This window comes from Prionailurus bengalensis, chromosome A1, assembly GCF_016509475.1.
Source record: "Prionailurus bengalensis isolate Pbe53 chromosome A1, Fcat_Pben_1.1_paternal_pri, whole genome shotgun sequence".
NCBI classification, from domain to species: Eukaryota; Metazoa; Chordata; class Mammalia; order Carnivora; family Felidae; genus Prionailurus; species Prionailurus bengalensis.
In genome coordinates this window covers 160,991,188-161,135,366 of record NC_057343.1, presented here as the reverse complement: position 1 = coordinate 161,135,366, position 144,179 = coordinate 160,991,188, and the positions used below count along the sequence as shown (strand labels likewise).

The 144,179-nt window shown below is 36.2% G+C and overlaps 1 protein-coding gene across 3 annotated transcripts; it reads left to right on the top strand.

Annotated features, from left to right (window-relative positions):
* Positions 1 to 57,088: 57,088 nt before the first annotated feature.
* CHD1 (chromodomain helicase DNA binding protein 1) lies at positions 57,089 to 134,656 on the top strand. Of its 3 annotated transcripts, XM_043594403.1 has the most exons (37): positions 57,089 to 57,637; positions 59,727 to 59,922; positions 82,161 to 82,362; positions 83,322 to 83,441; positions 84,701 to 84,765; positions 87,394 to 87,543; positions 87,673 to 87,944; positions 89,636 to 89,861; positions 90,316 to 90,416; positions 90,642 to 90,820; positions 91,691 to 91,818; positions 92,580 to 92,796; positions 93,488 to 93,577; positions 94,625 to 94,815; positions 95,533 to 95,721; positions 97,941 to 98,103; positions 99,181 to 99,333; positions 102,394 to 102,465; positions 102,914 to 103,063; positions 109,570 to 109,718; positions 110,097 to 110,193; positions 110,303 to 110,398; positions 112,321 to 112,497; positions 114,810 to 114,970; positions 116,269 to 116,310; positions 117,651 to 117,781; positions 118,490 to 118,628; positions 119,079 to 119,229; positions 120,217 to 120,339; positions 121,221 to 121,349; positions 121,802 to 122,065; positions 122,417 to 122,557; positions 127,654 to 127,832; positions 129,519 to 129,615; positions 130,599 to 130,650; positions 131,155 to 131,365; positions 133,117 to 134,656. In XM_043594403.1, the coding sequence occupies exons 2-37, from the start codon at positions 59,870 to 59,872 to the stop codon at positions 133,460 to 133,462; spliced, it is 5,406 nt and encodes a 1,801-aa protein (XP_043450338.1). In that variant the 5' UTR covers positions 57,089 to 57,637; positions 59,727 to 59,869; the 3' UTR covers positions 133,463 to 134,656. The 3 variants fall into 3 exon arrangements, with proteins under 3 accessions (XP_043450338.1, XP_043450349.1, XP_043450359.1); XM_043594414.1 differs by lacking the exon at positions 121,802 to 122,065; XM_043594424.1 differs by lacking the exons at positions 130,599 to 130,650; positions 131,155 to 131,365; positions 133,117 to 134,656 and adding an exon at positions 129,858 to 130,169.
* The last annotated feature ends 9,523 nt before the right edge of the window (positions 134,657 to 144,179 follow it).

The window sequence follows — 144,179 nt, the reverse complement described above, 5'->3', positions numbered from 1 at the left end:
AAGTTTAGGCCTCTGAAAGAAATGTCTTTTGTTTCTATGATTCATTTTTTCTTGTATTCTTGTTTTGTTGCCCTTCAGTCCATTCAAGCAGTATAATTTGAGGATTCAGGTTTAGGGTGTAGGTCTTAGAAAATGGTCTCTCAGTCTGCCTCTAACCTACACAGGGAAATCTTTGGGAGTCACATGGTCCTGACTGAATCATGAGTAGACTACATTGGGGTAGGAGACCAAAGCCCAACCTAATAACCTGTACTTAGAGTTTGGAATTCTGATCACCAACATCTGGTGTAGTTAAGTCGACCAAAGTGATACATAGCTAAAGTTTGGGAGGTAAGATCACTCAAGAACCTCAAATTTCAAGGGCTGTTGCACTATTGATTGGTGAATTCCCACCAGAAGAGCACAGGTATTGCACCAGCACAGGACCAAATAAGTGGACCGTGGAGTTGATGAAGGCAAAGATTCAGTGCTAGAGTATCAAGGTAGCCTCAAGGCAAAGCCTCAGTATATAAACTTCTGACTGGACTGCCAATTACATTGCCGAACTGCACTGTGCTCTCCACTCCAAGATCTATTTTCCTCTTTATCCTATTCTTCAGCCAGGGCAGAAGGAGTAATATGTAACTCCAGAGAAAATTGAGCAATTCCTTCTGGACCAGGAAAATGGGAAGCAGAAAAGAATGATTATATCACTACAAGGAGACTAATCGCATGGCTGTGTGATTTCAACGCTGATGAAAGAGATGTAGGGAATGAGACTTGGGCAATGAGACATGGCAGAAGGGCTTCTGGATGAGCTCCTGTGTATACAGTGCTAGGCAGAACTTAGAATGGTGGTACGAGCAAATGAAGCTGGGGTTCTGCTGGGACTAAGGCAGTTTATAGAGTGGGCTCTGTTATTGAGCACAAGCCACACTCAATTCAGGATTCTGGGGCCATAACAGTAAGAACCTTTAGGGATAACAGAATATTTCAGAAAAAGGAAGAAGAGGAGGATCTCAGGAAAGCCCGTGTCATGGAGGTGTAAACCTTGCAGTCAGTGGACGTGGATTCCTGACTGACAGGAAATGATTGATCTGTTTTGTTTTGCTTTTTAATTTATGAATTATTTTACTTATTTATTTTTAAATTTTATTTTAACATTTTATTTTTCTTCTGTCGATTCCCTTACTCCAGAAAATACCAAAGCTCTTTAGGCCTATGGCTGGTAACAGCAATGCGAATCTAGACCTGCTGTTTCCAATCTAGTGGGCAGTAACCACTTATGGCTACCAACCACTTGAAATGTGGCTGGTCTAAATTAAGAGTTTCCTTAGATATAAAAAGTCTACTGAATTTCAAAACTTAGAACAAGAAAAGAATTTAAAATGTCTCATTAATTTTATTTTAATCACATGTTGAACAATAGTATTTTGATAAAGTGGTTTAAATAAATAATTACTACAGTTACTTTCAGCTGTTTCTTTACACTCTTTAATGTAACTACCAGAAAATTCAAAATTACATGTGTGGCTTACATTACCTTTTTACTGGATAGTTCTCATCTAGACAGTGACATATATTGGTTCTGGGGCTATGGGTCTGTTGGTGCATATGTGCTAAACAGAAGGAAATTAGTACTTAACCAATGGTTCTAAGTTTAGTTTGTTTAAAAATCAGCTGGGGGGCGCCTGGGTGGCGCAGTCGGTTAAGCGTCGACTTTAGCCAGGTCACGATCTCGCTGTCCATGAGTTCAAGCCCCGCGTCAGGCTCTGGGCTGATGGCTCAGAGCCTGGAGCCTGTTTCCGATTCTGTGTCTCCCTCTCTCTCTGCCCCTCCCCCGTTCATGCTCTGTCTCTCTCTGTCCCAAAAATAAATAAACTTTGAAAAAAAAAATCTTTAAAAAAAAATCAGCTGGGAAACATTACAAAATGCCATTCTTGTTCCCACCCTCCCAGCAAGATTCCAACTATTATAAGGAGGCAAACAATGAATTTGTATTTTCATTCAGTCCCCTAGAAGATTCTGATGCAGGAAGTTCTCCGACCATACTTTGAGAAATACTGGCATAAGTTGTGCCTGCTGCACTGATCACATTTAATTCTAGAATGCTGTTTTTCAAAATTTTGTAGGTGGGAGCAGCTGCTGTAATAATCTCATGTTCCTGTTGACCCTCTGGAATGAGGAGAGAGGGAAATAAAATAGGGAATAATGGAATCTGGAAGGAGTTGCCTTTTGCAAATTATACTGAGCAAGTCTAGCTGAATAATATTCAAATTCAGTATTTATCAAAATTGCTAGCCAAACATAAAAAAATGTCTTTGAGTCAGATTACCCTAAACTCACAGTCAGCCACACATAGAGTTTACAGAATAGCCATGTGTCACCTCAGTTAAAGTAATGTCCCTTCCTATTTCAGATGTTTCTGAGGGAAACTCCAGGCACTGGAGAGGCTGAATGGCCCATGTCTGGGTGATGCAAAGGAACTGTGGTGAAGGATTATGTGCCCTTAAGGCATTTCCAATACACTGCAATCTCCCTTGAAAGGAATAGCAACACCTCAATGCTTGAGTGTTAAGACCATTTGGGTCAACAGGAGGAGGATAAAACATGGGTTACTATTGGCCATATTCCTGATGGAACTCAAGGTGTTTCTTGCTTCACTTCACACCCAAAAGAGGACAAGATAAAAACAAAAGTAGGTAACAATGCTGGTGGCTGGAGTTTTTAATGTGACAAATGAAAAAAACTAAAGCAGTACTTTCTCAACTGGTTTCAGTTTGTGTTACAGCCTGAGGCAACTGGCATGGGTTCCTGATTGTCCGCCTTCCATCCCACTAATCTGCCCCAAAGACATACTTCTGACCCTTTCCTTTGAGAAGCACTATTTATAATCCCATGGGGGCACCTGGGCCACTCAGTCAGTCAAGTGTCTGACTTCAGCTCAGGTCATGATCTCATGGTTCATGAGTTCAAGCCCCACTTCAGGCTCTCTGCTGTCAGCACAGAGCTGCTTAGGATCCTCGGTCCCCCTCTCTCTCTGCTCCTCTCCTGCTTCTGAGCACTCATGTGCACACGCGCTGTCTTTCTCTTTCTCAAAATTAAACATTTAAAAATTTAAAAAAATCCCATATACACAATGGCATTGTATATGGCTTTTCCTCACTTGTTTTTTCTCTAAGAAACTTGCCTCTGTTCTGGGTAAGTGAGAGATGGCCCCAGGGCTCTTCCTAATTGGGAAGAGGGTTTCTCCTTTTATTTCTCTTCCTTTGCCTTTTTAAAGACTGTATGGGGAAAGAGGTCAAAGAGGTTATTTGAGTTGGCTATTCTTGGCCTTCAGGAAGAACATTGTTTTACTTGCAATATACTTTTGCTTGGGAGAGTTCTTCCTAACCTCTTCTTACCATCTGTGTGCCATCAAGAGGCCAGATTAGTAGGTGAGCATATGAGAAAGTGGTCAGGAGTGACAGATGGGCATTAGAAGAATGTGTAAAGATGTAGACACAGAGCAAAAGGAAAGCAAAGTTGCCTAAGCATAGTACAAAATTGAGAATCATAGTATTGATCTTTATCTACCAAGAGTTAGAATAACCTTGTTTAAGGTTAACCTTAGATTAAGATTAGTTGCTATCCATGTAAGATACTCAGAACTATTAAGTATGGGAATGGAGGTGGTATATAAAACCTCAATAGTATTTCATAAAATCAGTCACAGCGGTACCTCTCTTGGTTGACACTCAATTATGTCCTCACCCCGTCTGGCTGAAGTCCATGGTTTGATGAATCTTGCACTGAGGCTCCCTTCTAGTGCCTCCTACTCTCCAATATGAGTTGTAAACTTTCTTTTTTTTTTTTTAAATGTTTATTTATTTTTGAGAGACAGGCAGACAGACAGACAGAGTGTGAGTGGGGAGGGGAAGAGAGAGAGAGGGACACAGTCTAAAACAGGCTCCAAGCTCTGAGCTGTCAGCACAGAGCCCAATGTGGGGTTCCAATACCCGAACTGTGAGAGCATGATCTGAGCCAAAATGGGACACTTGACTGACTGAGCCACCCATCACCCTGAGTTGTAAGCTTTCTAAGAGCTATATATATGTCCCCCAACTGATTTAAGTGAGTTGTGCTTATCAATATTATTAATAAAATGTTTATTTTTATTAAATTATAAGTAACTACTAATACTTTAATAAAATATTCTTAAATTTAATACAATATTTTTATTATATTATAAATAAGTGCCAAAATATAACAGTAAAATTCAAAACAAAAGAAATATGAATGTACAAGACAGTTTTTATCTATAAAAACTAAATTTAATGCCTTATAAAGACTCAATAAAGGTGAGTCATTTTTAAAAGGTTGCTGGCAAATTAGAGTGTTCATGGCAACAGTAAAAATTGGGAGAAAGTCTTAAAAGTCAAAAGAGGCTGCACTCAAATTGCTTTATAAGTATCATTAATTCTTATTTCACTTTAAAGAAACAGAAACTACGAATCAGAAATGATGCAATTTGTGTATTCCATTATGACATCTTGAGTACTTTTTCATACCAGAACGAAGACATAAGTAGACTTGCATTCAAAGAAAATTCATGAATTAATGGATATGCATGTATTAAGTTAAGATAAAATATTTAAGGTAGGTTTGTGCCTTTTTTTTTTATTTCCTAATCTTTATTGACTTTTGGTGTGAACCAAACAATTCTGGGTCATCTTTGGGTCCTACTATTAATGTTTTTGAAATTTGAAACTGAATGCATTTATGTAGTGCTTCATGGGACTATATTATTTTATTTCAAGGGGAAAACAAATGGCATCATATTACCAGAGGATGTTCTGTTGTACCAGGGAATAATATATAGGGAGAGTGTGACAAATAGGTAAGTGATAACATAGTCTTCTCAGAATACAAATAAGCCATAACTTTAGAAACAGCCTTAAATAGCTAAATAGGATTTTTGGAGACTTTTTTGTTTTTTCACTTAACTTTTGTAATTTAATAATATTTTCATTCAATAAAATATCTCAACAATACTACACAACAATTTTATGTTGAACCCAAATTTTAGTGATAGTCTATAGGAATTAGTGAAAATAAAGTCATGTAATATAAACTGAAGTTTAAACATGATTTCTAGCACAAAATCACACTACTATTGAAGTTCATCAAGTTTTTATCAAGGATATAGTACTCAGTTCCATCCTTTCTTTCTATCCCAAATTATATCATTTAATTTTAAGCTTTTATTTTTCTAAATTTTTTAATGTTTATTTATTTTTGAAAGAAAGAGAGAGAGAGAGAGAGAGAAGAGAGAGAGGGGAAGAGGCAGAGAGGCTCCTAAGCAGGCTCCAGGCCCTGAACTGTCAGCACAGAGCCTGACACAGGGCTCGAGCCCACAGAATGGGAGATCATGACCTGAGCCAAAGTTGGATGCTTAACCAACTGTGCCACCCAGGCATCCCTAATTTAAGCTTTTATAAAATGCATAATGAATGTGCTAATCTGCAGGTGACTTTCAACAGACTAATTTTGCTGGGAAAACTGGGTAGCTAAAGAAGTAGTTACCCATTCATCTCTTTTTAGTGTGCTAACACACTTTAGAAAGCAAGAGATGAGGAGCAATATTAAATCCAGTGTTCAAAATTAAGAAGTTTTACATAATGCTGTCAAATCACTTTTATTTATCCAATATTTATAAGCTTTAGGCTTTTCATTGATTGGCTTTCTCATAGCAGGAGAACTTTTTAGTCACAATAACAAGTGACTAAAAGAAAAATTTTATGCCTAAGAGAAAATCTGAATTATTCTTACATTTAATTAAACATAAACAAACTTCTTAAAGTCCACATAAACTCCTGTCATAACTTGCCTGTGTCCCGTTAAAAAACATCTTCATTATCTCATTTAATTTATATTACTAGGAACAGTGATATGTTTAACATTACAGTAGAACAACTGATTAAAGCTTTAAATAAAATTCCTTAACTCTTCTCATTAGAGCAGTTTTATGTGACACATTATGCCTCAAAAACTTATAATAAAACTCTTCTCTCTACTTAGGGATCTCAAAAGGATATAAAACATATTATGAAGTTCTACAATGATAATTAATTATGAAAATCTGCACTCTTAATGGCACATGTTTTTAAGTTGCCCCCCCTTTTTTTAAACAACCAAGGACATACACTTTTTAAATAATTGCATATCCCTCTTCACTTATAATGAATATGGAAATGAAATTATTTTGGTCTAACTAGATAGAAATCTTTATTTCTTCATTTAAAAAATATTTATCGAATGCTAAATATGCCTGGCACTATTCTAGATGCTGGAAATCTAGCAATAAACAAAATAACCCTTTTGGAGTTTATATTACAGTAGAAGGAGGTAGACAATAATAAAATTAATAAGTAATTGATGACTAAGTTTTTCAGCCAGTGACAAGGGCTCAAAATAAAGCAGGGAAGGCAGATAGAAAGCATGGGGGATAGGGGGGAATACAGAAGGCAGTTTGAAATTTTAAATAGGATGATCAAAATAGGCCTCACAAAAAAAGCTATTGGTAGGGCTTGCAGACATTTGTAAAGACTTTAACTACTATATTAAGTGAAATGGGAAGCTTTTGGAAGTTTGGAAATAAGTGACACAATCTGACTCATCTTTTAAAAGGATCCCTAGCTGCTGAGTTTAGCATAGAATGGGAGGCAGTGCTAAGAGACTGCAGGAGTAAGGGAGAATGCAGAAGATAAATTAAGAGGCTACTGTAGTAATAGCCAAATTATGGCAACAGCCGAAGTGTTCATCGATAGATGAATGGGTAAAGAAGATGTGGTATATATTTACAATGGAATATTATTCAGCCACAAAAAGGAATGAAATCTTGCCAATTGCAACAATACAGATCGAGCTAGAGAGTATAATGCTAAACAAAATAAGTTAGTTGGAGAACAACTAGTACCATATGATTTCACTCATATGTGAAACTTAAGAAATAAAGCAAGTGAACAAAGGGGGGAAAAAAGAGACAACACCCCCCCCCAAACTTTTAACTATAGAGAAAAAACTGATGGTTACCAGAGGGAAGGTTGGTGTGGGGATGGATAAAATAGGTGGAGGAGATTAAGCATACACTTATCATGATTAGTGCTAAGTAATGTATAGAATTGTAAAATCACCATAGTGTACACCCGAAACTAATATAACACTGTATTTTAACTACACTGTAATTTAAAAACTTAATAAATTTCCTTTATCTGGTAAAAAAAAAAAAGGGCTAAAAGACTAAGATGGTTTAAAAATCATGAAAAAACTTTGGAATTGGGATATCTTTTGAGGGAGAATTCTAACAGACTTGGTAATTAATTGGATGTGAGCATATTAAAAAAAATCAAAGACTACTCCAAATTGTAAATTCCTTACTGTAAAACAGCACTCCAAAAAAATTAAATTAAGCCCTTGTTAAATAAGAGCATCTTTAAAAATAATAATAACAATAGCTGTATTACCAGAAAAGCCTAGATTAAGCAGCTATAAGGAAAGAAAAGGAAAGGAAAGGAAAGGAAAGGAAAGGAAAAGAAAAGAAAAGAAAAGAAAAGAAAAGAAAAGAAAAGAAAAGAAAAGAAAAGAAAAGAAAAGAAAAGAAAAGAAAAAAGAAAGAGGGGAAAAAGGAAAAGTCTCAAATAAAAGTTAATTTCTTCTTTTAATACAAAGTTCATTGCTGGTTCAGGAGTTGTTCTGGGGCAGCTGTATTCCACAGACTTTCCAGTAATCCAGATTGCTTTCATGTGTTGCCTCTTTCATCTCAACCTGAGCCCTCCTTCATGATCAGCAGGGAAAGAAAGATGAAGAATTGCAAATGACCTTTTCACTACTCTGCCTTAAAGTGATATGCATCACTCTGTTCACATTTCATTAATCAAATTTAGCAGCACAACTTTATTAAATAGAGAGGGAGATGAGGACTAGCCTTCCATGTGTCAGGAAGGGGAGAAGAATGTATATTACTAAAAGCTAGCATTGTTTACTATATTGGCTGACATTATACAGCATTTTCTATGTGATAGGCTATGTGTGGTGTGACCCACAAATAAAGACTTCCAGTGATATGTTCTCAATGGTTACCACCTTGATTAGAGCAGCACTTAGTCATGTTGAGTCTGGGCTTATTGTCCTAGACCACAACATATGAGACTTCAAATGCTTGGGAAACTACCATTGACTTGGATTTGCAAATGCTCTGAGAAAATTCAACTATTCCCAGATATGTACATGCAATAACAGGACAAGAATTATGTCTATCAGTTTCTACCTTAATTTGTGGGTCATAACATACCCCAGGGATGGTATTATGGTACCAACTAGAGGCATACCCACACAAATAAGCCACATGCTTAGCAGAATCCATGCTTGGGTATAAATGTTCATAAACTCTGTTCTTCCAGTGTTTGGATATCAGATTTTATGTTTTAGGAAGTTGATGCTGGGTCTGAAAAGATTAATGGAAGAAAGCCCTTCCCTGGGGCATCCTCCAACTTCATAAATGTTACTCCCTGACAACAAACAGTTAACTTTCACACCTCACAACACTGAAAGAAATCCAGGACATCAACATGGCACCATATAGGATGAAGATTCCTGAGCCAAGGACTGAATTTAGGCTCAGTGTTTCTGCTATGTTGTCATTTCCCTCAGGTCACTCATTGACCTAGAAGTCCAAGGGACTGTTAAAACCACTTTGACTCCCTCACATCTTTAAAAGGCATCCCACTACATTAATTGTCTCAGAGCCATTCTGCAATACCAAGTGGTGGTGGACAGGTTAATTATAATCAACAACTTATCTTTTATTCAAGGCCATACTCAGCCCAGACATTACAATCTTTTGGTCCTCAATGGTACACCAAAACATATTCAGTTCAAGTTCAGTTTTTAGAAAATACAGACTCATTATAAAGGTGGAAAGATTTTTATTATCTTAAAAGCAAATGTAAAAATCCCTTTTATTGAAGAAGAGCTACTTTTACTTGGAAAATACTTAAAGTCAAGGGAAGGAGCTGGGGTCCTGAAAGTCTGGGTATTAGCTGGTATAAACACTTAAAAGGAAGGGAAAAGTAACTCTTCATAATAGAAACATAATAGAAGTTTGAGCTTCTGGGGAGTATTTGACAGGGGAAGAGAAGTGAGTTAAGTTGATGGATATATGAGCGAAGGGTCAGAGAGAATAAACCCCCACAGGCATGATTTCTAAGAAAGAACTTCAGAAATCAGTGATGTCCTACAAGAAAATGAACTGTGACATGAAACCATTCCTCCTTGTCCTCTACAGTAGCTCAAATGAAGCCCAGATTTATCACTAATATTTTAGTATGAGTCCATTTTTATACAGAATATCTGAGTTCTGCAACTTAGATGATATAAAGTAAAACAAATTGAGCATAAGGGGATGCAGTAGGCAAGGAAGAGGCAGTTCTTATTGTTACCTTTGTTATATCTTAAGACCACCATACCCAGGTTCTCTCATGACTGTCTACCAGATGGATTGTGTGACATGTGTTCTAAAAGAAATACTCTAATCTTATTACCAGCCAGTGGTTGTGTAGAAATCAAAAGTACATTTAAGAGAAGAGTCAACAGTAGAGACAAAGGGAAATTTTCTAGATCTTTTTTGTGAAATTGTCTTACTTGATTAAGCCCATAACTCCATATTCTCTAAAATTGTTGCCTATCTCAAAAAGTATGGCAAATACTGTTCTAGATACCCCAAAATTCTTATCTTTGCCTAAGCACACAGATAGATGATATTTCCCAGCCTCCGTTGCAATTAAATGTGTGATAAGATTGAGTTCGAGCCAATGAAATATGAGCATCAATGACATAAGCCACTTTCAGCTTGACCCATAAAAATAGATCTCCTACCTGATTGAAGAGATCTTACAGGAACTAGAATAGGGCAGAGTCTGGGCCCCTGAAAAATACTTGGAAGCCCTCCCAATCAGGGCCACAAAAATCAGACTGCAAAAGAATAAGAAATAAATCACTATGTTAAGCCACTAAAATTTGGCATTTAACTATTACAGTAGCTAATATTACAACTTAATTAATACAAAGAATAAGTTTTCACTACAAGAAAAGACTCATGTTTTTCAATGCTTAAAAATCACAGAATTCTGGAGTTAAGCATGAAATAAGAAATCATCCAGTCCAACATGTTCTGCATTTACCAAACCCCAAGATTGTCAATAATTCTTCATGAGCGCTCTTCTAAATGACATAATTAACTTCTGGCTCCATTTCTCATGGGCTCTCACTGTTTCCAGACTGGGTTTGCATATAGCTTCCCCAAGTATGATATATGATATCTTAATTATTCAGGAATGGTGCTTGCTTTTAGGTTACTCCCAAGTGGCAATGTAAAGTCATAAGCAAATTACACAACATTATAAATAACAAGTTTTCAAGGTGCTAATGTTGTTTTGGAAGAAATTATACTCCAAACATTTCTGTAAGCATATAAATAAGGTTCAATATTTTCCTTTCAGATTAGTAATATCTAGGAATTTAACACTTAGACTATCGTTCCTGTTAAATAGTTATTGTGATTTTCCATGATTTTACCTTAGGAATATGTTTATTTCTCCTGAATCTATCTTTCTCATTATGGTTACTCTGTTATTTCAAAATAAGCTCCCATATATCTGTCACTGATGAAAACTCTAGAATTACTTTTGATCTTTGGCAAGCCATGATTCTTCCAGAAGCATCTTTTCAATATGGATTTTTTATATATCCACACTTGTAAATATGTAATATATTTTCTGTATCACAAACATTTAGTCTCTATTTAAGAATCTTATTTCAGTGCTTAATAACATTAGCAACATCACTATATGATCCGCTTGATGAAATATTGTTTTGTGGTAAATCTTTCCAGACCACCTTAGGGCTTTCTGCTAACATGTTCTATTCCTTTTTTACAAGCAGTTCACATTTAACCTTAAAGGAAGGACTCGGTTCACTTCTGTTGTACAAAAATGTCTTTATACCTCATATTCCTTTGCTACTATAAAAGTTTATATTATAACAGGTAATATGCAACAAAATATACCTTAAGCAAATTGCATGTTAGATGGTTTATTTAAATGTCAAAGTAAAACTTTGTCTTTTGAACCAGTTCATAATAAGAGCAACAAATTTCAAGTTCTGTATATTTTCAAGATTTGTGTTCCATTACAGAGTCAGTAATCTCTTGAAAAGCCATGGAGCATCAAAATAGTTCTCTAATATTTGAAACATGTGTAGTCTTCCTGCTTTGTAGTAACAATTTCCATTGCATGTTTTCCAGCATATCTTATTTGCTTCCTTGCAAAATAGATCTCCTTTTTCTGACAAAACAGTAACAGAATTCCCATCATGTCTTAATAATTACAATCAAGATGTTTCATAAAACTTATGTTTAATGTTACTATCTAGAAAACCATTTGATGAATTTTAGTATTATTTTAGTGGGGGGTTGTTTGTTTGGCTTTGAATATTTGTGATTCTTTTCATCTAACCCGATGGAAACATATACAGTTATACTGATCAAATAGTGATGTTTTGTTTTCAGAATAAACAAATACCATTCCTAACTGTAAGGCTTCAAAATAGCTTCCCATTATATTATTTTTATGGACAATATCTATTAGAAAAAATAATATTTCTAATGCTTCCTCCATCTTAATGTCTCATGATTTATTTCTCTTTTCCTCTTTCCAATGACTTATCCTAGTGGGCTAGTTACTGATACCTTTGGATCAGTATGACTATCATAGATTCCTAATTATTCTCTCTCTCTCTCTCTCTCTCTCTCTCTCTCTCTCTCTCTCTCTCTCAAAACTTCAGTCTCTTCTGTACACAATGGTCTTATTATTTTTCCTAAAATTATTACATCAGATCATTTTCTCATTCAATAACCTTCTATTGCTGACCAAAGTAGTAATTTCTTGGTCAATTGCATCTTATTCATTTTTGTAACCCTCACTCTAGTACCAAGTTCATCTACACTAAATAAATCATTTTAGCTAATGGCTTCAAAATTATTCCAAGTGGTACTAGAGGAGTACAAAGCAAAAGGCAAGTAATTCTGCAAGGCAAAGAAGAAAGTAAAGAAAAACACTATGTAATGAGCTCTTAGCATACTATCTTATATATTCCCCTCAACAGCCTGTGAGCTAAATATCATTATTTTCATTTCATAAATATGAAACTAAAGCTAAAGCTAAAGCTAAAAAGTTAAGTGATGGCCAAGTGCAGACACCTAGAAAATGGCAAGCCAAAAGTCAAAGATGGGTTTTACTATAAAATCTTTCTTTTCCTCTTTTTCCGGCTCCAGGCAGTGCCATTCTTGTTTTGAAACACACATTTTGGTTTCTCAGCTGGGAAAGAAAGGGAAATTCTATGATAAGGAGAGGAAACAGTATGAACAAATAGGCTTATACACATGGGGCATTTGGGAAAACTTGAGTTGTCAACTATTGTTGGAGCACAGTTCCACCACCTCTTCCATTGGTGAATCAGGTAGATAGGCTGGGGAATCTGTCAGTGTTCTAGATCAGGACTTGGGGTAGAGGGTAGATTTACCCACTAAGCAGTTAGCGATATTGGTATATGTGTCACCAGAAGTGCTCTGGAGCAAGATGGAGCTATCAGCTCTCTTATCTTCAAAGGTAACCATTATCCTAACTTCTGAAATTTAGTTTCTGAAATTTTTATTAATGGGACCATGCAGTTATTTGACATCTGGTTTCTTTCAGTCAATATTATATTTATAAGATTCATCCATAATGTGTAGATAGAAATAAAATATATTCATTTTCACTGCTGAAAGTATTCTATTTTATAATAGTGCCACTCATTATTTATCTACTTATTATTATTATTTTATTGTGGTAAGAATATTATGGATTAACTGTAAGATCTATCCTTTTAACAAATTTTAGGTATATATTATTGTTGATTATAGGTACAATGGCAGAAAGCAGATCTCTAGAGTTTATTCCTATTGATTAACAACTCCCTATTTCCCTTTCCACCCAGCCCCTGGTAAACACCATTTTTATCTTTATGAATTTAACTATTTTAGATGCTTCATATAAGTGAAATAATGTAGTACTTGTCTTTCTGTATCTTGTTTATTTCACTTAGCATAATGTTCTCAACGTCCATCCATGTTGTCATAAATTACGGAATTTTCTTTTTTAAGGCTAAATAGTATTCCATTGTATAACATACACACCATGTTTTCTTTCCATTTATCCATTCTAATTCCATCTGGATTGCTTCCTGTTTGTAGTCATAGTAAACAATGCTGTTATGAATTTCCAGTGTAGTTTTGATGTTTATGTGTATGTGTTTCCATTGGGTGTATGTCTAAGACTGAAATCGCTGTCCATTGAGTCCATATGCTTAATTCTATCATTTTTCCAAAGCTGTACCAATTATACTTCTACTAAATGGTATGAGAGTTCCAGATCAATACCAACACATGATATCCAAATCCACAACAACTTTTAGTATTGATATTTTTAATTTAGCCATTCTGGTCACTGCCTAATGTTAACTAATTATAGTTTGTTTTTCTTTAATTTTTTAATGTTTATTTACTTTTTGAGAGAGACAGACAGACAGAATGAGCAGGGAAAGGACAGAGAGAGAGAGACAGAATCTGAAGTGGGCTCCAGGCTCCAAGCTGACAGCACAGACCCACACAGGGCTCGAACTCACCAACTGTGAGATCATGACCTGAGCCAAAGTCAGATGCTTAACCGACTGAGCCATCCAGGCACCCCATTGAATTATAGTTTTAATTTTCATTTCCCTATTGACTTTGATGAGTGCCTTTTCATATATTTATTGAAAATTTGAATATTATATTTTATGACATATCTATACAAGTTTCTTGTCCCTTTTACTACTGTTACCTATCTTTTTTTTTAATATATGAAATTTATTGTCAAATTGGTTTCCATACAACACCCAGTGCTCATCCCAAAAGGTGCCCTCCTCAATACCCATCACCCACCCTCCCCTCCCTCCCACCCCCCATCAACCCTCAGTTTGTTCTCAGTTTTTAACAGTCTCTTATGCTTTGGCTCTATCCCACTCTAACCTCTTTTTTTTTTTTTCCTTCCCCTCCCCCATGGGTTTCTGTTAAGTTTCTCAGGATCCACATAAGAGTAAAACCATATGGTATCTGTCTTTCTCTGTATGGCTTATTTCACTTAGCATCACACTCTCCAGTTCCATCCACGTTGCTACCAAAGGCCACATTTCATTTTTTCTCATTGCCACGTAGTATTCCATTGTATATATAAACCACAATTTCTTTATCCATTCATCAGTTGATGGACATTTAGGCTCTTTCCATAATTTAGCTATTGTTGAGAGTGCTGCTATAAACATTGGGGTACAAGTGCCCCTATGCATCAGTACTCCTGTATCCCTTGGGTAAATACCTAGCAGTGCTATTGCTGGGTCATAAGGTAGGTCTATTTTTAATTTTCTGAGGAACCTCCACACTGCTTTCCAGAGCGGCTGCACCAATTTGCATTCCCACCAACAGTGCAAGAGGGTTCCCGTTTCTCCACATCCTCTCCAGCATCTATAGTCTCCTGATTTGTTCATTTTGGCCACTCTGACTGGTGTGAGGTGATATCTGAGTGTGGTTTTGATTTGTATTTCCCTGATAAGGAGCGACGTTAACCATCTTTTCATGTGCCTGTTGGCCATCCGGATGTCTTCTTTAGAGAAGTGTCTTTTCATGTTTTCTGCTCATTTCTTCACTGGGTTATTTGTTTTTCGGTTGTGGAGTTTGGTGAGCTCTTTATAGATTTTGGATACTAGCCCTTTGTCCGATATGTCATTTGCGAATATCTTTTCCCATTCCGTTGGTTGCCTTTTAGTTTTGTTGGTTGTTTCCTTTGCTGTGCAGAAGCTTTTTACCTTCATAAGGTCCCAGTAATTCACTTTTGCTTTTAATTCCCTTGCCTTTGGGGATGTGTCGAGTAAGAGATTGCTACAGCTGAGGTCAGAGAGGTCTTTTCCTGCTTTCTCCTCTAGGGTTTTGATGGTTTCCTGTCTCACATTCAGGTCCTTTATCCATTTTGAGTTTATTTTTGTGAATGGTGTGAGAAAGTGGTCTAGTTTCAACCTTCTGCATGTTGCTGTCCAGTTCTCCCAGCACCATTTGTTAAACAGACTGTCTTTTTTCCATTGGATGTTCTTTCCTGCTTTGTCAAAGATGAGTTGGCAATACATTTGTGGGTCTAATTCTGGGGTTTCTATTCTATTCCATTGGTCTATGTGTCTGTTTTTGTGCCAATACCATGCTGTCTTGATGATGACAGCTTTGTAGTAGAGGCTAAAGTCTGGGATTGTGATACCTCCTGCTTTGGTCTTCTTCTTCAAAATTACTTTGGCTATTCAGGGCCTTTGGTGGTTCCATATGAATTTTAGGATTGCTTGTTCTAGTTTTGAAGAATGCTGGTGCAATTTTGATTGGGATTGCATTGAATGTGTAGATAGCTTTGGGTAGTATTGACATTTTGACAATATTTATTCTTCCAATCCATGAGCAGGGAATGTCTTTCCATTTCTTTAAATCTTCTTCAATTACCTTCATAAGTTTTCTATAGTTTTCAGCATACAGATCTTTTACATCTTTGGTTAGATTTATTCCTAGGTATTTTATGCTTCTTGGTGCAATTGTGAATGGGATCAGTTTCTTTATTTGTCTTTCTGTTACTTCATTGTTAGTGTATAAGAATGCAACTGATTTCTGTACATTGATTTTGTATCCTGCAACTTTGCTAAATTCATGTATCAGTTCTAGCAGACTTTTGGTGGAGTCTATCGGATTTTCCATGTATAATATCATGTCATCTGCAAAAAGCAAAAGCTTGATTTCATCTTTGCCAATTTGGATGCCTTTGATTTCCTTTTGTTGTCTGATTGCTGATGCTAGAACTTCCAGCACTATGTTAAACAACAGCGGTGAGAGTGGGCATCCCTATCGTGTTCCTGATCTCAGGGAAAAAGCTCTCAGTTTTTCCCCGTTGTGGATGATGTTAGCTGTGGGCTTTTCATAAATGGCTTTTATGATCTTTAAGTATCTTCCTTCTATCCCGACTTTCTCAAGGGTTTTTATTAAGAAAGGGTGCTGGATTTTGTCAAAGGCCTTTTCTGCATCGATTGACAGGATCATATGGTTCTTCTCTTTTTTTTTTGTTAATGTGATGTATCACGTTGATTGATTTGCGAATGTTGAACCAGCCCTGCATCCCAGGAATGAATCCCACTTGGTCATGGTGAATAATACTTTTTATATGCCTTTGAATTCGATTTGCTAGTATCTTATTGAGAATTTTTGCATCCATATTCATCAGGGATATTGGCCTGTAGTTCTCTTTTTTTACTGGGTCTCTGTCTGGTTTAGGAATCAAAGTAATACTGGCTTCATAGAATGAGTCTGGAAGTTTTCCTTCCCCTTTTATTTCTTGGAATAGCTTGAGAAGGATAGGTATTATCTCTGCTCTAAACGTCTGGTAGAACTCCCCTGGAAAGCCATCTGGTCCTGGACTCTTATTTGTTGGGAGATTTTTGATAACCGATTCAATTTCTTCGCTGGTTATGGGTCTGTTCAAGCTTTCTATTTCCTCCTGATTGAGTTTTGGAAGAGTGTGGGTGTTTAGGAATTTGTCCATTTCTTCCAGGTTGTCCAATTTGTTGGCATATAATTTTTCATAGTATTCCCTGATAATTGTTTGTATCTCTGAGGGATTGGTTGTAATAATTCCATTTTCATTCATGATTTTATCTATTTGGGTCATCTCCCTTTTCTTTTTGAGATGCCTGGCTAGAGGTTTGTCAATTTTGTTTATTTTTTCAAAAAACCAACTCTTGGTTTCGTTGATCTGCTCTACAGTTTTTTAGATTCTATATTGTTTATTTCTGCTCTGATCTTTATTATTTCTCTTCTTCTGCTGGGTTTAGGCTGCCTTTGCTGTTCTGCTTCTAGTTCCTTTAGGTGTGCTATTAGATTTTGTATTAAGGATTTTTCTTGTTTCTTGAGATAGGCCTGGATTGCAATGTATTTTCCTCTCAGGACTGCCTTCGCTGCGTCCCAAAGCATTTGGATTGTTGTATTTTCATTTTCGTTTGTTTCCATATATTTTTTAATTTCTTCTCTAATTGCCTGGTTGACCCACTCATTCGTTAGTAGGGTGTTCTTTAACCTCCATGCTTTTGGAGGTTTTCCAGACTTTTTCCTGGGGTTGATTTCAAGCTTCATAGCATTGTGGTCTGAAAGTATGCATGGTATAATTTCAATTCTTGTAAACTTATGAAGGGCTGTTTTGTGACCCAGTATATGATCTATCTTGGAGAATGTTCCATGTGCACTTGAGAAGAAAGTATATTCTGTTGCTTTGGGATGCAGAGTTCTAAATATATCTGTCAAGTCCATCTGATCCAATGTCTCATTCAGGGCCCCTGTTTCTTTATTGACCGTGCGTCTAGATGATCTATCCATTTCTGTAAGTGGGGTGTTAAAGTCCCCTGCAATTACCACATTCTTCTCAATAAGGTTGCTTATGTTTATGAGTAATTGTTTTATATATTTGGGGGCTCCGGTATTCGGCGCATAGACATTTATAATTGTTAGCTCTTTCTGATGGATAGACCCTGTAACTATTACATAATGTCCTTCTTCATCCCTTGTTACAGCCTTTAATTTAAAGTCTAGTTCGTCTGATATAAGTATGGCTACTCCAGCTTTCTTTTGGCTTCCAGTAGCATGATAAATAGTTCTCCATCCCCTCACTCTCAATCTAAAGGTGTCCTCAGGTCTAAAATGAGTCTCTTGTAGACAGCAAATAGATGGGTCTTGTTTTTTTATCCATTCTGATACCCTATGTCTTTTGGTTGGCGCATTTAATCCATTTACATTGTGTTATTATAGAAAGATATGGGTTTAGAGTCATTGTGATGTCTGTATGTTTTATGCTTGTAGTGATGACTCTGGTACTTTGTCTCACAGGATCCCCCTTAGGATCTCTTGTAGGGCTGGTTTAGTGGTGACAAATTCCTTCAGTTTTTGTTTGGGAAGACCTTTATCTCTCCTTCTATTCTAAATGACAGACTTGCTGGATAAAGGATTCTTGGCTGCATATTTTTTCTGTCTAGCACCCTGAAAATCTCTTGCCAATTCTTTCTGGCCTGCCAAGTTTCAAAAGAGAGATCAGTCACGAGTCTTATAGGTCTCCCTTTATATGTGAGGGCACGTCTATCCCTTGCTGCTTTCAGAATTTTCTCTTAATCCTTGTATTTTGCCAGTTTCACTATGATATGTCGTGCAGAAGATCGCTTCAAGTTACGTCTGAAGGGAGTTCTCTGTGCCTCTTGGATTTCAATGCCTTTTTCCTTCCCCAGTTCAGGGAAGTTCTCAGCTATAATTTCTTCAAGTACCCCTTCAGCACCTTTCCCTCTCTCTTCCTCCTCTGGGATACCAATTATGCGTATATTATTTCTTTTTAGTGTATCACTTAGTTCTCTAATTGTCCCCTCATACTCCTGGATTTTTTTTTATCTCTCTTTCTCTCAGCTTCCTCTTTTTCCATAACTTTATCTTCTAGTTCACCTATTCTCTCCTCTGCCTCTTCAATCCGAGCTGTCGTCGTTTCCATTTTGTTTTGCATTTCGTTTAAAGCGCTTTTCAGCTCCTAGTGACTGTTCCTTAGTCCCTTGATCTCTGTAGCAAGAGATTCTCTGCTGTCCTCTATACTGTTTTCAAGCCCAGCGATTAATTTTATGACTATTATTCTAAATTCACTTTCTGTTATATTATTTAAATCCTTTTTGATCAGCTCATTAGCTGTTGTTATTTCCTAGAGATTCTTCTGAGGGGAATTCTTCCGCTTGGTCATTTTGGATAGTCCCTGGCATGGTGAGGACCTGCAGGGCACTTCCCCTGTGCTGTGGTGTATAACTGGAGTTGGTGGGCGGGGCTCCAGTCAGACCTGATGTCTGCCCCCAGCCCACCGCTGGGGCCACAGTCAGACTGGTGTGTGCCTTCTCTTCCCCTCTCCTAGGGGCGGGATTCACTGTGGGGTGGCATGCCCCGTCTTGGCTACTTGCACACTGCCGGGCTTGTGATGCTGGGGATCTGGCCTATTAGCCGGGGTGGGTAGGCAAGGTGCACGGGGGCAGGAAGGGCAGGATTAGCTTGCTTCTCCTTAGGTGATCCACTTCAGGAGGGGCCCTGTGGCAGCGGGAGGGAGTCAGATCCGCTGCCAGAGGTTTGGCTCCGCAGAAGCACAGAGTTGGGTGTTTGCGCGCAGCGAGCAAGTTCCCTGGCAGGAACTGGTTCCCTTTGGGATTTTGGCTGGGGGATGGGCGGGGGAGATGGCGCTGGCGAGCGCCTTTGTTCCCCACCAAACTGAGCTCTGTCGTCCAGGGGCTCAGCAGCTCTCCCTCCCTTTGTCCTCCAGCATCCCGCTTTCCGAGCAGAGCTGTTAACTTATGACCTCCCAGACGCTAAGTCGCGCTTGCTGTCGGAACACAGTCCGTCAGGCCCCTCCGCTTTTGCAAGCCAGACTCGGGGGCTCTGCTTGGCCGGCGAGCCGCCCCTCCGCCCCGCCTCCCTCCCGCCAGTCCGCCAGTCCGTGGAGCGCGCACCGCCTCGCCGCCCTTCCTACCCTCTTCCGTGGGCCTCTCGTCTGCGCTTGGCTCCGGCGACTCCGTTCTGCTAATCCTCTGGCGGTTTTCTGGGTTATTTAGGCAGGTGTAGGTGGAATCTAAGTGATCAGCAGGACGCGTGGTGAGCCCAGTGTCCTCCTACGCCGCCATCTTCCCTCTCTCCACAATCCTGTTACCTATCTTTCTTTTTAATATGAAGGGTTTATTTGTTATATGCATTGCAAATGTCTTTTCCTATCTTAGCTTGCTTTATCACTCTCTTGATGGTAGCTCTTGATGAAAAAAAGTTCCTAATTTTAATATTATCCACTACTTCAATATTTGCCAATCTTTTCCTTTATGGTTAATGTACTTTATAATAATGGTCAAGAAATCTTTGCCTATAGAAATGGAATGATAAATAAGAAGTGTCTCTAAGAGTCAGGAGTCAGTTAAGAACAAGATCAAAACAGATACAGAAAAAGAACAAATGAACAAGATCAAGTCTTGTATCTTTAGGTTCATGGTATGTGGATGTGTTTGGATTACTTAAGACTACAGAGTTGAAATGGACACTACATCCGACTGAGATCCCCTCTGCCAAACAGGGCTCAGTCTAAGTTTCTTTGGAATGACATAAGAAAAAGCTGGTATATATTCAAAGCTAATCTTGGTAGGAGGTTAATTGCAGCATACCAGGTTACCAGTGTACTACTTTTACTATGTACTCAGATTCTGAAGCTATCTGAAGCTGTCCCATCTGAAGCTATAGGTCCTAGATGTAGAGCAGTGTGTCTGTCAGCCAGGTTTGGCATGAAGAAATAAAAGAGCATAAATGAGCAGGGGTAAATATAGGGGGGGATACTAAAGGGTTGGTTCACTCAGCAAATTATTTTAAAGAACCTTATGAATTATCCTTATAGAAATGCAAGTGTAAATGCCTATAAGGTAGAGAAAGCCATCCAGTGTTTCCCATTGGTCTGTCTGCTTTGATGTTTGGTATAGGTTCTATACACTTTATATTGTTCCTTCCATATTGGATAGTATATTATTCAGGTTTTCCAGTTTTGAGATTCAAACTGACTTCTGGAGAAAAGATAGGAAGGGGAGATAAATCTCTGCTTTTTTAATTGAAAAAAATCAAGATGTTTATAATTTCAGGCATAACTAAATATTCAGGGACTCAAAGACAACTTGGTCTCTGTCACTCTCTCTCTCTCGCTCTCTTTTTTTCTGAAGTCTATGTTTTTGTAAGAGCTAATTACCCGTGCAACATACTGGTAATGAACACAAGTTCTAGATCCAGAATCTAGGTTCAAGTCTCAGCTTTACCACTAGCTGTGAAACTTTGGGCAAAACATTTAGCCTCATTTACCGCATCTCTAGATTGGGGATGATAAATCTTTACCCTGCCTCTAAGGATTATTATAAGACTACAACAACTTGTAAGATTACAAGTTGTGTGGTTGACTGTCATATAGTAATTGCTCAATTAATATTATCTAGCCATATCTTGATTCTGTTTTCACCTGCATTAACTTCAATGTCAGATAGGTTCTTCTTAAGCAGGCTTTTCATACATGGTGGCAAAATTGTCACCAACAGCTCAAGTTGTTTATTATTGGTTTAAATCTGTTATGAAGAGAGATATTTAGCTCCCCAGCAATTCCAAATATAGCTCAGAAATTATTTTCCTGTCTTCTGTTGCATAGTTATCCATGACCCAAGTACTATGGCTCGATTAATGTGATTCTCCAACTGGATCACATAATCAATCCTGGATCAAAGCCAGGAGAGGATCAGTCCCAACCTAATAAAGTGAATTAACAATGGAAGAGAGGTGATGCCCTAAAAAAAGCTGATGGCTTTGTCATAAGAAAAAATCACATGCTGGCCAAGTTAAAACATTAAATGTCTAAGAGAAGCAGGGACCGTACAGGTTTTCTTGAGCAGCTCATCCACGTAACAGTCAGAGCCTTGTATTTGGAAGGACAGGAAATGGGGAAGTAAGGATGGAAGCTTTGATTGCATGAATGTTGTGATTAGTTGAATGGGTAGAGCAATACACTTTGAAAATTACACGTAGTGGATTATGCCTTGGGCCTGTATAGTAAGTAGCAGTGGAAATAATCTAAAACATGGTTGGTGTAGTAACTGGTCTAAGACGGTCAGTGATGGACAAATGGATCTGAAGATACAGAACCTTGAGCAGAGAGTGTTGGAAGTATGTAGAATATCAGGATTAGGTAGTTTTTCTTAATAAATCATATGACAACAATGACTAGGGGAACTGAAGTTTCAGTAAAGAGAATGAGGCCTGCCATTTTGGTGAATGCATCTACCAAGTTTCTGATGTGGTCTTTGAAAGATGTAAGTATTTTATCAATCTAGGGTAATGGTTTTGCAGATGGGCTAGGGGGATTGGAGTGAATAAAGAAAGTCTTCCAGAATGTCCTAATCCCAAAGAAAGAGATAGCTGGGTTGTGCTATAGTATGGGGCATTGTGTTTAAAGAGGGAGAACTGAAATTTCTAAGAGCAACATCAGCATAAGAGTACAATTAAGACTTATGTCTGTATTTCCTCATTTAAATGGTGGAGCATGGTGTTTTTGTCTAGTTTAGGACCTGATGGGGGCTGTGTCTGGCTTACTACCAGACACTAAAAGGCATAATCTCTACTTGTTGTTTCTGCCTAATTGTCTCAATTATTGTCAACTGTGGCCAACTAGTGGACTCACAGTCTGGGCCAGCTTCCCAGTCAGCTCTCTCTTGAGGTCCTCCTGATCTAAGTCATAAAGTGTGGGCCAATTTCAGGCCAGTTGCTGCTAGAAGAACTTAAATTCTACACTTACACTTTCCAATACAGATGTGCTAAATATTCTGTTAGGGTAGGCTGGACATTTCAAACATAGTCTAGAAGATGGCCAGAAACCCACACACAATTCACCAATGGGAAACTGCTAGGTTACCTAAATAAAATTATGCATTTTCCTATGGCTAATTAGCAAAAGACTAAAAATATTACTTTTTAGATTCCATTTCCATTCATTAGAAAGTATTTACTGAGCACTTATTATGTGCCAGGAAACTGTGTGTGTGTGTGTGTGTGTGTGTGTGTGTGTGGGTGTGTGTGTTTTAAGTTCTGGGAATGTTTCTGTGATTACAGCAAATAAAAATCGCTGCCTTCATCTAGCACACATTCTAGTAAGGTAGGACAGACATTTTAAACATAGTAAGTAAAATGTACAGTATGGAAGGAAATACCAGAATGTCTGAGATTTGCTTTAAAATATATCAAAAGTAGTGGGGGTATAGGTTAAATAACATTAGTAAAATATTGATAATTATTGAAGCTTGGTGATGAGACATGGCAATTCATTATACTATTCATACACACACACACTTGTTCATTTGTGATAAATGCTATATAGAAAAGTAAAGCAGAATAGGAGAATAAATGGTAGTTGGGGAACTATTATAAACAGAATGGTCAGAGAAGGCCTGTAGGAAGGTAACATCTGAGCAAAGATCATAGGGATAGGGTCACACATTTACTTCCTACACTCAGATATACAATAACTGGGGTATTTTCATTTTCTGTAACCTATTTGATCTTCCTTATAAGCCCCCACTAGCTTTTGGGAAGCACATAAGAAAAAATAAATAAATAAATCTAAACTTAATCCTGTCCAGGAAAACCGCAGCCTAATCTACTTGTTGCTTCAAAGGTGCAGGACGGGACACACTAATGAGGCAATGAAGACACACAAACTTTTATTATCTCTATACTGAACACGACCTTCTCAGTTAAATATAACAGGGCTAAGGCATCCAAGTACTTTCTATGTATGCAGGTCTATACATATTTATGCCTCACACGAGTTTATTACCATTTTTATGTTCTCATCTTTCTTCCACAATTTCTCTCCCTTACCCTCCAATTGCTACCTTGTTTTTCCACAAGGTAACAATAACTAGACCACAGGTTGCTCTACCGCTGTTTAACCATGACTTCGTTTTCTTATTTTCTCTTCTTATTAAAATATCATTATCATGAAGAGGGATTACATTGCTCAGGACATCAGGAGTGTGGCCTTCTACAGCATAAGTCAGTTAGAGCCTCTCCTTTGGTCAAACTACAATTGTGGTCTTTAGCTCCTCCTATGCTTATCATCATAAGAATGTAAACATTCTGCAGTTGCCTCATCCTTATCTATTTTTCACAATGTTTTGCTGACCTTACACTTTCCCCTGAATTCAGTGACCTCATACATTTTGCTCTGGATAACCCACATTAATATAATTTCATCCTCTAATAGAAGATATTTTCCTTCTGATCAATTCTACTCCACATCAAGGATTTAAATAGTCTAATCCTTCTGATTCTCTCCCTTAAGCTTTGCCTCAGCCCCTGCTCTCCCGTCCAGAAACTGACTGAACCTCCTTCCTTTTTCTGTCTAATTGAATTCTCCCTTTTAAAAAACCACTAGGCTAGTTTTTTTTGTTTGTTTTTTACTCTGATCACAGTTCAGTGTGTTGTGAATAGTGTATTAAAAAGAAATGAAATTATAATGAATAAAGTATATCAAAATACATTGCAAACAATAAGAGTTTTTTATGTAACAGCTTCATTTCAGCTATAACAGAGATAGATGATAGATAGAAAGATGGAGGATAGATAGATAGATACTGAATATAATACATACAAGTGAACTGGGTCATAACACATTGTTTTCTATTGTGATTAGTGGTGCTTTGAAAGCCCAATAGCTATCAGGCCTAGCTTTTGATATGTTAAATGCAAGTAAGAGGAGTTTGGGAAAACCTTTTCACTCTCCAGGTTTGCAAGACAATTCTCTTCCTAGAGAGGTCAAGAAAGTCAGCTTTTGAGTCTAAAGCTCACCAATGCCCTTTTTGGTGCAGCTTCTTTTGTATAATAGTCTGTAGCTCTTTTTTGTGTAAGAAGTCTCAAACCCTGGGGGAGAAAAGATGCAAAAAAAAAAAGCACTAAATTGTATCAGTGTTATATTGTAGACTATTACCCTATTAAACATGCCAATTATAAGTCTTGGGCTTCCATGTAGATTTGCAGTTGCTTAAGCAAGAAAGGCATTTTTTCTCATTGACCTCGAGACATGTTTGAGGAGATGAAGCGATGTCGACTTGCAGATCCCTGGGACAGCTGTGGGAGAAGATGCTGGTACCTGCAGGACAAGCAGTTTCTTTTCTTAACTAAGTAGTTCAGCCAGGTGGGTAGGTATAAATATTATGGTCAGCATTCCCCTCCCTCATCTCTGGGCTTCAACAGATGTGCTTATCCCACTAGACTACAAGCATTTTCGTTGACTGCTATATCATTAGCAATCAGAACTGCATCTAGCGTTAGTGTATACTCAAAAAAATTTTTTTGTTGAAAAAAACTGCTGATTTAAAGTGTATTTTTGCACCTATCTTTAGGAAATGTATGTTCCTAGAATCAACAGCCGCAGAACGCCCATTGTCCCCACACAGGGATTAAGTATTAGGCTGCCCTGGGCTACAGACCTTCAAGCATGGGAATGACCACGGTAACTACATTGACTGCAGAGGCCCAGAATAAAAAAAGGTAAGTCAGAATCTCAAAATTCAAGATTTAAGAGCCAGAACATACACACAAATGCCAAGTTTAGGAAGTAGAAGAGATGGAGTGAAGACTCAGTGTGTGTATAAGAAATGGACCAGAACCAGGGAAGTGGGGCCCAGAATGGGTTTTGCAACCACCACCGAGTAGTGTCTTTTATAGGCCTACAGTTAAGTGACCTATAGTGAATTAGACTAAGAGGTACAGGACTGAGAGAGAAAGTGGGGGGATGGTTAAAGGAGCAAAACTTGATATATAGATGGGCTTTTGGGCAAAAAAAGTAACAAAAGAGAGAGGGCCTGAAGAAAGTCAAGGAAAAAATAGATTTGGGACACATTTGTTTTATTGTAATCTTCAAGATTTGGTGACCAAGTGTTTGCAAACTCTTAAGAATAACAATGATTAAGGTAATCTACTTTGAGGAACTGAGAAGATAGTGATTGTATTAAAAAGGAATGGAGACTATGGGGGAGCAGTTTTGTTTGTTTTATGAGTTTACTTCTGAACATAATGAAGTGTCTGTAAAACATTCAACTTGAGAAATCAAAAAGGCCTTTGGAAAATTTTATGTACATCTTAGAAAAGACATTAGAGCTGGAACTAAAGATTTAGGAATCCAGAGCACCTGGGTGGCTCAGTCAGTTGAGCATCTGACTCTTGATGCTGGCTCAGGTAATGATCTTATGATTTATGGGTTCAAGCCCCCACATCAAGCTCCTCACTGACAGCTCGGTTCCTGCTTGGGATTCTGTCTCTCCCTCTTCCTGCCCCCTCCCCTGCTCTCTCTCTCTCTCTCTCTCTCAAAATAAAGAAATAAACTTTAAAAAAAGAAAGATTTAGGAATCCATTTGTAAGTGTTAATGAATTTCATAGGAGTAATTTGAATGTAAAGATTGCTCATAGAATCGTATAGAGAAAAAAGAATGAAGCATGGAAGGATGAGGTAGTTTAACATTTAGGGATATATGGAAGAAGATCATCCAGTAAAAGGAATATAGATAAAATAGGGCCAGTGGTATTTAAGAAAATTAATTTGTTATTAAAGTCTTATTTTCTTATCCTTCCCCCATGATTATGCTACATGTGATAGCGAAAATTAATCACCTCATTCAGATTCTTCCTTTCTCTCCTCCATTTCCACATATATAAATATGTATATTATTGCAGATTGGGATCCCAGGAAACAGACTCTAAGATTCTAAGATCTGCATGTAGGGGTCCCATGGAGGAGGGAGATTCTCTTGGAAAAAAGAGCTGTGAGAGGTAAGAGAAATAGGATGGGAAAGAGGGTTTGCTTATTTTTAAAAATGTTTATTTATTTATTTATTTAGGCCAGAGCAGGGAAGGGGCAGAGAGAGAGAAAGGGCAAGAGAGAATCCTAAGCAGCCTCTGCATTGATGTGGGGGGGGGGGGGCAGGGGTGGTGAGAGGAGAGGGGTTCAATCTCCAGACTATGAGATCATGACTTGAGCAGAAATCAAGAATCAGACACTTAACCAACTGAGCCACCCAGGCACCTCGGAAAGAGGGAGAATTTGAACTGTGACGCAGTTATAACACAGGCCTCAGTTAACCCAGTTGGAGCTCGGAAGCCCCTTGAGAGAAATTCCCGACATCAACAGAGGGGGTGTAAATTTGATGCAGGAGTTTTTTTTAGGTCAAGATGAATTTCCAGAGAATACAACTATGAACAGTCAGCAGCCAATACTCTAGGCAGATACAAGCATGGGTGTCTCAGTCCTTAAAGGGTTGAAATCTGGGTGTAAAAGCACAGCATCCACTACAGACTCTCGTTTATATCTTCATAGGCGTGAGCTTGCTCGCATGCGTGTGTGTATTTAGTTATTCTCTGGTTTATCAGTCAGTATATAGTAAAAAAATGATTACTGATGACAAAAGCATTTTGGCGATTTAACAAATATGTTGGTACACTGACTGAACCTGCTGTTGTTGTGAAGCTACTAGTAAGAACAATTTTCCAACTCATATCCCAGAGGTGGAAACAGCATAAACCTGGGTGGGAAAACCAAGGTCGAGAAAGCTTATCTCTTCCCTAAGACAAACAGTCAATTAAACTGTCTATTTTGGGGTGCCTGGGTGGCTCAGCTGTTTAAGTATCCAACTCTTTATTTCAGCTCAGGTCATATCTCATGGTTTGTGAGGCTGAGCATTGAGGCAGGCTCCACAGTGTGGAGCCTGCCTGGGATTCTCTCCCTCTCTCCCTGCCCCTCCCCCATTCTCTCTCTCTCACTCTTTCTCTCTCTCTTAAAATAAATAAATACGTATTTTTTTAATGTCTCTCTTATGCCCTGATCTTTACAGTTTGCTTATATTGTAGCATTAGAATGGGAACTGTATTATATTATTCAGAGCTACCTACATAATAACAAATGAGATGTTTGCCAGAAATTTTCACAGCCTATCATAGTGCTTACTAAGGATAATTTTTAACAGACATATAATGTGTTGTAATGATTTTTTTTTTTTTGGAAGGGACTTACACTATTTCTGCTTGGGTTCATTTGGAGCTCTCAGAGGCACTTATATGACAGTGAGGGCCAGGCTCTCGCCAGGACTCTGGTGTCTGGAGGTTATGTGCACACAACATAACCAAGGTTTTAGCTTTTTGATGGTAAGGAGGGGGAACCATAGTTCAGAGCAGGGAAAGCCCCCAGATGCACCATAAGCAGGGCAATGCAGAGTTCTTACTGACTGAATAATAAAAGAAGCATCTAGTCAAGCAAAGTAGTACAGACCTGGGATTTCATATGCAATTATTTTTATAGATCATCCAAACTTAATACTATAGTACAAAGCAAATCTAAGACTTCCACGCTTTATAAAAATATGTTTCTGGGTTGTCTCAAATCCTCTTTGTAAAGAATTCAGATGTATGTAAATACTAACATAGTAATAGAAATAGTAGTAGTCAGTGAAAACCAGGAATAGGATCAGGAAGAGGCATCAGATTTATTTGTGAATTCGGGTAATACAAATTAATAATTTTTGACTCATTTTTTTGAATTATTAAATAATTCTGAGGGGATAAACTTGACATTATTCAAGCCTAAATTTCTTTAGATCTCTTCTAAATCTACTGCAAAGTTCATAAGTAGTTTCCATTTCATGGACACATACTAAAAAAAAAATGGTTTGTTGTGTGGGTGATATTAAGGGCAAAATCAAATTCTGCCATCAAATGGTTACATAATTTTGCATATATCACATAAACTCTTTAGACTTTCATTTTCTTACCTATAAAATGAGGGGTTACACAATTACTAAGGATCCTTCATGCTATAAGGGATACATTTGAGGTATAAATGATTCATTAGTAATGAATTTTAAGAGCTTAAAGAACATAAAACTGAAGGAAGCATCTTAAAAGCAAAATTATAGAATTTTGCCTCTGACATATATGCTAAGCTATAGAATTCTTGAAAGTAGTCTGTTACTGCCCTCTCCTGTTAATTATATGGTGAAGATAAGAAATAAACCATAAGAAATGTGAAAGGTACTAATAGGTACATGAAAATATACACAATATCACTAATCATTTGGGAAATGAAAATTACAATCACAATGAGATATCACCTCACATCTGGCCATCATCAAAAAAAAACAAGAGACAAGAAATGCTGATGAGGATGTGTAAAAAAGGGAACCCTCGTGCAATGTTGTTGGGAATGTAAACTGGTGCAGACATGACAGAAAATAATATGGAGGATCCTCAACAAATTAAAAATAGAACTACGGCATGGTCCGGCAATTCCACTTCTGGGTATGCATCCAAAGGTAATGAAAACCAACTCGAAAACACATGTGCACCTCCATGTTCACAACATTATTTACAATAGCCAAGATATGGGACAATCTAAGTATCCATCAATGGATGAGTGGCAAAGCAGTCATTTACCCTCCTACCTATACACACAGTGGAATATTACTCAGCCATAAAAATCCTACCATTTGTTTTGTGACAACGTGGACAAACTTTGAAGGCATTATGCTAAGCGAAATAAGACAGAGAAAGACACTCTATGACCTCACTTGTATGTGGAGTTTAAAATAAACCAAAACCAAAAACCAAAAACCAAAAAATCGAAACTCATAGAAAAAGAGATCAGACTTGTGGTTAACAGAGGCAGGAGGGTTGGGGGAGAGGGAATTGGAGGAAGGTGGTCAAAAGGTACAAACTTATAGCTATAAGATAAATATGTATTAGGGATGTAATGTATAACATGATGACTACAGCTAATACTGCTATATGATATATAAAAAAAAAGTTACAATAATTCCTAAGAGTTCATCGCAAGAAGAAAATTTTTTCATTTTTCTTTTCTTTTTATTGTATCTATAATGAGAAAATGGATGTTAGCTGAAGCTATTGTTGTAATCATTTCACAATATATATAAATCAAACCATCATTCTCTATGCTTTAGTGATGTATGTCAATTATTTTTCAATAAAACTGGAAAAAAGTAAACCAAATATGAAAGATTTTATTTTAAACTAACTTATTAGATTCCTAATACCTCTCCCAACAAATATTCATTTACTCAGAAAGGAGGAAAGATATTAAAATACTGCATTCATGTTGAGATTGATCAAACATTGTAAATTTTTATAGTTAATAAAAAAGCCCATGACTATCACTGCATTAAGAAATTGATCCAAGGAAATAATATGCAACATATGAGGCATCATGAATTCATGTTATTAAATTTAAGTGTAACACTTCCAAAGCAAAAAAAAAAAAAAAAAATTAAGTGTCATAAAGGATCACAGCTGATCTAATCACTATTTTGCCTTTGAAAAAACAGCAAGGAAATTTCTTTTATATGCAGGCTTGCCAAAATCTCAAAGTTCAAGGATATATCTCAAATATCTTTAATGTCTCCTGACAACTAATGCTGCTATTAGGTATTTTATGTATATTTCCTGTTTTTATTTTGTTTCCTCTTGTCTTTCGTTGTTGTTGTTTTATTCTGAGCATCAGAAATAAACATTTTACCTTACAACCCAGCAATTGCACTACTAGGCATACAAGGGATACAGGTGTGCTGTTTTGAAGGGACACATGCACCCCCATGTTTATAGCAGCACTATCAACAATAGTCAAAGTATGGAAAGAGCCCAAATGTCCATCAATGGATGAATGGATAAAGAAAATGTGATACACACACACACACACACACACACACACACACATACATACAATGGAGTAGTACTCAGCAATCAAAAAGAATGAAATCTTGCCATTTGCAACTACATGGATGGAACTGGAGGATATTATGCTAAGTGAAATTAGTCAGTCAGAGAAAGACAAAAGTCATATGACTTCACTCATATGAGGACTTTAAGAGAGAAAAATGATGAACATAAGGGGAGGGAAACAAAAATAATATAAAAACAGGGAGGGGACAAAACAAAGAGACTCATAAATATGGGGAACAAACTGAGGGTTGCTGGAGGGGTTGTGGGAGGGGGGATGGGCTAAATTGGTAAGGGGCATTAAGGAATCTACTGAACTCATTGCTTCACTATATACTAACTAATTTGGATGTAAATTTTTAAAAAAATAAAAAATAAAGTTAAATCAAATAAAAAAACTGTACAGCATAGCACATTAACATTGAAATGTAAATTTTGAAATATAATTACTAATAACTGTATTACCAGGTCATTATTTATTAAATATTGATATGTACAATCTGTGCATTAATTTTAGAAATGCTAGCATCTTGTAATGAATACATACATTACCTATAAAAATAAAATTCACAGGGAATAAGACAAAAAAAAGAAATAAACATTTTTAAATTGCTACATGAATTAACGTCTACATTCAAAATGCAACATTTTATTCACTCAACAACTTTTTTAAATGTTTATTTAGGTTTTGAGAGAGAGACGGGGCGGGGGCGGGGGGAAGAGATTGTGAGTGGGAGAGGGGCAGAGAGAGAGGGAGACACAGAATCTGAAGCAGCCTCCAGTCTCCAAGCTGTCAGCACAGAGTCCGACGCTAGGCTCTAACTCACAAAACAGGAGATCATGACCTGAACTGAAGTCAGAAGCTTAGCCGACTAAGCCACCCAGGCATTCCAGCAACTTTTTTAAATTGACATGTAACTCACATACCATAAAATTCACAACTCTAATGTATATAGGGCAGTGATTTTTAGCTAAGTCACAAGGGACAACAACTATTTATCGAATGCCTACCATGTTCCAGGTTTCTGGTCAATTTGATCTTCATGTACTAGCAGAGTTTTCAAATTACAACATGAAAATTCCTTATCTATACCATATAAATCAGGCAGTGTTGGAATAATTCTTAGTTCCTGACCAGAGATGAATTTAGCCAATACAAAAAATGAAATATCCTTCCAGAGTTAAAGACAATTCAGAGTACAATCAAGTTTTGTTTCCCCTTTGGCATAGTCTGCCTTGTTCATGAACCTAGATTAAATCTCTGTTATCACCTGGATAGATGTGGAATGGTTTATAAACAGGTAGAAGGAGATCATAGAATTTTAAGACTGAGAAGTGCCTTAGAGATCACCTATATCCTATATCTCCACTGAGAAAATCAGGGAACCTAAGACCAGAGAAGGTTAATGACCAGCTCAAAATCACAAACTCAGAGCATAGCTTTCAAAATCTTACCTAGGGCTTATTTCTCTGTAACAGTTTCCCAGCTGCATTTCTTAGGGGCCCAGGATTCTTGAAGGAGCCAACAGGACTTCCAGGACGACAGACAGGTAGCTGAGTGGAAGAACCTCTGCAGCCCTCCCTTACCTTCAATTCTACCATCTTTACTTTTACTTCCTTGATTGCCTATGATTCTAAACAAGTTTTTGTTTAAAGATAGCTTGCCTGCTAAAAAATAAATACATTTAAAATTTTGGAAATGCTTAACACCCAAAAAATAAATAATCTAATTTAAAAATGGGCACAAGACATTAATAACATTTTTCTTTTTTAAAAAAATGTTTATTTGTTTATTGAGAAAGAGAGACAAAGAAAGAATGAGAGGGGGAGGGGGAGGGGCAGATAAGGAGGGAGAGAGAATCCCAAGCAGGCTCCATGCTGTCAGTGCAGAGCCTGACATGGGGCTCAATCTCATAAACTGTGAGATCATGACCTGAGCCAAAATTAAGAATCAGAGGCTTAACCAACTGAGCCACCCAGGCGCCACATGAATAACATTTTTCTAAGGAAGATGCACAGATGACCAACAGACACATGAAAAGAAGCTCAACATCACTCACCATCAGAGAAATGCAAATCAAAACTATAGTGAGATATTACCTCATACCTGTCAGAATCACTAAAATCAACAACATAAGAAACAACAGGCTCTTATGGCAAGGATGTGGAGAAAGGGGAACCTTCTTACACTGTTGGTGGGAATGCAAACTGGTGCAGCCACTGTGGAAAATAGAATGGAGGTTCCTGAAAAAGTTAAAAATAGAACTACCCTACGATCTAGGAATTACACTAGTAGGTATTTACCCAAATAACACAAAAATACTAATTCAAAGGGATACATGCACCCCAATGTTTACAGCAGCATTATCTACAACAGGCAAACTATGGAAATAGCCCAGGTGTCCATCAACTGATGAATGTATACAGAAGATGGGGTATATATACACAATGGAAAATTACTCAACCATGAAAAAGAATAAAATCTTGCTATTTCCAACAACATGGTTGGAGCTGGGGAGTATTATACTAAGCCAAATGAGAAAGTCAAATACCATATGATTTCACTCATATGTGGAGTTGAAGAAACAAAACAAATCAGCAAAGGGAAAGAGAGAGAGAGAGAATGAAGGCAAACCAAGAAACAGATTCTTAACTATAGAGAACTGATGGTTACCAGAGGGGAGATGGATGGGGGGGATGGGTTAAATAGGTAACAGGGATTAGGAATGCAATTGTGATAAGCACAAGGTGACGTACGGAAGTATTAAATTATTATATTGTATACCTGAATCTGATATAACACTATATGTTAATTAAGGCCAGGTTCACATAATTTATCTATGGCCATAGACGTAAACTGTTATTGAATGTCAACTGATACATTTAATAAATCTTTTTTTTTTTTTTAATTTTTTTTTTCAACGTTTATTTTATTTTTGGGACAGAGAGAGACAGAGCATGAACGGGGGAGGGGCAGAGAGAGAGGGAGACACAGAATCGGAAACAGGCTCCAGGCTCTGAGCCATCAGCCCAGAGCCTGACGCGGGGCTCGAACTCACGGACCGCGAGATCGTGACCTGGCTGAAGTCGGATGCTCAACCGACTGCGCCACCCAGGCGCCCCAAAATAAAAACTTTAAAAAAATAAAATAAATTTTGGAAATGACTGAAGTACTCCATATTGTCCAGAGGAGGTATGCACCTTATTACTGCACACAGGGTAAATATTCTGCCTAGAAAACTGCTCAACACCACCTAAACACTTAAGAGGTTTCTTACTAAATGATATGTTTTACAAATTGCTCCTTTTTCATGCTAGCAGGGTTTTAAAAATATATTGTGCATATTTGAAAGTCTAAAAAGGAAAGCATTTTTTTCATTTACTGACCACATATTCAGGTACTGAAACTACAGAAAACAAATACACATGAGGAGATGATTGTATTTATTAACTGAATGTGAATATACATGAAAAAAAAACCCAGATTCCTGACTATAGTTTCCATAGTATTAATTAATCCGAATTGAAAATAGATTAGCATCTTCCCAACAACACTTGATTTTTAAAAGAATTTATAAAGGCTTTAAAGTCTAATTATGCCTAAAGGAGCAATATAGACACTTTGCCAAATAGTTTACTCAAATATATACTCAGTACTAGTATCGTATTTCTACTAATATAGTATTTATTTCCTAGGGGAACCAGTCTTCAAGGAGTACAAAAGGCTGATCTGACACTTAGCGTGACCAACTGAACTAGGGGGTAAAAAGAGTGGGGTGAACACAATAGATTACCAAAACTCTGAAAATCATGTCAATAAATTGTCTTCTGTACACTTTGATACTTTCTAGGTCACTTAGTATATTAGTTTTCCCCAAGAAAGTACCACAGATTGGGTTTCTCAGAAAACAGAAATTTATTTTCTGAGTTCTGTGATGCCAGAAGCTCAAGATCAAGGTGTCGGCAGGGTTGATTTCTTCTGGAGCCTCTCTCCTTGGCTTGTTGGCCATTTTCCCCCGAGTCCTCACACGGTCTTCCCTTCGTACCCATTTTCAAATTTCCTTTTTATGAAGACACCAGTCATATTGGATTAGCTTAATTCCCTCTTTTAAAACTTTATCCCCAAATGCAGTCGCATTCTGAGGTACGGGGAGTTGGGACTTCAACGTATATATTTTGGGAAGGCACAATTTAGTTCACAATGCTTACCATGAAGCAATAAATGCTGCTTGTAAATGTTTAACAAGCAGCTCTCCAAAAAGGAAAGGTCCTGCATGGTAGCATTTGCTAGTTTCTATGATAAAAATTCTCCCACCACAGCCTATTTCAAGCTACCAATGTGATTTCTCTGAATACAGATTTGGGAAGGGATATGCCACAACACACCATTTTTAAAATTATTTCTGCCATAGAAATATATAGACATAACTAACCTTAAGAGAGAAGGAGTCAACAACCTTTTCCGTATAGTGCTAGGTAGTAAATATTTTCGATTTGCTCACCTCTTGTGTTGTAGGAAGAAAGCAGCCAGGCAGTATATAAACAGAATGTCATAGTTGTGTTCCAGTAGAACTCCACTTTCCCGTTGGCCTTTGCCTGGTGATACGGACTTGGAGAGATCTAGTGTTGTAATTGCTTCTTCAGTAGCTTTCAATCAGCCCTCCGTATTTCAGCCTTCCTTCCCATCCCCTGGATCAAGTTCTTTGGCAACTCGTTGCTGGCACACCTGAGCCTTCTCAGGCTAGATCAGTAGGGCAGACATGGAAGTGCACTACTTCGATCTCCCTTCAAGATAGAACTTGCAGTTCAGCTGCAATTAATGCCATTAAAGTAATTGCCTCTACCTGCAGCATTTTTGAGTTTTGATACAGCATTCCAGTGGAGACAACCTCTTCTCTGGTAGCCCTCAGCCATTGACTGAGCATGGCAATCATACTAGGGCACAGCCATTTCTCCCAATGTAGGATTTCCCCAACAGGCAATATTTGTTCCAGAGCTTCATGTCGTGTTGTGTGAGCTTTTGTCAGATTTGTACCATAATCTGAAAGCTTTGTTTCCCGATGCTGCTGTCTTTCCCTTTACCTTTCTTCCAATAGACTTCCTGTACAACTAACTTCATGTCATCTTTTTCTTGGAACACTCAAGGCGGCACAGTTGATAAAAGGTGTCGTCTGAGAAAGCAGTAGATGGGGTTTGGGAAACTAAATCAGAACTGTCCCACTGTCAATGAACCTCACCACACATGGTATCTGGGGCATGGAGAGGCCCTAGGAGAAATGTGGTGGCCCAGTTATGCCAGTTGGCGCTAAGGCAATTATTCTGAAGCAGAGGAATGCCATGGCTGGGGCAAAAATTTCAGGCAATTCAAAAGTGTGTGTACATGTAGGAACAATACATACAGGGTCTTATTGAGTTGCACAAAGGCCTACAAAAGGTTAATGAAAACCAGAGAGCAGTTAACCAAGTGAAAACTCACTACTTCACTAGTAGCTTCCAAAGTCACTCTTATCCCCTACCCTGGGAAAACAGAAAAAGCTTGAACAGCAAACTCAAAACTTAATTAATCAAGAAAGTTTTAAAACAATTGAAGCCAAGGAGAGGTAACTTGTTGGACAACTTGGGACCCTGACACATGGGATATGGACAGCTGTGCGGATGCCCCCAAAGATTCTGGGTGCTGAGACTCATCTGAACACTCAGAGCCTACGTATGTTCCCCACTTTTCTGATTAAAAGTTAGCACTCCCTTCAGGCAGAAAGTTACTATAGTGAGTGGTTCTGAACAAAGCAAAAGGAGGCTCTCTCAGAAACTTACTTCACCTTCTCTCATGGCTGCCATACCAATAACTAGGGTTAAGTCATAGCATAATCCACATGGGAATAAGCTACCCCTGATTTATATCCCAAAGAAGAGCAAGAACTAGTCAGCATATACTGATAGCAAACAGAGGAGTATTTGGGACTGGATTTTCAGAGTGCTTCATCAAGAGAGCTAGAACATAAACTAGACAAGGCTGAGCTTATTGACTTGGAAGCGTTCTTGGAATATGGGATTTAACACCCTGGCAGGGTCCCAGGGGATGGTGCAAACCTCCTGTTAGGATGGTTCCTAGAAGTCTGGACAAAGTACTGGTATGCTGAGAGATGTTGAAATACCTGAATTGACATGGCAAGCAATGGAGGGCAAGATTTAAAAGATCAGAAAAGTAGATATATTATTGAGGCCAGGAGCCCACAGGGAAGATTATGTTCCATGAGAGAGGTCAGAGGATACACCATTCACCAAAACATTGGGCATGCCCTGGTAAGAGAGGCATTACCCTTACAAAGAAGTTCAGTGACAGCTTGCCTTTAAAGGCCAGAGTTCATAATAGGTGATATTATCATAGAACTTGGCTTATTAACAGCAACAGGAATGTTGGGACCCAAATGCACAATAGATCCAGAAGACAAAACTTAATGCTAGAAGTCAGGGTATTCACAATTATCCTAATAAGTGTCAAAACCAGCATGATAGCCAAAGGAGTTAACCTGGAAAGAGTTGTAGAGATGTTTTCTAGAACTCCGTGTTCCTAGGGGGAGAAATTGATGGGCAGTCAACAAGGATACTGCCTAATATATGTAATCAAAGAAAGCAAGAGTGGATGAAGATACTTGGTCATAATAGAAAAAAAAGTCATGATCCCTTGCCCAGTTCCCAGATCTGAGCTCATTTTCAGGCCCAGAACCTGTTGATTATAGAGGCAGCCAGGTCCTGGAGGAAAGGACTCCATAATACTATGGAAAATAGATATTATACTGATTCTTCTAGTTAGTCCTTCTCCCAAAGGAACCTCGGCCATTTTCTCAGGTGACTGAACATTAAGGAAAAGGAAATATCCAGACATTTCAGGGAAAATTGGACATAGGGTATGAGTTGACATTGATACTTGGAGACCAAGAGTATTATCCTGGTCTCCCCATTAAAAATAGGAACATATAAAGGCCAGGTAATAAATGTAGTCCGGGACAGATCTGGGCTCGCAGTGACTACAGTGGGTCTGTGGAAACAGCTAGCGCTCTCATTTCTTCAGTCCCTAAAGGTTACAAGTATGATTGACATATTCAGCAGTTGGAGTAATCCCCACATTGGGTTTTAGCTCCTAAAGCAAGAGCTGTTACAGTGGGGAAGGCTAAATAGGAGTCTTGGAAACTAATACCCCGTTCACTTCTGACTAAACTACAAAACCAAAGCAATATATCATATTTTGGGTACAGATGGTAAAGATGAGTGCCACTCCTAAGGATCACAAGGATGCCTGGGTGGTAGTCTGTAACGGTTAATTTTATGTGTCAACTTGACTGGGCCACAAGGTGCCCAGATATTTGGTTAAACATTCTGGGTGTGTCTGTAAGAGTGCATCTGGATCCAAATTTACATTTGAATAGGTGGACTGACTAGATTGTCCTCCCCAATGTGAGTGGCCCTCATCTGGATTTATTGAAGACCAGAATAAAACAAAAAAGGCTGAATAATGGAGAATTTTCTCTGTCTGTCTTAGAGCTGGGAATCAGTCTTCTGCCTTTGGACTCAGACTCAGACTTGAACTTACAACATCAACTCTCCTGGGTCTCAGGGCTTTGGACTAGGACCAGAACAATACCATCAGCTCTCCTGGGTCTCCAGCTTGCCAAATGCAGATCTTGGGAATTAGTCTCTAAAGCACGAGCCAATTCCTTAAAAAAAAAAAAAAAATTAAAGATATATATATTTATCTATCTCCTATTATTCCATTCCTCTGGAGAACCCTAATACATGGTCCCTATCATATCTGCATTTAATTCACTTGTCTGCCCCCTGCAAAAACTGGGTGAATCCTGGAGAATTATCATATACTACCATAAGCCCAAACAAGTAGTAGCCTTGACTGCAGCCCAGGCTTGGCCTGTCCCGTTAATAGAGCATATTAATATGGCTTCAGTTACAAAGTATATGGTAAAGCAAACTGAGCACAGAATCTTCTGGAAGTTTATGCTATTTTACTTTTTTTTTTTAATAGTTGCCTCACACACACACCTCATTTATCTGAATATTCTTGGCCAGTTGTCTTTCAGGTTTTCAAAATCATTCCCAAAATTTTTGTAGAAACTAGTTTCCCTTCTTAGTTCACGAGTTTATGTAATTTTTTTCAATGACTTAACTACAATAACAAGTACAACTAGCATTAACAGGCTTCAAAGAACAAACACATAATTTAAAATATGCAATTCAACTTATAGGAGCAGAAATGTATATTGCACTAGAGTAGTTTACCACCTATAAGCCTTTAGAAGTTCGGCGTGCTGATGACAGCAGTCAGTGTGTTTTACAGAGGGAATGGAAAGGGTGGGTTCTTCATTCCAAGGAGGTGTAGTGGATTTAAGATTAAGTGGCCCTCAGTTGTGATTATGTTTATACTCAGAAAGGACATGATTCTCCTCTCCTTCCTAGAGCCATGTATGTGTATATGGTGGGGGCACAGATGAAATGAAAGGCAGTGGTACAGAAATGTACTTTTGATCTTTCCAACCCTAAACAGATCTGATCTTATCCTTTGCCTGCCCCAGACCATTGCTAGTTCTCATTGCTCTCAAGACAAATAAAAACTCCTTCAAAGTGCTGTGTAAATCCGTTCACCAGCTTGGAGTCCCTGTGTTTTCAATCATATTTGTACCTTTTTCCACTTCCCCCACCGACCCTCCTACCCTGCCAAAGCAGAGGGGATCATGCTTTTCCACTTGCTTATGACTTTGCCACTCAGTCTAGAATGAAATTTTCTTTCTTCTTCAGGGTGACTATATAATTTACTGTCCAAACTTGTCCATACTTGAGAGCAAAAGGGAACACGAACCAGGTGGGACAATGGGAGAAAATACAAAAACTGGGGTAGTCAATATTCATTATGGGCCCACTGATTTCCTCACTTCTGTGATCTCAGTGCCTAACACTCAGAGGATGCTCCAAAAATTTTGGTTGAAAATTGATTATATATTCTATGATCTTCTCCTACTGCTGTTTTTTATTTCCTTCTAACACATATAGAAACTGTGTGAATTATCGAATGTGCCCTTTATTCATGGCAGCAAATTCCAGACTACATAGCAAGAGGAAACAGGCTGGATTTCAGCCACTACTTTCCTCTCATGCGGGCATTTTTCTGCAGTGAAAAAAAAATTAAATGTGTCTCCAATTATTTATCCTATAAAAAATTAAGTGGTTGTGGGAGATACAGAAACACTCCACTAAAATATATGTTAAACAACATTTGAAATCTGGATGAGAAAAGACGCAAAGTGAATTTGTAGTAAGAGGAGGAAAGTATCAAATTATCCATCTAGAATTTTATGCAGAGTGAACAAGAGAGCACTGTGAAAATCTATAGGGGAACGATAAATTTGCTTCACATTGAAACAGGAAAATATTTTACAAGAGGAGCATGGGGCCATAATATTACTTAGAGAAAGCATACTGTCAGTATCAAACTAAAAAAAAAGAAAAACTGATACTCTTATTGCTCAGAAACAGGTTATGACAACTGTATACATAAAATGCTCATTTTGTTCTAAGAAATCTTAACAAACAAGAAATATGGGTTGTTCAATACTTCTGCAGCATAGTACATACATTTAGAGATATTATCCACTGGGCACTTTAAAAACAGACAAACTTGCTAACTTTTTATCTTTTAAGAGCCTGCCTTTCTTTCTATGTGCACTCTCTATACCCCACTCTTCTATTACCATTCTCTACATCTAGGATGTCAGATACTTTGGTTAAAAAGTAATTAAAAATCATTTTTTTAATGGACTCAGTTTAAAATTCTACACTTTAGGGTGCCTGGGTGGCTCAGTTGGTTGAATGTCCGACTCTTCAGCTCAGGTCATGATCCCAGGGTTGTGGGATCCAACCCCGAGTCAGGCTCTCTGCTGAGTATGGAGTCTGCTTGGGATTCTCTCACTCTCTTTCTCTCCCCCTACCCTCTACCCCTCTTTCCTGCTCATGTTCTCTAAAATAAAATAAAAAATTCTAAACTCCTTTGGTTCTTTTTGAAAAGGTCTAAAAAATTAAAGTACATGGTTAAAAAAATGAAGTAGTTTTGATGGACTAACAACTAGAAGAATAACCGATGCCTCCTTTCTCTTCTCTTCATCTCTGGGCCCTGAGGCAAACACTTTTCAGGTATTTAAAGCTGTTTCTTCTGTTAACAAGCCCCATTTCCTAAATAATATATATTAGAAGCTATTTTATTTCTTTATTTACATATTTTAGACAATGTCTCTTCACTTGTTAAGAGACTTGTTAAGACAAACCTGATAGGGCAGAGGATACCTGCGTGGCTCAGTTGGTTAAGTGCCCAACTTTGGGTCAGGTCATGATCTCCAGTCCTGACAGGGTTTTGTCAGGTAGGATGCCTCAACTTCTAGTAATATCAATCCACCTCACTTAAGAAATAAGAACTGCACTGATTTCCACAATTGGAAGCCCAGAGTTTATTGTGAACCCGAGTCCACTTCCAGTGGCACTGGCTCCATTTCTCTGTGGTTCCCTCAGTTCTATTATCCTTGGTATGATGTCCCCATCCTTAGACTGCCTCTCCTGTGGAGGTAAATGGGTTGTAGGAATTCCTGGTTTCACATTAACACAGCTGACATCCAAAAGAAGAAAGAGGCCATTCTCCGATTTTTCACATTAAAACAAAGAAATCTCTTTTTCTGAATACCTAGACAAACCCCCGATAGACCTCTACTACAAATTGGGTCATATGTTCATTCCTGAACCATTCCCTGTAATCTAGGGGATCCCATGAATTTATTGGCTTCAAACTGCCCATCCACAGATTTATTAGAGTAGCAAGGGGAATTGGATTACAATAATTGATTTCATCAGGATGAGCTCTAAAGGGACTACATGGCCACTATGCAATGGGGAAAGGGTGGAATGGATGTTGGATCAGCAATGCCAACTTCCACCATAGGCATTTAGCACTCACTTACTACATCCACCCCCTACCACTCCAGGAGGATTACATTGCCGTATGTATTAAAATCCCTAATAGTGTCAACTTCATGATAGCCATGAAAAAGATGGCAAGAGGGTACTACAATTTTATTTCTTTTCTGTAGAATGTTTGTTTTACCTGTAATTTTTAATTGCTTTTAAAAATCCTACCAAAAAAAGTTACTTTTAACATATCCTCAAACTTTTCCACATGTTTCATCGTATCAACTGATCAGGAAGATTATCTTGTAGTAGGGGAGAAAACAATAGGCCAGTAAGACAAGTAAAATGAGATAACTGTAAATCCTAATCACTATTTGTATGAGGAAAATAAAGAAGGGAACTAGCAAAAGTAACTGAGGAAAGCCTCTTTAGAGAATGCTGTTTAGAGGGCCTCTCTGAGGAAGTGACATCTGACCGGAGACCTACAGGATGACGGATAGCCTGCAGGAGAAGAGCTGAGAGAAGCATTCCAGGCCTAGAAAGGACAAGAGCAAAAGCCTGCAAGTGGAGAAGAATTTGGCAGGCTTGCGGATAGAAAGGAGGCCAAGTGGCTGGGACATAATGAGTAGGGGGGAGAATGATGGGGTAAGACTCTGCAGAGCTGGACTGAAGTGAGGTCATGCAGGCTCTTGGAAGACCATGGAAAAAGGTTGGATTTTTCTGAAAGGGTGTCAAACAGTGGAGCAATAGGATTTACTTTACGGTTTTAAAGACACTCTACGGATTCTTTGTTAAGAGTAGATTCAGAGGGTGGGTGGGATAAGAGCTGAAATGGAAGTATGAGAATAGGCACGATACTGGCTGCCACTCCCTTCCTCATAGCAATTCTACAGACTGTACTCTTTATACTATGTTATTTATTTATTTATTTAATTTTTGTTTATTTATTTTTGAGAGAGACAGACAGAGCATGAGCAGGGGAGGGGCAGAGACAGAGGGAGACATAAAACTCAAAGCAGGCTCCAGGCTCTAAGCTGTCAGCACACAGCCCAACGGGGGGCTTGAACTCACGAACCGCAAAACCATGACCTGAGCCAAAGCTGACTGAGCCACCCAGGTGCCCCCATCCTATGTTTTTTTTTTTTTTTAAAGTTTGAATAGTGTTGAAAATGTTTAATCAGCTTTATTTATTAATGACTAGATGTTAATTTAACTATGAAGACAGAAAGAACATCAAATTTAAAGTACTTGTACTTGTTTGTCTTATTCATTTATTTCAGATGAATCAGGTAGGCTCACCTACCATCTTCTCTGGAAGTTTTGCTAGTGACATAAATAAAAGGATAGTGTCATGTAATTTTTACTTACATTTCTCTAATGAAAGTGATCTTAACTAGTCAGAGTAAAAAATGGGTGATCTGCCATATTAAATAATATTAAGAAAGCATAAAATCAAATTGATTTTTAGTTTTTTTTTTTAAATAAAGCATTTATGCCTTAATATGCTATACCAAATCTCTAAATATTTCACATTTCAGGGTGAAAAATTAACAACTATGGGGAATTTAAAATGTGAAATGTGTGCCGGGATGGCTCAGTTGGTTGAGTGTCCGACTTTGGCCCAGGTCATGATCTCATGGTTTGTGGGTTCAAGCCCCACGTCGGGCTCTGGGATGACAGCTCAGAGCCTGGAGCCTGTTTCAGAATCTCTCCCTCTCTCTCTTCCCCTCCTCTGCTCATACTCTGTCTCTCTCTCTCTCAAAAATAAATAAACTTAAAAAAATTTTTTTTTAAATAAAATGTGAAAAGAGATAGAGAAGCTTCTGGCTAAATGAGCACTTTTACTTCCTCAATGTTAATACAAAAATTAGTATAAACAAACAAATAATTTGAATGTGAGTGCTCACTCTACTGAACTCAAATTAGATTCCTTGTTTATTATTATGTACCCTCTGGCCTTATGGCTTTGTCCTCTCTCTTCCTTCTGCATGGAATGCCCCTGCCCCTGCCAAATATCTGCACGACTCTCTGCTTTACTTTATTCAGTTTTTGGCTCACATATCTATGACCTTATCAGAAAAGCTCTCTGTGACCTTGTTTAAAATACCATCTCCATTGCCCTCTATCCCTCTGAAAATACATATTTTTTTCTTTGCAGCACTTACCACTACCAGATATAAGGTATGTTTAATTTCTGGCTCCCCACACAGGAATACAAGTTCCAAAAAAATGCAGAGACTTGGATTTTTTGTTGATTGCTGTATGTCAAACATCTAAAACAAAAAGTACAATATGTATCTGTTTCACATATAGGTGTTGAATAGAATGTGTCCCTATCAAAATAGGACCTACATTCTTAGCATTAAATGAGTCTCTGCTGTATTAAATTAATAATGACTCAACTATATTCTTTTCAATGGAAGACTTTCTTTGCCCCTATATAGTGAATCCCAGGGACAGGCTCTGGGGCATGTCCTCCTTGTCTCCAAAAATATAAGGTCCTCTGAAGCTAATGTCACAGCTCTATCACTGGTCAGCCCTCCACAGCTGTCCACTTCTAGTCATTCTGTTATTTATTGACCGCTTTATTTCCTGGTTTATTATCCTATTTCCCCTTTCCAACACTATACGTAGTCATTCTCAGTGACTTTCAAGTATATTTAGATGATCCATCCAATGGCATAGTCTCTTAGTTCTTTTGTTACGTTTTTGTTTTTTAACCTCTATCATTCCTTTTTGTTTCTTTCTTAGGATTTCCAACTCTCTCCGTACATTGCCCATCTGCTCTTTTATGCTGCCTACTTTGTTCATTATTGTTCATTGTATATTAATCATAGTTGTTCTAAATTCCTCATCTGATAATTCCCAACAACTCTGCCATGTCTGGTTCTGATGCTTACACTGTCCAAGTTGTGTTTTTTTTTGCCTTTTGGTATACCTGGAAATTTTTTCTTCATAGTTGGACATAATGTACTGAATAAAAGGAATTGCAGTAAATAGACTTAGTGATACAGTGTTGAGGTGTTGGTGGAGGAGAAACATTCTACAATCAGGTGACTAGATCTTAGTCTTTTAGTGTCCCTAGGTCTCTGAACTGTGAACTGGGTTTCTCGGTTTTTTTCTGTCCTCCTGAGGTGGGACAGGATGACTAGAGTGGGTAGGAATTGGGTGTTTCCCTTCCCCTAGGTCAGTTAGGCTTTGATAATAGCCTAGCAAGTTAGGTAGGTGCTGGTTAACTAGTTTCTCCTGAGGGCAAGCCTGTTTTAAAAGAAGAGAATGATTTGAAGTATGTTCAAATGGTTCTTTCCCCCTCCCCCTGTAGAAAGCACAAGGGAATTCTTGTCAGATATTTGCTGTGGGAACCTAGTCAAGCTCTTGGAGGTAAATCTCACAATATTTGGGTAGGCCCGTCTATGACTGGGTCCCCTGATTTTGTAACTCTCAGAGTTGTCTACACAAAGCCTCCAGCAATTCATCAATGACAGTTCAGACTTTTCTAATCTGTGTATTTGTTTGTCTTGCCAATCTTGGTGGCAGAGGTTTGTCCTGTGTTGTCCCTTCTCTTCCTGATCCAAGAAGAGTTGCTGATTGTATAGTTTGCTAGCATAGAGTGGAGACTTCCAAGCTCCTTACACATGGAACCTTCGTCACTTCCAAAGACCATTGCCAACCTCAGTTTATATCCTGGACTAATCCTGGACTGTGTAAACACTGACAACTGTACTCTGTGAAATATCCATTTTGAACACCCTTTTTGGTCCACTACTTCCTATACGTCCAGCTCACTTTAGCTTGGCTGTAAGTCTTTAGCTTCTTACAGACCTCCAGTTCATTGACATCCTCCTCCACTCCCACTGCTTTTTAATTATCTATATTCACTCTTACATTTACCCACCTTGGATTTCATGTTTTCATCATACGACCATTCCTTTTGAAGTGAAATCAACTGCCTTGGTTCCCATCTCTGTTGAGCTCATTTCACAAAATCTGAAATCTGCTTGATTTCAATTATTTGTTTCTTTGTACAGAGACCCAAGCAATTTCATAAAGAAATAATACAATCAGCTAACTCATTTCTCTTTAAACTCATAACCACAAACTGCAAACAAACATCCAAGATAATCTGGCAGTCCTACTATGCTTCCCTAGGAAATTCGTCTTTACATCCTATAAGGGGAAAATGCCATATATATATATATTTTTTTTCCTATCACGTCAGACTCCTTCACTTTTACTCATTTTCAGCTGATGATCTATTTCCATAAATCATGGTGAGTACAGAAACCATCAGACAGGATTTACTTCATTTTCATTATAACAAATATTCAAACCTCTCTGCATCTGCACTCACCTTCTCAGCCTTCTTTTCTGTTAAAATGGAAATAGTGACATTTCCCACTCATGGGCGACTGTAACTCTTGACACCTATATTTTCTCTTCTTCTCAGTGTTGCTTCTTCAGTTATTCTGTCTACAGCACATCATCAAACTTTCATTCTCTGCTTATTATTCATGCCAGTGTACCAACATATATCAGTATTTTCAACTAAAAAAATGCTTTGTTGACTTATACCATCCATTACCACACACCTTTTCACAACAAAGGTTTTATGTACACACACATACACACACACTTTTTTAGTAAACAGTGATATTGAATGTTTATGGGAAAAAAATAGCATCTCCCTCTCCCAGTCGTCTCCACTCTGAAATACCTTCAACATTTCTAGTGCTTTGATATTTATCTCCACATTCCCCTCCAAAAAGACTTGTTTGCTATTTACTGATATATTTAGATTCTACTGTATAGCAAATAAGGTCCTCAACTCAAATGTTGTTACTCTTCCATCCCAAATTAATCTTGATTCCACCTTTTCTACATTTCAAAGATACTCTTCTAATCCTCACAGCTATTGTATACTAGAATAGCTTTATAAGTGGAGAGTTAGAGCCATTTTCACTTTTGCTACTATTATCCATTTTCTACATAGCAGCTACAATTTTGTAGAAAGTAAATCAGATTATGCTATTCTTTGGTGTAAAGCCTTTCAATAGCATCTTCTTGTGTTTGGAATTAAACCCAAATGCTTCCCAGAGACGACAAGGCTCTGGATCAAAGGAGGTTCCTTGAATGTCTTGAGTCCATTAGCAACTTAACTTCTCACACACTGTGCTACAGCTATACTTGCCTCCTTTGGTTCTTCACATAGAAGAAACCCCTTCTTACCTTACGGTCTTTGCACCTGTTCTTCTTCCTGCTTTTCCCATGGTTCTTCATACAATAGGCACTTCCTCATCCTACCAGTAACAGCTCAAAGAAGCCTTCCCTGACCACTCTACTTCTCTTTCCATTTAAGTGTTTTTACTTTCTCTGGCGTAACCTCACCTTTCCCCTACAGAGCCCATCCCAATTTGTAACTTCTTTCCTTAAGGATCTCTCTTCTTTCCCTCCCCCAAAGTAGAATATCAACTCCAAGTGAGAAAAAAACCCACGTCCATCTTAACACTGCTTTCCATGTACCTACCACAAGGATAGGCATAGAAAGCGAACTTAAGAGGGGTGCCTGGGCGGTTCAGTCGTTTAAGCATCCGAGTTTGGCTCGGTCATGATCTCACGGTTCCTGAGTTTGAGGCCTGCGTCGGGCTCTGTGCTGACAGCTCAGAGCCTGGAGCCTGCTTCGGATTCTGTGTCTCCTTCTCTCTCTGCCCCTCTCTTGCTCACACTCTGTTTCTCTCTCTAATAAACATTAAAAAATTAAAAAAAAAAAAAAGAGCACCTAAGAAATACTTGAATAGGGGCACCTGGAAGGCTGTTGGTTGGGCGTTCAACTTCGGCTTAGGTCATGATCTCATGGTTTGTGAGTTCCAGCCCCGTGTGGGGCTCTGGACTGACAGAGCCTGGAGCCTGCTTCGGATTCTGTGTCCCCTTCTCTCTCTGCCCCTTCCCCTGCTCACACTGTCTCAAAATAAACAGTTAAAAAAAAAATACTTGAATTCTGCAATATGGGGACTAAATGTAAATTCAACTAGTTCAACTAAATTATATATTATATCCAGCAGGAATGGGATAGTAAATAGGCCCTTGAAATCTTATCAGGCATGAGCTAATAGACCCACTTCCTAGTAAGTTATTAGGAAATCTGGCTGCACCCCATTTGTATTCTCATTTACAGAGTCTTCCAGGGCCACCCCTGACAAGGGACACTAAGGTTCTTCATTTGGGTCAAGGGTGCCCACTTCTGGCTGGTGCATTCTTTTGTGCTGGAGAATGAGAGGTGTTTGAGGTAGTCTGTGGTCTGAGTCTACTCTGGGGTTTATGGCATGCAACCATTCCACTGTGAAGGACTGCCTGCCAATTTTCTTTCAGGGAGATTTGTTTTGTATTTAGCTAACGCTGAAGACCTTAGTGGGTCAGGTTTCTCCTAAAGTTGTCAATTCTTCTGGACTTCTGTTTCTTAGCAACAGCTGTGATTCTGCCCATCCTCATTGTTCTGAGTTAGCCTCAAAGCAAACAAGAGGAAACGTCTGCATGACAGCTTGCAGTGTGCCATTTAGTAACATTCCCAGACACATAGTGCATTCCAATCTTAGCAGCTACTGATAGACAATCTAAAGGATCATCACACTTTTGTGAGGCATGGAAGGGGATGGGCAGTGAAAAATGTTTTGAAGGAAACTGAAAAACTGGAGTTCCTTAAGATCATTTGCTTCTTCTTGAGTGTTCCATTGCTATTAATAAAACTTCACTTTCTGGAATTCAATGTAAAAACTTAAGTGTTAAGAACAAGGTGGCAAAAAAAAAAATGTCGCAATTCAATAAACCCCTTAATTTCTGGAGCTGTTTATACGCTTTCAGACCAAAGGCAAATTGGCTTCCAATAATTGTCCAATGTGCTAAATTTGGCATAAATAGCCAAATTTGGTGCAACTGATTTTCTTCAGAGAACTTTTAGAATTTCTCTTTTCTAATCAACTTTTAAAAACTCAAGTGCATATAGTAACCAATGCACTTGACTTTTTTTTTTAATGTAGCTACAAAATTCTCTAATGCCTTGCCTCAGTGTATATATACTTTGAGTTCTAAGAGACTATTGGAGAAAGCCTAGGTAAAAGATTCAGAATTGTGTAACACAAGCTAACAAGTCCGCATGTTAGGGGAGGAAGTATTGTCTACGATTCCACTTTGATTCAGTCAGTTTCAGTTTCTCTGAGCTTTGTTATTTTCAATCCCATTCACAGTCAAACTGGAGACTCTTCTAGTTGCAACTGGCAGAAATTCACTCAAGCTAGTTTAAACAACGGCAAGAAATTTTATTATAAGGATAAATTATGATGAAAAATTCAGAGATAGGAAGCAAACTCAATCTTTTCAAGGCAATGAGATCAAGAAATGGAAACCTATCTGGAGCCAAGGCAACTCTTACAGCTGTGTCTGATCTGTCAGCATGGCTTCATGGAAAGCACAGACTCTGGAGTCAAACTGCCTGAGTTTTATTTTAGCTTCCTCTCATGTTTACTTTGGTCAAGATTCTGAATTTCCTCACCTGTAAGGTAGGGATAATAGTACCAACCTCACATAGTTAGAACACTGAATGACATTATAATCTGAGATCATTCTTAGTCTGCAACACAACTCAGATTGAGTTTGTACTGGAGAAAGAGAGGTGCTTGAGAGGTTGAGGTATCTGTGGTCTGATTTGCTGCTCCCAAGTAAGGTAGCCTTGACCTAACTTCCTTTCTCAGAACAGATCAACTGATAAACGCAGGGCTCCATCCCATGACCTGAACCAAAATGAAGAGACAGACACACTCAACTGACTGAGCCACCAGGTGCCCCTCTCAATCCCAATTTCAAATGCTCAAGAGAATCTGACTGGTCCAGATGGGATTCAGTTGTTCATCCTAGCTAAAGACAGAGGCATTAAGTTACTTAATACATATATATTTGCTGAAGCTCACCCCTGGATGTCTGTAAATATTTCTCAGTGGTGGAGGATAATGAAGTAAGACTAAAATTAAAACAAAACAAATGGTGGATTTTTCTATACTTTTAACTCACTGATCTTCTGTTCTTCCATAGTCACAAAAAAGTCCCAATATCAGTGACTTGCCCAATGTCACATAGCTAATAATGAAGCTGTGGTTCAAAACTAGATATAACTCCAAATCTGAAATTTATTTTCACTAAAGCAATGCATTAGAATTGTTTGCATTGTGAACCTATTAGATAATAACACTGTATTTAACCAAGCACTTGAGATACAAGACTTCAAATAGTTCAAAATTAGGTTTCCTAGTTACCTTCCTCAATTTTTTTTTAAAAAATTAATATTTATTTTGGGGGGGGCAGAGAGAGAGGGAGACAAAGGATCTGAAGCAGGTCTCAGGCTCTGAGCTGTTACCACAGGGCCCTACAGCGGCAGGGCTCGAACCCGTGTACCATGAGATCATGACCTGAGCCAAAGGTAGATGCTTAACCGACTGAGCCACCCAGGCACCCCTCTTTCCCAAATTTTTAAGAAATGGGGATATATTATATACACAGTAACAAAACTAAAATGTTCAGCTCAAACTTTTTCATGTTTACACTCATAGAATCAGCCAGATCAAGATATAGAAAGAACATTTCCATCATTTCATTTATGCCTCTTCTAATATCCATGCCCTGAGAGGTTACTATCCTTTTATCATCATAGTTTTAATTTTGTATAAATAAAATTATATAGTATGAGTTCTTTTATATCTATTTCACTGAACACAATTCCTGTGAGATCCATCCTTGTTATTGTAGGTCTTCTTTTTGACTGCTGGGTAGTATTTCATTGCATAGATATACTTCACTTTGTTCCAGTTTGATGCCATAATCAATCAAACTGCCACGAACATTTGTATATAAAACTTTTAGCAGACACCTACATTAATTTCTCTCGGATATACACGGGATAGAAACTGCTGATATAGGGCAGGTGTAAGTTCAGCTATAATGGATACTGCCATCAATTTTCCAAAGTGGCTGTGACCAATTTACACTCCCACCAGCAATAAGAGTTTCAGGTATGCTGTATTTTCTTTTAAACAAGGAAAATAACAGTCTATTAATGCTAGTTACATTTCTTTGTTCCGCAAATGTATTTGCGGGTTGTTTTGTTGTTAGCTACAAGCAAGGCTGAGTTTAGGCTGTCAGAGTAAATCCTCCTTCATTAGCACCCTTACCAAACCACAACTCCACTCGTTAACATTTCACTAAAAATACTACCTTGCTTGTCATCCTTTATAGGAGGGTGTCCATCCTTTATAGGAGGGTTTGCTGAAGTAGGGCTTCAGCAAAAATAGGAGGGTTTCTCAAGACAATGGTACTATTGTCTTTTGGGGCGAGATGACTCCTTGTTATTGGGGCTGTCCAGTGGATTGTAGGATCTGTAGCAGTGTATCTGGCCTCTACCCACTATATGTCAACAGCACCTGCCATTCATCTTGACAACCAAAAATGTTTCCAGATATTGCTAAATGTCACCTGTGGGCCAAAATTTCTCCTTGCCCCATTAATAACCACTATTGTCAAAATAAGTATCCTGGCCTCTCCACAGTTTATCTAAACTGTCATGAGTCAATGCAGTGTTAATACAATGATGTCCACAGTTTTCCAGTACTAATAGCACATTAGAATCATCTTTAAAAAAAGGTGAGCTTTTGGGGTGCCTGGGTGACTCAGTCAGTTAAGCGTCTGACTCTTGATTTCAGTTCAGGTCATGGTCTCACGGTTATGAGATGGATCCCTGCACTGGGCTCTATGCTGATAGCACGGATCCTGCTTGGGATTCTCTCTCTCCTCCTCTCTCTGCCCCTCCCCTGCTGGTGCTCCATCGCACAGATGCACTCTCTCTTAAATAAACGTTAAAAAAAAAAAAAAGAGGTGAGCTTTTAAAGAATGCATAGGCCAAGGCTTCACCTCAAAACAATGGGATGTAATCTCTTGAGGTAGGGCTTGAGCATTTTTCTTGCAAAGCCACCCAAACTTTCTTTTTGCACAGTTGAAAACTTACTTTATAGCCTAGTACTCTTCCAAGCAATATATGCTTTAAAATAGATTTCTACCAACAATTTTTCAAACATTAGTAGAGTATGAGGCATACATATATTTGGGGAATAGAAGGCTGCCAGAAATTCTCAAATCACATTAACAACCTATAGCCCCTAAGTATAAACAGTGGTATCTTGTGTTTAGTTCCTGATTGAAAAAAAAAATATTTTTCTCAGATCAGACTTTTAATGTATTTCCTTTTTTGAATGAATGTTAATCCTTCCAGCTAATTCTTATCCCTCTTTTCTCAACGTTTATTTATTTTCGGGACAGAGAGAGACAGAGCATGAACGGGGGAGGGGCAGAGAGAGAGGGAGTCACAGAATCGGAAACAGGCTCCAGGCTCTGAGCCATCAGCCCAGAGCCCGACGCGGGGCCCGAACTCACGGACCGCGAGATCGTGACCTGGCTGAAGTCGGACGCTTACCGACTGCGCCACCCAGGCGCCCCTCTTATCCCTCTTTTCTAATCAGCCTCTCTCAAAAGGGCATTTCTCACTCTCTTTGAAACATGTTAAGTCTTTCACCTAAACTAATAAAAATCCACAGCCCTTCCCCTGTCATAAGCAAACAGAGCAGTTCATATTTCCTCCCAAGTCAAAGTCAAACCATCTGAAAGAGAATTTTAGACTCAATGATCCAATTTCTTCATTTATCACATTCCACTCCAGTCTGGCTTCTAGCCCTATTATTCCAACAAAATGGTTCTAAGGCAATAGATGCTTATCGTGTTACTGAATTCAATGCATATTTTGACTTTATTTCATGATTCTCAATAGTACTATACACTATTTACCTACCACTCTTTCCTTGAAGTATTTGTCTTTGTTCTCCATTGCACAACACCCTTAACATCTGCAACTCCTTATCCAGCTCATCTTCCTCTACTGGCCAAAAATTAATTTAAGTTCTTGACTGCATACTCCTAGGCTGTCTTCCAAGTTAATTTCATGTATACTTAAGACTTTAACTTCTCTGCACACACTTAACAGCTTTTATTCAGTCCAGATCTCTCTTCTAAGTTCTGGACTTCTATCTCAAAGACTTAGATGGCTCAGAGGCATCAGAAAGTCAGTTAAATCCCAAATTTATGATCTCCACACCTACCCATCTCCAAACATTTTACAACTGAAGTGAATGCCATTACCATTTTTTCCATTCCGTTATGTGTACAGCTTCCCTCCTCCTCTTAACCCTGAATCTAGTTGCATTGGCAAATCCTGTGGACACGTACAAATCTGCTCTCTTCTACCATTAACACTATCAAGTTATTTTTTAGCCTAATTCACTTAAAAATGTTGTGTCTTCCTTGACATGCCACTAATCTTTTTTTAAGGCTAAACTTTCCAATTTGCAAAATAAACTCCACAGTTTAAACTCCTCCAAAAGTTTCCTTTTGTTCCAAGAACCCACTTCTTTACCTAGCTTTGGGCCCTGAATAGCCTGGCTCCTACACAGCTTCATCTCCCTCAGTACTGTCTGTTCTAGCAGTACCAGGTTCCAGACCAGTCCAAACCAGAGCATTTCTAAAAGTGAAAAATGCCCATCCTCGGCAAACTGGGAGAGAAGTTGACCTCATTTCTCTGGCCCCAGAATTTTTGCCCATGTTATTTCTTTTACCTGTAAAGCTCTTTACATTTCGTTTGCTTACCTACTTCATATTAATTCTTCAGTTCTCAGAATGTCACTCCTTTGGGGAGACTTTTCTGACCAGGATTCTCCATTATGAATTCTCTTATGATTGATTCTTCATACCATTTTTCTGTTATGATTTCACACTAGGATTGTTTCCTGTACTAGACTTTAACTCTTTAAAGTATCTGTTTTTACTCTATTATGATCCCCTCACAACTTTCCCCCTCCCCCCGCAGAATGGCTGGTATGCAATTTATTGAATAAATATCAACATAATGCACTGGGGACAGACAGCCTGTACTCAAGGAGCTCACGATGTAGTATGAAAACAAATGCTTTATTACAAAGACACGGCTGCACTTAGAATACACAATTTGATGACCTAAAAGGGAGGTGTTGCATAAGGCGTCAGTACAACTGCATGAGGACACTCAACAATCCTTCACGACTTACTTAAACTTGTAAGAGGCTAATTCATAAGATAAACTATATCCATTTACAATGAAAGGTACCTTTAGGATGACCTGAAGAAATGTATGGCTAGTGTCATGTGCCTCTTAGGAATGACGGGAGGCGATGCTGGGGTCAGATTGTGAAAAGACTAAATAAAATATGTAGGCAGATTTGTGGTATATTTAAATATGTGTACTTAAATCAGGGGAGCAATTTCATTGGATTTCAAGTCTGAAAGGAAGCCTACAGGGTGAGCTAGAGGAAAAGAAGTAGAGAAATTGAGGCCTAAATAAACATAGTGAGGATTAAGAGAAAGGCTGAAGACAACATATATGAGGTAAAATGGACAATAAAGAATCTGCAGGTGAGGAATGGTACAGCATCAATGTACCAATTTGATATTAGTAGCTAAACTTTTTACCATCTGTACACTTAACTTTGAAATTAGAGGAGGTAGAATCTTCATATATACTCCAATGGTTAGACTTTATATATTGTTGCCCCTTAGTATCACCTCTTAAAACTTTCATTTGAAATTTAACTTGTGATTCAAGAATTTATCAGTAAAAATAACCCAAATGCAATGGCCATAAACATGGCAAATGAGATGTCGGTGGATGTCAGAAAAAATTTCTAAACACTATCCAGAACCTAGAAATTTCTGTGCATCAGAGAAGGGAAGGGAGTGCCCAATATGTATCTTTAGGAAAAAAAACTTCCTAGGTACAGACTCCTGCCCCTTGCCCAACGCTGGGAACCACAGCTCCTGTTCTAGAATTTTAATGATTAAGAAAATAGAAAATGTAAATATTCACTATAAGGTGACTTAGAATTTCCTGGGTTCTATTTATAGAGGGCTCTGTAAATTTAAGTATCATATTTGGAAAGCTATTCCTCTGTTTGGCAAGGATCTGGGGGATGATGACATAGGTTTAGATTCTAAGCTATTTTAATACTATTCTGATTGTTTTAGCAGCTTCTCAAACACAAATTCTCTAGGCAACAAGAACTTAATTATGGAATTAAAATCCTATCTTGGCATCCAAAACATTTATGAGAAAAACAAGAGTTACCATTGTCTTTATGTTGAACATCTTGCAATTCTGGATGTTTCTCAATCTACCTTCACCTACGGATACCCATCAGTAACTAGTCCCAGTAGAGCATATCAGAATCAAGGACCCACAAAGGGCTATCCTAGATTTTGTAAAAGTAATATGCTTTCCAAAGAATATGGAATTTCTCAAACAGGAAATAATAAAGACTTCCTGGTTGACATTAAGTTTCAGGATTTTGCTAGTCATGTGCTGAGATTATCAACTGTCTTTTTAGTACCAGTAAAGACAAAGTTTGTTCAAACAAAGTGAACCTAAAAATTTAACTGTACAGATAACAAATATCAAAAAAATACACTTGCTTTATTTATCAAATAACTTAAAAAACTTAACTGGCAAGAGTGTTCCCATTTTCCACTTACCTTGTTATTTTTTCACATTCTCAACAGTCATTCTAAAATTCTGTGGAGTCATAAAGTATATTATGATTTTACCAGAAATATAAATCTCCAAGGTTCAATACTTTCTTAAAAATTTATTAAGTTTTTTTTGCAAAAAAATCCAAAGTGTCTAGTGTTTATATGTAGTATATCACATCCAAATAGCAATCAGTAGTTTAAAAACATTTGCTATATGCTTTCAAAAAAAAAGAGTAAATTCATACAATTGTTTTTGTAACATAATGACAAATTACAGTACAGTTATAACCGAACACTTTATTATCTGAATCATACTTCTGATGATTCAGAATGGTTACTGCAATGATTACTTGGTTACTGTTTTTCTGGGCCTTTTTCTTTTTACTTACCACTCTAGTAATCCAAGAGAGATTAGAGGCACAAGAAGCCCCTATCAATAAGGCATCTTTATATTTTCAAAGCATAATATTAAAAACTAGCAGTTCCTACTTTCAGGGACTTCAGAAATGGATATTTGTTATGATCCTATCATTCTTCACAATCCAGCATTACAACTATTTAACAACTAGGAAGAAAGAAAAATAAAGAGACTGAGGCATACATCATTTTGCAAATTATGGTAGTGTTACATTTTGTTTTACTAGTCATTAATATTTTTTTGAGTAGACCATGTGCACCTGTTTGTCCTTCCCTACTCCCAAAGGGTGAATGAATACACTCTTCCATATAACGAACAGGTATTTGGAGATACGTTTTGAGATCTTTTTGAAGGCTTTAAACCAAACTATTTCAACAGCTGGTAGACTAAAACATGAATATTTCCCACATGAGAAAATCATTATTTTGGGGATGGAGCTACCACATTCAAACTCATTTGGCTTGGAAGGGAGGCCTTTGCACCAAATCCAATCACTGGAGAATAGGATTAGAGAGTTTTATCATTAACCTCGATTGATTCAAGACTGATCAATGGACTAGAAACAAAGTATAAAACAATTTTGATTTTAAAAATGCTTTCAAACAAAGTGAAACGGGACACCACCAGGCTTGAAAAGTGTTTCCGTCGACATTTCTAAAGGTTTGTAACAGGCCCGCAGTTACAGTTATGAAAGAAACCGTCAACTAAATTGCAGCAGGTTAAACTGACACAGTTACCAACGTCCCTTGAGTTGTTTTTCTGTTGGCGAGTTGGCACCGCACCCTCCACCCCGCCCTCCAGGGACTTAGAAAGGTAGTAAAAGCTTTTTACTGAACCAGGCAAGGGATACCCACAAATGAAGAAGAGTTATAGGAGGTCAATAACCCCGTCTCTATTTTTCTCCGTCTCCTCAGGTGCCCCGCCCGTTCGGATCAACAGCCACCCCCCCCCCCCCCCCCGAGGGAGCCTGTGTCGCAGGTCGCCTAAGCGTAGTAGGCGGCGGGAGGTGACCACAGTTGCCCAACAGTTGGGTTCCCAGGCTGCCTGATGTGACGCACAGCCCCTCCACACCCCTCCGGACAGGCGCTCTGTCTGGTCCGGGAGCCCGAGGGAGATGCGATTCGAGGCCTGGGCAACCGGACCCCACGCAAGACCCTGCTCCCTCCGCGTATCCACCTCGGCCCTCCCGCTGCACCCCCAGGCCCAATGTGGTTTTTAGCATTTCCCTAGCCCCCCTTCCCCCCGCCCGCTTCCCCGATAGCTTCTCAGTCTCTTCGCCGCGAGGTCCTTGCGCAACGTTCCAAGTGACAGCAGCGTCCATACCCGCACGGAGCGGGCCTGCAGCTCCCACTTCCCGGAATTCAATTCCGGGCCTCTAAGGGAGGGCGCCGGAGGAAGGATCAGCAGCCCACGGCCGGGGCCAGAGTCCTGCGGCCTCCGCGCGGCCGGCGTGCGCGCCCCCAAACGTGAGCGTGCGCGCCTCACTCTCCGCCCGCCTCAGCACCAATAGCTTTCCTTCTACACCCCACGGCTCCACAACGTAGCCCCTCCCACCGTCCGCGCGCCAGCCGGAGGTGTTCGGCGTGCGCGCGCCCGTTCGCCCGCCGGCCCGCCTCGCGCCGAGTGGGGAAGGGGAGTGAGCAGAGGCGCTTACGTCGCGCGGGAGGCGGAGGCGACGACGACCTCGGTGGTGGTGGCGGCGGAGGCGGCTACGACGGAGACGGTTGCGCTCGCTCTCTCGGCGTCATGGCGGCTGCCGGGAGCCGATAAGCGGCGGGAGCGGGAGCGCGCGCGTGGCCGCGGCGACGACGACGGCTCGTTACTTCTCGCTTTTGCTGCCTTCGCCGTTGGTGCTTCAATAATGAATTGATTGTTGGATCCGCTCCGCAGGGGATCGCGCGTTGGTGCCGCGGCCCGGGGCTTCCCCTTCCCCTCCGCGTCCTTCCCCTTCCCCCTCCCCCTCGCGGACTCCGGCTTACCCCGAGACGCCCGGAGCCCGAGGACTCACTCAGCGGCGGAGACCGCGGGCCCGGGCGCGGGGGAGGCCGCTGATCCGAGTGGGCTCTCTCCGCCCCGCGAAGCCTGCACGCCCGCCGGTAAGAAAGGGGGTGGCGGGCGGGTCAGGATGTGGCGGGGAGGACGGGAGCCGGCCAGGCGGAGGGCGGGGGCGGCGCGGTGCCCGGGCGGCGGCCCAGAGGCCGGGCGCCGGGCGAAGGCCGGGCCGCTCTGCGAGGGCCGGCGGTGGCTGACGGGCTCGGAGCACAGGGGGCGTGTGAGTGGTGAGCGCAGGCCGGCGCCGAGGAGCGCATCCTCGCGCAGGACGGGCGGGCAGCTGGGCAGTCGAGCCCGGGCCTCCTCGGCTTGGGGCTGGCCGGGCCGCGAGGGGAGAGCTGCAAGGCTCGAGCGGCAAGCACTTGCCCGGTGCGTTGGTCCCGCCGCGACCCGGGCTCCCAGCACGTGGGGAGCGGCGGGGAGGGGGAGGGGGCGGCGGCCCGGGCGAGCCCGGGAGGGCGCGGGGCGGGTCTGCGGGAAGTTTGAGGCGGGAAGAGAGACTCTGGGACCGGGATGAAGGCCCAGAGAAGGACGGGGCTGGAGTGGGGTCGTGTGCGTCTGGTTGGGAGGCTGCTTGAAGCGAAGCTGCGATGTATAGATGAGGGAGGGGGAAGGTTTCCAACCTCCTTTCGAGTACCGCTTTGAAAACTTAGCAGGAGTGAAGCAACTGTGAAAAGACGGGGCGCAGAGAAGGAAGATTGAAGAGGTTTAGCCACTTAGGGAAGAGTCATTGTTAAGACGCGTGAAAGGCACCAGAGAGCTGCGTGCGCTTGGAGCTTCGAAACTTAAGGTTGTGAGAAGGGTCTCAGAAAGAGGACTTACTCCGACAGGGAAGATGAGGGGGGGGAAAGGAAGTTACAATGTACGGAGAAAGCCATTTTGAGGGGCGAAAGGAAGGTGAAAAGGAAATAACGAAAAGATGAGTGAACTTTCTCAATGAAGAGAGACTTTCGAGAAAGAGAGGCGGTTTATTAAGTAGCTAGATTTTTAAGACCTAATTGTTTTATGGTGTAAAGCTCTTTGACTAGTTGGAATTAATATTTAGCGTTAAGAATAAATGTTGCGTGGAATGGTTACTTTTTGGATGACCAGTTCTTGCAAAGAGTCTACTGGACTGTAGTCTCTGGAGAATTACAATCCCAGTGAAGATGCAGAGTTTGCTCTGATTGAGTTGGCAACAGCATATTTTCCCCCTCTTTTTTGTGGAGTGGAAATAATCGTAGGAGTAAATTCTCTTTGCTGAGGTCGGCGGACAGCTCTGCTTTCAGTCGCCTGTCTCGGTACTTTCTGGCTGGGGAAGGATCTGACGTCTCCTTCCCCCGCTTCTTCCTCTCCCTCCCCTGCCAGAGATCTCCTTTGTTTATTCGTGGATGGCTTGTAGGTGACTCTCCACTGTTGTGCTGAAATCTTGAAAGGTGGAAATGCTGTGTCTTGGCTCATGATTTCTACCCCAAGCCCCTTTTCTTAAATAATCCTAGTGTATGTTACCTTTTTTGTTGTTGTTTTTGAATGGAACCCTGCAAGCCCAAACTGGATAAATATTATTTAAATTTTATCACTCCACTCTCGGTTTACCTGTGAAAGAACACAATTGTTTTGACCTATACATTTTTCGCTAAGATTATGTGATACCCTTTTATTCTGTTCTTAATGTGAGCATTTTCAAAACTTTTTCTCACTCAAGTACAAGAAGTTCTTGATAATAGGAATTAGTGCTTGATTAAGTTTTTCCCCCTTCATTTGTTTGACCAAGTATCCATTAAGACTTCATTTTCGGTTCTTGGGAAACATATACATGTATGTATATGTTATGTACTACCACTTTGCTTTAGTTATCTGTTTATCTATAATGTGTATATATGTGTATTGACACACAGTTTTAGTCTAAAAGTTTTGTCATTCCACAAATATTTTAATTTCGTCTGTCAAAAATAAGCAATAGTGTGCTAAATTCTAGTAAGTAGGCAGGAGTGTAGTTAGTAGAAGCCTAAGCATTTTGAGTGAAAGACTCCTACTCCTTCCTTACCATCTCTAATTAAATTGGCCTAGGTAGATTTATATAAGTTCTAAATAGATGGATTTATCTTTTTTTCTACAGGATATTTTCTTAACTTTCTTAATATTTTTTTTTAGGTGAATCAAAAGGGCCCCAGGAAGCCTGTGAATGTTGGAAAGAATTCATCTGTGAATTTTTGATGTTTAGGGAGTTCATATTTGTATTCATCTTTTTAACTGGGAAGATTTGTGTTTTTTTTTAAAACTTCTTGATATTTACAATGAATGGACACAGCGATGAAGAAAGTGTTAGAAACAGTAGTGGAGAATCAAGGTAAGCACTTTATTATCAAGTATGTATTATGAAGAGAATGTAAAACTTGTGTGACTCTTTAGTTTTCCTAATAGGTGGCAGAGTTTTCAGATCAAATTCTTCCTCTTAGTTATCCAAACAGTTAAAAGTTTCTCATACGCTTTGTCGATAATACAGGTTTTCATTTTTTTTTTTTTTTCATTGAGATGTACAAAGAAGAATTTAAATACAGAAAGTTTAGGTGACTTAAATCTCTTTGGTGGTTTATATTGTTTGGGTCAATTAATGAACTAGAGCAAGTAAAAAGAAACATTTAAATTGATTTGCCTATTAGTGCACTCTCCAAATAAAGGCAGCAAGAAGTTCTTTACTTACTTTTTCCCAGGATTTTGTTTTCTATACCTGTCCTGTCCAGTATAGGAGCCACTAGCCACATATTGCTATTTAAATTTAAACTATTTAAAATTACAGAATGTTCAAAATTCATTTACACAGTCATGCTCAACACAATTCAAGTGCTTAAAGCCATATGTGGTTAATGGCTACCATGGCGTATTGTGCACATAGAAAACCTTTCCCTCACTGCAAAAGTTCTTTTGGGCAACACCGTTCTGGACATCTGTTAAAGTATTGTTGCAACCCTTTTTCTCCTCTATTTTCTTTTTAAATTTGATTTTTAATTATATACGAATGAGTAACTTGGGCCATGTCTTTGCAAAGAAGATATAGTTAATGGGAATAAGCCATACTAAGCTGTTTGAATGTGTAAGAAACCTCTTAAATACAAAGACTCTTTAAATTCTTCTGTAGCCCCCTAATTTTGAGTTATCTGCACATTGATGCAGCCCACATAGTTATGTGTACTTATCAGTAGAGATCAGGAATGCGAGCATTAGAGTCAGACTACCTGATTACTTTTCCCAGTTCTCCTTATTAGCAGTGTCAGGGAAAATTATGTTACCTCTGAGGTTTTGATTTTTCACTTACAGATGGGTATTACAATATTGTTTATTTTATTTAAAATTGAGAATAAGTGAGGTGTTCTATGTACAGGTCTTAAAATAGTTCCCGATATAATGAGCACTCAATATTTGCTTATTATAATTAGCATCATGTTTTATGTACCATAGGATACCACATAACTGGAATGTTAAATTACAGTAGTGGAGAAATGTGATGGACAAGAAACAGGAAAGTTTTGGCAGTTGGGAGGGTTTCAGAAAAAATGTTGGATAGAAAATGAGAAAATGAAGCAGTGGTATAAGTATTTGACTTGAGACTTGGTATTTTCTGGTCATGTTAGGTAAGGTTTATCAGCTTTCACAGGCAGACTATTTAGATAACAAGAACATAGAGAAAAAAGAGCAGTTATGGAAAGCAGCATTATTTAGTTGAATAGGTATGGTATCAACATTACAAAACCTGAGTTGACAACTCTGTGTTAACTTCTTTCTCAACTGTAAAAAAAAAGACTTAAATGATTTTGAAGTTTCATCCTACCACTTAATTTACAAAGTATAATAACGTATCAGACAACGGAGTTCCAGAATCACCAGTTGAGAGGTTAAATTATAAGAGTTGTGAATCTCATCTTTGATTCATATCTCTATAGCTGTATTGACTGTATTGATTGGAAGAGTCACCTTGTCCACATTCTTTTATTCATCAGTGAGCAATGAAATGGTTAACAGAAATATCTAGAGAATACCCGGGAATTTAATAAACTACTCACAAAATAGGAAATAAGACTCGTGAGAGTAAATCTTATAGTTGAGTATTCAGATAGATCTTGTGCTTTTACGCTGTGAGCCCTTATTGCTCCAGTCATGTTTTATGTATTTTGCTGCCATATCCAAAGCAAAAAAGGAGTAGTGGTAAGTCAGATTTGGTAGTATAAAGTGAAAAAAAAAAACCCTGTGAAATCAAATTCACTTAAAGCAGTCTTTTATATGTATACTTATTTAAAATAATTGCAAATCATATTCTCTAATTATTCTGAGTTATTATTTCTAGTGTATAAGTTTTATGTGCTTCTGGGAAGCAAGTTATCTTGTTCTTGCAACTGCCTTGGTGTTTATCAGAAGGAGGGAGACCTGCTTCTAATTTGCTTTCATTTTCTTCCTTATTGGTGTTATGCTATCCTTTTCCTTTGCTCTAGTGTCATTGTTACCAACCCTCAGTCACCATCACCCCTCACCCCAGAAAAAAAGTTTTTATATTAAGGCAGTACAGAGAAGGGAGATTGTGCCTAGTTAAGAGTGAGGATATGAATTTATATGTAGGGGGATTTCTTGCAGAAACAGAATGTAACTATGAATATTAATATAGGGTTGAAAGAGGAGAAATACGCTCTGCTTTTAAAGTTGATATCCATTGTAAATAGTTTTTAAGGTAAAATTTGATTTTTATTAGCTAGAAGGTTTAAATGTACTTGTGCTTTAGATTTTTTTTTTTTCTTTGTGGAGGTTCCATTTGTTTCATGAAATAAAATTAAGCAAGTAGCCATTTGACAATTTTGGTTGGTATAATTAGCTTTCTACTGAAAGTTTTTTTATTCTTGTCATGTGGAAAGGTATCTATGACCATTGACTGAAAGGAGGAAGAATACACAGGAAGATGTCTCTGGCTATGCTATAACTGACAATTTTGAAACTTATTTACTAAGAAATGTGGGTCAGGATGCACCTGCACATCAGTTTAAACTCAGCATAAAGTTTATTATATAACTGAAGTTAAGCTTTCTAAAGATGATATTGGAAGATTTCAAAGCATCAATTCCCAGCTCTGTGGATTTGAGAAAAAAACAAAAACAATCCCTCCCCCCCCCAAGTTTTCCAAATCCTAGTTAGACTTTTTATTTTAAAGTTCTCTTGAATGATGATTTAATCCAGAAATAGATTTGTGGATGAAGACCAGAAATATATAGTCACATTTTGCTAATTTTTAGATGATTACTACATGCTTAATCCTCAGAAGAATTTCTCTCCTTGGCCTGCAGATTAAATTTTTAATAATCTAGAATTGTTCATGTAAATTTGATTATGTATTTGAGTCACTTTGATTAGCAAACTATGCTCTTGAAAAATTTTTAGAGTGAGGGAAATTGTTGGTGATGTGCTACAGTGGTCTTAAGCATTTACACTTAATGTATGTTTGGCAATTGAGCTTTATCAACCTTACTCTTAAAATTCTTTGGATTTCAACTTTTAAAGTGTTTTGTATAACTATTAAGTAGAAAATACTATCAAAGAAAAGTTTCCAACTGAAAATCTCCTTTTGTAGAAACTCACAGTTCTTAAAAGGCTTTTTAAAAGACTTTCAGAAGCCCTGTAGTCTAAAGGACCTGTTAATTTTTTTTTTTTGATGTTTATTTATTTTTGAAGAAGAGAGAGACAGAGCATGACGGGGGAGGGGCAGAGAAAGAGGGAGACGCAGAATCCTAAGCAGGCTCCAGGCTCTGAGCTATCAGCATGGAGCCTGCCCGGTGCGGGGCCAAACTCCAGAACCTGGAGATCGTGACCTGAGCCAAAGTCAGAGGCTTAACCTACTGAGCCACCTAGGCACCCCTAGGACCTGTTAAATTTAAGGAACACCCAAGTTAAAGTTAACTTAGACACAGGCCATGTTGGTTTTTTTACCATATATTTATTTGTTAGTGTCTTGTTGAAAACTATTGTGGTATGCCATTTTTGGAAACATTGCATTTATGTACACACATTCCAGAAAGTTTTCTTGCATCAAAACAGTTTTTTTTTCACTAAGTAAATTTGAATAATTTTTAAAGACAATACTAGTTAAAATGGTATTTTCTAAGTTTCTTTGCATTTATCTCCGTTTTAAAAAAAAAGAATTCATTCTTAATTTTTTTTTTAATGTGTATTTATTTTGGGACAGAAAGAGCAAGTGGAGGAGGGGCAGAGAGAGGGGGAGAGAGAGAGAGAGAGAGAGAGAGAGAGAAAATCCCAAGCAGGGTCTGCAGTGTCACTGCAGAGCCCCACATGGGGCTGGATCCCACTGACCTTGAGATCTTGACCTGAACCGACATCACGAGGTGTGCACTTAACTGACGGAGCCACCTAGGAGCCCCTCAGTTCATTCATAAATTTCAAAAGGTTGTGCTAAGAAACATTTTCCCATGATGTCATTATTTGCAGGAAAGTATAGCTCTTTTATGCCATATTCTGTTAATTCCTGTTTTTCAGCTCTGTATATACTGTCTTCATCTTTTCCTGTTAGTTTTTTCTTTCCTCAAATATTCTGTATGTGCTACTTAATCTAAGATCATTTCTTACATTTTGAAAATTCAATAAACCATTATCCAGGAGCTTTAGCAATAGGTTACTCTCTTTCTAAGTAGAATTTATTGAATTAAAATTTTCATAGTGTTTGCTAGGATGGTTGTTAATCTAGATTACTATAAAGTGTTTACTTATAACTGGTAAGGATAAGACAACTGTATATGATTTGACTTTCAAATACATTACTTTTATCTGCATAGGCATGAGATAGTGTGGAGACAGACATTAATTTGTAATTGCCCCTTTTTATACTGTTTACATAGTTGTTTATTTAAGGACTTGGTGACTGGTAGGTTATATCTGGTACAGTTCTGTGTTTAAAAATAAAGAGTATTTCTTTGTGGTGAAGAGATAAAGAATAGATGGAAAAAATTTTCTTACCTTTTTTACAGAAAATTAAAAAAAATACATAAATAGAAAAGTTAAAGCTCCAGTTGTGGTCCTTGGACCAGTAGCATCACCTGGGAGCTTGTTTGAAATGTACAACCTTGGCCTCCCCCCATCCCCACCCCCAGCCCTCCTGAATCAGAATCTTCATTTTAACAAGATTAGCAAGTGATAACGTGTTCGTATTAAATTCATATGTATGTAGATGAAGCTTTTTGCCTGGAGTCATTCAGTGCCTTGCTATTTTTTTTGTTATTGAACTTGTTGTTATTACACATGCTTTCTGCCCCCCCCCTCCCCTGGAACCCCCAAAAGATGGTGTCATGGCCCATGCCAGCAAGAGGTTGAATACATTTCATATCTCTTGAAACAATATTAATGGCATGAAGTAATTATTGAGCTCTTATTCTTACTGAGGCAGGCATGGTGCACATAGTGCACAGTGTATTACATGAATTTATCATAGTTCATTCTCATAAAATTCCTGTGATGTATGCAGTATTATGATTCCTACTCTCCAGAAGGGGAAACCAGATTTTTAGCCATTTTTAAAAATCTTTTTTAAAAAACTACTAACTAAATTCCACACTTTACTTGGATTTCATTGGTTTTTCCATCAATGCCACTTCTGTTCCAGGATTCAATCCAGGGTACCATGTTGCATTTAGTTGTCAACTGTCCCCAGTATCCTCTGGTCTATGAGAGTTTGTGTCTTTCCTTGATATCCTTAACAGTCTTGATAAGTGCTGGCCAGGTATCCTATAGAATATCCCCCAATTTAAATTTTTCTGATGTTTTATTAGGGTAAACTGGGGTTATCAGTTTTTAGAAAGAATATCACAGAGATGAAGTGCTCTTCTAGTCACATAGTATGGGAAGCATTAATAGCCACATGATATTACTGATGATGTTAACCTTCATCACTTAGCCAATGTAATATTTGCCATACTTCTCCAGTTAAAGTTACTGTTTTTTTTCCTTCCATACTGTATTCTTTGGAAGCAAGGTACTATATGTCCAGCCGTCTCTCACATGGCTGGGGGGAAGGTTGGAATTAAGTTCCATCTCCTGCAGGGAGGGACTATCTACATATATTAAATAGAATTCTTCTGTAAAGAACTCTTCTCTTCGATTTATTCAGTCATTCATTTATATGAGCCTGGACTTTCATGTATATGTATTTTATACTTTGGATTATAATCCAGTAAATTACTTATTCTATTGCTCAGGTTATTCTAGCCTTGCCCATTGGGAACTGACTTTCAAGTTGGCCACTGTATCCTTGTTACATACTTCTATCCTTTTGCCCTAGAACCAGCCAGTTTTCCAAAGAGCTCTGGATCCTTTTGTTGGAGACAAGGGTATTAGAAACCAAGGTTTGGGTGCTAGGTATGCTCGTTACTATGCAGTTATCACTGCTTCCAGGTCCTCTCAGTGAAAAAAGCAGACAGAGCTATGTAGTATATGTATGTATACTAAACTACCTATATCTGCCTATCTGTAGTTTCAGTGTCTATCAGTATGCATGTTAAGGTAAACATGAGTTCGTACTGATGTCTCCAACTCTAATTCTGTACTACAGGATTCATCCTAACCTTCCTTTCTTGCTCCTTTATAACTTCAATCTCCTTCAGAGAGAAAGCTGGCTCCTACCATCCACCATCCCATCATGCACTTCAAGCTCATATACAGGTAAAGCAGTTTCAGAATTTTTAGGCCATACTCCCAGAAGAAAAAAATTATCAGCTAGAATACAGTGTTTATGTATCGTATTTACACAGTTGGTAATATATTTAGCTTTACAGTTTCTAGTCAAAACACTGTTTTCTAAAGTTACTAAAGTTAGCTTCTTCCTCCCACCCCCTTCAGTGTGGTTGTCATAAATTTGTAATAAAGTTAGATTCATTTGGCACAGTTTACATTCCATTCTGTATTCGTCAGTCACATGGGTTGATTTTTTTTAAATTTGCATATATTACATTTTCTCTGTGATGTACAGTTTTATGAGTTTTGACAAATGCAGAGAATCATTTATCCTCCACCCCATTACTATACAGAATGATTTTTTCACCCTAAAAGTTCTCCTGTGTCCCAGATATACTGAATCAGAATTTTCATTTTAACAAGATTCCCAGAAGATTTGTATGCATATTAAGTGCATGTGCATATAGGAGAAGCTATTTATCTGGAATCATTCAGTATCTTGCCATATTTAAAAATTATAAATTAACTTGAAGAAAGATTATTATGATTTAGAGGTGATAATGGAATAGCTAGGTATTAACGCACAGTGAAGTGAATATACTCAAATTCATGGAACATATAGGTATACAAGTGAGGTGAAAGAAAATGGAATTACTGGAGTAAATAATAGGCTATAGGGAAAGTTTTCATGGAGCTCTTCAACTTTTGTAATCTTGATGATAAGAAATGATGTAGTTTGGAAAGAAAGGGAGAACAAATGGTATATATTCAGTAGTGGGATGGAGAGGAAAGTTTTTGCAGAGGTCATAGTCCCCCAATAAAGAAGTATAAGTTCCTAATAAAGAGAACGTGTTGGACCTGCTACCTTTGCAGTTCTTTACTCTGACGTTTAGTCCCAAATGAAGGAAGGAGAGAAAAGAAGTATAGCTGAATAAATGCAATGTGTATTTTTTTAAATGTTTATTTGAAGAGAGAGAGAGCACATGTGTGCATGCAAATAAGTGCCAGCAGGGGAGGGAGGGAGAGAAGGGGAGGGAGGGAGGGAGGGAGGGAGGGAGGGAGGGAGGGAGGGAGGGAGGGAGAGAGAGAGAGAGAGAGAGAGAGAGAGAGAGAGAGAGAGGGAGAGAGAAAATCCCAAACAGGCTCCACGCTCAACTGGAAGGCAGACATGGGCTTGGTCTCACAACCTTGAGATCATAACCTGAGCCGAAATCAAGAGTCAGACGCTTAACCAGCTGAGCCACACAGGAGCCCCAAATGCATCATGTACTGAGAGAAAAATCGCTCATGTGAATAGACTGGTCAGAACCACTGGTTTAAGGAGATAGTCTAGAAATTTATTGTACCAGAATCAAGTTCTTAATGTATGAATGAGAAAATTGCTGTTTATAATTAAGGATATATTATCTGTCACTGTGATAGGAGGTGATTACTTAGTCAACTTTAAGTAAATTGTAAACTGTATTTGAAAGTTCTTTGGTGTGGATGTATTGAGATCTAAGTTATCATTGAGATTAAAGTACAAAGACGTGGAAAGTTTTGTCTAAACAGTACTGGTTTCTGGCATCCAATGTCTACAGTAACTCTCGAGATGAGCCATAAGGCACAAAAATAGTGGGGAGCTCCTTCCCTCCCTCCCTCCCCCCCTCCCCCTTCCCCCTTCTTTCCCTCCCTCCATCCCTCCTTCCTTTCTCTCCTTCCCTCCTTCCTTTCTTTTTCTTTTTTCTTTTTTCTTTTTTTCTTTCAAGAGGGAGAGAAAGAGAATTCCAAGCAGGCTCTGTGCTGCCAGTGTAGAGCCCACCACAAGGCTTGAACTCATGAACCGTGAGATCATGACCTAAGATGAAACCAAGAGTCGGATGCCTAACCGACTGAGCCACCCAGGCCCCTAAGTCAAGTATTGGCAGTGTCAGGTGGTTATAGTCAATACAAACAGAATGACAGCGTGCATCAATTTGAAGGTAGGAGACAGAGAAGTTTAATTGTAAGACAAATGGTTAGTTTCTACATCAAGCCCAATGTCAGAATGAAATTTTTTATTGTTGTTTTTTTAAAGAGATCATGTAAAACCATGGTGATCTTAGATTTTATGTGTTAAAAGTCTTGATAATGGGGCTTTTATGATGGTGAGGTATATTGACAGGCTTAGGCAAAAAGCAAAGAGAAATTTTTATACCCAGGAAAATGATTGGTTAGATGGCAGTAAATACTGTGCTGGAGAGCTATTATGTAAAGAAATGGGGCCATTGGAGAAGAGTGGAGTTGCAGTCTAAATTCCTTCAAAGGAGACCATTATTTTTGTGCTTGAAGTAGATTATAATATGATTATTGCCATTTGATACAAACTACTACAATATTCCCATTTCTAAATGAGTAAATCCTGAAGTAATAAGAAGTATATGAAAAGAAATTTTGTAAGAATTACAATTAGTTGTACATGAGTACAAAAAATGTAAATTTCTTTATTACCGTTTTTGTATGTATTTTATAGCAAAGGATTGACTTAGGGTTTGGTAGTTTGTCTTAGTCATGTTATACTACTTTGGTGATTTTACTTAAAAAATTTTTTTAATTGAATGGTTCACAGTAAGTGGAGGTTTCTATTGTGTGCAGTACACTCCCATGGGTATCTGCAGAGTGATGAAATACTATAAATAACTTTGTTAGTAAAGCATATAGTGCTGGGAACTTAGTTTTTGTAGTAGTATTCATTAAAGTAATAAAAAGTATATACAATACATGTTTCAAAAATCTTTCTTTTTTAATTTTTTTAATGGTTATTTATTTTTGAGAGAGAGAGAGTGTGAGTGAGTGGGGGAGGGGAAGAGAGAGAGGGAGACAGAATCTGAAGTAAGCTCCAGGCTCTGAGGTGTCTGCTCAGAGCCAAGCTTGGGGCTTGAACTCATGACCATGAGATCATGACCTGAGCTGAAATCGGAGGCTCAACGGGCTGAGCCACCCAGGAGCCCCTCGAAAATCTTTTTTAAAACAAATTAATCAAATGGATAATCTCTTGAATGTTTATTTCTTTAATATTTGAGAGAGAGAGAGAGAGAGAGAGAGAGAGAGAGAGAGCAAGCGAGCTCACACCAGTGAGGGAGAGGGGCAGAGGGAGAGAGAGAATCTGAAGCAGGCTTCATACATGTGGAGCCTGATGTGGGGCTGATCTCATGACCTGAGCTGAAATCAAGAGTCAGACGCTTAACTGACTGAGCCACCAAGGTGTTCCTGGATAATCTCTTTAAAATTAAACTTTTAAATATGGTCATTTTATTTTATTATTACTGTTAACTTAAAAGTTGAGGATAATCTTAAGCATATGCAAAAGTAGTGACCAGTAGTAAAATGAACCCTCATGTACACATCATCTAGCTTCAACACATTTCATCTCATGGGCAATCTAGTTTAATTTCTAAATTCTCCCACTCATTTATTTTGAAATGTCGTAATTTCTACATAGATTAGACTTATGGTAGGAAATACTTATGGGGAAAACATAAATGTCATCAGTTAAGCTTTATCTACTTGTTATAAATTACAGAATTAGATTTGTGTCATGTCATTAATATTAACAACAGATTTTATGTGTTTTATGAAACTACTGTTTAGTAACTTTCAAATATATATAGTAGCCTTTATTTCTCATCTGTCTCCCTGAATATTTATTAGAGAAACTCTTGAGTTTACTGTCTTTACCTGATATTCAACATGACTAAACCTAGTCATCTTTGCAATTAGTGATGCTAAATGTGACCCTTCCTAGCATCTGTTTCTAGCAGTTTTATTCTTATTTATGCAACTGGAAACTTTAAGGTGGTAGAAGCATACTGTATTGTGAGTTTATAGTAGAATTTTGACTTGGTTTTGTAATTTAGAATGCTAAAAGGAACTGTTGGGTTGATGTTCAGTGTCTAACAAATAGTGACATTAGTTGGTTTTCAGAACCATACAGATGGATAGATACATTCCATATTTTCTCAAAACTTTAATATTTATCTGATGGCTTATAGTGAAAGATAAGCTGGATAACAGTTTCTAATACAATGTAATTTTAAAGAACTTAAAGGTAGTCTGATCTTAGTTATCTAGATGAACTCTTATCATTTAAAAAATTTTTTAAATATTTTTATTTATTTTTGAGACAGAAACAGAACATGAGCAGGGGAAGACAGGGGAAGACAGAGAATCCAGAGCAGGCTCCAGGCTCTGAGCTGTCAGCACAGAGCCTGACGCCGAACTCTTCTCATTTTTTAAATGATTGGTCTAGGGTAATATATTTTAAATAGTAAGTTGCAGCGTGTTAGAGGATTATGAACAGTTCTTTTTTTTAGTGAGAGAGGATAGTGTAAACTAGAATAGAAAATACAGTGTGCCTCTTGTACAGTAGTAGTTCGTCACACTTTTATGCCTATGTGTGCATGCATGTGCATGTGTGCACTGCATCATGATATAAAACGTGTAAGTCATAGTCCAGAAAGTTTGAGAGCCATTGCCTTTGGCCACCAATTCATTTTCTTAGTTTTAAGTATTTCCTCAATACCTACCAATTTCCATATTGTTTCTCTAGTCCTGTTGAAGTAGATAACAGTCTATAAAAATAACAGAAATGAAGTCCCTGACTTAATGAATCCTAGGATGTAGAGATACATGCATAAAAATAATTGTAATATTGTGAAAGAATAATAACAGCAAAATATCATGAACACATATGTTGGTATAGTGATGTGCCTGAAGAAATTGGAGAAGGTTACATAAAGAATATATTTTTGAGTAACTTTAGAGTGGATTATCAGTTACTTCAGAGATGACTCATTCTCTAGAGGGAAAATTATGGGGAATACTACCAGTGAGTTCTAAGATGACTCTTTCCATAAAGCCTTGCCCTTGATTCCATTTCCCTTACTTCTAGTTCCTTAATCAGGAATCAATGCATCTTTATATCTTTGATTCTCATAAGTTTTACTTTTTACCATGGTATTTTGTCTCTTCTAAAAACTTCTGTTAATTGAAGAGATGAGCCAGTGAATTCACATTGTATATGTATAGAACTTATTCTTTCAAAAGTGTTTATTGCATAAACGTTATTATAGTATGTTAAGTAGAGAACCTGTTAAAGTGCTGTATATACTAGATACCTGAAAACACAGGGGCTCACATAGTCACTTCTTTTCCACTCTCAGGTAAGTGAGCTCTATTCCTTGAGGTTATTCAGTTACCGTGACTAGTGGGACAGTTTTGCTATCCTTAATACATAGCTTCTTTTGCTCTATTAGTTGCCGTTTTCAGACCACAGGAACAAAATAGGGTAGGGGCAGATTTAAGGCAAGCCACTTTATTAAGGCTATGACATAATAATCCCACATCACTTCTAGCCACATCCCGTTGGCTGGAACCTGTTCACATGGCCACATGTAGCTGAAAGATAGACTAGGAAATCTAATCTTTAGCTGGGTGGGTGTATAGCAATGAAAACTGGACAACAGTTATGCAATACTAAAGGGCAAACAAAATGGATACTGGGTGAGTGTGGAGGAGCAAGTAGACAACGTACATAAGGCATAAATATAAAAAGTTACTTTAAAATAATCACTTATACTAAGAAATTAGTGGATTTTATTTTTCTGAATTTTCTTTCATTTCTTCACACGTGTTCATAATTTGTACACTTGTTACAATACTGGTATTTGGTTTCTTCACTTATCCTTCTCTGAGCCTCAGTTTATTTATTATAAAAAAAATGAAAGGATTAAATGAGAATCCAGGTTCTGGCACAAAGCACCAATTAGTAATCACCCTGTTTATCCTTGTTAGTAATTTGTATTGAAAACTTGAGTACATCATAGGTGTTATTCATAGACACTTTATATATTTATAATTATGACAGTCTGAAGAACAGCTTAAAGCAGAACTTGAAGTAATGATTCTGGTCTTGAACTCAGGAAAAAGACCAATTTTTTTTTTTTTAATTTCTGATATCTACTAGTATTGAATTCTCACAATACATCAGACTATATGCTTTACATCTCTTAACCTTCACAGTAATCCTTAAGTATATTTATTATTTCCATGTGCAGAAACCTGAGGCTTGTCAAATGGGTGTACATATATAAATATAATTAACAATGAGAAGAAAGAGCTAGAAAGCTAGGAAAAAATAGGTTAGGGTTAAACTTCAGAGCATTCAATCAGGTTAGCCCTGAATTTCCCCCGTAATTATTTGTCAAAAACTTCTTTCAAAACTTCCTCCAAAGAACTCCTTTTGAATGGTATTGATCTTCAAACAGTAATTAGGAGAGGGAACAAGGCTTGAAATGAGAATTTAGTGCAGTATGTTTGTTCTTTAGCATAGTAAATATAGTTGTTTGTTTATGTATTACTATGTCAGGCATTTAATCTTTTATTAATATTTCTGTGGAAAAGCAGTTTACCTTTTACCAGTGTATCCTATAGCATTCCTTCCCTATCTTTCCAGAGTCTAACCTACAGTTTCTTGACTTTGTCAGTCCATTCCTAGTCCTTTATCAGGGCCAGTTTCTTCTGTTGCTGATCTGATGGTAAGGGAAGCAGCTGCTCCTTGTTGCCATTTTCTTAGAAGATTATTTTATTCATTCTTCCTTTGTGTGCCGGTACAGACTTAGTTTCCAATTCCTGTGATAAAAAAGCAAAAAATACTTGACTTTTTTTTCTTGTAATACAGAAGAATCTTTGTTTGTTCACTTGAGAATATATTCTTTTCATGTACCCATTATAGGTCTTGGTGGTTTTTTTTTTAGTTTAAAGGACTGATTTGAGTGGAGAGTTGAGTGCAGATAAAGGAGGTGTTGCTATGCTGTCATATGCTAGGTTAAGCTAAAAGATTCTCCTAAAGTATTTCCTACCCACAAACATATGAAAATCTAAATAAAATAGTGCAAGTGGGCAAAAAATAGGCACACTGCTAAACTTCAAAGAAGACTTTATTGTGCCAGCAATAAAAAGACCTCAAAGCCAGCATTAGGAGCAGTGAGATCTGAGCAAACATGGCAGCACAGGGGTATTTGCAGGGGCTATGGCATCTCTGGACAGCAGGGTGAGATCGGAATTGAAAATAAGTGTTTGACAATGGAATTAAGTCTCCTTAAAGTTGGGACCCTGTGTTGTTTGGATAAATTAGAGTATAGTGATGAAGATATTTTGAAATCTGTGAAGAGCTAATTTAAGTTTTGTCTAAACTAGAGTATAAATGAGAGAAAGGACCATAGGGTCCAAGCCGATAACATAAATGAATGAAGTTGTCTGAATATAAGACACTTGTTTGTGGGAGGTGACCAGTGAAGGTCATGCAGAAATTTGGTGATTATGTGCATCATTGGAAGGAACCGGTGCTACTTGGATATAGACAATTGTGACCATGTGGGAAATAGATTCAGTGTTCTAGATTTTCTGTTTCCTCAAAATTACTTCCCCCAAACAATTTTATTTTTATTTTTTTACATTTATTTATTTATTTATTTATTTATTTATTTATTTATATTTGAGAGAGAGAGAGAGAGAGCACGTGAGAAGGGGAGGGGGCAGAGAGTGAGAGAATCTAAGCAGGCATGGCGAACCTGATGCAGGGCTTGATCCCACGATCCTGGGATCATGACCTGAGCTTAAAATCAAGAGTTGGATGCTCAACTAACTTTACCACCCAGGCACCCCTCCTCCAAACAATTTTAAATTAGATGACTTAGAGAAAGAAAAAAATCTGAAAGAAGAAAAGTAGAGGCAGAGAAACCAGGAGGAAGGAACAAGACAACTTTGAAAGACTTAGGCTTATGATATTTTGAATAAAAAGCCAAGAGGTGGTAGTACTGTTTACTTACATATTTTTAGAGTCTGTTAGATTCCTAGAAAGTAGGGGTAGAATTAAGTAAAATACCCAGGCAATACAACTATCTTAATCATGTACCACTGCCAGAAATCTTGCTAGGTGTCTTATGTAATCTGGGGGTGGAGATTTAGAATAACTTGATTGGAGAAGTGAGGGATGAGTAGAGTAGGAGCACTAAGGAATAGTGCAGAAAAGTTGCAAAAATAGTACCAAGAAATTCTTTATATACCCTTTGCTTAGATTTGCTACTTTAACTTTTTGCCTTTATATTTATATATGTGATGTATATGTAATACGTATTTATTTTTCCTGAATTGTTTAAGAGCACATTGGAAAAACCATGCCACTTTACACCTTAGAATATATGTATTCCAAGAATATAGGCATTCCCTTACATAAGGCATGTATAGTTATTAAATTTACATTGATAGAATAATCTTCAGTCAGTAGTGAGTTTGGTCAATCCTAGTCATCTTTCCATATAGAGTCCAGTCTGAGATCACATACTGTATTTGGCTGCCATGTCTCTTTAATCTCCTTTAATCTGGAACACTTCCTTTTTGTTTTTCATGGCATTAGTATTTTGAAGATGATAGGCTAGTTATTTTATAAAATATATTTCTTAATTTGGGCTTGTCTTCTATTCACTTCGGATTAGATCCAAGTAATGCATCCCATACCACATGCATCCCTGGCTGGAGTACTGTGTAAGTGGTGATATATCTTTCTCAGATATATCTGGAGGCTCATGTTGCCTGTTGGTCCCTATTCACTATGTTTGTTTTGATTACCAGGACAGGGTGGTTTCTGGTTTTTCATCTGGTTTCTCATTTATCAGTTACACCAGAAAACAATTTCTAAGAAGACACCTTGAGACTGTGCAGGTATCTTACTCATCAAACTCTATCCCTAGATTTAGTGTCTCTTGATGATTCTCGCCCAAGCTAGTATTTCTGTGGTAATTGAAAATGGTAATTTTCTAACACTGCTCTCCTGGCCATATTGACCAATTGGTGGTCAGAGCCCTATCAGAGCCCTCCACTGTCTTTCTTTCTGCCTGTCTGCCTACCTCCCTACTTATTATCAGCATGGACTTGAGGATTCCTGTTTTATTTACTGGGTAGTAACCTTTGATGGACTGTTTCTATGCTTAGGTCAGATTTGCCAGTGAAAGCTTCTTCAAGTTGGCTCCTATGTCCTGTTATGTTTGTTTGTTTGTTTGTTTTTTCCTGTTCTTTTGAAATGCCTCCATTTCTTTCTTTTTTTTTTCTTTCTTTCTTTCTTTCTTTCTTTCTTTCTTTCTTTCTTTCTTTCTTTCTTTCTTTTTTTCTTTCTTTTCTTTCTTTCTTTCTTTTTTTCTTTCTTTTCTTTCGCTTTTGGGTATAGCAGGATAGTTTAGGTTCGTCTTGTACTTTCCCTGTCTCTAGAATCTGCCATTTTTCAAAGGACTCCCAGTTTATTTAAGTGTGGAATAGTACTTAGCTATCAGGATCTGGGTGCTAGGCAATTATAAAATTTGAAACTTTAAAGGGATATGTTTACATTGGTTGATAAGTAGCAAATCAAAACATATGCTGTCATAAATACAAAAAGATGTATGCAGTGGGCCATGTTTTTAGGCTTGGAAGCAAAGCATATTCATCTTTGAGGGACAAAGTGAAACGGTGATACATCTACAAAATGGAGTATGGTGTAGTTGCATAAAGGGAGAGGAAACAAATCTGCTGTGGAATGATCTCCAGAATACAATGTATATATATCATTTAAGAGTGTAAATATGTTAATGATTTTTTATGAAAGAGGAGATATATACAAATATATCCTTATTCATAATTTGCTTATATTGAAGAAAAGGGAAAGTACATTTAGAACTTTAAAAAAGAACTATAGGGGGAGACGACATAGTGTAGAGGAGATAAAGATGGAAAGTAGATTTTGACTTTAACTTCTGTAGCTCTCACATTGGATCCAAGTAAATAACAAAGCAAAATTAAGTCAAAATGAGTAAAAAGCAGTATCTAAAATGAAGAAAGGCAAATGATCCTAAGTAACCAAATTGGTGGCTCTACAGCAATAAATTATTTCAGTTGTTTTAAAGCAATAATTTGATTCTAGGATTATTCTTGGGACAAAAGAATTTTAAAGAGATTTTAACATTTAGTAATCATATTATTAATAAGGTATCATTTTGGAGCTATTATATACATTCTAAGATAAGGAAATAAATAATTTTAATGTCATTTGGAACAAAGAAACTCAACCCAAGTGATACTATAAATATATAACAGAAAAAATAAAAACCTACAAATTTAAATTGGAAATGTTAGTATAAATTCTTAATGCATTGTCTTTAAAAATGTATGTTACTAGTTCATTCCATTAAAAACAATCTTAAAAACAGTGACCAATCCCATAGTAATAGACTCACCTAGTACTCAGATTGCAATTTAAGTTCTAATCTAAACAAAAGCATTTTGATGAAATGGCTGAATTATATTCTGAAGCAGGAAATACACAAGATGAGCCTGGTTCATCTTGTCAGACAAGAAAGTAAGGAAGCTATCAAAGACTACTTGAGGTCTTGTCAAAAGGACTCTGGAACTAATAAAGTATTTCCTGTGGGCTAAAGATGGGACAATTTGGACGTCAAGAATGATATAGTGGATTAAAACTTATCAAAGAATTCAAAACCATGAGTTCATGAGACATAAAAACTATTGGTCAACTTTGAAAGGATGCTAGCAACTTAACTCACTTTCAAAACTAACAAATATAAGGAAAACAAATAAAAATGGCTTTCAGGTATGAACTGTACCTCAAGGTTAACAAACATGAGGGAAAGTTAATTAATGAATAAATGGTATAACAGGTAAGTGAAGAATGGTGTATTACCATTTTACTGCCTCTAAATAAATAGATGATAAAGCCATATGATCAGTGGCTGCTAAAAAATTAGGTGTAGAGGTTATAGGGAACTGTGTAATGGATGGATAAGGCTGAAAATGTCACAGCTAAAATTTATCTTTACTTAAAAAGAGACAACCAAACTTCAGTTTCTTCTAAGTCCACAACAACTCTTTAAAAATATTTTTGCTAAAAGAAAAGCTGAAGTTGAATCTGAACCTCTTGTTCTAACAGTTTACAAGAAATACAGGAGCCAGAAAAATATGTTAATACCACAGAGTTACAGTAAGCAAAATCTGAAAAAGCAGAAAAAAGGACCTAATTTTTTCCACAAAATAAATTGCAAGGGAATGCAAAAAGGAAGAGGGAACTGTCACATTAAGAAGACTTAAAGAGTTAGAGAAAAAAAAAACAACAACATGATTTTACTCATCTATGGAATTTAAGAAACAAAACAAATGAGCAAAGGGGGGAAAAAGGCAAACCAAAAAACAGACTTTTAACATAGAAAACAAACTGATGGTTACCAGAAGAGGTCAGGTGGGAGGATGCGTGAAATAGGTGATGGAGATTAAGGAGTACCCTTGTGATGAGCACAGGTGATGTATGGAAGTGTTAAAGCACTCTGTTGTACACCTGAAACTAATACTACACTGTATGTTAACTAGAATTTAAATAAAAACTTAAAAAAAAAAAGATGCAAGTGCAATGTGTGAACCTTTAATGTTCAGGAGTAACTCATGCTTTAAAGGTATAGTACTGTTTTTTTTGATATTTAAAAATAGTGTTCATATATAATACTTTAATACTTAAATATTTATGGATAAAATTTTAGAGTGCCTGAGATGTGTGTCTTTGGGAAGCTAGATTGTTTGAAACAAGATTGGTAAGAGTTGGTAATTGTGAAGCTGGTTTTTAGATATATGGTAATTCATTCTATTGCTCTCTTGTTTATATTTGAAGTTGAGTATAAAAATAAGCCCAAAAAAAGACTTTAATTTGAATTGCTCTTTTATTTTTTAAATGCTGTGTTTCTATTTAATTTACTTTAAGAAACAATATAATTTTATCAAAGTGCCTATAAACTTAACAGTGGATTTTCTTGTGTACATCGAGAAAGGTGAGGAAAAGAATTCAGTGTTTCTAGTAACTACTGCTTTATTGTTATTGTGCTAGTGAGATTTAATATAAATAATAAGGATAATTCTTAAGTGGCTTATGTTATTTAAAAAGTTACTGGTATTGGTTATTACCTAAATAAATAAAATGTTAGAGCTCAGCAGTATTTCTTGTAAGCAGATATAATTGTGACTTTTATACAGGAATTCTAACCCATGTATCTTGGATTTATGTGTAAATCCATCTACCCATCATTTTTTAAAAAATGTTTATTTATTTTGAGAGAAATAGAACACATGTATGTGTGTGTGTTTGAGTGAGGGAGGGGCAGAGAAAGAGGAGAAAGAGAATCCCAAGCAGATACCACACTGTCCATGTGTGCAGAGCCCATTGCAGGGCTCCATCCCATGAAGTGTGAAATCAGGACCTGAGCCAAAATAGAGTTGGACACCTAACTGACTGACCCCCCAGGTGTCTCCCCCCTCCCTATTTTTTTTATTTTAGAGCATGAGTAGGGGAGAGGGACAGAAGGAGAGAGAATCTTAAGCACACTCCACACTTAGTTTGGAGCCTGACACAGGGCTGGATCCCATGACCCTGGGATCATGACCTCAGCTGAAATCAAGAGTTGGTTGCTTAATCAACTGAGCCACCCAGGCGCCCCACCCATCAAACATATTGAGTTCTTTGTTTGGTGTAAAGGGCAACAAGTAAAAATCTCAACACTCTAGGAACATATGATATGATAGAATATTAAAGATGAGATACCAAAAAAAAAAAAAAGCCATGAAAGAAAGCAGAACTACAGTGATCATTGCATAGTGTACTCACACCCAAGATAGTAGTATGTATACAATGTTTTGGGAGTGCTGAGGGAGAATACCTAATTTACAGTTGGTTTGGGAATACTCTGGAGTCAGGAGAGATTTGTTGGAGAAGTGCCTCTGAGATGAGGCTCAAGTAGGAATTATATAGTGAGGGAAAAAAGAGAGGTACTTGTACAAAAGCAGGAAGTGGAAAGAGAAACCGGCTCTCAGAATTACAAATAGTTTACCATTTGTAGAACTAAAGGTGTAAGTGGCTGGAAATAGGTTGGCAAAGACAGATTCCTGAAAGGCCTCATAGGTACTTGCACTTTATTATAGAAACACTGAAAACTTTAAAAAAAAAAAAAAAGGAGGGCCATGCCCAGACTTTTATTCTGGAAAGAGCATCTTGTAGCAGTGAGCTGAAACAGAATTACTTTATTAGGGAAACATTAGTCACCGATTTTAGCTCATAATTTTATGTCTCAATATAGATATTTTTTCCTAAACCTGTGTCAATTTTTCTTGAAATTTTTAGGATTTTCTTTTTAAAAAACTTATGTAAAACATATACATGGTTTGAATCTGATGATTCATTTCAGACCTTGTTCCCTCTACTCTTCCCTCTGTCCTGCCCTCTGTAGTTAACCATTTTTAACTTAATTGTTGGTTTATCTTGCCATTATTCCCTTTTTTAAAAATATAGGCAAATATGTATGTTTTTCCATTATACAAAGGAAGCATAGTATAAAACACTGTTTTGAATTTTGGATTTTTTTTTAATTAAAAAAAATTTTATTTTTAATCTTTATTTATTTTTGAGAGACAGAGTGTGAGTAGGGGAGGAGCAGAGAGAGAGGGAGACACAGAATCCGAAGCAGCTCCAGGCTCTGAGCTGTCAGCACAGAGCCCGACGTGGGGCCGGAACCCACGAACCCGGAGATCATGACCTGAGCCAAAGTCGGACGCTCAACTGACTGAGCCACCCAGGCTCATGTATTTTTTTTTTTTTTTTAATTTAACTATGTCCTGGAGATTGTTCTGTGACAGTATGTAAGATATTTCTTACTTAATCTTTGTATATATTCTTAATCCTACAAAAAGCAACTAAATAAAATAAATTCTTTGTGCTTCTAATGCATAAGGTGAAGACATTCTATAATAAATCTGTGTCATTAGAGTAACCTAGATTCAGGCTGTTTGCTTTTATCTGCAGCCAGAACTACTTCTACCTGAAGAGTATGAAAGGAAATACTCCTACTTTCACTTAGAGTTTTGTTATATTAATAAGGAATTTTGACCAGCCATTCATCTGGAATGGCTAATCAAGACATAATCAAGAATATAGGCCCATGATAGTCCCCCAAATTCAGTCATTCTCATGTGTCTGCTTTTCAAGTATCTATTGAGCACCCTCATTGTGTAAGGTGCTATTGTTAGGTACTCGGGAAAAAATAAATGGTATCCTCAAGAAGCTTACAAGAAATCACAGAGATACCCCTCTGCTTAATACTCCTTTTCTATCAACTGCTTTTTCTCAGTGTTCCCCAATTACTTTTGTTACACTTGGTTGTATCTTCAGTGCTCCCCATACGCCTGGATCTGTTATCTTAAAAATAGCACAGAACAGCATTTATTGGTGTATATGACTGTTGTCTCTCCATACCAAGTTAGAGGTTCTTATAATGGTAAAACTTGGTCTTTCCCAGTCTAATAACATACCTCTCAGTAAAATTTATTGAGTAAATGAGTTATTTCTTAGTGGGTTAATGAAGAAACAAAATTCTGTGTCAGGAAAAATATCTTCTTACTATTCTTGCTGAAATTTCTCAGAAGGGACCTGAGTAAAATATGAGTAAGTGGGGTTTGTTGTTTGCTTATTTATTAATTAAAATGCATTGTGTTGTTTTTGATCTCTGAGCCATGTGACCATTGGTTAGAAATTGTGGCAAAAGTGATCTTAGTATCACAGCCTTTAAAAGGCAGATTTTGCTTACTGTTTTCTGTGCAGAAAAACATTTATTCCTTTAGATTCCCAGATTTTAAAAATATGCATATGTTCACACTGAGCATTTTGATTTATATCTAACTTTTGGAATCAAAAGTCTTCTTTCATATTTTTATGTCTGTGTTTCCATGTGAATACTAAACTCCTTGCTCTAGAAAAGGAGATATTACTTTTATAAATGAATTACTTTTAATATTGCAATCTATTTCCCTGGAGTAATACCTCCATCTGGTGGTATTTCTGAAAATTACAGCAGAGGACATGAAGTTGAATTTAGCTGTGTTGTGTATACACAAGCTATATTACCTGTCGTTTGTCATAAAGTCTGGTGAAATTATATCAAAAGCTGAGTCTACTGTGTGTGTAAAAAATTTAATGCCCTAGTTTTCAACAATTCATATGTAAATACTTTGTGAATAAACGGCCTTGGAAATAATAGTAATTTACACAATCACCTGTTTAGGCAAGACCATTTCTAGGTTACTTTGGACTGAAAATTAGTATTAGGAAAAAAGGTTTCTCAGTGAACTGTTAATTGTTTTCATAAGTGTATATACAGAGTTTAAGAAAGATTGTGAGAATTTACTATTATTTCATATTTACTGCTGTGGAACCATGACAGATTCAATGATTTCTTCAGAGAAGCAATTACTGATTATATCTTTCAGTAAATTGTATTTGATCATAGCTTAATATCAATAAATTATTTTCCCCTGGAATGAAAGAACATAGATATAAATTTGAAAATAAGTAGAAGCTACAAATTTTTTTCTACCTGTGACTGTGAGAATTTTCAAGATGTGTATCCTTTTTTTTCACACAATTTCTACATTATATTTACTATGGTTAAATACTAAATAGCCTTTTAAGGATAAGGATTATGCCTTCAATTTCTTGTTTTCCCAAGTTCGTAGCCCAGAATTCTGTAATTTGATAGATTTTGCTCATTCTCTTTGAGAAAGATTGTGGTCTCATTGCTTATGTTTTTGCCAAAATTGTACTAAATTTATCAAGTATGTCAGTTACTATAGATTAACATTAATTCTTTTTTCTATTTGTTTGGCTGTAGAAAGTTGAAATATGAAATACAATTTAATGCTTTGGGGCTTTCTTCTGACTTAAGGAAAATTAAATTCCTAATAAATTTTGGTTGAAATCTGTTTATTTTCAAATTGTAGCCAGTCGGATGATGATTCTGGGTCAGCTTCAGGCTCTGGATCTGGTTCAAGTTCTGGAAGCAGTAGTGATGGAAGCAGTAGCCAAACAGGTAGCAGTGACTCTGAATCTGGATCTGAATCGGGCAGTCAGTCAGAGTCTGAGTCAGACACTTCCCGAGAAAACAAAGTCCAAGCAAAACCACCGAAAGTTGATGGAGCTGAGGTAATAAATACAATATCCTAAAAGGTAGATTTCTTGTACTACTTTGGGAAAATTTATAACATTGGTTTATAGCATTCTTAATCTAGCTTTTAGAAAACATTAATTTTAAACATTGAAATTACTTTCAGTGATTCTTAAACTTGTGGTTAAATATCTCAAAAATGGTTAATTGGCTTGGAAGAGAAGCTGTCAAGCAAGTACAAAATAAACACACAAATACAACTTTCTAAGTCATAAACTGAATTTCATAAATATTTATTGTTTCATGGATAAAAATTAAAGGCTTTGTGAGGTCTTTCTGTTAATCTCAGTGTGTCTGATCTCTACTTTCAAGATCTTCAAAGGAGATACTTTGTTGCTAATAGCAGGTGAATCTAATCGATTTGCTTCCTAGAAGATACTTGGTAGAGTAGGCTAAGGGTCCCTCTGAACAAAGCTTCTGTAAGATTTACTAAAACCTGTCTATACCTCATAATAGAATACAGTAGTGTTACTTAGAGTACCAGTCATGATAAGATGGTTGGGCCAGGATATACATTAACGCACTTCTTTTATGGAGGCAATCTTGCTATCTAATAAATAAAAAGTTCATTGAACTGAAACTGCTTAGTGACATAGTTGATTTGCATTCTGACACAAGCTCTTCATCTTCACATCAATTAAAAAAACTAGGCACTTTTTGAGTAGCACTGGTGTCACATTGTCACATTGTTTTTTGAAAATAATATTCCACATCAAAGAATATGTTGATTAATATTGTTTGTCTCAGCACACCTTAAGTTTTTTTATATGCAACTAAGGTCAGAAGTTTAATTGCTATAATACCATATTACATATAATGTAAGGAAAATAGTCTGAATTTATTATTTGGAGGCAGTGAAAATTTTCAGTAATTTAACCTTGTTAAAATTTTTTTCAAAACTTCATCCTTCACTAGTTCATATTTCTTTTTATGATAGTTTTGGAAATCTAGCCCTAGTATTCTGGCTGTTCAGAGATCTGCAATGCTCAAGAAGCAGCAGCAGCAGCAGCAGCAGCAGCATCAGCATCAAGCTTCATCTAATAGTGGATCAGAAGAGGTGAGTTTTCATTATGAAAGCTCTTATTTTAAAAGTAGATATAATGTGCCATCATTTAATTAGGTGTAGATATTTATGAAATTATTAGAAATAGTAAATGTTTTGAAAGGATAAGGAAATAACTGTGTTTAAGTATATGTATCAAGAGCCTCGAAATATCAATATACTGTTATCCAATAATTCCAATTTTAGGAATTAATTCAAAATAACCAGTGAAAGTGTATGTGCATTTGTGCATCACAGCAAAACTGGAAATAAACTAAATGTGAATACTATGTGCACAGATATACACATTTGTCTATTAAACCATATTTGTTACTCATATTGAATAACAGAATTCTCAATATGTTTTTAAAAATACAGGCTACAGCTTTAAACAGTATAGTTCCTATGCACACAAAAGCACACCTGCATATTTGCATGGAAACATTTAGGAAGAACTATATCAAAAGCTGTCTAGGGGCACCTAGGTGCCTCAGTCGGTTACGCATCTGATTTTGGCTCAGGTCATGATCTTGTGCCTGGTGGGTTTGAGCCCTGCATCATGCTCTGTGCAGACAGCTCAGTGCCTGGAGCCTGCTTCAGATTCTGTCTCTCTCTCTCTCTCTGTCTCTGCCCCTCCCCGGCTCATGTTCTGTGTCTCTCTCTTTCTCTCAAAAATAAATAAATGTTCGGGGCGCCTGGGTGGCGCAGTCGGTTAAGCGTCCGACTTCAGCCAGGTCACGATCTCGCGGTCCGTGAGTTCGAGCCCCGCATCGGGCTCTGGGCTGATGGCTCAGAGCCTGGAGCCTGTTTCCGATTCTGTGTCTCCCTCTCACTCTGTCCCTCCCCCGTTCATGCTTTGTCTCTCTCTGTCCCAAAAATAAATAAACGTTGAAAAAAAAATTTAAAAAAAAATAAATAAATGTTAAAAAAAAAATTAAAAGAAAAAAAAGCTAATGGGGAAGAAAAATACTGAATCAAAATTTGACATACCAACAATTAGAATTCCTTTTGAAGGCCATACTAAGCAACAATAATGGTCTCTAAAGATAGAAGATTGTAATGTTTCCTTAATTTCAGTGGCTGTTATAAATTTGTAATAAAGATGTTATTAATTACTTTATGTGCTAATGATATAAATATAACATGGGAGAAAAGCTTTACAGTTAGTGTTATTAGCAAAGTGAATGTTAAATAGTATGACAAGCAAAAATTTGATATCATGGTCAAAGTCTAATCATTAATAACATTAACCCTGGTTTTTGTTTTCTCTGTAGGATTCTTCGAGCAGTGAAGATTCTGATGACTCATCAAATGAAGTCAAAAGGAAAAAACATAAAGAGTATGTTATTTTGTTCAACTGGTCATTTTCATATCAGGAAGACCCTGTTGATTTTGTGTTTCTTTTATGAAAAATTATTGCCAAAAGTAGACTTTTGTAAATTCTTGGCTCATGACATTTTATTAGGTTAATTTAAACCATTAATCCATAACATTTATCTTTCTGTGAGGACCTGAGATTTTTTTGTGCCACTTGTTTATTGTCTGTGATCCCTCTCTCCAGAGGGGTGTTTTTAAACTCGAGAGATCCGGGGGCACCTGGGTGGCTCAGTCGGTAAAGCATCCGACTTCGGCTCAGGTCATGATCTCATGGTCCATGAGTTCGACCGCCGCGTCCGGCTCTGTGCTGACCGCTCAGAGCCTGGAGCCTGCTTCAGATTCTGTGTCTCCCTCTCTGTCTGCCGCTCCCCTGTTCATGCTCCGTCTCTGTCTCAAAAATAAATAAACATTAAAAAAAAAAAACAAAACTCGAGAGATCCACCTAGTAATAGTATCAGAAAATATTAATAACTTGGGAAACCTACATAGAAATGTAGGACCAGTGGATGATGAATAGTGGGTATTTCTGTTAAATTTATGTTAATAGCTACCTTACTTTTAATCTGCACATGAAATTTACTTTCCTGTAGAACTCATTTAGAGACTCACTATAATTTCCTCAAGATCTTGACCTGGAACGTGTTTGAGTACTTCAGATTTTCACTTATTTAGATGGTCTGGGTTTTTTTTGTTTTTTTGTTTTTAGGTTTATTTATTTATTTTGAGAGAGTGTGTATGTACATGCATGAGAAGGTAAGGGGCAGAGAAGGAGAGAGAGAATCCAAGCAGGCTCCATTCTGTGAATGCAGAGCCTGATGTGGGGCTCAATCCCATGAACCATGAGATCATGACCTGAGCCAAAATCAAGAGTCAGCCACTCAACTGACTAAACAATCCGTGTGCTCTTGGTCTGAGTTGTTTTCTCCCTTGTTTTGTCAAAAATACTGTTCCATTGTCTGTGTCTTATTTTTCTACTTTCCTTGGCTGTCCTGCAGTTTTACTTTGGTATATCTACCTTTGGATTTGTTATTTATTTGTTCCACTTTATTCACTCCTGTTATACATCTTTAACATGAAGATTCCTATCTTTTATTAGTTTCTGAAAATCCAGTCATTGTATCCCTGGACATTTTCTCATTTTGTAAATATCCCTGGTACTACTTTAATATATATCTTTTTTACTGGATTGTGTCTGTGGTAGATATCTATTGGATCATCCATCTTCTGTGTAAATCTTACTGTATCATGTTTTTTATCCCTTTATTGCTGTGTTACATCCTGGCTAATTTCCTCAGATCTGTCTACTGGTTTACTAGAAGTTTACTAGTTTACCTTTTCAGCTACTGTGTCTCATCAGCTCTATAACTCTTCCACTGAGTTAGTAATTTCTAAACTTGGCATAGGTGCAGACAAGGACTATTTTTAAAACTAGTGATTTGGGATGATGAGTAGGTTTGGTTAGGTATAAAGGTCATAATGTGTATTATAAAAAATATGGAGACATTTTCATATATTTTACCTATCTGTTGCTATTTCTAGTGTGCATACTCTCAAAAGATCTCAAGATAAAAAAGGGATTACTTCCCTGTTATGGTTTTACCATGAGCCAGATTTTATCATATGTGCTTGCTTATGGAACCCTTAGCATAGTCATAATTGATGCTTGAGGTACAGAGCAGTGGAGTAGAAGAGTAGCTGTGAGACTAGTTAGGGCATATATATAAGAATTTAATGTGTGTCTTCCACTTGAGGTTGATATTATAGCAGAATATTAATGTGTACATCCAGTAATTTTTCTCTACATGTTTACTAGAATTAAATAGACTGAGTATAGACTCAAATTAGCAATAAGGCTAAGATAATAATTGAATGTTGGTTAAAATGCACTAGTTTTTTTTCTTTATTACATTTTTCTATACTGAGTATATTTTAGGTTTCTTTATGAACATGTATTTAAAAATAAGTTTCGGAGTGTATTTTTTTTAAGTTATTTATTTTGAGAGCGGGAAAGCGAGCGTACGTGAGGAAGGGGCAGAGAGAGGGAATCCCAAGAAGATTCCTCACTGTCAGCACAGAGCCCAATGTGGGGCTCAGACCCATGGACAATGAGATCGTGACCTGAGCTGAAGTCTGATGCTTAACCAACTAAGCCACCCAGGCGCCAAGAGTGTATATTTTTAAAAATCAGTCTCCAGAAAATTAAAACGAAAGAGATTAGAATCTTTTTTTTTTTTGAGAGAGCAAGTATAATTATACAGGATTTTCAAAATTAAACCCTGTGACTCTTTAAATTATCTTTCCATGTTTTCATTCGTAGTGGTAATCAGAATAACATTTACTTATTTGCCACTCATTGAGGTATAACTAAATGATTAACAAAACCCTGGAGTTATAGGAGAACTGTATGAAGAATATTTTCCAGCATTTTTTTATTCTACACACATTTTAATATGTTAGTGTAAATGAAAGCAGCAATTTTTTTATATTAACTAAAACATAATTTATTTGATTTTTTTTGTACTTTATAAGAGGTAAAATGTGCTATACAATATAAGGATAAATAAACATACTTTGTATATTCTGTATACAGTGAAGATTGGCAAATGTCTGGGTCAGGATCTCCATCTCAATCTGGCTCAGATTCAGAATCTGAAGAAGAAAGAGATAAAAGCAGTTGTGATGAAACAGAATCTGATTATGAGCCAAAAAACAAAGTTAAAAGCAGGAAACCTCAAAATAGGTAAGTATAGTTCTCAATTTCATGCTGGAAATTGTTGGTTACAGAGATACTCTTTTTGTATATAGTGTCACATGTCTTGTTTTATGCCATTGTTTCTGTAAAACACCTCTATCTCTTGGTCTTCTTTAGATCTAAGGCAAAAAATGGAAAGAAAATTCTTGGACAAAAAAAGAGACAGCTTGATTCATCTGAGGAGGAGGATGATGAAGAAGATTATGATAATGATAAAAGAAGTTCTCGTCGCCAAGCAACTGTCAATGTTAGCTATAAAGAAGATGAAGAAATGAAAACAGATTCTGATGACCTACTGGAAGTCTGTGGAGAGGATGTTCCTCAACCTGAGGAAGAGGAATTTGAAACAATAGAACGTTTTATGGATTGTCGGATTGGGAGAAAAGGAGGTATTTTCTTTAAAAACCTATTTATTTGATTATTTCAGTGATATTTACTAGAGTAAATAAAGTATTTCTTGAAGTTATTTCAGTTTTGAAAGTCAAGAGGGTGGCTTTTCTTCTGTTTTACTTGTTATAAACTATAATTTTCTTAGCCTGAGTATTTTCTCCCCACAAAATGATCCATTTAACCTCACTTGACCTTACTTGATTTACTGCAGATAATTAGAAAAAAATTTAACCTGTGTATCAGTTTTTCTGTTATACCTAAATAATAGGTGTTATTTAGGTACTTTCAACTTTACAAATGGTTTGGTTATTTCAAAATGTTTTTATGTAGGTTATTTTTAGTTATCTTGACATGCATTTTTTTCTTTTCGGTTTTATTGAGATATGACGTAGAACATTGTACAAGTTTAAGGTGGACAGTATAATGACTTACATATATTGCAAAATGATTACCGCATTAAGTTTAGTTTCTATTTATCCATCATTTCATATAGGTAGAATAAGAAAAAAAATTTTGTTATGATAATTTAGAATCTGTTCTCTGAGCAGCTTTTAAATATACCATACAGCAGTGTTAACTATGGTCATTATGTTGTACTTTATATCCCCAGTACTTACTTATTTGTCTTATAACTGGAAGTTTGTATGCATCTACATCATTATCCCCCCCCCCCGTTGCCCCCCCAACCTACATCCACTCGCTGCCTCTATTAACTACAGTTCTGATCTCTTTTTCTATGAGGTTTTGTTTGCTTTAAATGACGTGTATAAGTGAGATTATACAGTGTTTGTCTTTGACATTTCACTTGGAGCAATGCCCTCAGTGGTGTTCTACATTGTTGCAAATGTCAGGATTTCCTTGTTTTTTGTAGCTGAATAGTATTCTATCATATATAGATAGATAGATATCTATATCTATCTATATATATCTACGTATATCACATTTTCTTTATCTTTTTGCCTGTTGATGGATACTTAGGTTGTTTCTATGTCTTGGCTATTACAAATAAAGCTGCATTGAACATGAGGGCTGCAGATATCTCCAACATAATGACTTTGGACATGGCAGTTTTTAAAGATGATTTTTCATTATTTTATTTGTAGTTATCAGGCTTCCAGTCATAAGTTGTTATAAATTGCTGTATGATCTTAGGTGTGTCACTGACTTTTAACCTTGTTTTTTCTAATTTTAAAACTGAGGAGATTAAATTAAATATTTCTGTTCTAAAATGCAGAGTTTCTTTTATGTATGTGTAATGCAATTTTACTTAAATTCTTGTACCCTGATATTTTGCCTATTTAAAAGAGAACTGGGGTGCCTGGGTGGTTCAGTCGTTTGGGCTACAGACCTCGGCACCAGATAATGGTGAGGCATGTGGGTGGCTCAGTCGGTTAAGTGTCCGACTTTGGCTCAGGTCATGATCTCACGGTTCATGGGTTTGAGCCCCACGTCGGGCTCTGTGCTGACAGCTCAGAGCCTGGAGCCTGCTTCATATTCTGTGTCTCCACCTCTCTGCCCCTCCCTTGCTTGTGCTGTGTCTCTCTCAAAAATTAATAAATATTAAAAGAAAACCATTAACAAAATAAAATTAAAAAAAAGAATATATTTTTCTATTTATATTGAATTTTTGAGTTGAAGGACATAAGCTTATAACTTAATTATATGGAATGTATTGTGCTTTCTTTTTCAGCTACTGGTGCTACTACAACCATCTATGCAGTTGAAGCAGATGGTGACCCAAATGCAGGATTTGAAAAAAACAAGGAACCAGGAGAGATCCAGTATTTAATTAAATGGAAAGGATGGTCCCATATCCACAATACTTGGGAGACAGAAGAAACCCTTAAGCAGCAGAATGTTAGAGGAATGAAAAAATTGGATAATTATAAGAAAAAAGATCAGGAGACAAAAAGATGGTAAGTGTTTTATATTACACTTAATTTTTTAGCAGTTCAAAGGTTATTACTAAAGTTTTGTTAATAAGGAATACATAGTCAAGAATCCAGTAATAACCTAAAATAATTATTTATAGACTTATTGTATTGCATCTCAAGGTAAAACTTTTTAGAAACAGCCATATCTAAATTTCTCCTTGGTGACGGTCATGTAGAATGTGTATCATATATAATGTAAATATATATGCATGTAATGTAAATGTAATATAATATATAATGTAAATATAGCTTACACATTTTTAAAATTAAAAATTAATGATGCTTCACTTTATTTCAATTACTTCCTTATTCAACTGAGTCATATTTAGATGAGTGGCAAAATGGGAGATTTTGTGCTATAGAGAGTGGGGGGGGGGGGAATGGGTTATTTAGAGGAGATTTTTAAGTCTAATTCTGGATTAAAATAATTTTTCAGGTTGAAAAATGCTTCTCCAGAAGATGTGGAATATTATAATTGCCAGCAAGAACTTACAGATGATCTACACAAACAGTATCAAATAGTGGAACGAATAATTGGTTAGTAATAAATGATTCTAATTAAACTTTTATCTTTCCATGTTTGAAATCAGAAAAAATAAATAAATTTACTATTTATACAGCAAATACAGTAGCTTAGTCTTACTGTAATAGGTTAGTATAAACCAGATGGCTAATTTTTGCTTGTGCTGTTGTTTTACCAAAAATTAGTCGTTGGATAAAATTCATTGTAAAAATAAATAAATAACCTGATTTTTCTCACAGCTCATTCCAATCAGAAGTCAGCAGCTGGTTATCCCGATTATTATTGCAAATGGCAGGGCCTTCCATACTCAGAGTGCAGCTGGGAGGATGGAGCCCTAATTTCCAAAAAGTTTCAAGCATGCATAGATGAGTATTTTAGCAGGAATCAATCAAAAACCACTCCTTTTAAAGATTGCAAAGTGAGTATTGTTTGAAATTTGTAATTGTTGAGAATAGTATTTATGCATCATAAAAATATTACAAGCTCAAATAAAGAATGGATCCTGCCTGATTTCAGATAGGCTAAGAGAGAACTGCTTGGTTGGTAGGACTTACAGGAAATGGTGTTCCTGTAATTGATATGTGGTCTTAGATGTGGCACTGTCTTTTGGCCCTGGTGAGTGAAACTATGTCAGTAAGATGATAAATTGGTGGTGGTGTTGTGAGGAGTGGCTTGGGGAGACCAAATAGGAAAATTTCCTGAAAAATAGGTGTATGTATGTGTATTTAAAAGATCGGGAGTATTTTCTTTGAAGGTAGGAAAGAAAAAGAAGGATGTACCCATAGGAAAAAAGTTAGTACCTAAGATTACCTTGCTTTAATATAGGATGTTTATACTTAAAGTGATTATTAGCAATAGTTTTGAGGATCTATATGCTAGTAAAACTTGTTTTCTTATTACAAGATTGAATTAAGTTGATAATGGTAATTAAGAAATCAGAAATTTAAGCCAGTTGTATGGTTTATTTCTGGGTCAGGGCTGCAGCAGCAGTTAATTGAATGAATTTAACATAGGTTTTGTTTGTGAACTATGTGAGGCCCCAGGTATTTCAGCCAGAACTTACTTCTATCATTTTTTGTCCAAAAAGGGCAAAATATTTCACTATACTTTGTTATAGTAATAGAAAACAGTCTTTTGATGAATCCTGAGATACATCTTGAGTCATGGAATTTCTGATTTTGATGATTTGAGATGAAATGTCAAAATTTATGGTAAAAGCTGAGATTTTCATGTTTTAAAATAATTTCCCACATTTAATGGTTCTTATTAACATTTATTTCTACTAAAGGTATTAAAACAAAGGCCAAGATTTGTAGCCCTGAAGAAGCAGCCATCCTACATTGGAGGACATGAGAGTTTAGAATTAAGAGATTATCAACTGAATGGTTTAAATTGGCTTGCTCATTCTTGGTGCAAGTAAGTATATTTTGAATTACCTGTTTGAGAGCATACGAATTTTACAAGTAGAGGATTTGGAAAAGATTTCCACCAACATGAAGGATAAAGACTGGTTTTTATATGCAGGTTTTCAAATTTCCTTAGCATATAAATAATACTTATTATATACTAAGAAGAAGATCCAGTGGAGTTTGAGGTTTAACCTGTTTGCTGCAGCACTCCATATTGAACTTAAAATCAGCATACATATATATATTTCTATCCTACAGTCCTGGACTCTTTCTCTTCCAGTTATTTCTAATATTTAGGCCTCTTCCCCTGCCTCCCCCCCCCCCCCCCACCCCGGCCCAGCCCTGTGTTTCTTGTTCTATCCTTGGCAATATAGGTAACCCTAGGGTGCAGATTTTTTGTATTTAAATTTTACTGTAGCTATAGTTTATCCTGCTGTATATTTTCTTTCTGCTAATTTTTTTACTTATTTAATATGTCTGGACTCTATCACTTGTAGATTGTGTTCTTGGCTGCATAACTGATTAAAAATAATACGTTAATCTTTAAGCTTCTTTTGTACTAAAATGGTAAACTTTGTCCACTTAAACTATTACAAAGACCTTTATTTACATTTATTATTTATGGGTAATAAAAGTGGTGTATTGTTTGTGTATACCTGTCAGATTTATTTTAACTGTTCATATAAATTTGTACATAGGTTATGTAAAAAAGTTTCTTTACAAATTTGAATCTTTATTGCATACGTAATTTTTGTTGTTACTTTGTAGAGGAAATAGTTGCATACTTGCTGATGAAATGGGCCTTGGAAAAACAATACAGACGATCTCATTTCTGAACTATTTGTTTCATGAGCATCAATTATATGGACCTTTTCTGTTAGTAGTACCACTCTCCACTCTTACTTCCTGGCAAAGGGAAATTCAGACATGGGCTTCTCAGATGAATGCTGTGGTCTATTTAGGTGACATTAACAGCAGAAATATGGTAAGTTGTTTCTCCACAAATTTAGAAATCTAGATATACTTGTCTTTCAGGATAGGTATTGTATGTATCTTTGTAGTCTTAATTTTTAGAGTAAAACTTGCCACAAGTAAGTTCTCAATACGTGTTTAATTGGCTGAATACTAAAAGTCAGTTTTCAGTTGAGTGTTACTTTATGAAATAATTTTTTCTCCTAATTTGTTGTGGAAAATTTCAGATACACATGAAAGGAGACAGAAGAGTATAATAAACCTCCATTTTACTCATCTCCAGCTTCACAGTTTTAATGCATTGCCAGTTTTGTTTCCTCCCAGATATTGTGAAACAAACCTGAATATCATTTCATCCATAAATGCCATGTTATTAAATGAATTAATCACTTATGTTTTGTTAAATGAGAACTTCCTTTAGTGCAAAATGTGTAAGAAAAATATATCTGCTATTTTTTTGTAGGTTTTGATGTGCTGTGGCATTTACATTTTATTTATAAGTAAGATTAGTGCAGCTTGTTAGGCATTGTTAAGAATAAAATGATTTTTAACGAAAATTTAAATAAAATAATTAAAATGATTTTATTACATAAACATATGCATTGTTTTTTGTGTATTTTGAGCAGATTTTATTTTAGATATTCAAGTACAAGTATACTTTTCATAATGATTATCTTAAAATTATCTTTAAAATTTCTTGATAGATAAGAACTCATGAATGGATGCATCCCCAGACCAAACGGTTAAAATTTAATATACTTTTAACAACTTATGAAATTTTATTGAAGGATAAGGTATGTATTACCTATGGTTTTCTGTTTGGTGTATATCCATTTTTCCTTTACCATGTGTTGTGGGTAGGATGAGAAGATAATTTAAATCAGGGGTCAGCAGACTACATCCTGTGGGTCAGATCTGGTTTATTTTTTATGACCTTTGAATTAAGAATATTGTTTACATTTTTAGTGAGTGTAAAAACCAAAGAATATGCAGCACAGGTCACCACACATTTGTCTGCACAAGCTAAAATACTTCATGTGAGTCTTTACAGGAAAAGTTTGCCAACTGCTGACTTACATGCAACGAGTTTGGCATAGTGCTTTGATTTGTAAGGTCTTTGAAAGAGGAGGAGAATACCTAAAAGGATTAAGCTACCCATGGATGAAGCATTGTACTAAATGCTTGATAGATGTTGTCTTATTTAATTCTTTATAGTTAATATGTCAAGTAATTCTAATCTATTATGTAAGATCCTGCTGTCATCTCTACTTTATTGGAAAGAAAAATCATGTCTGAAAATGGTTATTGAGCTTGTCTCTTGGATCGTACAACCACTAAATAGTAGAATCTGGCCTGTCTCTGTTTTAAGTCAGAGACCCATATTTATATACACAGATCCACAGTGTTTAAAGGTCATACAGTGAATTATTCCTACACTTGGAGTAAAGACACTTCCAAATTTATATCTTACTTTCTCCAAATTGACACTAATAGAAGCTTCTGCTGCCCTTCGGCTAAAAATCTTTTGTAAAAATTTTTAAATGATAACTATTTTAAATGATAGTTATCATTTAAATTTTTTTATTTTTTCTCTCTTTTTTTTTTTAGAATGTGTATGCTATTATGCTCTGTTTTCCAGTGGGTGAATTAGTCATGGAGGGAACTTTATTTTGCATGTTGAGTTACTTGATTTGAAGATTCCAATAAATCTTGAAATAATACGTAGTTATTATCTGAAAACAAGACAAAAGCATGTTCTCAATTTTAATTTGCCTCAGTTTAATAATTTGAATTTCACTTTTCTCTTAAAACATTAACTGTGTTCTTCTGTTCATTTTAAGGCATTCCTTGGAGGTCTGAATTGGGCGTTTATAGGTGTAGATGAAGCACATCGATTAAAGAATGATGACTCTCTTCTGTATAAAACTTTAATAGACTTTAAATCCAATCACCGTCTCCTTATTACTGGAACTCCTCTACAGAACTCCCTTAAAGAGCTGTGGTCTTTGCTACATTTCATTATGCCAGAAAAGTAAGATAAATTAGGATATGCAATTTTAATGTTAGTTTTGAATGTTAAGCTTAGCAAGAAAATATTAGTATAGGTAGTAATAAGGTCTGTAAGAAGTATTAATTATCCTTGAACATTAGATTACAGATTTTTAAGAAGGAAAAAAAAGGGGGGTGATGCAGCATTTCACATTTCTAATAATATTTTAACTTTTCAAATTTGTAAATAAATAAGCTTGAGTCATGTGTAATAAATTACAACAGTTGATTCTGCCCATGTTCAAAATATACTTTGCTTGAAAAACAAACAGTATCATTCTTAGTACTTAATATTAGCAATAACAACAGTAATAAGGTACTGGTAATCCCTTTTTTAAATGGGGAAAACTAGACTAGATAAGGATAAATAACTTGTCCAAGATCACAAAATTGCTCCCTTTCAATAGATTCAGAACTTTAATATATTCTTTGAGAAATATTTTAGTGACAATTCTGTACTTGAAAATATTTTATTTAATATCTTTAACTCCAGGAGAATCCTAATTTTCATAAAATAACCTATTTTTCACCTTTATGTAGATGTAAGATGGGTTTCTTGGGAAGGATAGTCCTTAGAAGTGACTAATGTTAGCTAGTCTTTTCCTGAAAGTCTATATTTTGCTTATATGTGACTACCCTGAAAATTTTCATATTCAGTATGACTTTTTCAGTGATTTTTCCATTTTCTTAAATTTTTAAGGTTTTCTTCCTGGGAAGATTTTGAAGAAGAACATGGAAAAGGCAGAGAATATGGTTATGCAAGCCTCCACAAGGAGCTTGAACCATTTCTGTTACGCAGAGTTAAAAAAGATGTGGAAAAATCTCTTCCTGCCAAGGTTGAGCAGATTTTAAGAATGGAAATGAGTGCTTTACAGAAACAGTATTACAAGTAAGCTGTAAACAGAGCACATGTTCTGGACCTTTAATTCTAAATAATCCCCCTATCCTTGTCTCATGGAGGTGCTGTCTCTCCTCCCACTAGGGTCTTAGAGCAATAACAATTCTTGAATATTAAAATAGGTTTATATTATGACATATTGAAGCAAAGAGAGATCAACTTGTCCAAGATAACGGGTAACCTAAGATTAATTAAATCATCATTAATTGCATTTGTCTACTTTATGCTCTTTTAACATACATAGGGTTTCTGTTAAATATTAGTTAATACTGACTACTTAAGTGTTAGTGATACTAAGGCATTATTATATAGTTATGATAGTTCCATAATTGACAGAGGTAGAGGCCAGAAAAAGAAAGTTTTAGGACACACCCTCTCTTTTCCCCCATGTGGAAGAATATTAATATAAATTATATATGTCGGAGCACCTGGATGGCTCAGTTAAGCGTCCGACTCTGGCTCAGGTCATGAACTCTCAGTTTGTGAGTTTGAGCCCCACGTCAGGCTTTGTGCTGACAGCTGGGAGTCTGGAGCCAGCTTCAGATTCTCTGCCCCTCCCCTTGCTCATGCTCTGTCTCTCGGTCTCAAAAATAAACATTAAAAAAAAATTATGTATGTCAGAACTATACATAATGTTTCAAAGAATCAAAAAGAGAATATCTATCCTAATATCTGTTTAAACATTTAATTGCATAAAATCCATGGCTACCTGCATTTGGATTTTCAGAAATTTATGGTAAAACTGTAAGTGCCATTCCATTAAAAAAAAACATTCAGGGGCGCCTGGGTGGCGCAGTCGGTTAAGCGTCCGACTTCAGCCAGGTCACGATCTCGCGGTCTGGGAGTTCGAGCCCCGCGTCAGGCTCTGGGCTGATGGCTCAGAGCCTGGAGCTTGTTTCCGATTCTGTGTCTCCCTCTCTCTCTGCCCCTCCCCCGTTCATGCTGTGTCTCTCTCTGTCCCAAAAATAAATAAATGTTGAAAAAAAAAAAATTAAAAAAAAAAAAAACATTCATTGCATGAATTTTAGGTTTGTATTATGGAAAATCTCAAGCATATACAAAAAGAGGATGACATAATAAACCCCCAACACTCAGCTTTGTTTTCAGTTCAGATAGCCAGTCTTATTTTATCTCTAGACATTCCCATTTCCTATCATTTTGAGGCGAATCAGAGATAAATTATTCCAAGTTCCTTCAAAGACTAATCTTGAAAAATGAAGAAAATAAAAGGTGGTAGAAGACAAAGTACATCATAATGAGAGGAAATGTTACATAGTTATATAAATAGTTTGGAGTAATAAAATCTACCTATAATTTTTCTACAAGTTGTAATTGTATTGTGTTAACTGTAATTTAGAGAAGGCATTGTGGTTAAACCAGGTATGCTCATGAGGTTTTTTTATAAGTCTACATATCGGTTGCCTAATATACTAAGATTTGTTGGAAGGTTAATATAGATAATAGTTAACCATTAAAAAAATTTTTCTTGGGGCGCCTGGGTGGCGCAGTCGGTTAAGCGTCCGACTTCAGCCAGGTCACGATCTCCCGGTCCGGGAGTTCGAGCCCCGCGTCGGGCTCTGGGCTGATGGCTCAGAGCCTGGAGCCTGTTTCCGATTCTGTGTGTCCCTCTCTCTCTGGCCCTCCCCCGTTCATGCTCTGTCTCTCTCTGTCCCAAAAATAAATAAATGTTGAAAAAAAAATTAAAAAAAAAAAAAATTTTTTTTCTTTAATGTTTATTTTTGAGAGAGAGAGAGGGGGACAGAGCGTGAGTGGGGGAAGGGCAAAGAGAAGGAGACAGTGTCAAACAGGCTCCAGGCTCTGAGCTGTCAGTACAGAGCCCGATGCGGGGCTTGAACTCACGAACCATGAGGTCATGACCTGAGCTGAAGTCAGACGCTTCACTGAGCCACCCGGGTGCCCTGATAGTTAACCATTTTGAAGTAACTTTGGGGGGAAAAGGATTAATACACTATACTCACTATGTTACATTAAGCCTTTACTGTATATTAATCGGATTCTCAGTCTTATGAACAAAGTTCACGAGTCTTCTGAACGATGTTTGGACCATAGTATATCCAGTTGTGAACTTCATAATGGTACAGTTTTGCTTTGGTGCTTGATTTTTTTTTTTTTTTTTAATGGTTTTAGAATTCATCCTGGTAATTATTCTGCTAACCATCATTTTCTTGGTATTTTTTTTTTTTAAACAGATGGATATTAACTAGGAATTACAAAGCCCTCAGCAAAGGTTCCAAGGGCAGTACCTCAGGCTTTTTGAACATTATGATGGAGCTAAAGAAATGTTGTAACCATTGCTACCTCATTAAACCACCAGATAATAATGAATTCTATAATAAACAGGAGGCCTTACAAGTAAGGATTTTTGCTTTGTAGTAAAGCAAAATTCTAGAAATGTTTATTTCAGTTATAACTGAAAATGGCATGATGCTTTAATATATTGGTTAGAAGTTTTCTTTGGTTATGGTATATTAAATAATGGTGTTAATTATTTTCTTTGTCTTTATTAAAAAAGCCTTCAGAATTATAATTCATACAATTATTTTGATCATTTTTATAAAAATGGATTTGTATGGACTACCAAGAGTTATCCAGGAGAAATCCCTTAGTATATTCTTAAATGACAAAAATTCACATTATGATGCTGAATTTGTGATATGGCAAATGATAGTTTTTTAATAAATATATATATATTTTAATGTTTCTTTATTTTTGAGCGAGAAAGACACCGCACGAGTGTGGGAGGGGCAGGGAAAGAGGGAGACAGAGAATCTCAAGCAGGCTCCAGGCTCTGAGCTCTCGGCACAGAGCCTGACCTGGGGCTTGAACCCATGGACCACAAGATCATGACCCCAGCTGAATTCGGATGCTTAACCCGTTGAACCACCCAGGCACCCCAAATGATAGTCTTAAGAAAGGCATCTTGAGCTTAGAGTTTACACTTCCTATTGCTTCTGGTAGACAGATGAGGTGTGAAGAGGGCCACAATTGCCATTCAACCACAGTAGTGCTTTAAAAGAGCTAGGTTCAGTGGCTGATACATATAAATTAAAATCTGTTTTCTTTTAACCTTTAGCTGCTTAGTTGCTGCTGCTTTCAATGTATTGTTTTTCAGCTGAGATTTTTGGAGAAGTAGTGTAATAACTAGCAAATATAGTGAAACACGCCCCCCCTTTCCCCAAAACACACAATGAAAATCTAGGTGCTAAATGGCAAGGAAAATTTTAGCTTAAATCGTAGATAAAAATGATCCTAGAAAAGGTTCTAGAAAATTTTGGAAACTGAAATAAACTTTTTCAACATTATAAAAATACAAAATCTCAATTTTCAATAATTAAAGAAGCTGAAGTTTTAAGTGGGGCATTTGTTTCATTTGGTTGATTCTTTGCACATGCTCACATGCTCTAACCATTGTAATTTATTGTTTCCTAGCACTTAATCCGTAGTAGCGGAAAATTGATTCTTCTTGACAAACTGTTAATTCGCCTAAGAGAACGAGGCAATAGAGTTCTTATTTTTTCTCAAATGGTGCGGATGTTAGACATACTTGCAGAATATTTGAAATACCGTCAATTCCCCTTTCAAGTAAGCATTTCATTTTTTTCCTTTTTGTTGACAAATTTCATCGGATCTTTACAAAATTACCTGTGAAATTCTTGTGTAAATGAAATATAGATTTTTTAATAAACTGTATTTTCAAGATAACATATCTGTTTTAAACATTTCTATTTGTCATTATTCCCTTTTTTCTTCTTGACCTTATATTTAGCAGCAAAGTAATTTTTCTATTCTCTAGTCTTTATTTTAATTTTGTATTTCTCTTCTATGCTCAAATGTAAATGGGCAGCCTTATGAGTTAGGCTTTATTTTGAGGAAGGGAGAGAGAGCAGCCTTTGTGAATGTTACCAGGACTGCTGCAGATTCTTTTGCGGTGAAGGGGAGGGTGTGCTTTTCCTGTGCTCACCCCCCCCGACCCCTGTCTCCCTCCTTTCTCTGCAAGCAAAAACAGCTCCCTGCCCTCCGCAGCTTCTCTCCCCCCCAGTTCACCTCTCCGTGCCGTGTACCTGCTGAGTTCTGTAGTTCAGGTTGTGCAGATTGTTGTGTTAATCCTTAAATCAGTTTTCTAGGTGTGCAGGATGGTTTAGTGTTGATCTGGGTGTATTTCATGGATGCGAGACACAAAAAAAAAACTATGCTGTTCCCTCAACGACTTTTTATTCAGTGCCTGCTATGTGTCAGCCAATTATCAGGACTGTTACAGATTCTGAAGAATAATGTTCTATAATTATTCTAATGTATAGTTTACTGAATAAAACTTTTAGATGACTTTAGGGAAGGTATTAAAGACCAAAATGAGCTTATATTCCATCTATTCAGTGTTTATGTTGAAATCAATTCAGTGTAATTAAAGCTAGTATGAATGAGTGTTTAATGTTAGAGTCAGGTGCTAGTTTCAGTACTTTTCTAATAATTTATTTAATCCTTATTTAATCCTTTCTTGAACAGTGCCTAGAACATAGCGAACATTCACATAAATAGTAAATGATGAATGTTAGTGCAGGCAATAAAATAGAAGTAGAATTATAATGATGAATCTCAACAGACATCATTTGAGGGACGGGTCTTTGGTGATATGAACGTGATTGAGAAATATATGGTCATTTAGGCTAGGGAAAAATATAGAAAAAGTACTATTGTTTGATTTTCTTAACATCTTTATTGAGATGTGATTTCCATTCCATGCAATTAATTCATCCATTTAAAGTATACAATTCAGTGATTTTTAATATATTCACAGAGTTGGGCAGCCATCAACAAAATAAATTTTAGAATGTTTTTATGACCTCAAAAAGAAACAGTACCCTATAACTATCACCCTGTTTCCATTCCACCCCTCTATCCTTACCCCAATCCTGTGTTGGTTTGTTTTTAGACAAATTATTGTGTCTACATGGTCAAACAAAACAAATAGTAAACAAGTGCTGGTAATTAGTTCTCTGCCCCTACTCCCTTCTCATTCCAGTATTATTTCCCAGAGAAAATTATTTTTAACATTCTTTTAGTTTAGATCATGCCTTAATAAGTGATATACACTGGGTTTTCTTTTTTTGTTCTGTTTGTTTTTTTAAATTTATTTATTTTGAAAGAGAGAGAGTGAGCAGCAGAGGGGCAGAGAGAGGGAGAGAATCCGAGGCAGGCTCCGTGCTGTCAGCACAGAGCCTGATGTGGGACTCAAAGTCATTAATCATGAGATCATGACTTGAGCCTAAATGAAGGGTCGGACACTTAACCGACCGAGCCACCCTCCCTGGTGCCCTGATATGCCACTGTTTTTAAGAAGTTTTTACTAATAGTAATTTTTAGTGAAAATGAAACCAGTAGCACATTTAAATTTTTATGTATTTATTTATTTATTTTTAAAACGTTTTTATTTATTTTTGAGACAGAGAGCATGAACAGGGGAGGGTCACAGAGAGAGGGAGACACAGAATCTGAAACAGGCTCCAGGCTCTGAGCTGTCAGCACAGAGCCCCACGCGGGGCTCGAACTCACGGAGTGTGAGATCATGACCTGAGCCGAAGTCGGACACTCAACCGACCAAGCCACCCAGGCGCCCCGTACATTTAAATTTTTAAAAAATGTTTATTTATTTATTTTGAGAGAGAGTGAGAACTGAGGAGGGACAAAGAGAAGGAGAGAGAATCCTAAGCAGACTCCACTCTACGTGGAGCCCATTCAGGGGATAGGGGCGGCTGGATCTCAGAACTGCAGGATTACTACCTGAGCCCAACTGAGCCCCCAGGCACCCTAAATTTTTTTTTTTTTTATTTTGGACATCAGCTAATGTTTAGTAAGCACTCAATATATATATGCCAGACACTGTGGTAAGTGTTTTACTTTGTTCTCTCACTGAATCCTCTGAATTTTATGAAGAAAGTACTATTATGTTCATTACCTAAGAAAGAAACTGACAAGATGAAAAGTCAGATCGCTTGCCCAAGGCACCCATGGATATTGAAGATACTCAGATGCGGGCTTTTTGATCAAATCAGTGACTTTGAAACTTTAATCAGGGGCTTTGCTGTACCTCTTTTCTCAGAGTTTCTGATTTCAGTAGATTCAGTAGATCTGGGATGGGGCTCAAAAATTTGCATTTCTGAGTTCTCAGGTGACAACGATGTTGTTGGTCCACTAACCACACTGGACTTCACCACTGTTTTTAAAACTGTGGACTGTAACCTGTTAATGGATCTGGGAATCAATTTAATGGGTTGTACCAACATTTTGAAAAAATGAAATTTTAATATATGAGGCCATATCATGATACATGTGTCATGTAACTTGCTTTGGATGTATGGTTGTGTACTCATTCACATGTAAAATATATTTCTTACAGTAAGATGATGTAATGATAGCCAATGCTATTTACTATTATTATCTGGGAAAATAGTCCTAACGGTTAAGAGCACAGACTCTATAGACAGAATGCTTGGGCATTGTTTTCTTGACTAATAAGTACCTTCTACTCTTATAGTCTTAACGAAAGTAATGCCGCATTTTCATACTTAACTTCATAATTGATTTTAATACCTTTTTAAATATTTGATTCTGTTATGTGAAGTATTTTAATGTGTTTTATTTTAGAGATTAGATGGATCAATAAAAGGGGAGCTGAGAAAACAAGCACTAGATCATTTTAATGCTGAAGGATCAGAGGTATGAATGCTTTTAAAACTAAATAATTTTAGTCATAATTTTAGTAAATTATTTTTGTCATTATTTTTTTTAAAAAAAGTCTTATTAGCTAGTTTTACTTTCTAAATGAGGTTTTAAAATCAGTATTTTATGTTAATCTGGAGAATTTTGCCCTTATCAATACTGTTTCAGCATAGAACAGTTAATTTGCTTCTAAATAAATTATCCCATTTTCATTTAAAATTCATTATAGATTTGGTGTTCATTATTTCCATGTATATTTGTATTTTGGAATCCTGTTGATTGATTTTGCTAGAGGTTTTTGTATTAGTATTTTTAAAACTATCTTTCGGTTTTATTGGTAAAATACTTTTAAATTCAAAAAACCAGTTGTAAAATTCTCTTGCTGATTATTCATATTCACGGTTCAGAAGAATTTAAAGTTAAGCCTATTTATAATTTCTTACAGGATTTCTGCTTTTTGCTTTCCACAAGAGCTGGAGGTCTAGGAATTAATTTAGCCTCTGCTGATACTGTTGTTATATTTGATTCCGATTGGAATCCACAAAATGATCTTCAGGCACAGGCTAGAGCTCATCGAATTGGGCAGAAGAAACAGGTATTTTTTATTTTGTTTATTTTGCTTTTAGAATCTTTTTTTATGATTAGTGTTTGGAAGTGATTTTGGTTTATTCTTCTGGAAACCTCATTGGAACACAGTCATGTTGCTCTTTAACATGTAAAATACTAAGGAACTCAGATTTACCAAAATCACCTGTAAGGTTTGACAGAATTGAGGTAACTATGCCAAAATAGGATCATGCCCTCTCTTTTAGTCAGTGTTTACAACTGTAGAATACAGTGTTTTTCATTCAATACATAAACCTTAAAATGTATTTACTTAATTTTAACTATTGAAAGAGAGTTTGCTTAGTATATTACTACCTTTTTGTTAGCCTATATTTTATCCATTTGCCTATAAAATTCTTTATGCAAACAAGCCATTCTAAATTTGTAGTTTTTGTATTGCTCTCAGTAGTAATAGGCCTTGAGAAAAACCATCTGTCATCATTCTGATGTGTTTGTTGTATTTTAATTGATTTACCACCATCTAGGGCAGTGCTTCTCAAACTTCTTTAATGCAGAAGATATGAACGAGTAGCACAGAAGGACTTTACACATTTATATTACCCTTTAAAAATTTCATATTTTCTATTTAAAAATGTATCCATCATTTTAAACTAAAAAAGTATTTTACCCAAATAATTCTCATAAAACTATTTCATTGGGAATATAGTACACTTCTTTCTGTAATGTTTTAATACTCTGGAACAATGTTGTGCACCCTTAAGTGAAATCTTGCATTTAGAGTAGTAGTTCTTAACATCATCGGACCCAGTGACCCCTCTTTACAACAACTCTTTTTAGCAGCCCCTCTTCCTTGAATTGGATACATTAATTTGGAAGGTAATTTTAATGCCCTAACACCAATTTAGGTTTAAAAAAAAAACACAGAGTTCTTTTTAAATGTATATATCTATCTATTTTTTACACTTTTATTAATTTTTTATTTATTTAATTTATTTTTAAAATTTACATCCAAGTTAGTTAGCTTACAGTGCAACAATGATTTCAAGAGCAGATTCCTTACTACCCGTTACCCTTTTAGCCTACCCCCCCACACACACCCCTGCGGTAACCCTCTGTTTGTTCTCCGTATTTAAGAGTCTCTTATGTTTTGTACCCCTCCCTATTGTTATATATTTTTGCTTCCCTTCCCTTATGTTCATCTGTTTTGTATCTTAAAGTCCTCAGATGAAGTCATATATTTGTCTTTGACTAATTTTGCTTAGCATAATACCCTCTGGTTCCATCCATGTAGTTACAAATGGCAAGATTTCATTCTTTTTGATTGCCGAGTAACACTCCATTGTGTATATATACCACATCTTCTTTATCCATTCATCCATCAGTGGACATTTGGGCTCTTGCCCTACTTTGGCTGTTGTTGATAGTGCTGCTATAAACATTGGGGTTCATGTGCCTCTTCAAAACAGCATACCTGTATCCCTTGGATAAATACCTAGTAGTGCAATTGGTGGGTCATGGTAGTTCTATTTTTAATTTTTTGAGGAACCTCCATATTGTTGTCCAGAGTGGCTGCACCAGTTTACATTCCCGCCAGCAGTGCAAAAGAGATCCTCTCTCTCTCCGCATCCTCGCCAGCATCTATTGTTGCCTGAGTTGTTAATGTTAGCCATTCTGACAGGTGTGAGATGGTATCTCATTGTGGTTTTGATTTATATTTCCCTGATGACGAGTGATGTGGAGCATTTTTTCATGTGTCATTTGGCCATCTGGATGTTTTCTTTGAAGAAGTGTCTGTTCATGTCATTTGAAGAAGTGTCTGTTCATGTTCATTCTTCACTGGATTATTTGTTTTTTGGGTGTTGAGTTTGATAAGTTCTTTATATAGATTTTGGATACCAACCCTTTATCTGGTATGTCGTTTGCAAATATCTTTTCCCTATTCCATTGGTTGCCTTTTAGTTTTGCTGATTGTTTCCTTTGCTGTGCAGAGCTTCTTATTTTGATGAGGTTCCAGTAGTTCATTTTTACTTTTGTTTCCCTTGCCTCTGGAGACGTGTTGAGTAAGAAGTTGCTGCGGCCAAGGTCAAAGGTTTTTGCCTACTTTCTCCTCGAGGATATTCATGACTCCCTATCTTACATTTAGGTCTTTCATCCATTTTGAGTTTATTTTTGTGTGTGGTGTAGGAAAGTGGTCCAGGTTCATTTTTCTGCATTTCGCTGTCCAGTTTTCCAGTGCCACTTGTGAATAGACTGTCTTTATTCCATTGGGTATTCTTTCTGCTTTGTCAAAGATTAGTTGGCCATACGTTTGTAGATCCATTTCTGGGTTCTCTATTCTGTCCTTTGATTGGAGTGTCTGTTTTTGTTACAGTACTGTACTGTCTTGATGATAACAGCTTTGTAATACAGCTTGAAGTCCAGGATTGTGATGCCTCCTGCTTTGGTTTTCTTTTTCAAGATTGCTTTGGCTATTCAGGGTCTTTTCTGGTTGCATACAAATTTTAGGATTGTTTTCTACCTCTGTGAAGAATGCTGGTGTTATTTTGATAGGGGTTGCATTGAATATGTAGATTGCCTTGGGTAGTATTGACATTTTAACAATATTTGTTCTTCCTACCCAGGAGCATGGAATATTTCTCCAGTTTTTTGTGTCTTCTTCAATTTCTTTCATAAGCTTTCTATAGTTTTCAGTATATATATTTTTCACCTCTTTGGTTCGGTTTATTCCTAGGTATTTTATGGGTTTTGTTGGAATTGTAAATGGGATTAATTCCTTGATTTCTCTTTCTGGTGTTTCATTATTGGTGTATGGGAATGCAACCGATTTCTGTGCATTGATTTTTACATCCTTCAGCTCTCCTGAATTCATGGGTCAGTTCTAGCAGTTTTTTTGGTGGAATCTTTTGAGGTTTCCATATAGAGTGTCATGTCATCTGCCAAGAGTGAAAGTTTGACCTCCTCCTGGCCGATTTGGATGCCTTTTATTTCTTTGTGTTGTCTGATTGCTGAGGCTAAGACTTCCAATACTATGCTGAATAACAGTGGTGAGAGTGGACATCCCTGTCTTGTTCTTGACCTTAGGGGGAAAGCTCTCAGTTTTTCCCTCTTGAGGATGATATTATTGTTGGGTCTTTCGTATATGCCTTTTATGATTTTGAGATAGGATCCTTCTATTGCTACTCTCTTGAGGGTTTTTATCAAGAAAGAATGTTGTATTTTGTCAAATGCTTTCTTTCCATCTGTTGAGAGGATCATGTGGTTCTTGTTCTTTCTTCTATTGATGTGATGAATCACATTGATTGTTCTGTGGATATTGAACCAGCCCTGCATCCCAGGTATAAATCCCACTTGATTGTGGTGAATAATTTTTTTAATGTACTGTTAGATCCAGTTGGCCAATTTCTTGTTGAGGATTTTTGCATCCATGTTCATCAGGGAAATTGGTCTATATTTCTCCTTCTTAGTGGGGTCTTTGTGTGGTTTTAGAATCAGGGTAATGCTGGCTTCATAGAAAGATCTTGGAAGTTTTCCTTCCATTTCTATTTTTTGGAACAGCTTCAAGAGAGTAGGTGTTAACTCTTCCTTAAATGTTTGGTAGAATTCCCCTGGGAAGCCATCTGGCCCTGTACTCTTGTTTTTTGGGGGGAGTTTTTTGATTACTAATTGGATTTGGGTCTGTTCTATTTCTTCCCGTTTCAGTTTTGGTAGTTATGTTTCTAGGAATTTGTCCATTTCATCCAGATTGTCCATTTTATTGGCGTATAATTGCTCATAATATTCTCTTATTGTTTGTATTTCTGCTGTGTTGGTTGTGATCTCTCTTTCCATTCTTGATTTTATTTATTTGGGTCCTTTCCTTTTTCTTTGTGATCATACTGGCTAGGGGTTTATCAATTTCGTTAATTCTTTCAAAGAACCAGCTTCTGGTTTCATTGGATCTGTTCTAATGTGTTTGTTTGTTTGTTTTTTGGTTTCGATAGCATTGATTTCTGCTCTAATCTTCATTATTTCCCATCTTCTGCTGGTTTTGGGTTTTATTGGCTGTTCTTTTTCCAGCTCTTTAAGGTGTAAGATTAGGTTGTGTATCTGAGACCTTTCTTCCTTCTTTAGGAAGGCCTGGATTCTACATACTAATAATTTATTTGCACGTTATAAAGAGAGGGAAACTTGAAGTAGGAATAACATGCCAATATAAATTACAGATTGTCATAGAGGAGATGGTGAGAAAATAAAATAATTTCACAAGTGAGCTGGGCCTAATGTAGATGTGAATACTCAAAATAGACCTCTTTTATGAATGAGATGGGGAATAGTGATTAATTGCACTAAATAGCAGATACCTCCTATATCGAAATCCTCGACCATGGCTGAACTCGCATTCTGTTTATACTTCTCAAACAACCACTTAAAGACTATTTAAAGGCCACCATATTTTCTAATAGGTGATAGAAAATAGAGGGTATTAGAAGAACCAGTTAGGCAAGATACTGTAGAAAGTTGTGTGGTAGACCTCTGGGAAGAATATCTGAATAAGATGGCAAAATAATGGTGACATGTATTTCTAACCATTATGTTACAAAACTGCATAAAAACAAATGTGATATAAATATGAATGTTTTAAAATATGATTTAATACATTAATTATTGTACATTTGTATAATACATTATTTAATAACATTTAAAATATAAATGAATATATAAATACATTTTTGTTAATGATTTTGAGATGTTTTTAATTAATTTCTTTATTGATGCACTATGGTAAGATTCCTGTGCTTTTGTACCTGCTCTTTTTGTTTTTATGTAAATTCCAATTAACATACATTGTATTATTAGTTTCAGGTGTATAATATAGTGTGATTCACCACTTCCATACAGCACCCAGTGCTGATCACAAGTGCCCTGCTTAGTACCCATCACCTATTTAACCCATCTCCCCACCCCTTTCCCCTCTGGTAATCATGACTTTATGCTCTGTAGTTAAGAGTCTGTTTGTTTGTTTGTTTCTCTCTTTTTTTTCTCAATGATCATTTGTTTTGTTTTTTAAATTCCACATATGAGGGGCGCCTGGGTGGCGCAGTCGGTTAAGCGTCCGACTTCAGCCAGGTCACGATCTTGCGGTCTGTGAGTTCGAGCCCCGCGTCGGGCTCTGGGCTGATGGCTCAGAGCCTGGAGCCTGTTTCTGATTCTGTGTCTCCCTCTCTTTCTGCCCTTCCCCCGTTCATGCTCTGTCTCTCTCTGTCCCAAAAATAAATAAACGTTGGAAAAAAAAAAAAAAAACTTTTAAATTCCACATATGAGTGAAATCATATGCATGTACCTGCTCTTTTTTTACTAGTATTTGGTTCTAAATCTGACACAGGTGTTTCATATTTCTTGTTAAGTATTTCCATGCAAGAACTACAAAATGAGTATAGATGAGCAATACAGGTGAGCTTTATTTGTGACACCAATACTATACACATTTGGAGATGATAACTTTGGCAGAGATCCAAATAAAACAGTATCTAGTTATCTGCTGATTCATGCAATAGTTGCAGTGCTGAAAAAAACTATAATGTTCATTTAAACTCTTATTTACATTAAAATAGAGGGTGAATTGAGACTCAAGATAATTTTAAAAGTTTTGAAAAATCATTTGAAAGAAAAGACTCAGGATAGTTTTTCTTTGTGTCTGAAGGTACAGTTTAGTGCAGAGGGTCTAGTGTCCCAGGTCACTGTGCTCTTAAGTACTCGTAAGCCCACCTAATCATTGCAAAAGCTACAATGTTCCTATAAATTTTGAAAATATCCCTTTGGGTGCTATTTGATGTAGAACTGCTAACCTTGAGAAATAGGGCAAATTACTGCACATCAATTTTTGTGTATTTTGGAAGTCTTCGTTTTATGGCAGGATTTCATCATTAACCTGGGGTATGGTTCATAGAATTTTGAACTATGTGGAATATTGAAACATTAATTAGAATTAAGGAAACAGATAGAAATTGTTATAAATTTACCACTTTTTTTCCTTCTCAGCTAAAAGATAAAAATTACTGTTATCCCTTTAAAAAAATAAAAAGCAAATAAAATCTGTTCAAAATGCAAGAAGTACACAACCATAAAATACTTTTTAAATTGAAGAAATTTAGCTTTTTTTTATTTTTTATTTTTTTTATTTTTTCAACGTTCATTTATTTTTGGGACAGCGAGAGACAGAGCATGAACGGGGGAGGGGCAGAGAGAGAGGGAGACACAGAATCGGAAACAGGCTCCAGGCTCTGAGCCATCAGCCCAGAGCCTGATGCGGGGCTCGAACTCACGGACCGTGAGATCGTGACCTGGCTGAAGTCGGACGCTTAACCGACTGTGCCACCCAGGCGCCCCAAGAAATTTAGCTTTTATATATATTGTTAATATTTTTTAATTTTTATTTTGACTAGTGAAAATTTCACATAGTATGAGCTTCACTTTATGTACAGTATTTGGGTATTTTGCATTAGCAAAACAAATACTTTTTGCTACATTGTATTTTCATTGTGTGTATCTTTACAGGTGAATATTTATCGTCTAGTTACTAAGGGATCAGTTGAAGAGGATATTCTTGAAAGGGCCAAAAAGAAGATGGTTTTAGATCATCTTGTGATTCAGAGAATGGACACAACTGGGAAGACAGTACTACATACAGGTTCTGCCCCGTCAAGGTAGTTACCTTAATATATTTTTAAAAAGTCATTTTATAATCGTACTGTACTCATTTTCCTGAAATATTACATGCTACAAGCAGATCTTTGAAGTACTATGTTTAGTATTGTGATTTTTTAAAGCATTGGAGTAATTTCTAGTCAAAGGCACACATTCATTACTGGTTTTTATCACTCAAATTTTGTTAAGTCTTGGGAGAAATTCCTTTAATTTCCAGGTTTCAAGTACTTTACTTTTAAAATAAGTAAAAATATTTCACCTAACTGTCGTATAACTTCCATAGAGTTGACTGTGTCAATAATTAATAAAAGTGCAACATAAATGTTAAATTGTTAACTGTTAGTAGTATTAAGCTTTTTTGTTTTTCTTGGTTTTAGTTCTACTCCTTTCAATAAAGAAGAATTATCAGCTATCTTAAAGTTTGGTGCTGAGGAACTTTTTAAGGAACCTGAAGGAGAAGAACAAGAACCCCAGGTTAAAAAAACATATATATATATGACATTTCTTTAAACTATAAGCATAAGGTGTATTTACTTTAAAATATATTAAAGTATACTTAATAAAGATTTCTTTCTAATTACAGGAAATGGATATAGATGAAATCTTGAAGAGGGCTGAAACTCATGAAAATGAACCAGGCCCTTTAACTGTAGGAGATGAATTGCTTTCCCAGTTCAAGGTAGATTTTCTTTCTTTTTTATTTTTCTTTGTAGTTATTTCAGTTGATAGTGATTATTTTTTTCTCATTATGTGTTTTCTTAAAACCTCTTTAAGCACAATCAGCAAGATCATTTCTTAACATTTTTGTTTTAAAATTTGGTATGGTGTATAAAAACTTTTCTCCCTTATACTGACAAAGCAGTAGCAGCTTAATGTGGAAAGGACCAAATTGTATATGAATAGATACATTTAGTGGAATGAGGAGGGCAGTTATTTCCTAATTAGCATGTAAAAAAATGCTTGGCAAATAGCATGTCTTCAAATATTTGGGCAAATGAGGGAACGTGGTATCTCTAAATTTAGATTTCTGTGACCAAAGGCTTTTAGCTACTGTTTGTTGGAGTAGTTCTGCAGTTTTTGACATTAGATTAAATTAAGCATTATCACAACTAAGAAAATCCAAGTTAATCAGTCCAAGTAAGCAACGAGCTCCTGTTAGTACTTATAAATACTCCTGGTAGTTCCTCTATAGCCATTTTCAACAAATTGAAGTTTTTCATATGGGGAGGGTTTTTTTTGTTTTTTTGTTTGTTTGTTTTAATTTCTTTTGTGTGTGTGTGTTTATTTTTGAGAGAGAGAGAGCAGCAAGCAGGGCAGGGTCAGAGAGAGAGAGAGGCAGAATCCGAAGCAGGCTCCAAGCTCTGAGCTGTCAGCACAGACCCTGATGTGAGGCTTGATCCCATGGACCATGAGATCATGACCTGAGCCAAAGTCAGACGCTTAACCGACTGAACCACACAGGCGCCCCCACAAACTGGAGGTTTTAAGGAGCAATCCAGTTTGTGTCATTTGTTCATTCACCAGTTATTTATTGAGCACCTGTAGTGTGCCATGCACCAGGGACATAGCAATGAATAAAAACTTTTTTAATTTTAGTGAATCACTCTGGCTGCAGTGTGGAGGATATACTATAATGGAACAAGAATTAAAAGCAAGGTGATAAGTTAGAAGACTATTCTTTAATCTTGAGAAATAAACGTTTCTGGAACCAGTACTCATTCTGATGTGATGAACTCTACATTAAGTTATACTATTTGGTTTTAATTTGACTAACTGGCAGTCTGAAAAAAATGTCACTGATAAGCTAACCAAAGTAAATACAGATTATTTTTACACCAGTGAGTTGATATACTGCTCGCTTTAGGATTTTCATCACACTTAAATAATAGACATGAGAAATGAACACTATTTGTGCAGTGTTATTCCTTACACAGGGTGAGCATAGGTTCTTTCATCTAGCTTCTGTAAGTTTTAATGTTCCACTATTGGCAGTTAGCTTTAATGAGTGCTTTCTGTGTACCAGTCTTCATAGTTCCTTAAATGTATTCTCTCATTTAATCTTCACAAAGTTAGTGAGCTCTTTTTATCCTTTTTTTTAAGAGATGAAGAAACTAGGAACCTAAGTAAGTTTATGGACTCAGAGCTCTTTTGTGTTTTGTTAGCTCTTTGTACTATTTATTATGATCCTAAAAATAAGAATATTGTATTGTCTACAGCACTTTGTAATTAATGCATTGGTGTGGTATTTTCTGCAGAAGATGATTAGCATGTTACTATACATTATTTTGTTATTGTTCTGTTAACTAATTTTGTTGAGCAGCAGGACAAAAGAGAATCATTCATGGAAGAGATATCTTACAAGTCTTTTGGTTTGATCTGCTTCGACCTAACAAAGAAATCATAAGTAATAAAGAACTAATAAAGAACTTAGTTTAGCAGGCAATTTTGGTTCAGTCCATAGTCATATTCATTATCCTGAGGATATTTAAGTTTTATTGTCTTGTTCTGGCATGTCACTTCCTCTTCTCTGAAATGTAAAATGTAATTTAAGGATGAGTTCTTCTTTAATGCTTACTATTTCTTAAAATTCTGGAATTTAAGGTTGCCAACTTTTCAAATATGGATGAGGATGACATTGAGTTGGAACCAGAAAGAAATTCAAAGAATTGGGAGGAAATAATTCCTGAAGATCAACGAAGACGATTAGAAGAGGAAGAAAGACAAAAGGAACTTGAAGAAATTTATATGCTCCCAAGAATGAGAAACTGTGCAAAACAGGTGACATTTTAATCTAAAATATATGTCTGTTGATGTAAGAGTAGTCATACCTGGGCTGATCTGGTTTTGTTAATAAGGCATACCGGTCCATCCTTTTCTTCTTTTGTAAGTGTTTTCATATGATTTGATAATTTTTGCCTTATAAAATGAGTTGGAAGGTATTCTCTCCTCTTCTGGTTTTGAGAAGAGTTTGTATAGAATTGGTATTCTTCACTAAATGTTTGGCACTATTTGTCAGGGAAACTATCTAGGCTTGGAGTTTTCTTTGTTAAAATTTTTAACTCTTAATTCCTTTTATAAACAACTATGCAGAATATTTCTTGAGTGAGTGAGTTTGGTAGTTTCTTTCAAAGAAATTGTCCATTTTATCTAACAATTGAATTGTCTAACAACAATTGAATCAAGACCTCCCTTTTCTAGTATTACTAGCATTTAATGCTATAATTTTCCCATTCTTAACTACCTTTTCTGAATCTTGTAAATTTTTGATACCTGTTATATTTTCATTTTCATTCATTTCAGAATATTTTCTAATTTGCTGTATAACTTCCTCTTTGGTGTTGTTTTTGTTGGTTTGTTTTGTGCTTTTTTGTTGTTATGAAGGGTGTTGTTTAATTTCCAAGTACTTGAGAGGTATTCTCAGTATCTTTGTTAATGAATTCTGTCATTGTCATAGAACATACCTTGATTTGATTTGTGTGTTTTGAATTTTTAAATATTTACTGTTTATGACCCAAGTGAAGACTGTAGATTTTTGAATAATGGTAAAAGTGCTTCGCTAGGCTGTATCAGATCCTACAGGAAAAGGAAAAAGGTTTAATACTAAATTTTTTTCTTTGCGTTAACTTTTGTTTTTTTGGATATTGTATAACAAGATTATTGTTGATTACGGAATCTTTTGGTGCCTTCTTAAATTTTGAGTCTTAGGCATTGAGGGAATTGCCTAGTCATTATTCTGCTATCTTTCCCCCGGGGATAGAGTTTTTTTTTTCTTTTTTCTTTTCCTTTTCCTTTTCCTTTTCCTTTTCCTTTTCTTTTTCTTTTTCTTTTCCTACAACTGTATTAGTTCTTCTGTGCCCTCAGTGCAGTAGATGACTGCTCCCTTTCTCCAGGCCATCTTCAGGAAGGAAAGTTTTTTTCTGATCTCCTGTGCTCTGATTCCAGTCTTTCTTCTGACCACCTGTTGGGAGTTTTGTGGAGGAGTGCCTGAGAGGGAGTACAGGTTCTGTTCTGTACAAAGCTTGAACAGCCGTCCAGTTTGGGTGGGTGGGAATCTTTTCTGTCATTCTTTTCAAATGGATGATACAGATGGAGATAAAAGGTGGAAAATTAAAAAACAAACAAGCAAGCAAGCAAACAAACAAACAAAACCATGTCTTCGGTTTCCAGGAATCCTGTGCTTTCATGGTCACCCAAATGCGGCCTTTAGCCAATTTTAGCTAACTTCCCTTTACCTGCTTATATATTATTTGGTGTCTACGACTCATGCTTTTCACAGGAAAGCCAGTGTTCAAGTATCATCTACTATATTTCCGTATGTTTTAGACTATTAGATTCTCTTGTGGTTTTGATGCGTATAAAAGAAGTTAGGCTTTGGAGATGAGGTTTATTGTTAGGATGGGAGCATCCTATCAACTCTCTACATCCCAGGCAGAAATGGAGCCAAATAATGTGTGTTTGGTTTGAAAGTGCCCATATACAGTTTGTTATTAGTGATTATTTCTGCCAACCCCAAAATGATCTCCTTTTATAGTACATGGGAAGCATAGCATTATATTACATCTTGTCAAAGTATGAAAGGAGGGTAGAATGAGTGAGAACTGTATACCAAGCTTGACTTTGAATTAGCTTCAACATATTAGGGGTTCAGAATATGCACTGTGACTGTGGAAAGACTCCAAAGACTTATAGAAAGTATGTTTTGATGTTTCTGTTAAATAATAGATGTTATAAATAAATAACTTTAATTCTCATTTGAAAAAATTAGCAGTGAGGTTCTATAATTCTGTATTTATGTTATTTGATTAATTGCTTGTTGATAATTTTTCTCATATTTTTACCGAAGGACAATCTTGTATTTTCCTGCTGATTTATGAGAATGTTTTTAAAAAATATTAGGGCTGTTACTAACTCTTTGCCATTAACCTGCCATGTTTTTCTCTGTTTTGTTTGCTTTTTAATATTATTTATAGGAAATTTTTGATATACAGACCACATTTGAATTTGTTCTGTTGATCTTTTGTAGTGTTTTCTTTGCTCTTACCATAGAAGCTGCCTTTAAGCTTCGGTAAATTTTTGTTTTCCAATTCCAGATTAGTTTTAATGGAAGTGAAGGGAGGCGCAGTAGAAGTAGGAGATATTCTGGATCTGATAGTGACTCGATCTCAGAAAGGAAAAGGCCAAAGAAACGTGGAAGACCACGGACTATCCCCCGGGAGACTATCAAAGGATTTAGTGATGCAGAAATTCGGCGGTAAGATGACATAAGACTATTTTACTTCAACTTGATTTTTTTAGAAGGTGAAATAAAATATACAAATTCCATATTTTCAAAGATTAAGATGAAAGTTTTAGAGGAGGCAAATATATGATTGTGCAGGGATTAGATGGTTCTGGTTTTGGGTGTTCATTATAGCTATGAAAAATAAAGTTTGATTATCTAGTCTCTGCATGTTATTTATTGTTAGTCTATTTAGACTGCTACATTTTTTTGCTTTTACTAATCTGGTTCAGAATAGTGGCCCTATTGAATAATATATATTTTAGTACATTCAATTTGTTTATTAAAATTTCTCACTGCATTTATGATTCCCAGCGTTACTATTTTTATGTGAGAATACTTTAGTTCCATATTTTTCTAGGTTTTTTAACACTGAGATTTGCTTTTTGAAAGTAACAATGTTAAAAGTATTTCTGATATGTCCAGGTAGGAATTGAGGTAAGATAGTCATGTAGGATAAATTGTAGTTCTCTTTCAAAATATGCGTTTCTTTATACACGTTTATTTAAGGGAACGGGATAACAGCCAACTTTTGTTTATGTCAATTTTTGCTTATGAAATTTGTGAAAAGGTTGCTCATTGCTGTATTTTGGGAGTTTGTTGTTTCTTTCAAGTCATTGTAACTCTTTTCTTTTAAACCATAGACTGACTGATAAAGTTCTTCCTCCTTCTTTCTGCCAGAAAACTAAATATATTGTTAGATTTTATTAAGAGTACTTTTATGACCACCTGATTTGCTGGACTTTGTGTCTTTAGTTGAAGAACATTTCAGCTTCTACTTTTCCTGGATATTTTCCCTCATCCATCAACCACTTGGGTAGCTTTGTTCTTAAGTAAAATTTTTATTTTCCATTGTTGGTATAATAACCATACATCTGAGTTAAAGGTAGTATTTAGAAAACAGTACTTGGAATTTGAGGAGGTGTACTATGATTGATTGATAATTTGGGAGACACTTCCTGTGGTAGCCTTGAACTTGTCTTGTGAAAATAATAAAGTAATTTCTAAAATAAAATTTAGCTTCTATTGTTTTATTTATATTGGTTTCTGAACATCATCCTGGGTGTTAAAATATGTCTTGTCTTACTTGGTATATCTTAATGTTTTAACATTTTTGTCTTTAGCATAGTTTATTCATTTGTGTTGGTAGTAAACAGTACCTTGAATTAATTTTTGAACTAACAAGTATTTTCTTATTTCTTTATATTTACAAATCTATTTTTAATGGATAGTGAAGCCCACATTTAAACCAAACAATTATTTTCTGTTAGGTTTATCAAGAGTTACAAGAAGTTTGGTGGCCCTCTGGAAAGGTAAACATGTTTGTCATTCTCATAGAATTACATGTGGGTTACATGCTGTCAACTTTATTTACTTATGGTAATACTCACTTTAGCTACTTTGTTAAATTTGCTTTAAAAGTCATTTACAGGGGCACCTGGGTGGCGCAGTCGGTTAAGTGTCCGACTTCAGCCAGGTCACGATCTCGCGCTCCGTGAGTTCGAGCCCCGCGTCAGGCTCTGGGCTGATGGCTCAGAGCCTGGAGCCTGTTTCCGATTCTGTGTCTCCCTCTCTCTCTGCCCCTCCCCCGTTCATGCTGTGTCTCTCCCTGTCCCAAAAATAAATAAACGTTGAAAAAAAAAAAAAATTAAAAAAAAAAAAGTCATTTACAAAGTCTGTAGAAAGCAAATTTCAAGTAGACTTTTAAAAAGATTTTTATATTCTCAATTCCTTCTAGTCTCTAAAATTTTATCTACAAATGAAGTTTTCTTTAAAATACATAGATCTATAAAATACTCAGCATTTTTTTTTAATACTCAGCGTTTTCATAATTGTACTTTGCATATGCTTTTATCCCTTTTTTTCCATCACAAACATGAAAAGCAGATTTATCCTTCCAGAAGGTGAGCTGCTAATTTCAGTCTTTTGACTTAAAGGCCAGTTCTGTTTCCCTACTAGGGAAATTTTCTTAAGTTTCCCTAATTAGAGTTCCTTCTTATACAAGCTATTAAAATTCAGATTATCAGGACAGGTGTTTTGTTTTGTTTTGTTTTGTTTTGTTTTTAAGTTAATGGTTAATCTCAGTAATTGTTGGTGATTTGAATATTCTTTGACCTTTGGTTGTGGCTAACCCACTGTCTGAATATACAGTGGCAAAGACTCAAATTGGCTTAGTTCTATTTTTTCCTCTCTTAACCTCCATTTTAAAAGTATTTGTTTTATTTTGAATATTTAGAGTACTATACTGTATTTATCGAAAAAAATCCAGATAACTGGACCTGCCCAGTTCAAGCCTGTGTTGTTTAAAGTTCATCTGTATTACAGTGCTTAACTGCTTTTGAATTTAATATTTGGTTATTAAAAGCTTTTATAGAATTGTTACATAATCTTCAATTTGAAGCATACCATTCTGTAATTAATTGGTTAACTTTATTATTCTTGAATATATAAATGAATTGTTTCCCTGCCAAATATTTTCACATTTAAATTTTTTTTTTTTTCTTAATGTATCTTGTGCCAGTTATCTGAACCAGAATTTGTAGGGCATGGAAAGTGACTTGTAGAGCTTGAGATAAAGTGAAACTTAGTCTCCCTTAAATGGTGCCACTTTATTCTGCATATTTACCTGAGAATTATATTATTTCATTAACAGATTAGATGCAATTGCTCGGGATGCTGAATTAGTTGATAAGTCAGAGACCGACCTCAGACGACTAGGAGAATTGGTACATAACGGTTGCATTAAAGCTCTAAAGGATAATTCTTCAGGAACAGAACGAACAGGTAATATTAAAGTGAGAATGATTTAAAGGGAGGTAAATAGAAGTTTCAAATTATGCTTTTATTGAGTTTGGTATGTATTATATCTTAGCTACCTACTCATCAGTCTTGAAAGATGCTTTAAAAAACAAAGCAGGACCATTCCTGGGTAATAGGAAATGGGTAATAGAATTGTATTACTGAAACCAATAGAGTTTGTCTTTCTGTCTGGTATAGTCTAGCTGGTAGGTAGCATTAGGTGTTACTGTATTTTTTGTATATAAATGGCTAGGAAAAGATAGTGTACATGTATAATATGGTTTTTGGACATAATTACTTCATTATGCTTATTTTGCAATTTATCTACCTAAATGAAAATATTTAGATAAGATTTAGTAATAAAATGTACTGGAAAAAATCATGCTAGAACTCTTATTTAGAAGGTGACAGCATTAATAGACTGAAGTATCTTGTGCAATTGGTAAAACAATTAAGAAATGCTTTCTGTGAAATGCTTTCTGTGAATTCACATCTGCTATAATGTAAGTACTAGTATGTACTGAAAAATCTTGTAGTGAATTTAAAGTTTGCCAACAAGTGCCCCCTCCCAATAATATAAACAGGTAAAATGAATTGATTAGCTAAATAAGTAATGCTTATTAATATACATCATAGTGTATCTTGCTTAGAATTGTATACTTCATACTTTTTTATGTCTTAAAAAAAATTAAGGTGGTAGACTTGGAAAAGTGAAGGGTCCAACATTCCGAATATCAGGAGTACAGGTGAATGCCAAGCTCGTCATCTCCCATGAAGAAGAATTGATACCATTGCATAAATCCATTCCTTCAGATCCAGAAGAAAGAAAACAGTGAGTTATTTACTATACCCATTATAAAATATTTATTGTTACTCAATAATTCGGCTGTGTATGGATGTTCAAAATGTTTTTTTATGTCACTGGCTAGCTTGAATGAAATTTTTTTTTTTTTTTTCAATGTTTATTTATTTTTGGGACAGAGAGAGACAGAGCATGAACGGGGGAGGGGCAGAGAGAGAGGGAGACACAGAATCGGAAACAGGCTCCAGGCTCCGAGCCATCAGCCCAGAACCTGACGCGGGGCTCGAACTCACGGAGCGCGAGATCGTGACCTGGCTGAAGTCGGACGCTTAACCGACTGCGCCACCCAGGGGCCCCTTGAATGAAATGTTTTTAAAGATAAAATAAAGCATAGTATTTTGAAGTTCTAATCAAATATGTTTTTCAAAATTTTAATATGGCAGTTATAAACTTGACAGTGGTTATTAACTTTGTTATTAGGTATACTATCCCATGCCATACAAAGGCAGCTCATTTTGATATAGACTGGGGCAAAGAAGATGATTCCAATTTGTTAATTGGTATCTACGAATATGGATATGGAAGCTGGGAAATGATTAAAATGGATCCTGACCTCAGTCTAACACACAAGGTACTTAAAATTTGTTTCTGTTGACCACTGATGTTAGATTTTTTCTTTTAAATTATGTTATAAATTAATTAGACTGATGGGAAACCAAGGCCCTAACGAGCTGTATGACCTTGGCTTCTTGGTTTTCATGAAGGGATTGAATTTAAATGATGTGAGATTTTGCTTTACCTCTAAAATTATATACTTGTTACTAAGGCATAGGTATATTTTTCTTCATAGCATTAAGTTTAAAGTAAACCCCTAATTCCATCATTATCTTATTTTTAGCAAAAAAATGATTCTGAAATATTTTATAATTTTTTGCTAAAATCAAACAATGTTTAGGGATTTTGGTGATTTGATACTGCCCTGGTAGCTAAAATCATTTCTTTGCCTAAACTGGAAAACACTGGAAGCATTGCCTTATCTTTTTATCTTATTTAAATTATATTTTTATATTTTTCTTTTTCATAGACAGGGGAACCTTTTGATATTGGTGCTGTGTCATTTGTTGCCTGTGAGGCCAAACTTAAAATAGTTTAAAATCCCGCTGTGGATATTTTCTCAAGGTGCATGCTTTGGGTAACCTTAAATAGATGATAACATTGTTCTAGGACTCTTTGTATACTGTACAGTTAAATGTACTGTTAATTGAGAAAGGAAGGATATCTAAGAATACTGTAATGTTTAATAACACTGGATGCTAAATACACTTGTATATTGGAAAAGAAATTTTTAACCTCACACTTTGTATTATTATTTTGAATGTAGGCATTTTTTTTTTCATGTATTTATTTAGAACTTATTCGCAGGAAAATTAAATCTTTGCTGTGGGGTAGGTATATAAAAATGTATTTTGCACTCTTAGTTGTTTAATGCCCGTAAATTTTAATAGTTGTAACCTGTCAGTAAATTATATGTATTTCTTTCAATGAGTGAGAATTTTTTAGGCAGTAACATTTTCATGTAATTTATTAAGAACAACCTGAAAAAGTTAATTTCTTTCAGATTCTTCCAGATGATCCTGATAAAAAACCACAAGCAAAGCAGTTGCAGACACGTGCAGACTACCTCATCAAATTACTTAGTAAAGATCTTGCAAGAAAAGAAGCTCAGAGACTTTCTGGTGCAGTAAGTTAAAATTTAGTGCTTGAGAGCAATTTACTTTTCAGTAAATGTAGTTTAGTGATAGCCCTAGATATCTGAGTCTAATATGACCTTATAAATGTATTTTTCTATATTTTAGTAGCTTTAATTGTATATGGTGATATTTGCCTTCAGTTGTCTCTGTATTTCTTTTAAAACTGGTAAGTCTTTCAGAAGTAGGATCCTGGGGGGAGGGTGGGTGTGTGTGTGTGTGTGTGTGTGTGTGTGTGTGTGTGTGTGTGTGTGTGTGTGTGTGTGTGTGTGTGTGTGTGTGTTTCCTGGTGTTTGGATTGGTGGGGGCAACTTTTTTAGAGAGGAGTAATTTTTGAGAGGTCGGGCCTCTATGACTATTTTATTTGGTGTTATTAGAGAGCTAAAAGGTACAGCATTAAAGGTCACAGAGCTTATTTATGAGAGGGGTTCAGAAGAGTAGGAAAAATACACTGAAAGAGAGGTCATTAGAAACAGTCTTTACAATTTACATTATAATCACAATGTGATTATATAATTACATTGTGTAAAATAATTTTTATGTAAAATAATTTTAATGCTATCTCTGTTAGGATCAAATTTAGTTGAAGATAATTGTAAATTAGGAAGGTGAAAAACCTCCCATTTTTTTCAACTTCCACTTTGCTTTAATTCTTTTTTAAAGGAATAATTATAGTTAGTATCAGTTACTCGTGATAATATGTACTTGACTCATTAAATTATGTCAGTTTTGTTGACTTTCTAAGATTGGTGTAACTTATTACCAATAGACCAAGGATTGGGTAGGAATATGTGTTAACTTTTAAGATTTCTACTTAAGGAATTTTTTAAAATTGAATCTCTGGAGTTGGTTAGAATAAAATAATTATTTTTAGGGAGGTTCAAAGAGGAGAAAAGCAAGAGCTAAGAAGAATAAAGCATTGAAGTCTATAAAAGTGAAAGAAGAAATAAAGAGTGATTCTTCACCCTTGCCCTCAGAGAAGTCTGATGAAGATGATGATAAGGTAAGAATGTGTTTTGGAAGAACAGCCTTTTTATATTAGAAAAGGAACATAACGTGTTTTAGTATACTTGCCATTTAAAAATTGAACTAAGACCTAAAATTTTACATTTAGGTACTGAAGTTCCTTTTGTGTAGTTTATTACATAGTCTCACATGCAGAACAGAATTCTACTTGTCCCATAGAATGTCACTAAGAGGGATAGAGCAAAGGTTCTTCCTTTTCAGAGGTTTGACATTTAAATGAGGTTCTGTCTCCTTTGATTTTATTTTGAATGGGACTGGCTTGCTTTAGTTTTTATAGGAAGGTTGAACATTGCATGTATCATTATTAATGGGATTCTGGGTTATTTCTTTCCGAATCCACATACATGCAATCCATAGTCATACAAAGAAAGAAATTAGTCTTTGTCAAGATTTGGTTAGTAATACATTGGCCATACTTGCACTTTTCAGGATGAGATCACTTCTGTGAAACATCCAAATAAAAAAATTAAAACAGAAAGAGACAGTGAAGAAAGACCTGAGCCAGATGTTTTTATAAAGAAGGAATCAGAAGAAAAGAGGGAAGCAAAAGAAAAAGAGAATAAAAGAGAACTTAAAAGGGAGATAAAAGAAAAAGAGGATAAGAAAGATTTAAAGGAAAAAGATTTTAAAGAGAAAAGAGAAAACAAAGTAAAAGAAGCTATACAGAAAGAAAAAGACATAAAGGAAGAAAAGGTATGCAAATCATAATGTAAAACTTAGAAAGTGACAAAATCAACATATTTACATTTTAGGAAAATAAACTGCCTATCAGCCCAAATTAGCCTGAATAAGTTCTTTAAAAATACATGTGGGTATCTAGAAGAGGAGAAAAATAGGTTTGGATCTGTTTTTTTAAATGCCTTACCTGTAGGGTAATGGTACATAGTAATTTATTTTTGGTTTCCCCAAATAAAATTGGGGAAAGATAGAGTATGGAATGTGAACAAGCAATTATAGAATAAAAAGAGACATTAATTGTTTTCTGAAAGTGTTAATCATTTCACCTTTGTTGTTGCTGGATTTTTTCCCCCTCTTTTTCTTTAGTTGAGTGAATCCAAGTCTGATAGCAAGGAAAGATCCAAGAAATCTTCAGTGTCAGATGCTCCAGTTCATATCACAGCAAGTGGTGAACCAGTTCCCATATCTGAAGAATCTGAAGAGCTAGATCAGAAGACATTCAGCATTGTAAGTAGTAGACTTACTGGTTATTAGTAAGAATTCATATAATATTTTATTTTAATTGGCAGTTTTATCTTTTGGAGCTTTTAATTTAGAAATGTATTTGAATTGGGTAGTATTGCAATTCAGATTGATAAAGGCAATAGATTTAAATTTTGAAAGTTATCATAAATGTACAATTAACTTGGAAAAACTTCTTATTAAAGACTTTAGGGAAAGTCATTTAAGGAACACTTAGAGTGAACTTTTTTCCCTTCAGCTTCAGAATTTTAAAGTTTTCAGTTCCTGAACCTTTTATCTATATAAAACAGTGCTTCTTATCTACAGTAAATGACTAGCTATTTTCCCCCCAGTATCTTATAGGCCAGTATTCTTAGAAAGTATAGTAAAAAAAAAAAAAAAAAAAAAAAAAAAAGTAAAAATAATTTCGTTAGAGAAGTGAAAGTAAGGGAAAAATACACAAAATGTAATAAGCCCACTGGGGCTTATGACAGACATAAAATTGCACTGTCAAACTGATATGAAGGTTTCTAAAATTTCTGTACCTGTCCCCCATTGTGAACTAGTACAAGTTCATAGACCTTGAGTAACACTGGTCTAAAAAATACTGGTTTTACATGGTACCATGCTTTTGTGTTCATCAGAGTCAGAGAGGAACTATCTTGGCCTTTTTCCAGATGATTTATTTACTGAATATAATCAGGAAACCAAAATAGTCTCAACTGTGAAATTAACTGTGATACAAATTTTGAGGAAAACTTTATAGTGAGGTTGCGGTGTGGAAAAACAGTTTGGTATAGTAATTGAATATACTGGCTCTGGAGCCAGTTCGAAAAGTAAGTATAATGATTAAATGAGTTAATACATGGAAAGTTTTTCAGCTAGTGCCTTTATTTTAAGAAATTGTTGTAGTGGATGTTGTTATTGAATATAGATATGCCATCAGATTGATAAAGGACTAAAAGAATCCAGATACAGAGCAAAATCAAGAAGGAGTAATACTGTTAGGAAAAAAAGACTGCATGATATGAGACCGGTACAAATTATCCTTGAATAAGAGACATACTGTTATTGGTAGCACCCAAAGTGAAAATTTATAGTCTGATATATAAATGTATATCTCATTGGGGAGCCTGGGTGACTTGCTAAAGCGTCTGACTCTTGATCTCGAGGTTGTGAGTTCAAGCCCTACACTGGGTACATCCCCTGGGCATGGAGCCTCCTCAGAAAGAAAGTATCATATTTATATATAGTTACAGTATGCACAAATACGTGTAAATATATACTCTTATAAGAAAGAGTATTTCCTCTTTAGGATCCCTAGAATCTGAATCTTTGGCACTGCTAAGGTGTAATCTTAAGTTTATCGCTGGTATAAATTAAATACTAGACTTGAAAGGTGGAAATTTTCACTTCTAAAATCACATTTTTGTTTTACCTACTGTACCATTCTAGATTCCCTGGGTTTAACTTCTTGTCCTGTTTGCTTCTACTCTGTATCCTAACTAGAGAAGGTTGATCAGTGAACCCATTTATTCATTCCTGCTAATTCCATGGCATGCCCTAATAGGGCTTCAAATATTATTCATGCACTTTAAGTATGATAGTTCCTACCGTAGGTTTTTCTCCTCCTTATTTTTGGGTGTTCACATCCCTCCAATCCCTAATAATATTGGAGACATTCAGATAAGCTACTCTTGTTCCTGTCTTCCAGCTCACTTATTTGTACATATCTCTAGACTTCATTTCTGTGTCTTCAGGTTTACAGGCTGGCATTACTTAGCATCTTTTTAAGATTAATCTTTCTGTTTGTGACTTGGTTCTTCTTAACCTAGCCTATCTATTTTCTATTAATTTTTTATTTTAAACCCCTCTCTGTTGGGTAGAAACGGGAAGGTAGATGGCGATATGCTTTTGCTTTTCTGAGGTGAAAATGAACTCTTTGAACTGCTTCCTTTACCTGCTCATTACTGAGTTTGGTGAAATTGCACCTCTTGCCTCTTTTCTTTGCCCACATTTCCTCCTTGGCTTTCTGACTTATTCATCTAACTGCCTTAAAGGAAAATTTCCTGTTGTGCCCAATACATGAATTTCTTCTTCACTAACCTTCATAATTGATCTTAAAATCTCTTGTATTATGGAGATGAAGAATGGAATAATTTTAAACATAGACTCTGGAGCCAGAGCTTACATGATTAGGATTTTACTACTGTATAAATTTTATTTGGGAATAGCTGTAATTATAAATTTAATGGCCTTTTCTCAGTCTTCATTTTCCTTCACATCCTTGCCTAATTTAACACCTTATTTTGTGCCTTATTGATCTGTCTCCTAAATGTGAGTATAATTTAATAGTCAAGAATGAATACAGAGTTCCAGGTCAGACCTGGGTTTGCCAGATGTTATTTCAGTCTGAACTTCAGTTTTCTTCAATACAATAAATAGTATTTATTGCAAAGGCCTACTACTGGAATCAAAAGAGGTGCCTTTTACACAACACACAGCTTCTGATACATCGTAAGTACTTTATAAATATTTATTACCATTGCTCCATTTCCCATCTTCAGGCCCTGGCCTTATTGCATGGATTTTTGTCATGAATTCCTCCTTTTTTCTTATCCCCTTCCCCCGCCCCCCAATCAGTCAATGAACAAATGATACTGGTCTAAGCAAATGATATTGGCTCTGCCATACTGCTTCAAGCTACAGCCATCTCTTCCCTGGATTCTTTCAATAGCTTCATAGCTGTTTTCACCATTCCCACTCTATCCCCTGCTATACCCTTTTCGTTCCTCAGTGCATACTCCCCACAGCAACCAGAGTGATAGCGACTGTCAGGGAGAATAAAGTCACCCCTCTTATTTTTTACCTAAAATCCTTGAGTGGCTTTCCCTCTCACTCAGGATTAAAAGATTCATAATTATAGGCCAAAAGATGCTGCATCTGATTTATTACTCCCATCATCTCTGCTACTTCCCTCACTTAGTAGGTCCCAGCCACACTGTCATTTATACTGTTCCTTTGAACATAAAAATTTTAGAACTTCCTCTGCTCACCATGGCTTACTCCTTCATTTTCTTTAGATGTCTGCTCAAACATCACTCTTCTCTGATACTGTATATGAAGTAGAAACCTCTCTACTTTTTCTTGCTTTCTTTTTCTTTATCACAGTTGTCACCATACAACACATAGTCTATTTATTTATTGGCTGTTTTCTCCTACTAGAGTACAGATTCCACAAAGGCAAGGTGTCTTTTTATTTACTGCTCTGTTTCCTGAGTCTAGGACAATGCTGAGAACAGGGTATGCAGTCAAATGACATACACTGAATGAATCATTTTCTAGCAGAATATAAACTACCAAAATTGAACAAGAAGCAGGAAATGTAGAGAACAGATACAGTAGTAATGCTAAAAATTAGAAAGAAAAAGATTTCTTTAAAAAAAAAAATCAGGCCTGGCTGAGTTATAATTTTAAGTAAAAAATATTTGATTCTAATGTTATTTAAGTTATTCCTGACAAAAGTTGGATAACTTCCAAATGATTTGGACAAATAGGTCAGTAAAACAGAATAAAATCCACAGAAACAATTCCACACATAATATAGACAGTTAATTTATAATAAGAGTGGCCCTTCCACAGCAACAATACAAGGATTTTTTTTTTTTTTTTAATGTTTATTTATTTCTGAGAAACAGCACGAGTGGGACAGGGGCAGAGAGAGGGGGAGACACAGAATCTGACGCAGGTTTTAGGCTCTGAGCTGTCAGCCCCGAGCCCGACACAGGCTTGAACTCACTAAATATATTGTCTGTAATTGATCCATCCTTAACATTCCTGAACTAACCCAACTTTACTACTTGTAAATTATTATTACTAATCATTGTTCATTTTAAATTTGTTTTACATGTTAATATATATTAATATATGTTAATATATATAAATTAGTTTGCTTTTTTAGTGATATTTTCATTCTACTTTTGGTGTAAGGTTATAGTTTGTTTTGTTTTGTTTTTTAAATCTTTTATTTATTTTTGAGAAAGAGCGAGCAGGGGAGGAACAGAGAGAGAGAGAGAGGGAGACACAGAATATGAAACACGTTCTAGGCTCTGAGCTGTCGGCACAGAGCCCAAAGTGGGGCTTGAACTCACAAACCTTGAGATTGTGACCTGAGCCAAAGTTGGATGCCCAACCAAATGAGTCACCCAGGCGCCCCTAAGGTTATAGTTTTTATTGCACAAATTGTATTTTAACTGAATCATCAATTTTTGTTATGTCCTCTTTTTATTAGCATGCTAGTGATACGTAGGGTAAGGAAAAAGGTTGGTTTCTATCAAGTATCCCCAACTCTTTGAGTAGCCAAAATATGGTAAGAGCAAAATTCATTAGTTACTTTGTTTTGTCCCAAAGGTTTAGAAGAATAGATAATTTATACTTATAGGTCAATTGATTTTAATAATTTGACAGCATATTTTATTTTATAAAAGATCCTCATATTTTTACATTTTGTTCTACATTAGAGTGAGTCTAGGGTATTAAGTTATAGTCTGAAATATTTTATTTTTTTAACATTCTGTGTTTTAAGACTGCTTGATGATGATTGGGGCGCCTGGGTGGCTCAGTCAGATAAGCACCCAAGTCTTGGATTCAGCTCAGGTCATGATCTCAACCTTGTACTGTCAGCATGGAACCTGCTTGGGATTCTCGGTCGGTCGGTCTGTCTGTCTGTCTGTCTCTCTCTTTCGGCCCCTCCCCCACACAAGTGCACATTCTCTCTTTCTCTCTCGAAATAAACTTAAAAAAAAAAAAAAGACTGCTTCATGATGTGTTGCAGTGCAGAAAGTAACCATTTTTACAGAAGGTAAATTAATCCAAAGCTTTTACATGCACAAAGGTTGAATTTAAATGATAATGAAAAACCTTACTTTCTGAAGAAAATCTGAGGGGAAAAAAACCCTGATATTTAAGAGCTGTGAGGCGAGCTTTAATGCTTATTTTAACATCAAACAGTGCTATATTTACTCATATAGATATCATTGAAAGAAGTAGATCTTTGTTGAATTCTTATTTTTAATACATGTTCTTATTTTCCCATTTTAAAGTGTAAAGAAAGAATGAGGCCTGTCAAAGCAGCTTTGAAACAACTTGATAGGCCTGAAAAAGGCCTTTCAGAAAGAGAACAACTGGAGCATACTAGACAGTGTTTAATAAAAATTGGAGACCATATCACAGAATGTCTGAAAGAGTATACAAATCCTGAACAAATCAAGCAGTGGAGAAAGTAAGTGATGTACTTTTCAGGAAATGTTAATTTCCTAAATTGTAATTATGTAACCATCTAATTGTCTTATATTTCAGTTTATTTTTCCTATTCTGAAGTTTAGATAACAAAATACTATTTAAAGAAGTAATCTGAAGGCGATTGTTTTCATTTTTTCCCTTTAAAGCTTTTTATTTATGAATGATTGCTTAATTCACATCATGATAAGGCACAGGTGGCACCTCTGTCATTAAGAAATAGTCAACATTGTTTCATTAAAATTCAGATTGCATTTTATTTTTAAAAATCTCTGCACTTCACCAAATTATTGTTAGTAATATCTTTAGTTTGCATTTCCAAATAAACAGATTTGTTACATAAATTTAGCAATTCATCTTCCAGGTGTGAGTATATAGCCTTGTAAGAATTAATATTCTCAAACAGTGTAAAATGCACACTTTTATTTTCCCTTTTATTTTAGAAGCAGCAGCACGGTTGATCTTAAAATTTTAAGTCTGAGCTGCTGTATTATACAAATCACTTAATGATTACCAGATCAGATCAGTGTTAAGCCAAACTGCAAGACAAGTTAGGAATACTATAAAATGACCATAAACCAGTCCTGTCAGTTTATTAGTCTGCTGATTTCTTGCTTTATGCAGTGCAGCTACATACCAAAGCAAAAAACTGTAATGACATATTTCTGAAGGAGTGATGATTAAAGTTAAAAAAGAAATTCTATCCTTGTCCCCTTTCTCCTTAATGCACATTATCTGATGGTGTCTTTACTCAGACTACTAACATAGCTTGTTTCTTTTATACCTAATATAAATCATAATATGAGTCCCTTTTTGACTGGTAAATTTACATATTTTTGGTTTCAATAAGATGGATTACTGCTTTTTTGCTCTAAAAGGCTATAAAATTAAGGGATTTGGAAGAGAACTAAAACAATGTTTGGTTTTATTTGGAGTCTTACCCAAATGGGGACACCAATTTGGCTCAGTGGGTGGAGCATGCGATTCTTGATCTCAGGGTCATGAGTTCAAGCCCCACGTTGGGTGTAGAGATTACTTTAAAAAAAAAAAAAAAAAGGTTGGGGTCTTAGCCATATAAAGTTTTTATTTTATTTTTATTTATTTATTTTTGAGAGAGAAAGCACAAACAGGAAGGGGCAGAGAGAGGGAGACACAGAATTTGAAATAGGCTCCAGGCTCTGAGCTGTCAGCACAGAGCCCGATGAGGGGCCCGAATGCCCGCAGTGGAGATATGACCTGAGCCAAAGTCAAAGGTGCAAACAGCTGAGCCACCCAGGCACCTCCATATAAAGTTATTTGTTTATTTATTTATTTATTTTTTAATTATTGTCAAGTTAGCTAAACATACAGTGTATACAGTGTGCTCTTGGTTTCGGGGATATATTCCCATGATTCATCACTTCACATACAAAACGCATTGCTCATCCCAATAAGTGCCCTCCTCAATGCCCATCACCCGTTTTCCCCTCTCCTCCGTACACCACCGCCCCCATCAACCCTCAGTTTGTTTTCTGTATTTAAGAGTCTCTTACAGTTTGTAGAAATAATCTCTTTAGACTTTGTTCTATGGAAGGCTAAGTATATGTGTATGTGTTTCTACCTAGGGGATAAGGATTCCATGAAAAAGCTAAATATTTTCTACCAAACTGATTACCTGTTCTTTTTCTAGAAACCTGTGGATTTTTGTATCTAAGTTTACGGAGTTCGATGCAAGAAAATTACATAAGTTATATAAGCATGCTATTAAAAAACGGCAGGAATCTCAGGTAAATTGATGCATCATATTTTTCCTTTAATTTATGTTATTAAAACTGAGACATTCTTTCTTGTAGAATAATTAAATTAATAAATGTAGGAGGAATAAAGGAAATACAGAATCACTGTCAGACCACAATAAAAGTTGCTGCAGGTAGATGTTCTGAAGGAAACTAAAATTAGTGGGTGAGAAAATAAGATATTGGCATTGTCTAAAAGTATCTCATCTAAGATGTTTATTAATTACAAAGAGAAAAATAATGACTTTATAGAAGAGAAATCTGCGTACACCACCTTAAATGGTGAAGGGTAACATCAGCTAAAATAAGACCTATCAACATCATGAACCATCAGTATAGTGCGCTAATAAGAAAGGTATATCACTTCTGTGGAATTCTTGGCAAAAATGTATTACCTTAATTTGATCATGTGAAAATACCAGACAGACCCCAATTGAGAGAGGTATTCTACAAAATAACTGTCTTACATTTCCAAAGTGTCAAGGTCATTGAAGACAAAAAAATGTAAAAAGCTATTCATTAGATTAGAGGAAACTAAGAAGATAAGAAAACTCAATGTAATACGGAGTTCCAGATTGGATCCTGGAACAGAAAAGGGATCTTAGTGGAAAAATGTTAAAAATTTGAACACAGTTTCTAGTTCATTTCATAGTATTGTACCAGTGTTAACACTTAGTTTTGATTATCATACTGTGGTGTTATGTGAGATGTTAACATTAGGAAAAGCTGGGTAAACGGCATATGGGGACTTTACTGTTTTTGCAGCTTTTCTGTAACTCTAAAATTATTTCATGGTCGAATTTTTTAAGAAAGTCTGTTTTAAAAAAAAAATCTGCAAGTGATGCATTTATACATGTGTATGAGAACTTCTTTCAGCATCAGGATTTCCGTTTTGGGGTCTTTTTTCTTTTTCCTATTTTGTAAGGGTATTTTAAGCCACTTAAAAGATTCTTACCTATGTGCATTTATTTTAGCAAAATAATGACCAGAACAGCAGCCTGAATGCTCAAGTAATTAGAAATCCAGGTAAGTGTTACTAATTGTTTTAGAAAGTAAATTTAAAAACTGTTTTCCTCTTTCAGGTTTGTTTTAGATAACACATACTCAGGTTTTAATATTGAATCTTTTATCTTAAACAATAACTTTAGCTTATTAACCTTTCCATAAATCAACCTTTTTTGCCAGTTTCAAGAAATGATAGAATAATTGTTAAAATGAATGTATTTTTAAACAATATTTAGAATATAATGTATTCTGTCTGTGCAAGAATCACAGAAGTATAGTCTGAGAAGGAAATGGTCTCCAGATTGTTTCAGTTGTGGTTTTTCACACTTCAGAATACAGTAACTCTTTATAAGACTTAGCTCTGCCTTTATAGACCGGTTCTGAAGTCTTTAACAGTATTTGGCAACTGATTTTGTTTATCCGGATTTGAAATAAGAGTTCTTATAATCTAGCAGCAAAGTTACTTTTGTTTACCATGTGTTTTTTTTAAGTCATTAACAAAAGCCGTACTCTTTTATCTAACAGATGTGGAAAGATTAAAAGAGAATACAAATCACGATGATAGCAGCAGGGACAGTTATTCATCTGATAGACACTTATCTCAGTATCATGATCATCATAAAGACCGACATCAGGGAGATTCTTACAAAAAGAGTGACTCTAGGAAAAGACCCTATTCTTCCTTTAGTAATGGCAAAGATCATCGTGACTGGGATCATTACAAGCAAGAAAGCAGGTAAACTGAATGGTTTTGTGGTTTTGCTTATTTGTGTCCTTCTCTTTTTGACCTTTATGTACTCAATTTGACCTTACCAGCCAATTCATTATTCAGGTAATCAGAACAGATCTTATGTGAAATTAATTTGTTTACAAATTAAAAAAAAAAACGGATATAGAGTACTTTTTGTTAGTATTAAGAACCGAATTTCTCCAAAAATTTTTTTAGTTACAAAGTGTGCAGTAAGAGATGAAAGTATAGGGAGTTCTGTATAAGTCATAGGATTCATTTTTGTTGGTTTTAGAGGATATTGGCTCAAATACTCTTCAAAATACAATAACAGAGTAAAATTAAAGCTTGATGGAATATGACTGAAATTTGATGAGCAGAATTCTGTGTTCTATTCCACTAGAAAACTCCTAGGGGAAAAATTAATTTATGTGAAAACACCCTACTGAGGATAAACTTAATCATGGCAGTCTGGGGTAGTCCTGAAATCAGGAAGTTTTCTCTGTTTAGTATTGTTTTGTTGTTTTTTGAAGCCTTTAAGTAGTTAAACAATCTGAATATAACAACAGAATACATTTTATTTCATAAAGGAGTATTTTCATCAGTTAGTTATAATTAAGAAAAGCAAAAGAAAAAACTGAGAAGAAAAAAGATCAGAAATAGAGGAATTAGATTTTCTTCGCATTTTAGTTGTGCTTACTTTAATCATTTCTTCTCTATGATAGAAGTGCTGTCACATAATAAGTATCAATTGTAGAATGGCTCTTATAATTAGAAAAGGGCACAAAATGCAAAGCCCTGTTTGTAGCAGTAAATACTTATACTTTCACAGACTTATAGAACATAATTCATATTTTTTTTGTAACAAGGACTTTTCCCCAACCAGTGAAAGTTCTCTTCTACAAATTAGTTCATAGACTGAATTTTAGAGGTTTTTATTTTTTCTGCTTAGAGTTTCATAAAAGGCTCTAATTTCAAGGGTATTCTATATCGTTATCCTAACCCCCACTTCCAGATAATTAAGATGCATTAATACAAATGTCCCATAGAATAAAAAGTAACAATCAGTTGAAAAATGGGCATGTGAGCTAATTGAAATAAGTTAGAGAAAGACAAATAGCATTAAATTTCTCTTGTATCTGGAATAAAAACCAAAAACAGTGGACAAACAGAAAAGCAAAAAAGACTCATAAAGACAAGAGAACAAACTGGTGTTGCCAGGAGGGAGGGGATTGGAGTCAGGGAGATGGGTGAAATAGGTACAGGAGATTAAGAGGTACAGATTTTCAGTTATAAAATAAGTCATGGGGATATAAAGTACAGCTTTATCGTAATAACTTTGTATGGTGACAGATGGTAACTATACACTTACCATGGTGAGCATTTCATGATGTATATAATTTCATATCACTATGTTGTACACCTGAAACTAATATACTGCATGTCCATTATAGTTTAATTAAAAATAAAATTATATTAAGTAAATAATTAAAAATGGGCATGTAAAATTAGATGGTATCTGAGGTTCTCTGTATGGTTCACTTTAGTTTTGTGAATTGAATGATTTTTCCACAGAGGCATGCAGAGACAGGTCCAGTGACTTAAGCTCACTGAGGAGGTCTTGTTGTGAAACACAGAGCTTCTATACAATTTAAAAGGATGCCTTAAAGTATTTTTCTATTTTATTTTTTTAATACTTTTTCTATTTGGAAACATTTAATTTCCATCATTAATTTAATCCCTAATTTCTCTTCCATTAGGTATTATAGTGATAGAGAGAAACACAGAAAACTGGATGATCACAGGAGTAGAGATCACAGGTCAAATTTGGAAGGAAGTTTAAAGGACAGATCTCATTCTGATCATCGTTCTCATTCAGACCATCGGTTGCATTCAGACCATCGGGCAAGTTCTGAATATACACACCATAAATCTTCCAGGGATTATAGGTATCACTCAGATTGGCAGATGGACCACAGAGCTTCCAGTAGTGGCCCCAGATCACCACTAGATCAGAGGTCTCCTTATGGCTCCAGATCTCCATTTGAACACTCAGTTGAACACAAAAGTACACCTGAGCATACCTGGAGTAGTCGGAAAACATAACAAAAACTGATACTTTTTGTCTTTCTGGACTTTTCTTTTAGCCATATATCATAAACCAACACAGTAATTGCCTTACATGACTTGAAAGATATAAACAGATCTTCTATCAGTAGCAGTATTGTTACTTCTTTCCAGGATGCAAGGTCTATTATCCCAACAGAAGAGAAAATATTTTTATATTTAAGGATTATGCTGCACTGTACTACAAATACTGTAGTACTTTTTTTTTTTTTCTTTTTTAAAGAAATGGAAAATGTTTACTATTACAGGGACCTCAACACTGCCCTTCCATATAGGCTGGATAAAACTGTTTTTAAGTCAGTGATTTTAGACTGACCTCCATTTAAATTATGTTTGTATATGAACTTTACTCTGACCTGTGATCATGTTTCAGGAAGGAATGAAAGAGAGTTCTTTTCTTAATAAAGAAAAAACACTCAAGGACTTTGTTCACTTTCCAAAGCTACTTGTTTACATTGTACACTGCGACCACCTTGCCGCTTTTCATCACAAGCTTGAATATTTAAATTCTGTACTTATATCTGTAAAATAGCCAGGAATTTCCTGTTTGTGATCTGTTATTATGCCTTTTTACACATACACACACATGGCTGTAAATTATTGTAAATGGATTAAATGAGCTTTCCTTACTTCCTTTCCCTGCTCAGGCTTTTTTTGACTGTTCCTTTCCCTACCAACTCAGGCCTTCTTATCATTTAAAAAAAATTATCAGTGTAATAACACTTTTTAATGATTTGTCTTGATGGAATCATTGTTTAGAATGTAAAAAATGGGGAAAGGGGCCACTTAATTCCATTAGTCTCTTTTTATATTGACTATTTTATTAGATAAATGTTATTTCTTTCATTTTTTCTTTTTTAGTAAATATTGTGTTTGTAGTAACAAAATGGTGAGATAATATGTAAAATCTAAACTGCATGCTCTGGAAACATTTTTTTCAGATGCATTTGGTTTAAAAGGGTAGGTGTATGAACACTTCAGAATCCAAAATGGCCAAAAGTTATTGTAAAATCCATTTGTTTTCCCTTTTCATGTGGGCAATAATGTCAAATGTGCTATGCAGCCAGGTAACATTTTAGATAAACTTGATTGACTTTTAATATAAACTGTTACAATGCACACTGATTGTATATAAAAACCTTATATATGACAAATTAAATTTAAGAAAAAGGATATGTGGGCTCCTGTAATTTTCTGCTGCATTCTTACTCGCTCAAGCACTTAATTTTTTTTTTTTTTTTTTTTTTTTTTTTTTTTTTTTTTTTTTTTTAAGTAGTAACATTTAGCTACCAGGCAAAAGGTATTTTGGTAAGCAGTTGAATATTAAGTGTGTGGCACTACAAAACTAAGTCTATTTTAAAGACTATATGAATCTATGAAGTAAAATTAGATCATAGAAATCTTTGTTGGTTTCCTGCAGATTTTATTTCAGAATGCCTTATATTTATTCACAGATTTTTATTTTGTTATATTCAGTGGGAATTTTTGAACATGTGACACATTCTTGGATGTGCGCTGTGATGTAACAAATTTGAATCTTAACTTTGACAAATATAAGTATATTGGTATATGCCTATAATAGTCTTTAAAGTGTCCCATGTTGATTAACTGTGGGAATAATCTACAGAAATTTGTCCATAGATGGATGTATTTTTTTTTAAACATTTTAATTTTTCCATTAAAGTCTAAAATTTTATGTGAACAAAGCTTTCCTTTTTTTTTTTTTTTTTTTTTTGGTGATCCCTCTTTTAGTTGCCTGAAGAACGATAATCTGTTTTTTCCTGGCATATCAGATAACATAGGAACACTAACTCAATTTTTAAATGTCAATTTATAATTAAATTTAAAAGTGATAAAACATAGTGCCGGTACACATTTTTAAGCTTTTCCACTTTTTCCATATTTAATGTAAATGATTATTCCACAAGATAGCATTTAACACAACAAGATAATGCTTAACGAAGTTATAATATTGACATAGTAAAAAGATCAGGGTTGCATTTTTAATTCATCACTTTGTAGCTAGGATATTTGCATTATATCCTATTATACAAAATATCATAGAAGAACAATATTACATTTTTTGAGGCAATGGAATGGGCTCTTTCTTAACAATGCCATATTTAGTTGAATAGATCAATCACCTAATTAGCTGAGTGGAATGGAAAACCTAAAATTGTATGTAACATTAATTGATGGAAAATATGTTCATTATTTGTAAAAAGTCAGCAATCATGTAGAAGAGGAACAAGCCATAAACTTACTAAGACACAATGGAGAAGAACATTGGTACATAGATATAACAGGAACATTCTCTATAAAATATGCTTAAATTTTGTCTATTACATGCTCATTCTGCTTTGCTATTTATATCCATTTGTGTTTAAATTTTTAAGGGTGAGAGATTATGCATAGTACTGTACCAATTAACCCTCCACTTTAATAATATACAATAAATGATTTCTTATTAAAAGCAATGGCCTGTTTGCTTATAAAGAAAGTATTCTTTGTTCAGGGTATGTTAGAAAATAATTTTAGACTGGAAAGCTGTGGAAAACTGGAGTGTGAATGATTTGTTCACTAATTTCAGAGTGAGTGGCTTAATAAAACTGAAATTTTTATAGAAGTTGCATAAGACATGGTAGATTACAAATACGATAATTTCTGTAATTCATTTTTGTAGTTAAATTGTGAAAGGGTTGTATAGATACACTGATTTCACTTTCTTGAGATTTATCAAGACTATACAGTGGTATAAATGGCATAATTCCTATCTTCGTTACTCTGTTTCTGACTAGACAATGATCTTTAAGCCATAAATAATAATGTAGGTTCATAGTTGTGATATTTATTGTCAAGGGCTGTGGTGATTTGAAAGGGGGAGGGGGTTGGAAAAGCAACTAGTTTTTAAATACGGGCTTCATTTAGACTTACCCTGCTTCGTCTGAAATTTTAATGTGAACTCGTAAATGTGGCTTAATTATTAAAATTTTGAGTAGTTCATTACTTAGCAAATAATGGAATAATATTTTTAAGTGTTTCTAAATTGATGTCTAACATATTAATATAAACAACTATCAAACCCATTGCTTAAGTTTAAGACTTGATTTAAAAGTACAGATAAAACTATTACATATGTTGCAGCACCTTATGCAAGATTTATGAGCATGTTTAAGGGGAGGCAACTAGGTAATAGTACAACAAAAATATCTTGACAATGTCAGAATTTCTGTGTTAAAATTCTCATCTCATTTTAGACATTTAAAACAAACAATTCAATTGAAATTATATTTTCTCCTGACAATGACTGTAGTGAGTAATTTTATAGATTCTTTATGCTAATATTTTTCTTTTTTTTTTTTTCTCCAAGAACCTAATAGACTGATTTTATTAGGAAATCTTTGGATTCTTTTATAAAGAAAGACCTAAGGATAGGAATATTAGCTATGTTAAAGAATGAAAGATAAGATTACTTGGTAAAGTAGGATTAAAAAATACTTTCCAGACTGTTTCCAAGTATCTATACAAATTCTTCAATGGATCTTTATGTGCCACATTTTCTATCCTAAAAGGCTATTGCCATCTTGGCCTTAAGTTAAAAAACAAAAACAAGACTGGGGGTGCCTGAGTGGCTCAGTCAGTCAAGCATCAGACTTTGGCTCAGGTCATGGTCTCATAGTTCTTGTGTTTGAGCCCCACATCAGCTTCTATGCTGTCAGCATGGAGCCTGCTTAGGATCCTCTGTCTGCCCTGTCTCTGCCCCTCCCCTGCTCCTGCATGTACTCTCGCTCCCCAAAACAAATAAACATTACAAAAACATAACCAACCTTTATTTGAGACAAGATTGGTAGTTCAAACTGAAAAATGAGTAAGATGCTTTTAATTCTATGTCCCAGTCTACATTTGAGTCTGGATCTAAATATTAAGTTGAGAAGGTATAAATAGCCTCAAAACAAAACCTGAGCTCATAATGCTTCTGTTAAATGAGCTAGGATGATTGCATTGATGCGTTGATTTACATTATCTGGCAGAAGTGGGAATTGCATTTTAATTTTATTACTGTAGGCTACTATTAGGTTTCCAGTCTGTAGATGAGCTGTGGAATTAACCTGGCACTCATTGTTTTTTCCTGTTACTACCTTTCAAAACTTTGCTTTGTTTCTGTTCTTCAATTTCACTCTGCTGAGTCTGGGTGTGGTTTTGTTTATTTATTTATTTTTGTTCAAGTCTTGTCCCTTGACCAGTTCTTTCTATTTTCTGGAAACCTGGTATCACTATCACAATATTTTGATTTCTGTCCTCTGTCTTAACAACTTTACTATTTTTCCTTCTCTTTCCATTTCTCTGCTTGGTCTCTTCAGCTTCAGCCATTCCCCAGAACTCATCTCCACTTAGGTATCTAATAGGTATCTACTCTTTTTCTTTATTTTTACTCATTTTAGAGAGCAGGAGCAAGGGAGTGGGTCAGAGGGAAATAGAATCTTAAGCAGACTCCAGGCTAAGCCCTACTGGGGCTTGATCCCACACACCTGGGATCATGACCTGAGCCTAAATCAAGAGTCGGATGCTCAACCAACCGAGCCACGCAGATGCCCCTAACAGATATCTACCATTAAAATACAGAAAACCAGACTCTTCTCCACCAATGACATTAAAAAAAAAAAAAAAAAAAAAACTGGCAGGGTGCCTGGGTGGCTCAGTTGGTTGGGCGTCTGACTTTGATTAGGTCATGATCTCATGTCTTGTGAGTTTGAGCGCTGTGTCAGGCTTGGTGCTGACAGCTCAGAGCCTGGAGCCTGCTTCCAATTCTGTGTCTCCCTCTCTCTGCTCCTCTTATGCTTGTGCTCTCTCTAAAATAAACATTAAAAAAATTTTTTTTAAGAACTGCCAGTGTTCCATAATTTTTGATAAGGGAGTAAACTCAGCATTCACAACTTTTATAATCTATGGCGCTTTATCCCTGTTTTTTTTTTTCTATTTTTTTCTGCCTCACTCACACTACCCTCTTATAATGCACCAAAGAATACATATGGATCTTTGTTTCGCTGTTTCCTCTGTCAAGAAAGCCTTTATCCCTGATTTGTACAAAGCTTGTTCCCTCACTTGAATGAGTCCCATCAAGTCTCTAAACTGGTAAACATGCCCCTACCATTTTTGTATCCCTTATCTTGCTTTTTCTTCTAGCACTCACTATTACTTGACTTCATTTTTTTTTTTTTTTTTTTTTGTCATTCCCTCCTTACTAACATGTAAGTTTCATTAGGGGAGGGACCTTATCTTGTTCATCACTGTATCCCCTAGCACTTTAAACAGTGTCTCAACATATCAATTGTATTTTTTTCCATTATTTTGGTTCTTTCCCAGAAATGCTATGTCCCATAAGTGGCCAGCATTATTAAACTTTTTGTTTTTCCATTGTTACCTGATCTGTTAATGTTTTTGGAGACATTTGTATCACTTATCATTATATAACTAGAGTCTTTTGCTATCTTGTTTTTTAACTCAACTAATAAAAATCACCTGAAACATAGAGAAACACCCAAGTCTCATGTCTAGAAATTAAAATAGGCAGAGAAAGGCCTCAAGTAATATGATTGTAAGAATTTTAATATTTACTCTGTTGACTTGAATAATACAGAGGTTAATTCTCCTGTTATAATTAAAACACTTATGTAATGAAAAACTAGTTTTTGTAACATCGCTATTTAAGAAATATGATACTTTGTGGAGAGAGATTCAGAGATGTATGTTAGGAAAATATAAAACATTTTGATGTGTCTTTATCTTTTGATAGGACATGTTTCTAGGTGGCATGATAGATTGTCTTTTTCTACTCATAAGGAAAGAACACAACTTGTAAAGGCACCATAATACAAGAGAAATATGTTGCATTTCCAATGTTTTTAAAGTGAAATAGAAAAAACATCTCTCTGGTTTTTGATGTTTTTTTCCCATTAAAAAACTTTAGATCGTGTTTATGTAAGGTAAATTCATCCTTTTTAGGTGTGCATTGTAATAAGCTTTGACATATTATACAGTTGTTCAACCACCAACATATTTAAGATCTAAAACCTTTCCATCACCCCCAAAAAGTAATCACACGCTGATTTCCCCACATCTAGTCCCTGGCAACCACTGATTTGTCCCTATAGTGTTTACTTTTTCATGTTATTTAAAGGAATCATACAAAATATTGGCTTTGAGCCAGCCTTTCATTTGAGATTCATCTGTGTTTTGCATTTATCAGTGGCTCGTTACTTTTCATTATGGAGTGATATTCTTTGTATTGAGTGTTTACAATTTGTTTATCCATTCACCAACTGGTTTCCAGTTATTTGGCCATTTTGTTTAAAGATGTTGTAAACTTTCACATACAAGTCTCTGGGTACATATTCTAAATTTGAGGGAAGTGCTTTGGAGTGGGATTTCTAGATTGTATGCTAAAGTATATGTTTTACTTTGTAAAAAACTGCCAAACTATTTTCCAAAGTGGATATACCATTTTATGTTCCCACCAGCTATAGATGAGAATTCTTGTTACTCTTCAACCATGTGAGAGCATTTTGTATTGTAGGGTTTAATTTTTCATGTAACCATTCTGATAGGTGGGTAGTGATAACACTTAATTTGTATTTCCCTAGTGACTACTGGTATTCAACATCTTTTAATGTGTTTACTTGCCATTCTTATTTCTAGTATTCAATTTTTTTTTAAATTTTACAGAGTAGATTTGTTGATAAAATTCATGTATCAGATAAACTATGATATGAGTTTAGATAAACTAGTCTATGGCTTATCTTTTTCTTAACAGTATCTTTTGAAATGGAGAATTTAAAAAATTTTGATAAAATCCAGTGTTTACATTTTATTTCTACTATGGATGGTTCCTTCTTTGTGTGTAGAAATCTTTGCGTAACTCAAGATCACAAAGATTTTTCTCCTATGTTTTATTTATTACAAAAATTTTTTTTAATATTTTGGAGAGAGAGAGAGACAGAGCATGAGCAGGGGAAGGGCAGAGAGAGAGGAAGACAGAATCCGAAGCAGGCTCCAGGCTCTGAGCTGTCAGCACAGAGCCTAATACGGGGCTTGAGTTCACAACAAGAGATCATGAGCTGAGCTGAAGTCGGATGCTTAACTGACTGAACCACCCAGATGTCCCTCCTATGTTTTCTTTTAAAAGGATTATTATACCTTTAGGAATTGCATTAAGTCTATGAACCATTTCAAGTTGATTTTTGTATGTAGTGTGGGGTATGAACCAAGCGTTGGGGTGGGGGGGGTTGGTTTTTAGTTTTTGACTTTGTTTTTTGGATATGCATATCTAATTTTTCCAACACCATTTGTTGAAAAGACTATCACTTTCCACTGAATTTCTATTTTACCTTATTGAAAATCAATTGTTCGTATATGGCTGGGCCTCTTTCTGGGCTGCCTATTCTGTCTTAATTTATATTTGTTTATGCCAATAACGTCTCAATTACTGCACTTGAATTCATAAATTATGAAATCAGGTAGTCTAAGTTCTAAATTTTATTATTTTTCACAATTGTATGGCCTTCCAAATTCCTTGGCTTTTCCACATACATTTTAGAATCAAATTGTAAATTTCTACCAAAAGCCTGCTGGATTTTGACTGAAATTATATTGAACCTATAATCAATTTGGGGAATATTGTCCCTTTAACAAGATTGAGACAGCTGACTTCGGAACACAGTGTTTATCTCCATTATTTAGGTCTTTAATTTTGCTCAACATTGTGATTTTTCAGTGTATAAATCTTGCACATATGTTGTTATATTTACCCCCTTAAAATGCTTTTTTATTTCCATTTTTTAGTCTGTATTGATTTTTGGACTCAACCTTTTTCCTGTGGACCTTGCTACAGTCAACAATTAGTTAAAATAGCTACTTCCAAGTGCTTTAAGATTTTCTACATCAATCTTCTCTGAAAAGTTTTATTTGTATCTTCACAATCTTTTATACCTTTTGTTTTTGCCTTAATGTACTTCGTAGGACCTCTGTTATACTGTCTGTAAGAATAGGTATCTTATTATAAGAATTGCCTTATTCCCATCTGGGGTGAATTCATTCTTTTCGCCAATGAGTATGGTATTAGCCATAGTTTTTTTGTATGTGACCTTTATCTTGTCAAGGAGATTCCCTTCTAATCTTAATTTTCTGAGTGTTAAAAGAAAAAAAAATGATATCTTTTGCATTGTTAATATAACCACAAGTACTTATTCTTGAAATATGTGCACCTGTTGTACAACTTCCTAAATCATGGAATCAGATTGGAGTCTGCCACCCTCATTACCTATTCTACATTTATTTTCTCATAATACTTGATTCTTATGAAAGAAACCATCAAAAAAACAACTTTGTAATGTAGTGGGATCTAATGATGAAACTGAACTATCTCAAGTGGATAGTTAATGTTGTTTTGGACAAATGGACATTATCAATATGTTTCCTTCAAAAATTTAAAATTTCCTGTAGTACCTCTGTTTTTTCTGTTTTTGCAAACCACAGCACTAGCCCACAATCAGCCTTTAAGAATCCATTAAAAATTAATGGATTGGGGGTGCTTGGGTGGCTCAGTTAATTAAGTATCTGACTCTTGATTTTGGCTCAGATCATGATCTCACAGTCATGAGACCGAGCCCCGTGTCAGGCTCTGCACTGTATTCTCTCCCTCTTTCTCTCTCTCTCTCTCTGTCCCTCCCTCATGTGTGTGCTCTCACACACACACTCTCTCTCTGTCAATAATAAACATTTAAAACATGAAGAAAAAAATAACTGATTTATTCTTTTAAGTTTATTTTTAAGTAGTTTCTACACCCAACATGGGACTCGAGCTCATGACCCAAAATCAAGAGTCACATGCTGTTCTGACTGAGCCAGTGAAATGCCTCTAACTTATCCTTAATTGCTTTATGCACGTCAATATACAGTTCATTTATATCAGCTCCCTTTGGAGAATCTTGTCACTTTTTAGAATTCAGCTCACTCTGTTGCCTGGTGACCTCTACTCTCTAATGGGCTCAAGTAAAAACTATGATTTTTAGATTAACTGTATTGTTTTCTTGTTAGGATAGGAGGAATGTTCTCTTATGACTATATCCTAAGAAGAAGCACTCCAAAATGTGTGTGTGTGTGTGTGTGTGTGTGTGTGTGTGTGTGTTTCTTTTTTTAGTCACCTTTATTGAGGCATAATATACCTACAACAAATTGCATGTACTGTACTTGTGCAGTTTGGTGAGGTTTGAGAAATGTATATATATTAACATAATCATGATACAGAATATTTCCATCACCCTAGAAGTGCTCATTGTCCCCTTCACTGTCAATCCCTACACTTAAAAGATAGCCCAGGAAAGCACTTACTGATTGGCCTTATATTACTTTATATTACTACAGATTACATTTGTCCAACGAGAGTTTAGTAAGTAAATTAATGAAATCACACACTCTTTTTTTGTCCGGATTCTTTTGCTCAATATAGTGTTTAAAAAAAAAATTTTTTTTAACGCTTATTTATTTTTGAGACAGAGAGAGACAGAACATGAACAGGGGAGGGGCAGAGAGAGGGAGACACAGAATCTGAAGCAGGCTCCAGGCTCTGAGCTGTCAGCACACAGCCCGACGTGGGGCTTGAACTCACGGACTGCGAGATCGTGACCTGAGTTGAAGTTGGACGCTTAACCGACTGAGCCACCCAGACGCCCCTCAATATAGTGTTTGTAAGATTAGTTAATGTTGCATGTATCTGTAGTTCCTTTTTATTGCTTTATAATACTCCACTGTGTAGCTATACTGTTCACCTAACGAACGGGTTTACAGCTTTTAACTAATATAAATAAAACTTCTATGAAAATTTCTTTACACATTGTTTTGTGCATATGTTTTCATTTCTTGGGTAAATATCTTAGAAAATAATTGGCAAATCATATGGTAAACACTTAATGAACTTTTAATGAGGCTGGCAAACTTGTACAATGTAGCTGTAGCATTTTATATGAAAGTTCCAGTTGTTTTGCATCCTTGCCAGCACTAGCTATAGTCTTTTTTTTTTTTTTTCAACATTTATTTATTTTTGGGACAGAGAGAGACAGAGCATGAATGGGGGAGGGGCAGAGATAGAGGGAGACACAGAATCAGAAACAGGCTCCAGGCTCTGAGCCATCAGCCCAGAGCCTGACGCAGGGCTCGAACTCACGGGCCGCGAGATCGTGACCTGGCTGAAGTCGGATGCTTAACCGACTGCGCCACCCAGGCGCCCCTATAGTCTTTTTTAAGCTATTATAATAGTTAATGTAATGCAATGACATGGTTTTATTTTGCATGTTACTGGTGACTGATATTAATCTCTTTGTGTGCCTTTGGCTATTTATATGTCTTGTGTGAAGTACCTATGAAAACTTCTGCCCATTTTGTAGTTGGATTGTTTGCTTTCTTGTTACAAATTGTAAGCATTTTTTTCTGTCCCAATTTTTTAATAGATTTTTTAAATTTTATTAGAGAGAATGCACATGTGAGCGATGGAGAAGGGCTTAGGGAGACAGAGAGAGAGAATCTTAAGCAGGCTCCATGCTGAGTGTGGATCCCATCGCAGGGCTCAATCCCACGATCCTGGGATCGTGACCTGAGTGGAAATCAAGAGTTGGATGCTCAGCTGACTGAACCACCCACGCAT

Excerpts from the sequence above, each read along its gene's own strand:
- CHD1 (XM_043594403.1), top strand. The coding sequence starts at position 59,870 with ATGAATGGACACAGCGATGAAGAAAGTGTTAGAAACAGTAGTGGAGAA. Across the intron at positions 103,064-109,569 it reads GAATTGGGCAGAAGAAACAG|GTGAATATTTATCGTCTAGT; the intron begins GTATTTTTTATT and ends GTATCTTTACAG. Across the intron at positions 109,719-110,096 it reads ACAGGTTCTGCCCCGTCAAG|TTCTACTCCTTTCAATAAAG; the intron begins GTAGTTACCTTA and ends TCTTGGTTTTAG.